This window comes from Salvia hispanica, chromosome 4 (genome assembly GCF_023119035.1).
Source record: "Salvia hispanica cultivar TCC Black 2014 chromosome 4, UniMelb_Shisp_WGS_1.0, whole genome shotgun sequence".
Taxonomy (NCBI): domain Eukaryota; kingdom Viridiplantae; phylum Streptophyta; class Magnoliopsida; order Lamiales; family Lamiaceae; genus Salvia; species Salvia hispanica.
In genome coordinates, this window is record NC_062968.1 from 34,449,118 (window position 1) to 34,588,201 (window position 139,084).

Consider the following 139,084-nt stretch of genomic DNA (forward strand, 5'->3'; position numbering starts at 1 on the left):
AATATATTCTTTAACAAATATATAAAACAATAATCAGCAAATATTAAAATTAATTTCATATACGTATGCATATGCCACTACTGTTCAGTTTATTGATACTGTGACAAATCAAGTCTGGTATCTTGCCCGGGATTCCTCTATGACCCGAAGGTCCCTCTGTAATTGGACTCATAGGTCCCTCTGTATTTGACCCGAAGGTCCCTCTGTAATTGGACTCATAGGTCCCTCTATGACCCGAAGGTCTCTTTATGTTTTTTTTTTCAGATCCAGGGCAAGACCGTCACAGATCCTCTTTAATCACATGATTCATGTACTTTCAAAACCACATCATATTCCACCATCAATATCAAATAACATATAACCATTTCAGGCTCACATCATATAACTAAAATATTTATTCCAATTTAACACATGACAATCAACCACATAAAATATGTAAAATTAAAAGTGTGATTTATACACACCTGATAATTAACAGATACTCTATTTGAAACTCTGATCTTGTCTCTGTTCTAACTGCTCACAAAGCTCAAAGTGAAAATAAGCATGAATATCCCCTCCAAAAGCTCGACCCCCTCCTCCTTATTTCAAGAGTTCCTCCCGTAACTCCCTTCCTTGCTAAAACCCTTCTTCCTCCTATGATTATTATTTTTATTCTTGTATACCTTCAATAAACCGACTCTCGTTTATTTTAAATAAAGAAGTGTACCTATCTTCTTTCCACCACTTAACTATTCTATTTCATTTATTATTTTATTTCTACACGTGTGACTCCATCGTGATTCCTTATCCTTAATTTCATATGCATATATAATAATATTATATACATATTTACATGCATATATATATATAGAGTAGTGATATAGGACAAATACTCCTTAAGTATATAAGTAGAGAATAAATTTCAACCACAAGATTAAGAAATCAAGGGCTGAAATTCAGCTAAGGATTTCAAAATTGATATAGAAAATTACTTCACTATAAACAAGAATTGGTTCACTATAAGTAGGCAGGGGTAAAATAGTCATTTAACAAACAAAGCTGGGTAAAACATGAATTTCTCTCACTTGGATAATTTTTCTTCAGCCCGTCATCTCTTCTACTCAAATTCTCCATCGATTCTCCACCGATTCTCCTCTTCCGCTCGAATTCTTCATCGATTCTCTACCGGTTTTCCTTTTCTGCTCGAATTCTCTACCAATTCTCACTCATAAACAATGATTCTCTACCGTCGTCGTCGCCTTCTTCAGCGGGCCTAAAATTCATTTGATTCACTCCGTCGTCACTTCCATTGGTAGCTCATTCTGTCGTCGCCTCCTCGGGTTGCTCATTTTGTCGCCGCCTTCGATTCAACATACCTAATGCCTTCAATTCATAAACGTAAGTTCGTTGGCTTATCTATTCAAGGAACGATTCATTTAACCGATTTTCTTTGCATCATGTTGGGTAGCCTACTATGGGACTTGAGATTTAATTCGATTCCATCCTAATTCATAACCTATCATGTGTTCTTTCAAGCTCTCGTTGGAAGTAAATTCTCAAACTCTATTGGGATGATCCAAACCAATTGTTACAAGTTAGCGTTGAGATTCAAAACAAAAGTTGAGTTGAAATTGAAATTCTTGTTTCGTTGAGTGATTCTGGAACTCTTCTAATTTAAAAACACTTTCTTTTAACAGTGTTGTGATAATTTGAAATCGGTCCATATCCAAGCTAAGACTGTTTGATTAAATTTTGAGTTCTTGATACATATTCTGAGTTCTTGATGCAACGTAAGGAAAGGCAAAAGCTTGAAGATACACATGGGAAATAAGTTTTTATAGACAGACACACGCTGAAATGATACACCAACCAGAAGTGTAGACATGACCAATAGAACGAGACGTGGAATAGATTGCATTTACGAATCGCTAACGAGCTGCTAAGAAATTGAATGCCGTGTTATGTGCATAGATAATGATATTGAAGAAAAGAAATATTATGAAAAATTTTAGGCACATAGGCCTAATTGTCTTTTATGGTGTAGAGATATATGTAAAAATAGTTGCTCGATCGATACGAGGATGATAAATAAAACTAAGTGAACCACGAGGAATTGAGTATTTAAATATCACTGCTACAATACAACAATCGCGGCGAAAATACGAGGATGCTAACAAGGTAAATACCATCAACTAAGAGAGAAACGTTCGAGACGAGATATGTAGAGTAGGAAAAGCAATCGAAAGAAAGAAAGCGTGGTAGCCCCACCACCTTCTCAACCCAAGTAGAGAGTAGTAACAATATTATACGAATTTTCTCATACGAAGAAAATGGAAGGAATGTTGGAAGAAATATTTAATGAGATGTTGGAAACTCATGTTGGATTACCTTTCGTGACAAAACGACAATCGTAGTTTACAATTGACTTGGAGCCGGGATCAGCACCGATCCAAGACACCATACCGAATGACGCCTAAGGAATTGGAAGAGTTTAAGATACAACTGCAAGAATTGCTCGACTTGGGTTTCATTAGACCTCGTGTGTCGCCGTGGGGAGCGCCGACGGAACGCTGAAAATGTGCATAAATTATCGAGAGTTGAACGAGATGACACTTTATAATACGTTTCCACTACTGACAATAGATGATTTATTTAATTAGCTTCGAGGAGCTAGTGTCTTTACGAAAATAGATTTGATATTTGAATACCATCAATTGAGGGTTTGACAAGAAGTTGTACTCAAGACGACTTTTCAAACTAGATATGACCATTTTGACTTTATAGTGATGCCTTTTGGACTGACAAATGCCCCTGCTGTGTTTATGGACCTTATGAATTGTGTATTCCAGCCATACTTGGACAAGTTCGTTCTAGTTTCATAAATGATGTACTTATCTACTCAAAGAACGAGGACGAACATTAAGAATGCTTGAGAAACATTTTGGAGACGTTAAGGGCCAAGAAGTTCTATGCTTAGATTAGTGAGTGTGGGTTATGGCTTAAGAAAATAAATTTTCATGGACACATAGTGACCGCGGATGGAATTCAAGTGGACCCTGCAAAGGTGGAAGCTGTACAACAATGGAAGTCACCGACTGCACCTAATGAGATTCAGAGTTTCTTAGGACTGGCGGGATATTATCGGAGATTCATCGAGGGATTTTCTAAAATATCAAGGCCAATGACCCGACGATTAAAGAAGGGGATTAAAGTAAATTGGACACCGGAATGCGAGGCGAGTTTTCAGTTGTTGAAAGAGAAGTTGACCACCACACCGATTCTCGTTGTGCCAGAGCCGGACACTAACTATGTGGTGTATACTGATGCATCAAAAGTAGGACTTGGACGTGTACTTATGCAGAATGGGAAAGTGATCGCGTATGCATCAAGGCAGTTGAGGCCACATGAGTTGAACTACCCGAGCATGACTTGGAGTTGGCAGCAGTAGTACATGATTTGAAGATTTGGAGACACCATCTTTATGGAGTTCGCTGGAGATATACACGGACCACAAAAGCCTCAAGTACTTCTTTGAGCAAAAGGATTTGAACATGCGCCAGCGTAGATGGCTCGAGTTGGTGGAAGAATTATTATTGTAGTATAAACTACCACCCAAGAAAGGCGAATGTAGTGGCTGATGCTTTGAGTAGAAAGTCTCAATCCCAATTGGCCACTTTTCTCACAAATGGAGAACACTTGATACGAGAGTTTAGTAGGATGCAATTGGAAGTCGTGAGAGCGCTCGAGACAGGGCAAGGAAGGATCACCACCTTGGTGATGGAACCTGATCTGAGAGCTAGAATTGTCGAGGCTCAAAGACGCGATACTTTACTAAAGAAAATCCGTTCGGGAATGAGGGCAGGAGAAAGAAAATTTTCACGAGGAAGCGGATAATTCCCTCACATACAAGGGAAGGTTGTGTGTGTCTAGAGACGAATGACTTAGAAGTGAAATCATGAGGGAAACGCATGAAACACCATATACTGCGCATCCGTGGAGTACCAAGATGTATCAAGATATGAAGAGACAGTTTTTGTGGAATGGCATTAAAAAGCATGTAGCGACATTGTGGAGAGGTTTCTACCATGTCAACAAGTGAAAGCTCTACATCAACGACCTTATGGGAGACTGCATCCACTTGAGATTCCGGAATGAAAATGGGAACACGTTGCAATGGACTTCGTGACAGGATTACTGAGATCTCAATGAGGGAACACTGTTATTTGGGTGATTATTGATCGTCTCACGTTGAGAATATGAGGTGAAAGTGGAAAAGGTTGGAAATTGTGATGCGATTGTGTAAATATTTTGATGCATGGTAGAATATATCGTGGCGAATTATTTCCTAAGGGATGAGTGAGATTAAATAGGATTTTCATAAATATCATACACATTTATTTGGAATTTTCGACCCCCGTGATTTATTGGAGAGGAACCCTATTTTTCTTGGATTTAATTATTACTTGGGATAATTATCCAATTTAAATCCAAAGTCCAATTATTTCTTATTCTTCCATGAGAAAAATCGATACCCATGTTTATTCCAAGGAGATTTTCGAAAATCTCCTATTTATGGGAGAAGGGACTATTTCATTATATTACTTGATTCCTTATTTATTCTCTTCCATGAATAAATTCAAATATCCTAGCATATCTTATCATATCTAAGGAGATCTTGCCATATCCTATTTTAATTAATATTTGAAATTGATTCCTTGTGGTGGAATCAATATTAACGCCACTTTCCTAATTACTTGGGAAGATTATTATTTTTATTCTGCTCCGTGAAATATTCAAATTAAATCATATGCTAATTAGTAGCATAAAATTCGAACCCTACCCTATTTTCTCTCAAAATTAACGCCACTCTCCCTCCCATATCTCCTCAAACTTTTTATTTATTTAATTATGGGATTATACCTTGCACTCTCTAAATAGTAGTGAAACCCTAAACCTAAATCAAGAAAAAAAACCGCCCCCTCTCTCTCTCAAATCCACGCCTCCCACTTCCTCCACTCTCCTTCAACTTGTTTTCTATTTTATTCAAGATCTCTTCATTCTTTACAAAGAATTGAAGTTGAAACTCAAGAATTGTTGAAGAATTAAGGCTACTACTTTGTTCTACCGTTCGTTCTATCGAGAAAAGGTATTTTTATATCAATCTTTTCTCATCTAACCGAGTAATCGGTGTTCTTGAACCCTCATGCATATAGATTGAGTGAAAAGGGGAAACAATTGATGAATATGGGGTGATGTGCGTGTGTGTGTGCACCGGTATGTGTGCGTGTGTGTGTGCGTGTGGATGTGTTGAAGAACACTCATGCATAACATGATTTGATGATAGATCTGGAGTTGTGGTGCGAATAAAATTGATATGATGAGCATGTCTTGATTTTTGAATGATAATATAAAACTAGTCGAGGGAAAAAAGGGAAACGTTGGGAACATGCATGATTTTGAGTAGATGATTTAAACTTACACGTGAAACACATAATTTAAAGGTGATAACTCGCGCTCTTGGCGTGATAGCAAGAGGAAGAGCGTACTTGTGATCTAAGGAGTCGAGGTGGGGTTTATTCACTAAACTCTTTTATTACCAAAATAATGATTATGGTGTTATAAGGATGGTTTAAAACGTTATGCCATGCCTGTGATTGTTTTGATGATATTGTGTGTCTGATGCCTAGTTTGCGAGTCCGCTCCATTAGGCTATAGGGCTATATAAACGAATTCGGGTCCGAGTAGGGCCGCAAACCCTATCAGGCTAGTGTACACGGTTGGGATCGGGAGCCGTCCTCGCTAGTCGGCCGGTCTCGTGGGCGAATAGTGTGGCCACACTTTCGTCGCACTATGGAATTGTTGATTGTTGAGAAAATGGGAGGAATTGTTTGACTGGTCAGTCTATGAAATTATTTTGTGATACTCGATGATATTCTTTTATAACTGTAAACTCGAGTTCACTATGGTAAGGATGACATATCTATTAAAATGTTTTGGCATAACTGTAAACCCTGCATGTGTTTTCCCTATGTGCAGGTTGAGCAAATAAATTGAATAATAATATGATCGTTTTGAAACATCGAGTGGAGTTGTGTCTTCATACATGACTTCACTTTTCTCTTGGTTGCTTTCGCTGAAACACGAGCTTCATTCCATTTGTTTGAATCGAACTATTCAATTTTTGTTTAGAATATCGAGACATGATACATTTTTTATTATATTAAACCCTTGTCATTTTGAGCATAAATTGTGGTATCTATTCTTCATAGGATTTCATTGTTAAGTCGTTGCCTTATTGTTTTAATTGTTCATTAAATTACTTTGGTCAAACCCTTTTTATGAAACCCTAGCCTATGTTCTTGTTGCATTTAAGTCCGCCTAGGTCGCGATCGTCGCATTTATTATACCCTAGAAGGGCGGTCATTATAGTTTTGGTCACCAGAGGTGTGGTGAGTGATAAACACGGATTTTGCATGTTTTAGGGTCTTTGTTTGGCCAGTTTTCAATGACAATCATGCAAATTATTTCCTTTAATTGCATATTCCATGCATTTTTATATTTTTTTACGTGTTTTGTGATAAATGTGCAAAATAGGCATAAAAAGGCAAAAAAAAAAAGAAATGCTAGAGGAAATTGACCAGATCAGCGGTCGCAGAGCAGCCAATGACCTGTCTCGAAATTTGTGCTTGCAATGGAGCTACGACCAACGACCGCCGAGAAGTGTCCGAGGAAGTCCAAAACATTCTTAGCGATCCGCTAAGAGCGGGCGGTGGGATGAGTTTGATATATTTTTCTCCAAGACTTTTCTTGCTGAGTCATATATACTACTCCCTCTGTCCCGCCATAAGTGAGTCACTTAAAGTGGTATTTAAAGAGTTAAGTGGAGTGAGAAAAAAGGAAAAAAATAGATGTGTGAAAAGAATAAAGTAGGTGGGAAAAAAAAGTAATAGAAGAAATTTTTTTTACTTAAAATATAAATGGCTCATTTATGATGGAACGTCCTAAAAAGTAAAGTGACTCGCTTATGGTAGGACGGTGGGAGTACCATATTGAGGAAAATGTCCACAACTGTAAAAATACTCCCCACACATCATCATTCATGATGAACTGTTTTACCCAATAATTCCTTTTCCATGAGATTGTTCATTGAGTAGTCAAAGATTGTTCTACACTTCAAGATTGAAACAAGAGGATAAAGATTTCTAAAGCAACCAAGATTTTACCTTTGTGTCCTGTAATATATTGTTTTAATGCTTTCATATTTTACGATTGATTTTTTTACCATTCATGAGCAATAATTTGTTGAATTATGGGTTGGAAAGTAGCTCTTCATGTTTATTCAATTCATATTTTTGATATCCATGACCTATTTACTTCATACTTTTGATATGGAATTATGTTCTATAATGTTTCAAGTTGTGTGACATATCTTGTTGATTTATTGGCATGAAGGAGAATCGAGAGAGGATCCATATGCTAGATTCGAATTGATGACACTATAGTTAATATCCCAAAAAGAACAATCTTAAGAGTGAGGACAATATAAGGGTCTAAGTGTGCTTTCAGGAGTTAGTATGAGCTAAGATTGACAATTCTAATCCTCCCAATTCCACAATTTGATTTTCATATCAAAAGTAGATTCTACATTCGTCCCATAATAGATGTCATACTTTCCTTTTTAGTTTGTCTCACAAAAGATGTCACATTTCCATTTTTTGAAAAAGTTCCCTCTCTCATTAATATAAAAGTTATATTTTCTTTCTCCACTTATCACACAAAAACAAAACCTCATAAAATCTCGTGTCGTCCCACAAGTGTGACATCTTTTGTGGGACAGAGGGAGTACTAAAATTCCAAATAGTTTTAAAATTTGGTACCTTCACACACAAATACACATTACACATACAACCACACACAACATGCACACCACACAAACAACACGCACACTACACACAACACACAACACACGTTGTTGACACTACACAAACTACAAATGCAGACGCACTATATAAATTTTCAGATTCAAATCTATATCAATTATATCATTTTTACATAACAAAGGATTTAGAATTTAATTATAAGTACAATTCAGTTCTAATTTTGTATATCAGACAGACCCTGAAGTTTTCGAGACGAGACGGCAACGAGACCGCGTTGCAACTTCCATCTTGTCCCGACGAGACGGGACATCCCGTCGCGCGTCGCGCGCGGAAGGGGCCGACCTCGAGCTGGCTCGCCACGCGCGCGGCGTGACGCCCACTCGCCGGCACGCGAGTGGGCGTCGTAATAATGACGTCATAATTCAATTTTTTTTTTTAAAAAAATCGATTTTTCGAAAAAAAAAAAAATTAAAAAACGGTAATATGACCGTTCAACGGTCGAATTTTAAATTTTTTTATTTTTTATTCTATAAATACTCTTCTCATTCTCCATTTTACACACAAACACACATCTATTCTTCTCTCATCTCTCTTTCTTTCCTCTCCAATCACTTCTATAAATCATTCCTTTATTTTTTTCTTCTCCCAAATTTAATCCATTCATGGATCCATTTGAGCAAATGCGTCGAATAATGGAAGAATCGCTAGAAGAAGATCGACGTAGGGAGGAGGAAGCCGCCGCGCCTCCTCAAAGGCGACCCCGGACTTACATCCATCGTAACCGGGAGGAAGCCGCCGCAAGGTTGGAACGTGATTACTTCAGTCGGAACCCGGTATGGGGAGATATCTACTTCCGTCGCCGTTTCCGTATGTCACGCGCGCTATTTTTGCATATCGCGAATACATTGGCGGCACGGGAAGAGTACTTCAGAGAAGGGTTCGACGCTGTTGGCCGTCCTAGCCACACGACGCTCCAGAAATGTACTGCGGCGATCCGTCAGCTTGCACTGGACAAACGGCGGATTCGTTCGACGAATACCTGCACGTCGGAGAATCCACTGGGAGACTTTGTTTGTTGAAATTCTGCAAAGGCGTCCGGGCAGCCTTCACCGACGAATTTCTGAAGAAGCCAACCACCGCAGATTGTCAGTTTCTGCTCCAACTTCACGAACAAGCACACGGATTCCCCGGGATGCTCGGGAGCGTCGATTGCATGCATTGGCAATGGAAGAATTGCCCTGTGGCGTGGAGGGGGTCATACACGAGCGGCCACAAAGGCACCCACCCCACCGTTATACTCGAGGCCGTCGCCGACTACCGGCTATGGATTTGGCATGCGTATTTCGGGGTCCCCGGCTCGAACAACGACGTCAACGTGCTCAACAATTCCAACCTCTTCAGCGAAGTTCTGAATGGTAAAGCGCCGGCCATCAACTTCATCGCTAACAATCGCCAGTATAAAATGGGGTACTATCTTGCCGACGGCATCTATCCGAAGTGGCCAACCTTCGTGAAGACGTTCAACAGGCCTGCGAACGAAAAACAGTCTCTTTTTGCGCAGAAGCAAGAGGCTGCTCGCAAGGATGTGGAGAGAGCGTTCGGGGTTCTCCAAGCTCGATTTAACATTATCAAAGCCCCGGCTCGTACGTGGTTTATGGATAATATGGTCGACATCATGTATACGTGCATAATCTTGCACAACATGATTGTCGCCGACGAAGGACCTGAGGCGGGAAATTGGTTCGACCCTGAAACCCCGGGAAGCTCAACCGCAAGTAGTCCGCCTCGAAGGGGAGTGCATCCGTCTTTGCAAGAGCGGTTGTCTATTCGGGCAAGGACACGTGATTCTACCGCCCACGCCCAACTCCAGGAGGATCTAATGGAGCACATTTGGGCAAAATTTGGCAACCGTTAGATGATCGTCACTAGAGAACTCCTTCTTCTGCTTCTTTGCCTCCATTTTTTTTTGATTTGAATTTAAGTGTGCAATTTGTAATTTCTAGTTTTTTAAATTATGTCTTTTTTATTTTTTTAGGTATTTAAATTGTAATTTTATTTTATTTAATGAAGTGTGTTTTATTATTAATTGAATTTGTTGGAAATAAAAATAAAAAATGAAATTGAATGAATAGTTAAGGGATGAGATGGTTAAGAGATGGAGGGATGCAGGTGTTGTCTCTTAGTTAAGAGATGGGCTGAAAAGTACAGTGGGACCCATGAATAGTTAAGAGATGAGATGGTTAAGGGATGAATAAGAGATAGGGATGCGGATGACATCAGAGTTTTTGGTTTGATTTAATAAAACTAATGAAAGTACGGTTTTGTGTTCACGGTGCGCACAGAAGGAAATAAACAGGTTCCCTTGGTCCAGCAAATCCATTAGATCACGCGGTCTAGGAACTCGTTGGTCGTAGGAAATCCTGGTCGTCGGACGCACAGAGCACTCTTTCAAAAACCCTCAACCACTTTACTAAACCTAGTATAGGGAAGTAGGGATCGATCCCACAGAGAAGGATGCGTAATAATCATGTTCAAGGATTTGGACTTGTTTTTGGTGTTGGCTGCTGCCACACATTTTTCTTGGGTTGAGGAAAACAAATTAAACTTGACTTGGGAGTTTTAAAACTACTACGCTAATAGCTAGGCTTAGGCGAAATAACAAGAGAACGTTGCAAAGAAAATTAACTGCTCAATTACCAGATCTAAGAAAACTACTCTAATTACCTAGACCTAGGAAACAAACTGACTGTGGGGACCATGACTGAAAAAGCAGAGTACGGACGAAAAGCTGGCAGAATAACTAACTCGGTACTAACTAACAAATGACATCATCTTCTTCAACCAAATTGCGTAAAAACTCATAAGAAAAACAACATGAACGAAATCAGAGCAGAGCAAACTAAATCTAAATCAAATTGATGCATAACAACGAAGAATTAAATGGATCTACAGATGCTAGACGAAGTAAAACAGGAAACAAGCAGAAAACTCAAATCCATCCAACAACTTCCTTTTCTCACTTCGGATCCAACCTCAGACGCTAAATCCACTCCGGATCCAAGCGTCCGACACAAACTCCACCCAACAGAAACACTTCATCACTTCAGATTTAAACAACAACCTCCAATCAGTCAACAAACCACAGGCTATCACCAAATTCCCAGATCAAGTACCACAACATCAAAATAAAACATAGATCGACATAAAACTTGTTAAAATAAACTCTCAGCAGCAAGATCTACGTAAATCAACTTGAAATATCACAACTAAACGCAAACCAACAGAAGCGAAAAGATAACAAGTAACATCAACAGCCAAGTCGACTCCCGAAGTGAAGTTCGACCGCAAAAGTGCAAAACAACTGAAATTAAAAGAGATTGTATCTTCTTCCACACGCAGACGGTGTTGCAACTGAAACTTTCTAAAGAAATGAACCCTTTCGTAACCCGAACTACCCCAGATCTCCCATTCCCAAGTGTGTGTTATGTGTGTGAACTAAAAGAGAGTGAAAAAAAGTGATGATTTGTGCGTTGCATGCTCTTCTATATATATAGGCGTTGGAGTGGGGCCCAGCGAGGTATAGATAGACTTTGTTGCCCTCAGCTATCTGACTCCCTCCGTCACGCCTTCTTTTCCTTTGAATTCTGCTCACTTCACTTCATTCCTTTGCTAGACCGTTTCCTTCAACATTCCCTCGATCTAGCGATTTTATCACACACCTGGCTTAGGAAACATGTTAGACCCAGCAATATTGTAACGCTTTTCACCATATAACCGATGCATGAAATTAGCCTTATCAACTAACTAAACAAAGTGAATAAGAAAATAAAACAATTAAAAATCAAGATTAATCATACAAAAAAGGGTATTACATGTATACTATTCCACTACTTTAGTTTGTTAATTAACAATTAAAATATTCATTCATGACTTCATTGTTACCAGAGTGAATCGCATAACTATTCTAAGATTCCTCCTGGACAATAGAGAAAGTAAATTACATGCAGATATTTATCAGACATCATATGCATGTAACTCAAATAGTTCATAAAATCCTTAAAATGCTTCCACTAGTAAGTTTACCTTTTTTTGGATTTTCTTTTGAAGCTTGGAAATTATGATTTTATTTGAACAATATAAATTTTTTATAAATGAGGCAAAAAGATATTTATGTTGTTCAAGGTTAGTTGTAATTCACACGCCATATATGTCAACAGCGCATTAAAGTAATGTAAAAAAATCACAACGATGAAGATATTCACGACACCCAATTTGATTATAGTGTCAATGTTGAAGATGACAATGGTGGATGAAACGATAAAGAAGACAACATTAAAGTCATAACACTATAACAATATTCTCCACTCCATCTGACTTCATAGTTTCATTTTCTGTATTTATCACTGAACTACCTAATTCAGTTTCAAAACAATATTGTTGATTTGTACTTTATATTTATCTACAAAAATTAATTTTGGTTTTCCATTTTGAAAAAATAAATATTAGTCTCTATTTGTTTATATTGGAAACAAGCTCTGTTTATTTATACCTAAAGATGGGTTTTGCGTTGGAAATGCCTTAAGACCATCTTCAACCATTTACACCAAACTCAAACTATTTTTCAGGTTTTGTCACATTAAACAATAACTTTAGTACTCAAATCATTTACACCAAACACCATACCCACACTCAAAAGAATATTCCGTATTCATATACTTTCTATACCTTTTTAATCTTACCTATATATTTATTTAAATTATACATTAGTCCCCATATCACTATATCAATAGTTTGTGAAATATAATTATTTGATTTAATATTATTAACTTATTAAAATATATCAAATATTTCATAATTAAATGATTCCATACTTATTAAAATAAATCAAACATCAAACATTCCATAATAACAATCAAACATCAATTAAACACCAATTAAATATATATAATTACATAAAATATTCGTATAACACAAATAAATTAGCAAAATTTATGACTCCAAATTTGCTTATAATATTAAACTTCATGTCAAATATAATAGTATCAAATATAATATCAGAAATTGTATAAGTGAAAATAAATAATAATTACTCATCTAAAACTTAATCAATATAAATGTTAATTAAATAAAAATATATAAAGGATTATATATTAAAATTTCAAAGTAAGAGTTAACAACTTATCACTCATGTCATTATACCCAATTATTAATAAAATCATTTGGCAAATTTGTGCAATTTACCGACTGACAATAGTCATAATCATTTGCATTTTTTATAATAATATCCCATTAATTAAATCCCATTTAATATCCACAATTAATACAAACCTATTTTAAAGCGCCGCATTCATCTTCTTCCCAATCCTTTGCGTTCTGTCTTCTCCCCCGTTTCCATCTTCTCCCTAAAATTTTTGCATCAGACGACATATTCTCCACAAATTAAGGTAAGTCTTCTTGCCTCTATTAGAAAATACGCAAGCTGAAGGATCCACTGCAATTTCAGAAAGTTCATAAACTACATATGCAGTAGCTACAGTGCTACTGCATTTTTGGCGTGTTACTGTTCAATATCTCAAAAAAGGACGGTTTTGGGAGTATGGTTGGAGCTTAATTCTACTCCAAAGATGCGTTTTGCAGTATGGGTCGGCATTTCCCCAACTCTCATTCTTTATTTAGTAGTATTCCGTTTTTATGCGTATCTATCGTGTAACAGGTAATCGCCGAATCGCCACGGTCGATGGTAGTATGAGCTAACATACTTTCGTTTTGATTCGAGCTCGAACAACTGCTTATTTGAGTTTTTTTTTATTTTAAACTGGACAAGCTCAAACCGATCACGGGTTAAAGAGTTTTTTTTTTTTTTTTTTTTTTTTTTTTTTAATATAAAAAGTTGAGCTCTAACTCAAGGAAAGAAGCTTGACTCGAGCCTGCACTTACTTGTCACATCTACCGGGCGTCGTCGAGAGTATAATTGTTATTTCTCTATGTCTAGTATGCAGAATATAATTGAATGCTGGGTCTACATGTGTCAACAATGAATGTAGCTGCAGTGGATCCATCTAATCTTCTTATCCAGCTGGAGGGTATTTTGGAATCTGACCCTTTCATGTAAGCTATTGCTGATGATAGTCATTTTTATTGTGTTCTCTTGATCTCTTCTAATGAACTAGCTAAATAATGATAGTTTGATCCAGGAATCCTGTAAGTTTGCCTCTGTGGGGGAAAATTCCCCTATTTTGTGGTTGCACCACTAGCTAGTTGTCTTGTCTATGAGATGGTTTTCAGATATGAATTTAATGTGTAGATGTAATTTTCCCTGTGTACCATTATTTATCCTCTTATTCGGAGATTTACAGTAATTGTTTCAACTTCCAATGTAATGACAGGAATTACTATTAAATATAGATTTCACTTACCTGTACTGCGATTAATATTTCTCTCCCTCTCTTTCTATTGTGGCAGTGATGAAGTTGGGTTCATTCATCCAACACAGTTTGCTTTTTTAAGTGAGGATGTCCCTAGTTCTACCTCCTTGTCGCCTGTGGCTGATGGGTCTCTCCTAGAGGATGATACCATTAAATCAGAACCAGCAGTCTGTAATAGTTCTAATACTTGCTTTTGGCATCATGAACATAAGCTGGGAATCTCTACCCTTGTTCTTGCTCAACTATATAGAGCGGCTAAAGACGCATTCATGGATTCACATAGACAATGCAGGATGTTGAGCAGTTCTCAATGTAAGAAGGATGAAAAACTAGATGAAATTGCATCAGTGTGTTCAACTTCTTTCTTAAACATTGCTGAAATTGAAGTTATGAGACATAGCAAGGCACTTCTTCTACTAAGCTCTGATTTTGGCACAGCATGGAATTTCAGGTACATTCATGCCCCACTTTTTTGCATACGCTTATATGTCCATTGGTTGCATTGCTCCCAACATATGTCAGACTTCTACCAAGTAGTTTAATCCCTGAAATGTAATATCCAGAAGTGGTATACGAGTTTAAGGGCGGTTTGTTCACAAAATAAAAGTTATACCTTCTGCAAGTGGTAAAATTGTTCCAAAGATTAGCTGGAAACCCGGTCCTTTTTATGTCTGGCTGTCAGCATGCTTCATAAAGTTGCTCAGTGAGAGACTGAGAGTGTTAAATAAATATTATGAGCTCATTTCGAAAAATACTTCTTCCTTCGTACTCCTTGGAGTTCTAGTGCTTAACATAAGATTTGAAGTTTGATGTTAACTTCATTTTGTAGAATCCTACTCAGCAACTACCACTTGATAATGATATTAAAACTTTCTCTTATATTTTCTTCTCCTAGGAAGTTAATTGTGTCAAAGAAGCAGCTCTTTCCGATGTTCATGGATGAACTGCTTTTATCAGCTCTGGTTCTATCCTATTCGCCAAAAAGTGAACGTGCTTGGAGCCACAGGTACTAACCCTTGTGACTTGGGTGACTACTAGTTTCTTTTTGGTGATAATAATGATTATTATTATTATTATTATTATTATTATTATTATTTTTATTTTATTTTATTTTATTTTATTTTATTTTTTAAGTCACTAAGTCAGAAAATTGGACATGGTAAGTAATATCTCATGATATGTAATACTCCCACCGTCCATGAAAAGTAGTCTCATTTTGCTATTTTGGGATGTCCATGAAAAATAGTCTCATTTCCAAAAATGGAAAGTTTCTCTCTCATACTTTACCCCACTTTTTTCTCCTCTCTCCCATACTTTACTTATGTTTTCTCCTTCTCTCTTACTTTACCAATTTCTCATTAAAACCCGTGTCGCCCACAAATGAGACTATTTTTTGTGGACGGAGGGAGTATCTACCTTCCGTTTCTGTACAAACACCCATAGTTACACACTTTAGAATAGATATGAAAAGCATGTGATGAATGGTGCTTCCCATGGCAAGTTTATTTTATCATTGTATTTACATAATTTTCTGAACTTGCGTCAATATTGTGTTCTCACTGGTAGGAGATGGGTGATCAAGATGATAGCTGGAAAGTCTGCAAATCTACCAGAGATTGTGGAAAGAGAATCTGAGTTAGTGAAAAAAATAGTAGAGGTTTAATTCTGTTCCAGAACTGTGAAGCCATACATATAGGAGTACAACTTTTTGGTCATTATCAATATTTAGTTGATGCATTTGCTAAATAAAGGCAACTTTGTAGTGGTTGCTGTCATTCACTTTAGTATTCTTTCAGCTTGTGTTTTTAAAAGTGTGATGTGAAAATTGTGTATATGTATTAAAGACTTTCCTTTTCAAACTGTAGGGTAAGAGCTATAGTTCTTGCTGGTTCTAGTTGTAATTATGCCCATGCAGTTTCTTGGATAGCTTTAGGTATTGGACCGCTTAATCATCTGATTAGAATAAAGAAGACAGTTCAGAGATTATTGTGAAAGCAGTCATTACGATTTACGGGGCAGGTAAAATTGGTGAAACTCTGGGTGTTTGAGTCCACCAAATTTAGCGTTCTACTGATTACACACTTAAACTAGCATTCCTAGGTCAGCGCGTGTTTAAAACCAGTTTACCCTTTAGATAGATCAAACTTTGACCCTCTTCAAGTGAGCATCTTTTCTGAAACTTACAGGGAACTTACATAATTTGGCCTTGCCTGGAGTACTTTTTTCTCTCTTAAAACAGTATTAAGATCACTGTTATTTTATCTGATGTAGCATTACCTATTTGGAAACCTAATGTTGGAAGTATGGTTCCCCCTAAGTACAAAGATTCCTGATTGAACAGAAGCATCCTGGATTTTATTCAAGTGCTTGTTGCACAATTTTCACAATATAGCTCTACAACCACCAGACACTTCCATTGTCGAATTTACTGCAGATTTGACCACAAGAATGACATATAGTTTGTGTGTTTGCTGTTGAGACAATTTTTGCCTTGAGGGTTCAGGGTTGATAGTTCTTGTTCTCTCAGTTTCTTATGTCATAAAGCGTTTCTATCGGTGCCATGCAATTTCTTTCCAGCAAAGCACAATATACTATCCTTGACAAAGTCATCGTGTGGAGTTGTAAAGAATTTGCTTCCTTCTCTGTTTTTCTCACTTCTATTTATAACTGCTCAAAATATGTCAATGTGAGCACTAGCTGCACTTTCTGCAATTTTTAAAGCATAAGCATAACTTGATTTTCTTATTTGCCTAAGTGTTGGATCTTCGTTATCTCTACCTGTGCCTTCCTTCGTATAAACCAAATCATTCTTCCCCAGAGAATCATCTGGCAATCCCGCAACTTGAGTGCATTATTTTAAAATTTAAATGATACCTTATAATCCTGGCATAATGAGCATGCATGGATGGAACTATATTTTATACATTTTTTATTATGTCACAGAACTCTAAGATGAATTACCGTGCTTGGAATCACCGCTGCTGGTTGGTTTCCTACATGTCGGACTCACAGGTCAGTTTGAAGTTAAGGCCCCTATCTCTTTCCCCTAACCCGTCATGTTAGACCAATTTTTAACAACGTTGATGTGCAGCATTTTGTCCAGCAATAACATTATTTCTAATTTTCTATTACCATCTTCATTTATAGAGAATAATTAATATTTTTTCCCAGTTTTGCATTATCCAATTTGGGTCTAGTACCATTTTCTGTTTTTTTTTTTTGAAAAATTAGTATTCTGTATGTATTTGGTTTTTCTTAATACTTCTTTGTGCTCTGTTCAGGTACTACTTGAGCTGCACAGTTCCAGAGATTGGGCTGCGCTTCATGTTGCTGATAACTCTTGTTTCCACTTCCGAGCTGTAAGTTAAGAATCTATGTCAAGTGTGTCCAACATAATTTGTTTCATATTTTATGTTTTGATGTTTCTCAAAATGCAATAACATTGAATTTGAGGTCTTGTTTACCACTGAACCCAACGTATTTTATGATAAAGTATTTCCATACGTGATGTAATGATAGCGAAATGCAGCCAGCACTTTATCATGATGATGAGATGCTAGTATATAAAGTGACGACATTGTGAATAAAGGGAAGTGACTTTGCCGTTGCCTTGACTAATTTACGAAGGTGCCTATGTCTTAGATTGTTTTGATGGATAGAAGATATCTCTTGTTGACATGATGGGTATTGCCAATTCATGCATATGTTTTCCGAGCCCATGCGTGTCATAGTTTCCCACATTGTATTTGTATAGGTGGTAGATCCATCAAACTAAGAGTTTGTGTATTTGCATCTAGTTGATTGAGACTTCAACCATCCCTTCTGGTTTCTCCTGCTCTTGGTCTTCTCATATAATAAGCGTAATATTAGAAATATGCATGTTATAATATCTTTCCAAAGTACAACTTCATACACAAACTAACATCTCCTATAATTTCAGCGGTTACTGGTCCAGATGATAGAGAATTCACGGCATTACAAGGATTTCAATGGTTTGTCAAATGAAGAACTTCAAAAACTATGGAAGGTCTGGTCTTGCATTTGTTTTGATCATTTGAATTGTTAAAGAAACTCCAAGGAAATGGGTTTTTGGTCATGGGATAAGGCATATTGTCCAAAATTATCATCCTAACTATAGTTGAGAGGTTACTTGCATATTGTGCATTCATCAGGCTCATGTGTTTTAAACATAACATGAAAAATTGGTTTATTTGCAGAAAATAATGCATGAAACATAACAGTGATGGAATATAAGTTATGTAGTTACTTTTTTAATGTATCTCTGAAGTGCTTAGATATGTCAACCGAAAGATTTGAAGGGTCTTTGATGTATAGTCATCTTTAGTTTGAGGTGTAAACTTATGATGATTATCTACCTGTTTATATGGTGATATTTGGCAAATGGATGCATATCAGGAGGAACTGGACTGGGATGCAATGTTGATAAGGCTATACGTGGGAAGAGAGGTAGGCAGCCACTACAGTATTTTGAAATAAAGAACATCATGACTATAAGAACATAAACTTCTGAATAAATATGGCTTACACGAGACATGTATAGGAGGATATTTGTATAATTAAATAGAAAAAAGTATGAATAGCATGATTATAGGAATTGAATGACATGTCATCTGATTTCCTTTACCTGGACTTTAGTTGTTGCATCTGCCAACAAAGTGACAAACAAGTTACTGTATTACTTTATACAAAAACTCAGGTGTTCTCATCTTATCTTGCTTGATGTTGAAACTAATTAGTACTCCTACTAGTTATAAACCAACTTACATTTCCATCTTGATTTTCATATATGTTTATTGATTCTTTTCTTTTTCTCGGGTACTGATTTCTTCAAGTCTCTGTGGCTTCATCGTCGCTTCCTGTCACTGATATGGATGAAACATTTAGCTGTTGATGGCCAGAGTAACATGTTCGTCAAAGATGAATTAAAGCTATTCCAATCCTGCACAATTATCCCTGATAATGAATATGGGGAATATCAAGCACAAACAACCTTTTCAGCTACCTACATTACTTGGCTTGCTAAGGTAGACTAATTTTTGTTACTTTTCTTGATACGGCTCTTTCTCGCCTCAGTATGCTTACTCTCCTACTATTGCTGTTTGTTTAGCAAATGCCCGAGTCTTTCGGTGTGGTGCTTAAAGAAAGCTCACAGTTTGAGGCGCTCAAGCTATTACTCGACCAAGCTGAAAAGAGCTTCCTTTGGGATTCTCTGAATGCAAGCACTCAACAATGAGTTAGAAAACTAGTACTACTAAAGTTCTTGGTGTTCCCCATTTCTTGTGAGGTGGCGAGTCAAACTTCGTCGTGCCACTGGAATTTTATATACAGACAGGAACATTATCTTGAAAAAGTTTAAAGGTTCTATGTTTATTTGTTGTTTATCATATGTTGATATATTTTCACTAACCATTTCAAGGGTTACATGGTAAGTTTAGTATTCTGAATCTCTGATGATGTTTTACTTTCCCTGTAAATGTAATTTTGCGATCGTATGGACTATGAATTGAGTTTTTTGCGGGTTTAATTTTTTTTTATGAAATACAGGATTTCATTTGTTCTTGTTAAGTTGTCTGATTCAATCTACAATAAAAACAATATAAAAACATCAAAACATAAAGCACGAAATTACTAGTTAGATAATATTCCATCCTTTTAGGAAATTGAATTTGTTCCTTTTCAATGAATAGATTCAAAATACTCCTACGAAAAAAGGAGAAAATAGAAACTTCAAAGCATAAAAACGAAGTGTCTAGTTAGATTACTAGTACTACTTCATACGTTTTCCTGGAGTCTTAAAAAGTAGTTGGTGGAAATGATTTTTAAGAGCATCCAAGATGGGGCAGTTTTCGTTCGGACGATTCCTTTTGTGTCGCCTCGTCCTCCCATTGCACGGCGATGGACAAGCGCCTCGCCCGAAAATTCGACCATGGACGACGCGGCGCTTGTGCCTCGTCCGTCCACTGAAGGCCAACAACAGGGGTGCGCGACTGACGACCCACACGTTTTCCCTTTTAAAAAAAACTTTTCAATCTATAAATACACTTCATTTCTCACTCCCTTCTCACACTCTCAAATCTCAGTCACTCACTTTTTCCAAAATGAATCTCGACGGCGACTTGTTAACTGCCGAAGGCAAAATTGGACTATAGAGCAGATAATGTTTACTTTAGCAGACCATATTCACGCTAGTGTTCATGAACAACAAGAGCAGGTCCCGAGGCCCATCTGCCGCTGGAACTACGTCCGCCGAGAGCATGACGTAACTCACCAACGTCTGTTTCGAATACTACTTCATTGATCAACTACAGTGGGGTCCGACGGTTTTTCGTCGCCGATTTAGAATGCAATGAGAGTTGTTTCTCCACATTGTTTGCACGTTGGAAGCGTGCGACTCGTTCTTCCAAATGCGGCTAGATGCGACCGGCTACCTGGGCTATCCCCACTTACGAATTGCACGGTTGCACTTCGTCAATTGCATATGGCACCACAACGAACATATTCGACGAGTATCTTCACGTCGGGGATACAACTGGGCTGGAGTGTTTGGCGAACTTTTGTCATGTCGTGGTGGAGGCCTTCGACACCACATATTTGCGCAAGCCGAATGCCACTGATTTCTGCTGGACATGCACAAGAGGGTGCACGACTCTCCTGGAATGCTGGGGGGAGCATAGATTGCATGAACTGAGATTGTCCGACAACATGGAGAGGCCAATTCACTAGTGGGTATAAGGGTTCCCACCCGACGATGATCCATGAAGCCATCGTTGACCACCGACTTTGGATCTGGCATGCTCACTTCTACGTGGCCGGGTCAAACAATAACATCAACGTGCTAAACACGTTGACTTTCTTCACCAAGCAATGCAAGGGCAACTGTCCGGTTATCGAGTTGACTGCTAATGGACGTCGACATCATAAGAGTTACTCTCTCCGTCCCATTAAAGATGTCCAACTTTTCTTTTTAGTTTGTCTCACTAAAGATGTCACATTTCCATTTTTAGAAAAAGTTCTCTCTCATAATAATATAAATATTATATTTTCTCTTTCCACCTAACACACAAAACAAAACCTCTTAAAATCTCGTGCCGTCCCACAAGTGTGACATCTTTTGTGGGACGGAGGGAGTACTACTTAGCCGATGACATGCCCGAGATGGCCAGTTTTTCTGAAGACGATCTCATGCCCAAAGGACCCGAAGAGAGCTTTATTTGCAAAGGGGCAAGAGGATTCACGAAAGGATGTGGAGTAAGAATTCAGTGTGCTTCAAGCGCTTTGTGCAATAATGAAAGAGGCCTAGCTCGTTTCTGGTTCAAACATTATATCGTCAATGTCATGTACGCGTGCATTATCTTGCATAACATAATTATCAATGATGAAGGTCCAGGAGTTGTCGATTGGTCCGATGATGAAGCCGGACCGAGCACAGGTCGTGCAACCCCGCCGGTCAGTCGAGGTTTACCATACGAAGTCATTGAGAGACTACGGGAAAGAGGGGAACATGCGCAAGCAACAAGCCATCGTGCACTCATGTCCGACATGATTGAAGAAGTTTGGGCACGTAGAAGTCGTTGAAATTGTACATTTTTTAATTATTTCCGTTGTAACTTTATTTTTAATTAGGTAATGTATGTTTAGTATTTATTTTAATATTTAAATTTTGGTATTTATTACTCCATTCGTCCGCCATTAGGAGTCTCATTTCTTGGCGGTACGAGTTTTAAGAAATATTAAGAAAAGTGGGTGGAAAAATGTTAGTGGAATATGAGTCTCACTTGTATATACTAGTTTTATATGAAATGAGAGTGTAATGAGTTAGTGGGTAGTAAGACACTATTACTATTTATGGTAAAAGTGAACCAAGACTACTATTTGCGAACGGACAAAAATGGAATAACGATACTCTTATTCGCGGACGGAGGGAGTATATGTGAAAAAAAAATTAAATATTAAATGAAAAATGGATTTTAAAAAAGATAATCCAGCCACTCCGCACAACTGCAAAAAGGCTAATCCGGACTAAGAAATGCTGATGTGACGGACTATATTCCGGACACTAGTTCGGACCAGTATAGATGCCCTTAAGGGGCAATTACTATATCCAAAATGAAGGAATAAATGAGACGTAAAAATAGGAACGTTAAAAAATGATAAAATGAGACATTATCTCGTGGACAAGGAGAGTAATTAATTGTAGCATTAGTGAAAAGAGAAGATGAGCATTATATTAAGTACTCTCTCCGTCCCACGATAAGAGTTACATTTCACTTTTATCATAAATTGGCCTAATTTCCACTAACTTTGAGCTTATTCCCTAGTCTTTATTTTGTTAACTTCGTTAACTTTTAGCTCTATTTTGTCAACATCCCCTAGAAGCCACTTTGAGCTTATTCCCTATTTTTTTTTGGGTACAAACACTTAGCCAATCACTTAGCTACTAAAATAAGTTTCATATTAGCCTCATCAATAAACCTTACTACTATTTGGGTGATAGATACAACTTTGAGCTTTGTTGATTGTGCTGTAAGTTTTGGGTGGTGTTCTATTTAAAGTTTAGAGATTTTTCAGATTTGATGAAATGTATAAGTGTTGAGTTCTTTGAAAGGAAAAAGATGGCCTCCAAAGTGTAAAGTCGAGGTCTTTGAAAAAAAAAACAAAAAAAAGAAGTGAAAAGAAAAAGAAAAGAAAAAAAAGAAGTGAAATAAAGTTAGAACTTCAATTGCTTTGTAAAGATGTAATCTTGTCTAGAAAAAATCTCAAGTTTGGGAGAGTGAAAGTGTGGGTTGTAAAATGTATATTGTTTGGTTCTTTGGAAGGAAGTTGTAGGAGTGAAGAATTTGGCATTCAAATATGTAGTTTTTGAGCTACTATCCATATTTATCCTACCTCATCCCTAGTCTCATTACAACCTTTGACTAAAGACCTTGGAATTTATTGTTGATGCATTATGGGTGTTTTGTAAATGACTTGGTAGAGTTAAAGAAGTTTGATTTGAAATCCACGGGTCTATGTGATAAGTATTGCTTGACGAGTCAATGATGACGGTTTGAGTTGTAGGATCTTATGTTTGAACTTACTTTGAAGTGCACCTTGACTTCAATGGTTCTTGAGAGTGGGAAATTTTGATTGGAAATGTTGGGGGTTTAGATTTTGTCATTCACGTCCTTATTTGATTCTTTGTGATGAAAACTTTTGTGAGTTGAACTTTGAAATATTATGCTTTGAGTGATCTTGCTCGAGGGCGAGCAAGCCCCAAACTTATTCACTTGCTCGAGGGCGAGCAAGTGAATAAGTTTGGGGGTATTTGATGTGAATCAAATAATGCTTGTTCTACTCCATGATTTCTCCTATTTTGTACGTTAAAATCATCTATCAATTAATCATTAAAGCTTGATTATTATATATTAGTTGATAGATGTACATTAGAGTTGAGTTTGATTGTAACTGTTCGTTGCCTATCAAGACGGTGTCCTAATTCTTTTATCGTACCACCATTACATTCGTCTTTGAAATAGCTTCGTGTGGGAATATTGTACGCCTCAATCGGAGCTCGGATGAATAAGTTATGACCATCTGACGAAGATTGCGCGAAGCAGTCAAACCCGGCAAAAACGCCCGGGTCGGGCGTTTTCTGCATCAAAATCGCCTGGCTCCAATAGAAACGCCCGGGTTGGCATAAAAAATGCTTGGGTTGACACCATTTTGCCTGGGTCGGGCATTTTTCTCGAAAACTGCCAAATTTTAGGTTTCAAATTGGTTTCTGGGGCGATTTTTGGAGGATATTCGGAGGCATATTCAGACACAAGAAAAGAGAGAGGAAAAGAGAGAAAGAGAGGAGGAAGAAGAAAAGGAAGAAATTCCAGCCAACATTCCGACGATCCGTTTCCAAATCCCAATTCCACTCACCGAGAGCATGTTTCCTATGCTTTTTGTTGCAAATTCCACCATGTGTTTAGGCTAAATTCTCTATGTTGCTCGAAGTTGTAATCTAGGCTTTGTATGGATGTTTCTACAAATGTGTTCAATGTTTATACACTATGTTTTTGGCTTATAATATAGTTTTGTTCTTTCCTTTGCTATTGTCTCTTTAACATAGTTTATGAATGTTTGATTGTTGGTATGCTATTGAATTAGAATTGTTTAGAGGATAATTTGACAGTGGATTAAGTAGGTGATCATAGTAGATGTTTATTTCTCCAGCACTTCCGCAGGAGTTTATAGACATTTAAAATTGGTTCATAGGCTATGTGTTCAGCTAATTGTGAACTATTTATCGTGTACATGTTCAGTGTATTTGATTAGGTTGATGTTTTAATCCCTTCATATGTTTCGTTGTTAAAGGTATAGAACAGTACAGTACAAGCCTAGTGAGCAACTCGAAGTGACATATTTTCCCGTTTGAAATAGTCTTCACTCATATTTTATTATAAAACTAATGCTATAAAAAAGTAGGCCTAATTTTCACTAACTTTTTCAACCAATTCTTGTATACATTTTTTAAGATTCGTGCCTCACATTAAATGTGACTTCTATTGTACGACGTAGGAAGTATTATATATGTGCCTATTTTCTTAATAATGGAATTAAATATAATTTACCAATAATAATGGAATTAAATACAGTTAACCTCCAACACATAGGGTACAATTTAACTCAACATTTTTTTTTCTAAAGTTCTTCATAAATAAAGAGGTCGACTCCCTGGAATCGTTTTACCCACCCAGCCTTGTCATTTTGTAGTAGCAACGATTTTTAACATTAAAGCAATAATATTTATTATCGATAACAAATCTTCAGGTAATTTATTTTTAATCACAAAATATAATTTTTATTTCAGACACAATAATTTTATTGACAAAAATAATAGTAGTAATTTGTATTCATACTAATAGTCATTTTTAATAAGAGTAACTTTAATTTCAAGAATACCAAATTTTAACAAAATAACGCAGTACAAAAATAGGTAGGTAACTATTTTTTGGGAGTTTATAGTTGGATACTAGTATAACCATAATAAAATACACTATATCCTTTAAAAAAAATTCAAAAATTGAAGAAATTCCTTTTTTAATTGACCAGATGAAATTCCTCTTATAATTCTAAAATAAACGTGAAATGTCTCTGAACTTATAACCTAATCAAATTTAAACTTTGTTTTGATCTAATGCAATAAATGCTAGAAAGATAATTTAAGCAGGAATTGGGGATGGGCACATGCTCTCATAGTAGAACAAAGTCAGGTAACTGATGTCGTCTATGCATTTGTTGCATTAGTTTTCTTGTTTTTGCAGGAATTAGGGTTTATTTCCTCCATTTTGTTTTGTTTGATTCTGTTGTACGGTACTAATGTAAATTGTTTTAATCAAGATATTGAATGCTTGTAACTTTATTCTTCAATGTTCTAAAGATGGAAATGAATTGATATGGTGTGTACCATATCCACCTTTATGTGAATTGAGAACTAAGGCCGAAGCTAAATTAAATGTGGGTTTAATTATAGTAGTGATTTTTAATTTGGTTTTATCGAACTGGAACTGTTCTTTAAATTTTCATCAAAAGTTATGTGGGTACAATCTGTTAATTGGTTGCTGTTTGCGTGACTGCAATTCAATTAATGGTTGAATTAGGGTAATGGTTAGGGTTGGAACTTCTGTATCATATCATGATCCCCCATCTTTAAGTTGTGTATTTACTTTATTGAGGGCGTTCGTGTGTCGATTTAACATGATTATTACGATTTGGTTCCAGTGAGTTATCTCATTCTGAATTGTTACTTCTGCTTCTGAATTGTCTTGGTGCAGGGATTGTCAATCTGAGGAGCTAAGTTCATATACTCCAGTCTGATATGTGAGTCTATTTTTTCATTCTTAGATCTTCTGCCTTGCAGGCCTATACGGTCCTCATTGCTAATAAATCTGTTAAGACTCGATGGAATAAACTTAGTATCATATGTCATGGTAGCTTCATAGTGACCCGTAGCGTTATTCTTTTCAATTATCCTTGTTCAGTTTCATATATATATAGAAGGTATACTAAAATTGAAGTTCATATCAGTACTCAATCTCTTAATCTCAAATCTCAATACAGCCTTGTGCATTCTGATCATGTGGAGTTCTTGAATTAATGAAGCTGCATTTGCTTTCAAGATATGAGTTATTTGTTTGTGTAGTAGGTAAGCAAGATTTGGAAAGTGCTGATCTGTGTTAATTGGCTTCATTTTCATCTATGATCTTACTTCTGAATATCTTTCGACTCTTGGAATTTTTCTATAAATTCAGCTTCTAAATCAAATATCTGTTTGCCCTAAGATAACTAGCTTCAAGTAAATTGGTCACTATTATTTGGTAGCATCAATTTATAAGCTCTGAGAACAATGGACTTTCATCTAAACTGTGTCACTGTTTCTCAGTGGTAATGGGCACAGAACTTGTTGGACCTTGCATCAAAGACGACAGTATGGAGATTTCAATTCCCCCTGGTTTTGAGTCACTTGTGCCCTTCACTTTAAAGAGGTCAGAGGATAACCAAGATGGCAGTTACTCAAGCTCTGGCAATGCTTTTGAACAACAAAGAGTGGACTTTGACAGTAATGATGATTCGAAAGCTATGAAGTCCGTTAGGCGTAGGGTTGGTATAAAGTACAGCCAGTTTAATCACAGTTCTGGTGATGAACATGAATCTCAGCAGGTTGATCTAGTGTAGTTCAATGTGAGATATACACTTTCTATTCTATGAATCTATGATATAAGCCATATACTGTCTACAGGTGCAGCATGTCTCGAGGCACCAACTCCCCAAAGGGAACATTCGTGGGTGTGAATCTTGTAAGAACTGCCAAAAGGTAAGTCTCTCCAAACCTATTTATTTCATTCCTAAAGAAATGTAAAGTACAAGCAGTTGAGATGCGATCATGCAAATACTTATTGTGCAACTACATGTGAAAAGTTTTCCTCTCATATCATCCTTAAACAATTAAGCTTACTATATAGCTTAGGTAATAGGAATGTTAGGGCCTAGGGATGCTCAGCTTTGTTTCCGGCTACAATTTTTAAGCTTCATTGCTTCAAATGCAGTTTACTAGTATATTGTTTTTTGTAAATGGTAATGATTTTAGTATGACGAATGATTTGATATTTAGATATTATATAGTTGGAATATGAAAATAGTTTTTTTATATCATTAGCAGGCAGTGGTTCCAAGTATTGACTAGATTATCACTATGTGCTGGTGATGTTTCTAGTCGTATGCTTCTTGACCTAATTGAACATTTAAACTTCCTTTTTAACTTGCATCCTACAAACATAAACATGTTTACATGAATTTGTAACAGGTAACTGCACAATGGAATCCAGAAGAAGCTCACAGGCCCGATCTCGAGGAGGCTCCTGTGTTTTATCCTTCTGAAGAGGTCCTTATTTTCCCTTGAATTTCTTATTAGCCACATTTTCCAAATCTCAGTAACTGTAATTGGATGTTCTCCTTGTTGATTTTGATATTTACCATGCCGTTCAGTTTGCTTTCATACTTTCCTTATGATAGTTCATTATTATAATTATTATTTCTGTCTAATAGGAGTTTGAGGACACCTTAAAGTACATTTCTAGTATACGTGCTAAAGCAGAAATCTATGGTATTTGCCGCATAGTACTACCTCCTTCATGGAAGCCTCCTTGTCCATTAAAGGAGAAAGATATATGGGAGAAGTCCAAGTTTGCTACTCGAGTCCAAAGGATTGACAAGCTTCAGAATAGGAATGCAATGAGAAAGATATTGCAAGTTAATCATAATAAAAAGAGGAAAAAGAGAAGATGCATGAAAAATGGATTTGATAATGAAACCAATAGTGAGGAAATGAAAATCCCAGATGAATTTGGACTACACGAGGCTGATAGGTTTGGCTTTGAACCTGGTTCAGAATTTACCCTGGATGCGTTCCAGAACTATGCCGATGATTTCAAGGCTCAGTACTTCCGTCAAAGTATCAATGCTTCAGACTCAGGAGGTAATGGCTCAGTGCTTCAGGGGCACGACTGGCAGCCTTCAGTAGATAATATTGAGGGAGAATATTGGCGGATTGTGGAGAGACCGACTGAGGAAATTGAGGTAATTCGACAAATTTTCTTGTGCTGCTTTTACTGTTTTAGATAGAATTTTTCTTGTGGGTGTGAAACTTATAATCTATGAATTGAAAGTCTGATTGTTTAGCTTTCTCATTAGGTGCTTTATGGAGCTGATCTTGAAACAGGAGTATTTGGCAGTGGATTTCCTAAAACTGCTAAGCAAGTTAGTTCAGCTTCTGATATCAAGTATATTAACTCAGGATGGAACTTAAATAACTTCCCCAGGCTTCCTGGTTCTGTTCTCTCATTTGAAAGCAGTGATATATCTGGTGTTCTAGTTCCTTGGCTGTATATAGGGATGTGTTTTTCATCGTTTTGTTGGGTAAGGACTGCCTTCTCTTTATAGCCCGGAGTATTACGCTATGATTTGTTTTTTCTTACAGAGAAATTTACCTATGTTGAACATACTAATCTCTTGCATTATAGTTCACATTACACTCTTTTACTAAGAACTTGCTTGTATGGGTAAGCTCAGCCAAAAAACTGAATTTGAAAATAAAGACATAATTTTCTTCATGGATAGAACTGTTTGCCTTTTCTCTTCTTTCTAGAGACACTTTTGGCAGTTTGGATTATCAATATTGTATATATTTGCCCTTACGCTTGCTTAAAATTTTCCAGTGCTTAGAAATAGGTTCAGCATTATAAATGGTTATTTTAATTGATATGGGACAATCTGTTCGCTGGTTCCTGTTGGCCATTAGTGCAAAGTTAATGTTCTATGGTAATTCTGGCCTTCTTCTATTCCTTACTCTTGCATTGTTAATTGTTAACAGCATGTTGAGGATCACCACTTGTATTCATTGAATTACATGCATTGGGGAGCTCCAAAACTGTGGTATGGTGTTCCAGGATCAGATGCCCTAAAACTGGAGGCAGCCATGAAGAAACATCTGCCTAACCTCTTTGATGAGCAGCCTGACTTGCTTCATAAGCTGGTATGATCTATAATTGCTCTTGAAGATATAGAGTTAAGAGCCGAGCTATGGTTTTGAGTTGTAGTCAGCAGACTGTCATCACATATTTACATGTTACAAAGAAGTAGTGTTTTGTAAGAGTTAATCCATATTATTAATTACTTCAACAATGTTAAAGTTGCTTATCTGGTGAAATATGAGCTACTGGTTTTCCTTTGCATGGAGTTCAGATGTCTTTTTATGTTTATTCGTTATTTGTTGAGGTTGATTGCTTCTGAAATCACAAACTTAGCTATAATTTGTTTTTCTTTTGAATTTCAATTAGTGAAGAAGGTTTTTAACATATTGCTAAACCCTAACACTACTAACATGAACTCAGTTTGCTGCAATTTCCCTCAAATGGAAATTCAGCCAACTTAAACTCTCAATGACTGGTATTCTAAAATATGGATACAACATTTTAGAATATAATTTGGCTGAGTTTTGGTTTTGAGGCAAGTTTGGGTCTATAATCCAATTGTCTTGTAAAGGCAATCAATCCAGTCACTGGAAAGTAATTTTACTGGAAATAATCTGTTGTAGGAAGACTCTACAGTTGTCGTTATTCAAAGATTGGTTTCTTGTTGATAATTAAATTTGAACTGATAAGGAGTTGCTCATTCTGTAGCTATCCCATATTTCGACGATGAGTGTTGACATGCAATAACTTAAGTTCAACTAATATTCAATATATTTTGCAGGTCACTCAGCTTTCCCCCTCAATCCTAAGATCTGAGGGAGTGCCTGTTTATCGGTGTGTCCAAAATGCTGGGGAATTCGTTCTGACATTCCCTCGAGCATATCATGCTGGATTTAATTCTGGCTTTAATTGCGCTGAAGCAGTTAATGTTGCTCCTGTTGATTGGTTGCCTCATGGACATAATGCTATTGAGCTCTATCGTGAGCAAGGCCGAAAAACGTCCATTTCACATGACAAACTTTTGCTTGGTTCTGCTAGAGAAGCTGTGAAAGCAAATTGGGAATATAATTTAATGAGAAAGTCAACTGCAAATAATTTAAGATGGAAGGATGTTTGTGGAAAGGATGGGATTTTATCTAAAGCGCTGAAGGTTTGTTCAATCACTTGGTTATGGTTGGCTATTGTATGCATGATCGAACTTTAACATTTTGGGGTTTGGTATGAGTTGCACTTGCAAGTTAACACTATTGAAACGTACTAAGAACTGAAGAAATTTTATTTTGCTAATTATATTTTGAATTTGTTAATATGGCTCTGTTATATTACTGCAAGTTTCGTTGTTCAGTCCCTTTATGTTCTGAAGTAACAAATGTCAAGGGACTGCAATTAACTAACTAGTGTAATTTCCAAAAGAGAAATATATTAACTTACAAACTTTAAGTTTTTTTTTTTTTTTTTGCGGAGGAGATGGTGTTGCATTCGTTCTTGCAATCTGCTGAAGATAAATATTGTGTTTTGATATTGTCAAGGATTAAGTATGTTGACTTTGGTCGTTGCTATTGTTACTCTGCTTATGTACAATAATGTTCTCTAGGTCCTAGGAGTAACCAATTGCCTTCTAGATGGTTTTGGCACATCATGGGCATTCTTCTTAGCAAGAATGGTTTCATTAGATACAGATCATTAAATGAAGTTTCATAATTAGGGTTTCTTGTGAAGTTTGGTTTCTGTTATTCATATTATGATTTGAAATAACTGATGGAGTTTTTATATTATGGCTAGGCTCGTGTTGAGACTGAGAGGGTCAGGAGGGAATTCCTTTGTAAATCCTCAACGGCACTGAAGATGGAGAGCACTTTTGATGCTACTAGTGAGAGGGAATGCAGTGTATGCTTGTTTGATTTGCATCTATCTGCTGCAGGTTGCCACCACTGTTCACCTGATAAATATGCATGCTTGAACCATGCAAAACAGTTATGTTCATGTTCATGGGGTGCTAAGTTTTTCCTTTTCCGTTATGACATCAACGAATTGAATATCTTGGTTGAAGCTCTAGAAGGGAAACTGAGTGCAGTATATCGGTGGGCAAGACTTGATCTTGGGCTTGCTCTAAGTTCTTATGTCTCCAGAGAGAATAAACAAGTACCTGGGGTGAATGGTAAATTATCACATGCCTCTCAAGGACTGGCAGTGAAAGAGATGAGTTCTCAAGTCACTGTCCTATCTTCAAAAGTGCAGAAAGGCCAAGTAGATGGAGCTAAGTATGTTGGCAGCCCAAACTCTTCTCCAAATTCAAAGCCACCTGTAGTGGAATTGTCTCTGCAAAATACGAAGGCAACAAACTCACATTCCCAGAAAGCTGAGGTATCCAGTCTTTCTCCGGATTGCATGAAAGAAGACTCTTTGCAGTTAGCTTCCAGATACAAGGCCTCGTCAAACCAGATTCCATCCACAAAGGAAAACCTGGCTTCGGAGAAACATGAAGCAAATCCATTGTCATGTCCTGGCAGTAACGAGGTTGTGCTTCTGATTGCTGATGAAGGAGGTGAGCCAAGTAATGAACCTTCTGTTGATAAGGAAGCATCCGACAAGCATACAGTAAGAATTCAGAAGCCAGTTTGCCCTGAAAATATGACTAGTTCTGGTCATTGTGTTGACAGACCAGCCTCAACAACCTCCATTGCTGGCCCTTCTGCAATGCTTGAAAGCATGAAGAATGGTTCTAGTTTAGAGGGGGTAAAAGTTGAAGAGTGTGCAGAAGGTGAAACATGTTCTGGTACCAGTCCTCATAGTAGCCCTCTCTTTAAAAACATCATGCCCGGTACAGATTCTAGCAGAGATGTCCCAGAAAAGAGGACTGCCAATGTAGATGGTAACCACAAACTACAACAGATTGATGAAGATAAATCATGTAATGGAGATAGTAAAAAAAATGTGGAGTTAAATGTTGATTCAGGACCAGTTGACAGCAGGTTAACTGTGTCGTGTAATCAGTCTGGCTCCCCAAATATCATGGACAGATATTATCGCCAGAAGGGGCCTCGTATTGCGAAGGTAGTTAGAAGAATTACTTGCAATGTTGAACCCTTGGACTTTGGAGCTGTGTGCACTGGAAAATTGTGGTGCGACAGTCGGGCTATTTACCCAAAGGGTAAGTGTTGTCAAATAATGCTACGTACTTGTTTTTTGTCGCTGCTTTTATTTTTTTATTGAATCATAATGAATTGTCTCTCGGTTAATTGCAGGATTTAGGAGTCGAGTCAGATACATAGATGTCACAGATCCATCTAACATGTGCTTCTATGTCTCCCAAATTCTGGATGCAGGACAAAAAGGACCTCTATTTATGGTAATCGAATTTTATTCAACTTATTTTGAAGTCCATTGCGTGCATCAGATCAGATTCAAAAGCATTTTCCGCTGATATGATTTCATTTCTAATTTGTTGGGCTTGTAGGTTTCTGTGGAGCATTCTCCTAGTGAAGTATATTTTCATGTTTCGGCTGCCAGATGCTGGGAGTTGGTTCGGGATAGAGTAAATCAGGAGATTGCAAAACAACATAAGTTGGGAAGACCAAACCTTCCCCCTTTGCAGCCTCCAGGGAGTGTGGAAGGAATGGAAATGTTTGGCTTTTCTTCTCCAACAATTGTGCAGGCAAGCCCTTAAATTAGTTCCGTTTTCATGAATATAAATGATGTGCTTCAGTTTGAAACAGGCTGTATAATCTGCTATGATTCTTGACTCACCACTCTCTCTCTCTCTCTCTGATGACGCGTGATTCTGCCATTACTAATGCAGGCAATTCAGGCTCTGGACCACAATCGCGTGTGCTCAGATTACTGGAGATCGCGGCCTTTAATGCATATCGCTCAGCAATCTCAATATGTAGGAAGTAGCAGAATGAAGAGTGAAGATGAAGAAGACAGGAAAAGGAAAAGTCATGCTGCTGTTGAGAAAACACTTGACGGCCTACTAAAGAAGGCGAGCTTGGAGGAACTTCAAACCTTGTACAGTATTACTCAAAACAAGAATCCCAATGATGAGGAGCAAAGCTTATTGAACCGGCTTCTTAATGATGTGATTCACAAGCACCCGTCGTAGACTTGCCGGGGGCTGTATGTATTTGTAAATGCTGAGCTCCATTTTAGGTCGCCATACAGGTCTACTTCAGTTTTTACCATATAGCCCAAGAGCAGGATTTGTTGGCGAACTATTTTTGTATCTCATTCATTCCCGTGCCAATCATAGTAATTCCATTCTTTTAGTCGACAGTTTTTACTTGGAAATTATGGTATTGGACACTCGATTATTAACATTTACAAAACCTGAAATTTGTTCCTCTGTCTACTAATATACCTTTTGTTCCTTTCTTGGACCAGGGTGGTCTTGCAGCTCACTCCCTGACAGGCTAATTGAATTTTTACATTTTTGCTCAAAGTTTTTTTAAAAAATCTTTCCTTTTGTTTTATTACTTCATCTAATTAATTTGTTTTAGCCAATTAGCGGTACATGACCAAGTATTTATACACACACACGGGGCTAGAGTATAATAACTCATTAAGGCTTGTTAGTCCGAAAGTATTAAAACTATTTAAAGGGGAGGAAAGAACTATCCCACATCGAAATTATAGAAAAGAAGCCTCCCTATAGGCTATAGTAATATTTATAACCTAATTTCAAACTGTTTTCTTATATTATTCCAAAATTATTTACTGTACATAATTTTTTGAAATTCAATATTTTTTTTGTTATAAATGTTAATCATAATATTTTATATAGTTAAATTTTTACTTAACTATCAGTGTTATAAATAAAAAGGTGACAATTTTTCAACTTCAGTGAGTTCACATAACTAGAAAATTTCTCATATCAGTTCTATTGGAATATCTTAAACTAAAAACAAACTACGATAAAGCAAGGGAGCTTAGAATGTCATCACAACGTACTGAGCATATGAATTTTACAAACAGATTAACCTAGTAGTTGTTGGATAACATAATTCAAAGTCGGTCGATAGGAAATCAATGTTTCATCTTCATTGTTCTTAACTATCCAAACATGCTCTGGTGAAGTCTTGTTGGTGGAACAGATGGAGTGGAAGAGAAAGAGATGCATGACAATAGCAACCGTAAGTTGCAGGAGCAGGTCATATTCATTCAACAAGGTCACAAGGATACTAAAATACGCAAGATTATGGAACTATAAATGACTCGCGGAGGGAGTGCAACCAACTCATTTCGCCATTTTCTTCACAAACTCAAATAATTTCTTAAAATCCATCTCAAGTCAAAATGAGACTATAAATGCCGAACAAAGTAAGTACAACTTAACAAGATAGTATTTCATGCATATATGAAATTAGAATTGATATCTTAGCCATAGTGAGTGCAAGCTATACTTGTTGATAACATGACAATGTAAAATCGAATAAAATAATTGAATTAAGTACTATAGCCGAAAAAGCAGTAGACATAACAAAGATAATCAAGAAAAAAAGATAAGCTTTTTGAGAGAATAGGTTCTAGCTTTAAATCACAACAAATACACAACATATTTCCTTTTTATTTTGATTTGTTTGGGGTCAACTTTGCCGAGTTCCAAAATTTGAAATCATATACAGAAAGCTGAAATCTGTTATTTTCCTCAATTGATAGGCACTGATAAGTAATAACAATATAACTTCACCCACCACATAATTCTCTGCCCTAGTGAATGCCACCACCAACCACAAATCTGAAAGTGTAGGAGCTCATCGGTAGTATGAGGCTAGAATGTAGAGCATGAGCGCTGATGATGCAGTTACAAGCAATTCCTGAAAAACCATAAACCGATGATTTGTAATTTTCTCGAGCACAAGCATACATAATCATCTAAAGTGTAGGAAAAAAGAGTAGTGGACAGATATAGTCTCGCAGAAAAGCATAATCAGCAATAAAAGTTCAAAATTAATGGGCCGGTCAAATGCCAAATTTCTTGCATGCATTTTATTATTGCTCGACCGCTATCTATATGTCATTCACACAATGAATTGAAGATGTTTCTGACATAGTGCATATTAGAACATGAGATTAAGTGCCACTCTGAGATGGAGTACTATATAACACTAGAACACATTAAAAAAATATTATCATGAGATTTTGAGTTCAAAGGAATTCAATCACAAGTATACTAATCAATACAGGACGGAGTGGCTATTACCTGGTTGTTGTACAAGAAAACAGGTACAAAGCCAGCCGCATATTCAATCACATTTAAAACACCAGTGTAGCCCTGCATGTTTACAATAGAGATATCATACAGTAAACTATCCCCCGTGAATACAGTTGAAATTTTATCCATAGGAACTAAACTACGAAACGCGCATGAGAAGACGTCTAAGCTTTCAGCGACCCACTTAACAGCGTTATATATAATCATAACTTGGATTGTTCCACTTACCAGAGAGGCAAAAGCTAAACAGCCAAAAACCAGTGAAAGAGATCGGAGCAGCCTTTTACCCATTCTCAACATCCTCCCTTCATCCTCACCACCTTCTTCCTGCAGTAAACACAAGTGTAGAGAGATCACTTATTGAAGATAATACTAACATTTCCAATTAGAAAAATTGAAAATTTTTCTTGAAGAAAAAGCCATTAAATTTCAGCGACCCTTACACTAAATGTCGGAGATGAGGGAGGTTCAACTGCTTTTAACTTCTCAAATATCCGATAGACAAACACAAATGCCAAAAATTGCAAAGGTTTGTATTCAGCATATCGCTTGATAAATATCCAAGCTGTCTGCAGAATGAGCAAGGCAAATGATCTATGTAACTGATGCTTCTCAAATGCACAAATATTGCACATAATTATGACACCTGGCACTTTATCTTTTTATTAATCCAATGCAATAAAAATCCTAAAGGCAGAGATGTTCTTGTTTTTCCAGGAGCCATTATTTCTGCAAGCTTAGATGGAAATTCCACGTACAAGTTTAAAAAAATGACATGACAGTATCCCGTCTCTAAATGATTTTGAGCTATACCTTCATTGAGATCAACATTTTCACATATGGAGCAGGGCTGAAGTCATAATAATTGAGTCATTGACCACACTTGCATACATAACATATCTTCAGGCAGTATCTTAAGCATGTTAGAATTTATAAAGAACATAAGACTTAAAAATTCAATTTCTAAAAGTGATATCTGACATCTTTCTCATTAATCTACTGGAATACTGCTCCAAGAAACAATGACAACAATACAGGAAAGATGAATTGAAATAATTTTTTACTTACAAAGACAGCTGATATTGCCATATTGATTTGAATATCTTTGGTCTCAGATTTGGTAAACCTGGACAATGTACCACGTAAGATCTTTCACCCCAAAGGCAGAAGGAAAAAAAATACAAATAAAAGGAGTTTGCAAAGGGCTGAAATAGAAATGTCAAGAAATTCAGAGAATAGTTCTAATTCAGACAAGAATATCAAAACTAGCATAAAAATGATTTATTCAATTCAGTGGCATACACACAAATAGATGAACCATAGAATCTCAGAGATGAATTTTATGCATCCATCATACATAAACATCTGGACTGATACAAAGTTCCTTACGACAAAAATTTGATTAGTAGTACTAGCACATAGGGCATCAGAGTAGCTGCTACCTATAAGGATAATAAAGACTTGGCGACAGAAAAGAACTAATTCCATGGCAGCATAACAACATTAATTTCCACAAGTGCTGACTCTCAATTAGAAGAAATGCATACCTTGGTCCCCATGGAATGACTGGCAGTTTATCAGCATACTTTATATCTTTTGAAACCTGAAATTCAAATATATAAGAATGACGATCATGCAGATACATTTTTATAGAACTACCTTATTGTTACTGGACACACTTGAAGCACATTTGTTGTGCGCTCAAAACAAAGATTGCTCTTTTAATTCTTTAATCTTTAATGAAGAGTTGAAGAAAAAATTGTTATAAAATGATTATACTACAAGAAGAATCAGAAATAAAGAAACGTCAATATCATGCCAGTCAAAAACAATTTCAAACCTTGTTAACATGATGAAGCTTAGTGCTAAGGAATGAAAACTATGAATAATAAGATAAGATACTACCAGTTACTTATGATCTGTAATTTTCTCAGTGTCTAGGTATTATCGAATTGATTCACATTTCCAATCCAATGGAAGGGATATTAATTCACGTTAAATTATTTGCGCTTCTTACGAAATTAGTAAAAAAATACAGCCTTCAGAACAGTAATGAACCGATTCATCTTTAACCAAATATAGTCAACGCATCGATGAAAACAGATACCATAAAAAGATCTTGGCATACCTTAAATGAACCGAATGTTTCACCATGCTTCCTTTTCGTCAACTGAGACATCATGATTTTGTCATACGCTTTTTCCAACTACAAATAGTTTGCGAACAACGATAAATACCAAACTTCAGCAACATACAATGCTTAGCAGAGAAACAACAAATCCAATTTTAAAATAAGAGCGTAATTAGTAAGTCATACTTGAGCAGCTGCAGCTTCATCACCTCTCCTCTCGGCATCCTTGAGCTTTTTCTTGTAAGCTGCCTTGACCATATCAAATCCCTCAAGAGGGTTTACACCAAGAACCTACAAAAATTGATGAAGTTGCTCAAACAAACCCATAGCTTTTACTGTGGCGCAGAAATCCCGCTCGGGGTGGTATCGAGAATCACATTCACCAATAACGGTTGAACAGAAAATAAAAATTACAAATTACCTCATATGGGTTTACATCGCTGCTTGAACCAGAACTTCCGGCGGCAGAAAATGCCGCGCAAATCAATCCTTTGCAGCTCCGTTGCTGCAATGTAGAAAACCTGAGGAACCAAAACACCCATTTTCATATTGAAAAGAAGAACAATGAGAAGATAAGGAAAAAACAAAGACGATAAAGCTGCAGTCCATAAAATTATCATCAATCACCTAAGAAATGTAGGTTGAAGCGGAACTGAACGGGATTTCAGAAAATGATTAGTGGGCAGAAATTTAGGGGTTTTGGAGCATTGGATTAAGGACAGGGCCATCGATTTTCAGCGGAAACAACAATCAATTGAACAGGATGACATCTGGTTAGGGTTTTGTTGGGTTTTGCGCGTTTGGCAGTGATGATTGGTTTATGTATTTGAATAAATAAAGTTAATTCGATTTCGAAGACATAACGTTCGCGTGGCCTAATGGATAAGGCGCTCGCCTCCGGAGCGGGAGATTGTGGGTTCGAGTCCCATCGTGAACGTTATTAATTTTTTTTCCCCCTATGATTATTTACTTTTTATTTTACAATCTGAAAATATCAAATTTTATGTAGTTACAGGATGTGGATCTCAATCTGAACTTAGTGCAGATCAATCAATCTCTAGTTAATTAGGAGTACTTAAAAAATGCAACAAACAAATACTACTTGCATTTATTTGGACATTCCCAACATGAAATAAACTTATTACACACACAAAGGCTACTATATAAACAACATAACAACTTCAAGTTTATTTGATCAAACATAAGTAAAATTATGTAAGCTAATGTTTCTTCTCTGATATCTTGTAGTGAAATCCATCTGGAAATCTGATGATCGGCGACCGCACAATCTTGCCTCCCTTTACCAATTCCCATCTAACCAAAAAATAAAGAAGCAATTTGGATTCAAGATCAGAAAACTCAAAACATTTTTATATGTTGAAATCATGCTTCTCTTTTCTTACCTGTACTTGGTGACCAAAACATGCAGAAAAGTTGCAATAAGAACTCTACTGTATTCTGCACCAGCACATTGCTTCATACCAGAACCAAATGGCATGAAACACTTTGACACGACGCTCGGTTGAATCTCCTGCATTCATGCTCTAAATAAGTACTGTACTAGCTAGCCCACAATCTTGAAATTTATGTTGACAGAAAAGATCTAACCTTCCATCGCCATGGGTTGAACTTAAGTGGATCCTCAAATTGGTTGGGGTTCAGATGAAGGCCGGCCGTAGCAATCATGATCACCCATCCTTGAGGAATTGTGTATCCTATATTATTCATTTATGAACAGTTAGCATAACATGGATATCCATTATTGAGTTATTGTTTATCAGATGAGTCTATATACCGTTTACTGGGATATCTTTGAGAGCGCGACGAAAGAAGCCTGGAGCTATATTCCCCAGCCTGAGAACTTCATTGATCACCTGCAGTGTGAATGTCATTGATTTGTACTCATCCCATGTGAGGCCGGTAGCGTCTGAGTTCTCCCTCTTCTTCAAGATGGCCTCATGCTCGGCCTAATCATGGATGAAGCAACAGATTAATTAATGAATTCTCATGAGATAGATTATAAGATGTTATGCAAATGACTCACAGTGAGTTCCTCCAGAACTAAGGGATGATCAGCCAGCAACTTGAATGCTAAAGCCAATGTGGTGGAGACGGAATCAGAAGTGACAAACAAGAGGCCGAACATGAGCTGGACTATGAAGTCGTCGTTGATGAACGAGTCCGTGCTCTTGTCTTGAATGATGTGGTCCAGGAGATCACCGTGGCGCCTCTCTGCATCCGCCAGCCTCTTCGTCACAACCTCCCTCATCATCTCCCTCACCTTCTTGTGGATCTGCCAAAAACCACCAGTTATTGACTTGTACTGATGACTTTGATCATGTTCAAAAACAGAACAGTACCTGCAGACATTTGTGGTGTGATGTGCCAGGAATGTTGATGGGAAAAGACATCAGCCCTTCCACCAAATCCCTAAACATGTCGCTGATCTTCAACGGCGCATCCTCCAAATCGCCGCTGAAAATCTGGCCAGCCGCAAAATCAATGGACATCTGCTCAAACAATGAAAGATTACTCAGTCGAGTTTGTTGGTTGAATATACTAGTTGATTCATTTATAGCTCGAGAATCATACCGTTACAGCTTGACTCTTAACTTCAACAGAGTCCTGGGAAGCCCAAGTGGAGAGGACTTTCGTAGACATGGCTTCCATTTGAGGGAGGAGCCTCCCCTTGAGAGCCTCCACACCAAAGTGATTCAGTGTCAAGTTTCTAGTGTACTTTCTAGAAGACTGGCTGGCTTGGTCAAAGACCTCGGCGAAAGTGTCCATGGACCACGTGTCAGCCAGCTTCCCATCCTGGCGGAGGAGAAAGTGGTTGAACTCGGGATCTGCAGTGATGATCACCGGCCTCCCCGCCACGTTGGTTTTGAAGATGGGGCCGTACCTGATCATAATTAGCTAGTGTTATAAATGTTGAACATATATAGGAGTATAAAAATAGTAGTAGCATGTATAGATACTTTTTCATTCTCTTCTTGATGAAGGGAGGGAGGTCGAGAGAGGCGCTGGGGAGGACGAGCTGGATGGTTTCTCCGATGAGAGGGAGGCCCATTGAGCCGGGAGGGAGGACGCCGTTGCTGCATTTGGGGTTCCTCCATCGGTAGATCCAGTGGGTTGCGTAGATCGTCACCAGTGTCCCTGCCAATAAAACCAATGCTGACACTTGGTTTGAGTATAAGGAAGAAATTAGTGTTTCCATGTTTGTTTTCACTTTTCAGCTGCTACAACTTGTGTGTTTGTGTTTGTGTTTGTGTGTGTGATGAATGAGGTTTTTGAGTTGTGCTCGTTTATATAGATTTGTGTAGAGATGTTTGTCTTTGCAGGTTATGCTGTGTTTTGACATCATCTACCACTTTTTTATTTTTGTGGTGAAAAAGACAAAAAAAATTGATGTGGTTTAGGTAGTTGATAATGAGGAGCTAATGTTCTGTTATTTGTCCACTACATTTTCTAATTTAACCTCAGAATTGTAACTAGTGCTTCGTTCTCTCGAAATTTCTTCCTAGTATTAGATATGTTATAGTATTTTTTTATTACTGACCAAATACTTCTTTAATTATTCATAATTGATCTAAATTAATTCATAAAATTTACATATCCTCAAATAATATAATATACAATCATTTTATCACTAATTTAACTAGCTCAATAAATAATTACATATCTAATATTTCTAGACAAAACTACACTATCTTGGCAATAAGGACAATTTCGACATTTCACATCCTATCTATAAACATTACAATCTCAAGAGGTAATTTTATATTTTTATTAACCAAACAACATCATTAATTTAAAACCTTTTCTGATCACTATTTTAACTCCAGTTCGTGTTTCCTATTTTGAATTAACTAGTACTAGTATGTTGCAATATTTAATCCATAAAACAAAAATATCTACATTTGAGTACTTTTTTCCGAAGCCAACTAATATTTGCTTGTATATCGTAGTACTAGTGCAAGAGTACAAAAGCCTACATGTGCTAAACTTACTCAGTTGAGTTTGAATTTTTTTGTAGGCTCATTTTGTTGGTAAATCGCGTTCACCTCACACGTTCGCGTTCAAAGGTCTCGAACCATTATTAAATTTGTTTATTTTTAATTAAAATTCATTTAAAAAGTCTTCATTAAACTAGTTAGGAGTATTTATATGTAAATTCTCTAATGATCCTTTTAACTCTTAATCTCTACTATTATGGTGTGAATTTATGAGATTTGAAAAAAATGACAAATGGTGAGATTATTTATAAAATAAAAAATGATGAAAAAAATGAAGATGAATTTTTCAGAAGAATTTTTGTTATCAAAATTAAAATCTCGAGTTGAGGAAAATTCTCAAGTTTGAAGATTTACAGAGCAGACGCTGAGACGACAAGTTAGACCATGCGAATTGCCAACGCTCGAATATTATCATCATTATAATACCATCAAAATCGCTACTTCCATTTTTTAGTACTCCTAAAATATACTGATTTCAAATCGAGAGATATTCCCTCACTCCCAAAAATTTCTCAGATCTTCTTCATACTTTGCATCACTAATTCGATGTCGACTACGTGTAGATTAGGGTTTATTTGTTGGGTATTAATTGTATCGATATTGCTTGGATTTGATGGAGCTTTGGGATCTCAGAATTCAGATGAAGCTTACGTCACGCTTCTCTACGGTGATGAATTCCTGCTCGGCGTCCGAGTCTTGGGTAAGTCGATTCGGGACACGGGTTCTAACAAGGATATGGTTGCTTTGGTCTCTGATGGAGTTTCCGACTATGCTAAAAAGCTGCTTCAGGTCTGTCTTTGTAAACTAGATTTTGCGATTCGTTTCTCTGGGTCACTTAGGAAGTTTTCTGTGTGTTCTGGATGATCAGGGAAAAAGATTGGAGCTTTTTGTATTGCTAATTTGATGATGGTGGATTGGAATTTGATTCTAACAGCTTCCACTTTCTTTTGTTTTCCTTTCTTTGATAATCTGTATGCTTTCTTGCATGCCGGAAAAGCATGTTAATGAGATTCCTTACATTGAGTTTGCTTGTTGAGACACTGGCTATCTAGCATGAAGTTGAAGAAATATTGCTGTTTTGGAGTAATACTATTCTTACTCTAGATAATCTCATGCGTTGTTCTTTTTCGACATGCAGGCTGATGCTTGGATTGTGAAAACAATTAGTTTACTGGAAAATCCCAATCAAATACGCCCAACAAGATTTTGGGGCGTCTATACGAAGCTTAAAATATTTGACATGACTGACTACAAAAAAGGTGATATTTCTGTCGCAAGATTGAGTAGAGTAGATAGTGAAATTTTGGAATGAACTATGCTTGAGTTTACTGCTGTTGGGGTTGAAATTCAGTTTGGTGTTGCGGAGAATCTGATGCAATTGTTGTTAATCCTGTACATTTTCCTCTTTACATTTTGGCAGTGGTGTACCTTGATGCTGATACAATCGTAGTGAAGAACATTGAAGATCTTTTCAAGTGTAATAAGTTTTGTGCCAACTTAAAGCATTCAGAAAGATTGAATTCTGGAGTGATGGTGGTTGAACCATCAGAAAAAGTATTCAAGGACATGTCGAGCAAAATAAACACAATGTACTCTTACACTGGAGGTACGACTCAGTTATAATATGCTTAATATATTGTCTGATTTGCTTGTATTTGTTTTTCTGAAGAAGGGCCTTCCTGGTTTGCTTCTAGCATTTCCATGGTATGTTAGGTTAATCTTTAATTCTTCCCCATGATTGAAATGGAACCTGATATGGCAGGCTATGCTTATGAGTTATTTCTGTGCATCCATATGAAAAATGTTGAACTTTACCATATACCCCATATGGATTAATCTGACACCTTTTCGGTGTTTAGTTTGATGGTAATGTTTAACTTTGACATTTCCTACTAATTTGTCTCATCATTTACTGTGCAGGTGACCAAGGATTTCTGAACTCATATTTCCCTGACTTTGCCAATGCACGCCTATTTGATCCTCAGGCTTCCCCAGAGGAAATAAAGTCTAGACCCATACCTCAAATGGAGAGACTTTCTACTTTATACAATGCAGATGTTGGTCTTTACATGCTTGCTAACAAGGTGTCATTCTTTACCTCTTATAAGATGCATCTTATGCTTATGTACGGCGCCGTATCTCTCTATCTCTCTCTCTCTTACTTTTTTAATGTCTAAAACAGGGTTTGGCAACATTTAAATACTATATATGCTTATAAACACAAGCTGCTTCTTGAGCCTTGCTTGAGGGGTCTTGCATCTTTCTTTGTGTTTAAGTATTAGTTTTCCATTTTCTCTACGGGACACTACAGCGATGGATGACCTCTGTGTTACCCATTGCTGTTTCCTCCCCACTCTCTAAGGAAGTACTCCCTTGTCCCCCATCTTTTGTCCACTTTTGCCATTTTCGTCCGTCCCCCATTTATCGTCCACTTTCACTTTTTACCATAAATGGTAAGTAGGCCCCACATTCCACTAACTCATTTCACTCACATTTTATTATACAACTAACATATAAACATGGGACCCACATTCCACTGACTATTTCAACTCACTTTCTTTACATTTCTTAAAACCCGTGACCAATACAAAGTGGACTTAAAATGGGGGACGGAGGGTGTATGACTTTTCTGTTTTGAGGGATGGATTGAGAGTTTATCTCAAGTTTAAATATTTCTGCAGATACTATAAAATTTGAAATATAGGTTTAATGGCAAGATGGATATTTATTTATAAGCAATGATTCTGTACTATTTTACAATCCCTACGACCTTTGGATTGAATCCATTTTACATTGAGGAAATAGAATATGGAGGTTATATTCTTTTCAAGTATTTTGATCATCGATAGCAGATAAAGGTTATTGGGTCTGAGAGTTAATTTTATGAGTTCTTTGTGGTAATCTAGAATTCCACATATGGCTGAGGTATAATTTTGGGCATTTGCTACCTGACATCTGAGGACAGATAACTATGTATATTTGGACAAGAAGTGCTGAGGGGACACTGGAAGTGTATACCTAATGAAGAGAAATAGTGTAATCAATGAATTTCTTGATCGAGAGCAGTAATATATTGTTGCATGTATGGTTGGGTTTTGCCTGGAGTCTGGTTTCCTGGATGCCTCTTAAGTTGTTTAAAAGACTGAAACTTTTCATATTTTAACACGCAATCTTCTTTCCAGTGGATGGTAGATGAGAAAGAACTCCGTGTTATTCATTACACACTTGGTCCCCTTAAACCTTGGGACTGGTGGACTCATTGGCTTGTTAAACCTGTTGATGTCTGGCAGGTACTAATTCTGTTTCCCATTCGGTAAATCATAAATGGTTATTGCTGTTTTTGAGTGACCAGTGACGAGATATTTTTTGTTGATACTGCAGAACGCTCGGGTAGAGCTTGAGGAAACTCTTCCAGGAACTGGAGGGGGTCAAAATCCAAATGAAGATCTTCTAGTCAAATTTCTTATTCTGCTTCCACTTGTATTCTTTGGTTTCTGTTATTACCGCTCATCCTCACAGGTTAGCAACTTTGATTTTCTTCATTTTGTACAGATCTTCTTTATCAGAATTATTATGGCTGGAATTTTAAGTTTTTAACTCTAATATATTACTGCAGACACGACCATTGATTGATCATCTCAGAAACCTGTACTATAAGTTAAGATCTGGAGGTGTAATTGGTTATTCTTCTGTCACTTCCACCACCATCAGCTCAAATCAACAGGTATGCTGTGGTCGCCACCTTTTTTGAGTAATTATTAATTGCTTATGTTCTTTGGATTAGAAAAACCGGAATGTTGGATACTGAATGTGCTGTTATCATATTCATGTCCTATTTCTGTTGTGAAAAACACGTCACTTATAGTAACAGAAAAATAAATGCATAGTGGACCATCAAATTTACAGTGAATTGTTGTTCCTATCTTTTTCTGAAATAAATCTGGATTGGGAGAATTTCAATAGCATATTCAGACTGAGCTCCAATCTCTTGACTGTGGGGGTTTAGAGTAGGTTCCTAAGCAAGTTCTATTTTTAACTATTCAATTAAAGAATTGTTTTTATTTATTTAAGCTTTTTATATATTATTAATTTGATTACTATAGTATTATTTAGGCTCTTCTGTTGATGTTGAGGTTAGTAGGAGTTTCCTCAATTCTTTCTCCATTTTTATTGTTTTCTTTTTGGGTTGGGGGAGGCTTGAGGCATTCCCAAATCCCAGACACTGAAAGTGGGAATGTATTATATAAATTCACGATTACTGCCCCAAGGCCATATCTTTTCGAGATAGGAGGCTAAATAAAGTTCTTAAAACAGGCTATGGAGGTGGAGACCGTGGAGCTACATTTTCATCCATGATTGGAGAATGAAATGTTTATTGATCATATTTATCCATCAAAATCAGACAAGATTTATATCCTCCTTTATACAAATAAAAATATAAAGAAATGAAAAAACTACAAGAGGAATACATATATAATGCATAGTTTGTTACAGTTATCCACATGATCCAAGCTGTTGGTTGTATGCGTTTCATGTTAGTCTAATTCTCGTATCACTTTTAAGCATGATATTCAACCTTTTAACTTTCAGTGATCTGATATGTTTTCTATGAAAATATATGGAAACACAGATTCCTAATGCAGCTCTGGGCAAAATTCCTACTTTTCTGGGTGCAATCTCGGTGGTCGTTTGCTTTATGGCTGCTCTAGTTTCCCTTGCACTTTCATTTTCTATTGTGCCTTCACAAGTTATGCCATGGACTGGTTTGCTCCTTGTGTATGAATGGACATTCACAATATTCTTCTTATTGTTCGGAAGTTATCTATACATAATCCGTCAATGGGGAAAGCATGTGGCCCGTCAATCATCTTTCCTTTCACATCCTGAATCTTCAGATTATGATTCTGGAAAAGGTATATTTTACTTCAGGAAGATTATTATAGTCGATCCTGTTTGCATCTTGCATCTTCAGATTATAATAGTTAATGTTTGGTTCTTATTAGGTCATGTGCGACAATTGTCATCATGCGATGTTTCTACTTGGTATTATGGGTTAGGGATGGCATCTCTTGCCCTGGCAATTCCTCTGCTACCTTGTTTCCTTGGAATTACTGCTCTATTTATGAGGTATTATATTGCCTCCCCTTGCTCATTTAGATATATTTTCACTATTCTAACCAAATAAGTTGTGAAGAAAAAGAGTATCCATGCAAATTCACAATATGGGGAAAAACATTTTTTTTTGGAATTTGTAGATAAAATATAGTAGATCACTGTGTATATCTTGGTGGATGGACTATGGAGGGATCAGTCAGAAATTTTCTAACATATATCCCATAAAACAGTGACTAGTAAAGATGGATGACACCGTTTTTCCATGATGGATGAATTATGCAGTTGGTAAAAATAATTGTGGGATATAGCCTTAAGGCTATATACATCTTAAAGGCAACAAAAAGAAACACATAAATAAACAGTTCATTTCTGTAGAAATGTTGATTGAATGGACTCTCTCAATCCTACTTGATGCCATGAAGTGTAGTTGAAGGAATTTCACAAACTCGCTCTTTATTCATAAGAATAGTTTGCAAGAATTGAGCTATCACTAAAAGATGCGAATAACTCATCCCTGCTGGACTAACCAAACTAGGATTACATGCAAGACAGTGCTGTTGCTTGTGACTTCAGTCAATTCAGCTTGTGTTGAAATTTGAAAAATACTTGAGATACTCAGTAGCTTGATGGAACCTACTATTGCATGTTTTCCAAGTGAAGGGTGTGAGTTTTTCTTCATTTTGTAATATATGCATGCATACCTTGTACAGGTTAGGTTTGATGGTAGCAGTAGGCATTGTGTTGGCATCGTTTATGACATGTGCTTCACAACACCTTTCCATGAGAGCATTTCTGAGAGGCATTGAAGACAGGGGGGATTCACCCAGGACCATCCAGAATTTTTGCTCTATCTGCTAGTCTGCCCCACTAATTTTGTTGTAAGCTAATTAGCAACAATTAGCTAGTCTTCTTATTCTTCTTCTTCCTCATCTCTCTCTCTTTATAATTATGTGTTTATCATCTGTAATTTATGGCTAAAACATTCTTTCAGTTGTATATTGCACAACCTTTTTCATTGGAGAATTAATTACCTTTGACATGAGACGTATGTAGGGCTTATTGTGCTCGTATTGTATCATGTTGGTACCAGGACGCTCGCCTTGTGCTGTGGTACCAACCGTGTCTGGTATGATAAACACACGCTCGCGTTGTGTTGTGATATGAATATTGAAATATTTATGTATTTAGCAGTTTTGGGTTTGTAGTTGTCGCTTGTCATATCTCATTTTGTTTTTGGATAGCTGTACATGATCAAATAAGGTTTGAGATAGATTGTGTTTTGCAAATATTATTATTGTTTTGTGAATTCATTACTAGGTTGACATAAAATAGATTGTTTGCTGTATCTCGTATTGTTTGCTGAAGAGTTCAAGAACCGAGTTACTTACTACTATAAACAAACTGGTTTTTGAAAAAAATTCGGACTGAGAATCATAGTTTATCCATTAACTCCAAAATTTGCTAGACAAGTGTCGTGCAGAGATAAGAATATGTTTTTATTTGATTGTGGTGACAGCACACCTAGTTTATCTCCTTAGTTTATCCAAAATAGAATCATAACTTTTGGACTAAAATTGATTATTTTATTTTTGAATAATCTTTAAGTTCTGAATTCTTGATTGATATGGGACTATTGTAGGTTTTGTTTTATTCAATTTTAGTTTTTTGGTACTAGTACAAGTGTGCAACTATGATGTATGGCTAAAGTTGTTCGTATAGGAAAAAAAAATCAATATATGGAGAAATAACTAAATACAGGTAACTAAAGCTGAGGAATCATTTTAATATAGAGTGATATGATTCTTCAAGCTAACATTATACTACTACATCAATAATAATAATGTTGGAGAGCTACAAGAAACAGATACTCCACAATAATTTATCGAAAGGCCGTCACGTTTTATAGGGTCACTATCAATATCAATAGTTTTTCTTATCAAATAATCATAGTATACATTATATAAAAAGGTGCAGTAATATATGAGTGATTAGAAAATAGTATTGCTCCACTAGAAAAAAAAAAGGAGTTAGACAATTGTTATATATCATAACATGTGGCTTATTTTGAAAGTTCGCCGCAACTTTTGTAATATTTGAATAATAGTATCACCTTAATTCGTATTCGTATCCGTATCAAATCCAACATCATTTCTTTCTTTTTGCCAAAACTTATCAATATGCACCATTGAATCAACATCAATTTGCTCCTGAATAAGTAGTATATTTTTTAACGTTGAAATTTTGATTGTATTGAATTTACTACAAATAAAAAGGGAGATAATCCCACATCAACCTTTCAATACGCGATATGATTCTTAAGTGATCATCAAATTCAATATGCTTGGTAGTATATTGTATTGGTATTATTGTCAGTTTGTTAACATTTTTTTGCCGTCATGTTCATATTTGTCTAATTTGTAGAAAGACATAATGTACATACATATAAAAAAAATAGAACCAAAAGGATATTTGTATCAACATGCATGTTGAATTTTATAAAGTACTGTAGTAATTATATAAATCATAAATTATGATCAAATAATTAAATTATGAAATTTTAATTATTCACAATTACTTTTTTATGTATAAACCGATATCTTTTGTTGATTACTAAAATTTGTTTCATTTTATTCTTATAATGTACCAGTATTAATCGAATACCATCATTTTGTCCGTTCATGGACGTCATTTCGTACACAAATAATGTAACTGAGAAATTTGAAACTTAATTTAAGTAGTTTATTTTTAAACCGTGGCATTTGAAAATATTATCCAGTATTGTATAATCGTATGTCGATACGAGTCTTCAATACAATATATTATGAATTTAAATTAGGGTACCTATTTTACGTACATCTATAATGACACGTGTTCTGAGCATGTCCTCACATTCGTACGGACAACCGCTAACTATCAGATATGGTGGTATCAATGATTAAGGAATGTTTTGAGTCGGTAATATATCATACTTCATCCGTTCCTAAAAATTTACCACTTATTTTTATTTTACGTCCGTCCCATAGAAATTTGTCACCGTTTACTTTTATAATTTTTTATAGTAGATCTCACATTCCACTAACTCATTCTCACTCACATTTTATTTTAAAACTACTAATATATAAAAGTAGGATTCACATGCCACTAACTTTTTCAACCCTTTCTACTACATTTCTTAAAACTCGTGCCGAGTCAAATGATGCCAAATTTTAAGAGACATAGGGTTTAATATACTCCAAGTCTCAATGACCACATTGTTAACTGTTAAATGACATAAAGATATAGATGGAGTAATTAAGAGTGATAAAATTTAGGTGAAATTGTATGTAGTACTCCCTCCGTCCCAGATAATTCGACTCAATATTTCATTTTGGGCCGTTCTATATAATTTGTCCCACTTCTTTTTTATCATTTTTTGTAGTGGACCTCATATTCCACTAACTCATTCCTACTCACATTTTATTATAAAACTAATACTTTAAAAGTAGGACTCACATCCCACCAACTTTTTCAACTCACTGTCCATTAGATTTTTTAAAATTCGTGCCGGGTTAAAGTGTCCCAAATTATCTAGGACGGAGGGAGTAATATTTTAATTAGAAGAGGGAAGTGACAAATTTATTTTTGAATATTATAAAATGGACATTATAAGTGAAACAAATTAAAAGGAAAATATGATTATCTTGAATAGACCGAGGGAGTGTAAGATTTTGAAATGAGAAAAATGTTTTGATAATTAGTTTCAGGTAAAAATTTTATTCATCCGACTGTATGTGATTTTGCCTAGTGTCTTCCAGTTTGTTTTTCATTTTTTGGTCATGTGCGTGAATTCGAAAACAATAATTGTGCATTTTTAGATAAATAACCATTTATTTTCTAACCTGAAAGGTGTATTCAAAAATACATTATTACATAGTACTATGATATATTTTGTGTAGTGTAAACATTTGTATGTACTTCATGGGATTTCAGCTTTTCACTATTTTATTGTAAATATATATGCATAGTATTTTGTTATTCTTATTTTTAATTCACACTCTATCTACACTGTTTAAAATTCATACACGATTTATAAAATTAAACATTTGTTTAAAGTGAAAATTTTCTTAAAATAAACTCTTTCATAAAAAATAAAATGAAAATATATCCATCCACTTCCTAGAATACTATTTCTGGCTATTTGTTCAAGCAATGAAATTCATGAATAAATTAAGATCTAAAAGTAGTGAAATTATCCCTCACTTATATATAAATGAGTGATAGAAATTGAATCTCCAATCCCGTCCATCATAATCTTAATTAAAGGTTCGATTTCCATCATGGGATTAAGCGCATCTTATCTCTAAAATGTAACATCGAATCTACTAGGAAGTAAAGTGATACTGATTATAATAAAGAAATATTGTTAGTGACGAGCCTTTGTTTTTTTTTTTTTGGTTTGACCACATGTGTATCGAACCCACCTTCGGCGGAATCCGACTAATCCTATTTGACCGGGTTTGCGGATTAAGGCCGAAAGTCTCTCAACGGGTGGTGGGGTTTGAACCCGTGACCTCAAGGTCACCACAGCTCCGCGCTGCCAACTGCGCTACATCCCGTTGGTGTTAGTGACGAGCCTTTAATAAGTTGTCGCAAAGCATTCATAAATCGTATCATTGTTCTTGTTTTTTTGATATAATCAGTGTAAAATTAAAACAAATGAGGTTTAGAAAATATCTGTATCACAATTGAACTTTATTTCAAATTGCAAAAAGAACCAAACTTTATTTGGAGTAAATTAAAGTTTAATAAGATTCGTGGAGCACTAAAGGGAGAACCACGTACAGCATTTCCAACAGGTGTGCAATATCGTATAGGATATACCTGAGGTTGATTAGTTACGAACAAAATAGATAAAATTTCAATAATATCGACATAACGATTATATAAATAGAATATTATCCCCTAGAAATTAAATCAATTATTGGAGGCAAATGGTTAATCAGACTGACGTCAGAAATATTTATAATTCATAAAAAAAAATCATGATTCCCTTTCACAGAAAGTGGTAATCAAGCAAATAAAATCAAGAGTGACACCGCTAGCTCGTTCCTTAGATCATGGATTAATAGTCCGTGTCTGAATTTGCTCATCCCAACATAATTTATCATATATAAATTGGGCGATATCAAAAGTTGGATCAAAAATAAAATGCCTGAGAACTTTGATGTAATTGACTTTTTGTGTTTGAATCTTTTGATAGTACTTTCACTGTTTCATAAAAAATATTATACTTGTAAATTATATAGAATATAAATTTTTTTATTTCATGTGTCGAGTGAAAAAAGAAAATATTTGATGATGTATTGAGGGAGATTAGATAGATATTCACTCAACTAAGTAGTGTAGTGACTAGTGGCCAAATATTAAGAGAAAGCAATAAGGCTGGGGGGCCACCTAATGATAATGAAAGGACCTGTGGTGAATGTTTATCGAGTTAGATTAGATTAGGCCCACGTACTTCAAAATGTACGTTGTTTATGATGGAAGTAGGCACACAAAAATACCATAGCTTAAAAAATGTGACTTATTTTTTTTGTTAGGTAAACTTATTTTTAGTAGTATAATATTCCTTGGGTTAATTGTACTTTATACCTTGTTCTTTCTTCAACTTTATCTTAATTCTTTAGAGTATTATCGGAATATTATTACTAACTTATTTTATTGTACGTCTGATTAACTATGACGCTTTCCTCAAATCTATCATAATCCTTGAAAGTTGAAACTTAAACCATAAAAGAGTAGTACTAGAATATAGTTAATTTTTGAGTTACATATCGAAGCAGGTTTGATGCATCAGAAACGTGTATAACAAATAGTATACACGTGTCTTCTACTCTTCGTCCTGGATTCACTTTCACTACCAAATTAACAATATTCGGCATGCAGCAATCAGCATGCCATATCACGTTCCTGCCACTCAAAATTTGCTTTCATAAAACTAATTCACTATTATTAATAATTTAATACACGCTAAAATATAGTAAAACCTATGGAGTGCTCAATTAGAAGGCAAAATACTCGTGCATTTTCCTATAATCATTAATTTTTACACCCGTATTGTATTGTCATGCCGGTATTCGTCCGCAAATAGCAACACCAGATTTGAAAATGTGCCAAATTTTGATTGGGTTGTTCTGTTTTTATTTCAAATTTTTTATTTTCAAAATAATAATTGAGTATACATGTTTCAATTTTTTAATCATTCAAAAATTTCAAGTATATGCTATGTGTCAGCTTATTAGACATTTTATTTGCTTTTAATTTGAGCAAATGTGGTTGTTGGCTAGGTGTTGAGCTTCAGTTCTCATGTGCAATTCTTTTGCAAGATTAATCTAATTCTTGCAGCTGTACATGTATTACGGGTCTAATTAAACTTAGGAGTGCTAAGGTTATGTTCATTCTTAAAATCACTTAGCTCTTTTTAAAGATAAATCGACTTGATCAATTAGTACAATTTTCATTTGCATCGAACTTCACTATTCTTGATAAAATGATAAACCTAAATAACCAAATTCTTCTATGATTTCGGTAGTTGGATTAATCCGAAAACAAAGAATCTATAACTTTATTGGTTTAGTATAAAGTGGAGTATTAAAAATTTTGAATGTATTAATTGTACTTTTAATAACATTCTCTAAAACAAATTCGGGAATTTATTAAATTTTTTAAAAAACCACTACTATAATTTATTATTGAGTAAGAAATAAATTAAATAACAATCGATATTGGTTGACAAGATGTCTTTGTTGTGTTTGATTATAAATTTTGACAAAAAACAATAGGTGTCTACTGAAGCAAGTTTTTGCAATTAAATATGAGCATCCTTCCCCTCTCACTTAATATTATAATGGCAATAATTGAATTCGGACAAAAGTTTATACGTCAACACAATTTGTTTACATACTATGATTAAGTTTTGAAACATAGACAACATAGTAGGAATACGTAGAAGCTTACGCCATGTATCATTCCTCTAAGTATGAGGTAGGTTCCAGCAGTTGCGGTGAAATATTTTATTTGGATGATTTAATGAATAAAAAAAGACTATGAAATGTAGAGCTTGCATATTAAACCAAGTCTATAGAAACAACAATTTTAGAAGTAGTGTAATTGTAAAAAATAAAATAAAGTAAGGAATTATGCACATCAAATTTTGTGTTACACGTAGAGATCCAGTTCCATCAGCACCGCCCCCTGCTACAAGCGTCCCAATATTATAAGCACAATAGTAGAGATGTAAATATGAAGGGTAATAAATGAATGTTGGTTGAGGAAGCTGGAAGGAGGACCACCAAAAAAAAACAGATACAAACTGCCCCTCCTTGGTGGTATTGGTCGTATATAACACAGAGTTTGGATTCCACATAGAACATTCCGTCACATATAAATAAAGGAGCAAACATAAGACTCGCCCCCAAAAAACAGAAACAATCGAACATACAATGTGCGACACCCTCAACAACGACTACCACCTCTGCGAAGAGCTCGGGCGCGGCCGCTTCGGCGTCGTCCACCGCTGCTACTCCCCTATCTCCTCCTCCTCCTTCGCCTGCAAGTCCATCGCCAAGCGCGACCTCTCCTCCGACCCCACCGACCGCCGCTGCCTCGACGTCGAGCCTAAGATCCTCCGCCTCCTCTCCGCCTGCCCCCACGTCCTCCGCCTCCACGACGTCTACGACAACGACGACTATCTCCACATCGTCACCGACCTCTGCGACGGCGGCGACCTCTTCGACCGCCTCTCCTCCTCCCCGCGCTTCTCCGAGCGCGACGCCGCCCCGCTCGTCTCGCAGCTCATCTCCGCCCTCGCCTTCTGCCACCGCGCCGGCGTCGCCCACCGCGACATCAAGCCCGACAACATCCTCTTCGACTCGCGCGGGGGGCTCAAGCTCGCCGACTTCGGCTCCGCGGAGGTCTTCGGGGCGGCGGAGGAGATGAGCGGCCTCGTCGGCACGCCCTACTACGTGGCGCCCGAGGTGCTCATGGGCGGGAGCTACGGCGAGAAGGTCGATGTCTGGAGCGCCGGCGTCATCCTCTACATCATGCTCGCCGGCGTCCCCCCTTTCTACGGCGACGGCCCCGTCCAGATCTTCGAGGCCGTGCTGCGGGAGAGGCTCAGGTTTCCGACCAAGCTTTTCCGCTCGGTCTCGCCGGAGGCCAAAGATCTGCTGCGGAAGATGATCTGCAAAGACCCCTGCCGGAGATTCTCCGCCGAGCAAGTTCTCAGTAAGTGATGTATCCTTATCTTCTTCGATTTTGGCGGGAAAATCTTTTTAATTTTATCATCCCCAAATCTAATTTCGAAATTGATGCGGGATATTTTTGCAGGCCATCCATGGATAATGAATGGAGGAGAGATGGAGGATTAGTTGAAGCAGAAATGCTATGTAACGGTGATCTCTTATCAGCCGCAGAGGATGGTGTCAAAATTTGGGGGAAGAAGATACAGATATGCTTCGTTACAAAAAACAAAAAAAACCATGGTCCGCGTATCTGGACCGTTGGATCTGATGTTGGTGAGGTTTTAACTAAGATCAAATTTGGGAGTGGTTTTAATCGTGTAATTAAATACACGATGTAGAATGAATGACCATGAATCAAATAACCCAAATTTAGGTGTTTGTTTGTTTGATATCCATATTAAGGGGCGATGAAGAATACAAGGATGTAAATGTCCTCAAACATACTCCTACTAGATTATGTTGTATATTATATTAATATAAATATATGACTCTCGGTGTGCTTCTAGTATTGTTGATTTCATGAGCATCGTCTATGAATTTTATGTGATAATAATTGATTCATCTACAGTTTTACTCTTTCAGCAAGGATCCCATACGGCAAAATACCAAATTGTAGAGTATTGATAAATAAATTAGTTAAATATTCAGTTATAGTTTATTCTCCAAATTGGAGATGCCCGAAGGTGATTATCGGGCCCCGCAGAATCGGTGTCAAGCCACAGCTATCGCCTATCAGTGAGTATCACAATTTTATCAAAAATAAAGTCTCTTTCTTTCTCCAAACCACCTAATGTGGCCCTGCTTATGCAAAGCCGCACCATCGAGAGTCGTGTCACGTGTGTCCTCTCTGTCTTAAAAGGAATTAATAAATTTATTAGAGGTTACATATTTCATTTAAATATCTACACTCCCCCAAATATTATCCCATTTTAACTTGGCACAAATTTTAAAAAATATAATGAAAAGTGAGTTCAAAAAATTAGTAGAATATGAATTCTACTTTTATATAATTTTATAATAAAATATGAATATAAACGAGTTAGTGGAATATAAGATTCAATACAAAAAATGGTAAAACATGAAATTGAGACAAATTTTATGGGACGGACGGAAATGAAAAAACCGGACAAACTTTTAGGAACTGAAGGAGTATTATTTAACATCACCAAATAGCTTAATTAAATAGTCTTATAATGTAATTATGGGATTTTTTAATCTTTGTTAAAATATAATTATGAATATTAAACTCTAATAACTATTAATTAATAATGTAGTATACTTAAGTTGTGTCATTATTTATGAAGAAAATTGAAGTGCATGTAGTACAGAGCAGGACCACCAGCCAAGTGAATTGCATGTACATAGTAGAACCACCAACGTAGTAATTTGCATGTACATAGCAGGGCCACCAGCGTAGCTAGAAAGAGGTGGTTGCGGGAGTTAGATCGAAGGCCTCGTCCTATAACAGTGTTGTTTAGAACATGCTTTTAAGGTATAGAAAGTTTTGATCTAGATCTTTCTTTTTGCATGTTCGTATTTTAAGTTCATATTTTGAGTTATTTATATTTGATATCATTGAATACAACAATATCTCTTTTTAATTTCGACTATTATACAAGATTACTTTATTAGCTATGAGTTTGCTAACAAAATAGTTAGCTTGTTTGAAATCCATTTGTTGGAAAAAAACTTTTTTAATTTTCGTTTTATTCATATTCTAGCTTGCTAGTGTCTTTTGAATATTTTGCTATATAATTAATATTTTATTTTCTTTTTAATCAATTAATTATACTTTGTTCGAAAAGGATCATTTTATTCTAGTAATTAATCAACCAAGTTTGAAATTAGGAGGGAACACGTGGAATCACAAGCCATCGCACATGAAAAAAGGGGGTGTATAAGCATCCAAATTTGAGATCTGATGCTAATTATATGGAGTATTTTATTTGGTATTTCTATTCAAAAAACCTATTTGTCTCCCAAAATGTACGCGTTTGTTCTTCTTTTTGTCCTTGTTTAAATTTTCAGTACGAACACGGTAGAGAAAAAGGACGGCCACTTGTCTTAGTCATTAAGTTTTTAGTTCCATGACTAGACTTATATTCTTTCCTTTCTCTAAAAATAAAAATTCTTTCATTTTAAATTTATTCCATAAAAATAGAAACTTCCTCTTTAAGAAATTTCTTTCTCGGATGAGACTCATTTTTCACTAACACATTTTTCTATCTATCTCTCTCTTACATTACCATTTTTACATAAAACTCGTTCTGTTTCAAATATTGCTACTTTTACGGGACAAAGGAAGTATTAACTTTGGAAGCTTTATTACTATGTACTAGTATTAAGAAGTACTCCAGCTATTTTATAGTAGTAGATCAGTCATTTCAAAGAAAAAATTTATAATAAATAGTTAAAATGAAGAAATAGTAAAGTAAAAAAAAAGAAATAGATAAAAGTCTTATCTACATTATTTTCTCTCCTACTATACTATTTATTCACTTTAGTTATTTATTATCATTTTATATTGAAATAAATGCATAAAATAAAATGAGTATACTCATCTGGAATAAGAGGAATAAGTATATTTTAAATAGTCAGCACAAGGATAAGAACCTTTTTATAATAAATAGTTAAAATGGAGAAATAGTAAAATAAAAAAAATATATAAGAATCTTCTCGACATTATTTTTTCTTATACTATACTATTTATTCATTTTAATTATTTATTATCACTTTATTTTGAAATAAGTGCAAAAAATAAAATGAGTCTACTGTTCTAGAATAAGAGGATTTAGTATATTTTAAATAGTCGGCACAAGGACAAGAACCTACCAAAAGCCAATACACGGAAAGCACGAAAAATATTAAAAATGAAGATGGGAACGAGAATCAACTTTAATAAAATTGATATTTATGAATGGGGGCATATTATTGGTATATTCTTTTGAACAGTGTCAAATATATTCCGCTTCCTTCATTTAATAAACGAGTGAAATTGTTAATTTCTCTAGGATTCCAACTTTTGACTTTGAATATGAAAGGAAAAATTATACTCCTCCTCAATGTTTAAATCAATCTTGATAAGCAAGCCTAGTTATTCTACAAAGAGTGTGGAGTTAATATAAACTAGTCATGAAAGGTGTGTTTTAATTATCAAATAGTATCAATATCAAGGCTCCAGTCAATTATCTGGTCAAATTATGGATTATCAAAGAGTTGATTAAATTTATCAGAGCACACATTTCTAATACGGAGTATTAATTGTTTCCTTTGCATGGGATGTAAACATTCAACAAATTTTGATATAATCAAATTTGCATTATTCGGTGTATTGAGGCCTCCATGTATGGTAATACTAGTACACAAGCAAAACTGATGGGTCACAAGGCTTACTCGGCCCATGATATGTGGCCCAAAACTATGGACTTCATATTTTCACGTCTAGTTTATTGGTGTCATGCTTTAATATATGGTGTACCTCAACTCCACAATATGCAGAAGGAAAAAATCAAATTAATTTTCAACGATTTTGCTGTGAATGATTTAATCTTGTGTAATTTATGAATAGATGTACAAAATTTGGTGAGCTTTAACATATATGATGCAAATATATATAGATGACTCGTTTTGTCATTTTAAAATGTTATAAATAATATATTCAAGATGTTCATTATTCTTTTTTAGTTTGTTCCACTCAATATGTCACCTTTCTATATTTAAAAATAAATCTCTCTATCCTCCTTCATTAATTCAACTATCTTTTACTCTCTACATACTCTACCTTACAATTTCTCCTAAGTTCTCGTGCCACACAAGAAGGTGGACGTCTTAAGTGGGACGTAGTCATGTAGATAGTTCAATTTACTCTAATTTATACTAGTGGATATTACATTGCAAACTTATTATTTACACATTCTATTACTCCCTCCATTTTTTAAAAATAGGAAGGTTTGAAACGACACGAGTTTTAATGCACAATTTGGTAAAGTAAGAGAGATAAGGAGAAAAATTGGTAATGTAAGAGAGAGGGATAGAAAAAAGTAATGAAATTAATATTAGTGGATTATGGGGTCCATTTTAAGTTATTAATTGTAGTGGTATAAGTGATAAATAAATTGTTGTACAAGGGTATATAGATTTTTTAAAATAGAAAGTTTGAAAGTTGCTATTTTTAAAGAACAGACTAAAATGAGAATAGTTGTTATTTTTAAAAAACAGAGGAAATATAAAGCTATATACATATAAAAATTAAATGAGTCTCATATTTTATTAATTTTTTTTAACGAAGTCAAAAAATTCTCTTCCTTAAAACACAGTCAAAATGAATCATTTAATCTAGACGAGGAAATATTGTAGTGTTTTTAAAAAGAAAAATAAAGAGATTGATGACATCCATGCATTCGTAATCCAATAGGTTACATCATTGATTAGTATTTGCAGAAGTCAAATGAGAAATTATTCAACATTGGGGTCATACTGACCAACAAAATACAAGAAACTCAGGTCCCACCCAATAATTGAATCCTTTGATTTTATAAAATGCACCATGTCACATCATTCAATTCCCATTTCAATCAGGTCAACAAAAACATTACCATGAATTATTAGCTTGGATAATTCCTTTATAAAAATTAAATATAGATCACCCATGAATGCATAGTTTATAATTCAAACGAATTGCAGAACTGATACGACCTGTGTAACCACATTTTAATAGTGCTTATTTGTCACTGTACAAGTGGCATATATACATATTTCAAAAATCAGGATTTAACATTAAAAGAAAATACTAATATTTTATGTAAATATTATGATCATTTTCATAGCTTGCATGGCAACCTATCCAGTTGGCAAATAAAATATATAAATATCTCAGATGTTGAGAAAGAACTATAAATATTATCAATACATTTTCATGAGCTACTCAACTTATCACTAATTGTTTCAAAGTTAAAAATTTTATGCACTTTTATTCCGACATCTAAGACTTGCGGATTTTGATATATACCAACCCAAGTATATTTTGGTTGAACTGTATAATGCTCCAACAGAAAAGTTCATGGACTTTTATTATAGTATTAGAATATACTATCGTTTTGGATTGTCAAATAATTATCTTAAATATAGGACGATTGATTCAGCAGTATATATCTAACCTTCAAATTAGATTCAGTAAACTCCACATATAAGAGATGAAAATAGTAGGAGGGAAATCAAATGACACTCCTTGTATCATTACATCATACATATAGTTAAACAACCTATAACGAAGCACAATGGATCAAAAATGTATTGTCTTTCACCGTAATCAATTCAAATATGAAATTGTTTAATAGTAATAAGGAGAGGTCGAAGTTGAATTTTCAGACAAAGCAAGCAACTCCTCCAAATAATCCGACCCCAAATCCTCCAAAACCACGACCTCCTTGTCGGCCGCCTGCTTCTTCTTCCTCCCCGCCGACTTCCTCTGCATGGAGTGGCGCCTCTTGAGAGCCAGCACGGGCGAGCAGCCCTCCTCCACCTCGCCGCTGTAGCCCATCTCCCTCAGCGACTCCCACACCACCTCCGCCGGGTAGTTGAGCACCGCCGCCGCCCCTCGCATTGCGAAGGCCGCCTGGTCGTAGGCCAGCGCCGCCTCCTCCGCCGTGTCGAACGTCCCCAGCCACACCCTCACGCTGTTCCTCGTCGAGTCCCTTATCTCCGCCGCGTACTTCCCCCACGGCCGCCTCCTCACTCCCCTGTACATCACCTCCTCCGCCGCCGTCGCTCCCTCCGCCAGAACTCCGTGGAGGAGCATCTCTTGGGAATCGTCTTCGTTGAAAGGCAGACTGCCGCCGAACGACGACGTTTCGGGAGAAAATGTGGAGGACGCATATTGGTAATGGTAATTGCCTGAATAATCCATGCTATCTTAGCTCCGAGTTAAAAGAAATGTGTTTAATGTGAGGGATTTCTAACTATAAATAGAGAATGTGGAATTAAAAGAGTTTGAATTTCGTAGTCGTAGGTTTGATCTGTTCTTGTTATGGCAAGTGGGATTTGGTCGTATCGTACTGGTTTTGAGCTGCTGTGGGATTTATATAGAGGCGGGAAGATGTGGCAATCAAATAATTTAATAATAATAGTAATAATAATAATATGTAGGGCTAAGAAAGGGATGCTTATTATATTATGAGCATTTTATTTGAGATTTTAGAGCTATAACATTGTGTGCACGTGGGTCAAAGCGCATGGCGGCGTTATTCTTTTCCAGTGACGTCGCTTTGTGACGTCATTAAAAACATTTTTACACCATAAAATATAATACTAGTGGCTATATATGACTTAGGAGTGGATTTAAATTTAATGTTTTATATGCTTGGTATTGAATTTGGTTTATAAATGGACAGGGTACAGTTGAGGGAGCTGCATGGAGACAGTTTGGGTTAATTTAAAATTCAAAATCACCAAGTATTCGTCTTTTTGTTTTTGTTTGAATTTAAACAACTTTCTTAGTGTTGTTCATTTGTTTAGTAATGCATATATCCTCGCACGTGAGCACATATTTTTTTTTTCATTGTGAATGTAACTAGAAAATGGTCCATGAAATTTAATTTGCACATTTGCGGTCATAAACGGCTGTACCTCAAAGAATTAGAGAATTTACTCATTTATCTCAAATTATTCGGCAAAATCACAATATTATTAAAAATCTGAACAATGACAGATTTAAGTTTTAATAATTTGACACTATTTTTGCATATAACTTTGAGAACAACACCAAAATGGAGAAAATGCGTACATAATCCCTCTCCAGAATATTTAAGGTGTCAAATCATGCGGGTTGATTTATTATCGGATCAGCTTGATAACGGCCTAACCCAATAAAATCTAATCTAAACCAAATATGTTAAGGAAATTCTCAACTCGAACATGAATACAATCCGCTGCCTTCAAACCCAAACACGACACGAACCGTTAGCGATAAGATATATTATGGGTTGATAATTGACATGGTACGATAACAATCAGGACTTTGATATACACAAACCTAGCGAATAAAAATAAAGTACTGCTAGTAATTTTTTTTATAAAAGTAAGAGTACAATGATATTTTTAATGGTTTACCTGAACCCAATTCAACCCGAAATTACCAGGTGTTTAATGGGTCAATTCAATAAGAATACAAATCAATAAAACTTGATCAAAACCTACTCCCTCCGTTCCATAGTAATTGAAACATTTCTTTTTGGCACGGAGATTAATAAAAATTGTGTTAGGTGAGTTAAGTAAAGTGAGAATAGAGTGGAAAATGAAAAAAGTAGAGAGTTGAAGAGAGAAAAAAGTAAGAGAGAGTAAAGTAGGTGTGGAAAAATGTGTTGACTTTTACTAAAAGAATAATGACTCTATTACTATGGAACATACCAAAATAGCAAAATGACTCTATTATTATAGAATGGAGAAAGTATTAATTTTTTTGGGGTTAATGTCGAGTTTCCGTATAGTACTCGTTATGTCCTTCCATCAGATGAATATTGGATTTAAAATGTTGGCGGTAATTCAAATATCAGTTTGATTAGACTTGTCCATTCTCGCAAGAAATGACGTTCTATGGTTAAAAATAAATTAAAATAAGATGAATTGATGGCAAAATAAAATGATTTGATCAGTGAATTTGTGGTGGTTTGACCATGTGATGGCCACAATTTTGCTATCACCTATTACTATTTGTGGTCAAAAGTTTTGGAATGATGCATATGATGATGGTAATTGAGGGCCACGTAACGGCTAAAACTGTATATTTATTTATTTTTAATTACTTTTACTTTCTCTTCACATTGGATTGGATTAATTAACCAGTGTGAATCAGACAACCGAGATTAAAATATTTAATTCCACGTAATAACTCTATGTTTGCAAAAGTAATAATGGAATTTAGCCTTTTGATTTAGTGATTTAGTGCGTGATTATAATAATCATAGGTGAGTAAGTGTACAATTTGGATAAATGAATTATATAAGCTAGTGCTCTTCGTCCTATTATCTCACACTTTTTTGAACTAAGAAAATGAGAATTGAACCTCTAGTTATATCTCTTTTTTTATATTCACTCTCACCGATAATCTGACCATAAGAATTGAACCTCTAGTTATACATATTTTCATATTCACTGTCGTCGTGCATTATTTTCTAAAAAGCTATTTTTTTCTGTATGCAAGAGGAGGTGTCTAGACATTTTCAAAATAAAAAGAAATTCATCATAATTAGTACAACAAGTGGGCTAAAATTCAATTCTAACATTTGACCAATAAGAGCCAGTATTCAGCTCACTCCTTTTGCTCTATGTATAAAGTATAGAACATATTGATTGGGAGGGTGCATGCACCAAAATCACATTCATTTAACATGTGAGTGCCAAATTTAATGATACTGTATTATCTTCTTTTAGTTATTATTAAAGATGATTCTGATTGGCTGCAAAATGTTGATAGGACTAGGACCTATTGGATTCTTATTTCCCCATCCACATTAGGAAACAGATATATAGAAAAGAACTCCTTAAAAACTTTACCGACAATCTTACACTAAGTTTTCAGACCCTTTACTTAGCAATTTTTGTTTATTCAAAGAAGAACTTTTTTGTTCATAACATTTGAAAATAGTTTAAGAAAAATAATTGATAAATATAGGGTATTATACCATTCATTAATGACAACAAGAGAGTTAATTCAATGGGATATTGTAGCCATGTATGTCCAAAAATTAACTGAGAAAAAATGCAGAACCAGACTTTTCTTTTAGGTCAATTACAATTTACAACACATAATATTGGTCAATTCAACTTGGTCAAGTTATGGCACGTGAAGATTAGTAGTAGCAGATTACTTAATTAGTTATTTATGAAAATAAATGCGTAAATATTCAGGAATTTCGCAACTCGCATATGAATTTTGGCTTCCCATGAATGAATAAATTACATAATAAAAACATTCTGCTAATTATTTAAAATATTGTAAAAATGTACAATTCCTAATATAGTTGCCATTATATTTACTTATTATAATACTCTCTCCGTCTGAACTAAATTACAGTCGTATTTCTTTTTGGTATATCCCAACTAAGTTGAGTTATATTTTTAGCAAAAAACAAAACATTTGATCACTCTTACTTTATTACATTATATATTTTATTCTCTCTTTATCTTTCCTATTTTATTCTTCTCTCTTATTTTTCAACATAATTTCTTAATCTCTGTGTCCAAAAATAAGACTGAACTTAGTTAAGAGGGAATGAATAATTATTTTTATTATCGTCAATGTCTCCGTCTAATTAATGACAGTTTTGACCAACTTGAAAGATGGTCAGCATATTCGGGAAGATTTTGAAATTCTTCGGAAGTTCAAAGTTTGGTAGTCAAAAGTTCCAAAATATGAATAAAAATAAATAATAAAATAGTGGGAGATTTGAATGGCAATTGATCCACTAAATATGATTGGAACTTTCTCATTTATTTTGTCTGCCCTTCATACAGCATATCAAACATTAAAGTGGTCTCAAAGTAGTTATATAAAATCAAACGAAGTGATCATTTAATCCAAACTTTGTTGCAAATTAGACAGTTGAATACAAAGTTTTCCTGAGCTAGTGCACGTGTGGTGATCAATTCAAAATGGTGTATCATAAAAAGTGACGTTTTGACCAAAATCGACAAAGTTATGTCGTGGGGAAAATTATCAAAAATATTACTATTAACTTTGGTTAAATTTTGATATATCCTGCTATTTTAAATCAATCATAAAAATTATAAATTTTAATATTTTTTTCTCAATTTTCTCATGTAGTATAATTTGGTGAAATTGTATTTAAATTGACATTAAAAAAAATTCAACGAGGATAATACCACCTATAAATTTTATCATTTTCATCAATACATGTAACAAATGGGGAGTGATCAATTGCTAACTCATCATTTAATTGCTAACTACAACTAATTTAAGGCCATAGGATTTTAGAAAACGTGTGGTCTACAATTTGCCACGTGTTAATTTTCGTTTTTATTAATTAAATCGAAAAAGATAAAAAAAAAACACCAAATTAGGGTTTTGGATGAAAATGTCAATACAGTGTTCCGAAAATATCAACGCAATACTTTGAGAATGTCAATACAATTCTTTAAGAATGTTAACACATTGCTTATATTGACATTCTACATGTATTATATTGACATATTTTATATAGTATCTTTGACATTTATAACTTTATACGAAAAAATTAAAAATTGAATTTTTTTCAAATTTTGACGTCGGAACATATGCATGTATGATATCGTTGGAATCCTTATGAAATTATCTTTAATTTTATTTATGTTATATGAATTTAAAGTTTTGGGATTTCTTTTAAAAGTTAGTTATAACTAAACATGTAGTTAATTGACATTAATACTCCTATTGATATTTTTTGGAATTAATCATATGGCATTATTGACGTTTTTCGTTGATCGTATTGACATTTAGGGATTAATAATCTAAGCCCTTAATTTGAATATCTAATGGCTATTATTTAGTTATGAGTTAGCAATATAACACTCCTCTATAACAAATTATTCAACTATGTCATCTATTTAGAACATGTGTGCGTGAAATCAACAACATATTTACATGTATAAATAGTACTACCTCTGTCCCCCAAATTTTGACACAGTTTACCATTTCGGTTCGTCCCTGAAAATTTGACACACGTCACTTTTACCAATTTTGGTAGTGGACCTCATATTCTACTAACTCATTCCTACTCACATTTTATTATAAAACTAATACTTTAAAAGTAGGACTCACATCCCACCAACTTTTTCAACTCACTTTCCATTACATTTCTTAAAACCTGTGTCGGGTCAAAGTATGTCAAAATTTGGGGGACGGAGATAGTAATTAGTAAATCAAAGTTGTTGTCATAGAAATTGAGAAAAAATATTAAAATTCATCATTTTATGTTTTCAAAATTGAGGATTAACCACCAAAATTATGGATTGTTTATTTGAGGAGTATCAGTTTTGTAAACATGGTAAAGATAAAAAGGTAAATGTTAACCTAAGGTTGTACTTGTCCGTTTTACAAACCAGCAAGTAGGATGGCATCAAATTATGACTGAAATAGATACACTTCAACACAATAAAAGTATTACTACTATTCTCGAAAGAAATTGTTTAGTTTTTGCTACATCTTGTTAGCTTGAGAGGTAATTTGATTTTGGGTTTCACTTTAACCCAATTTATAAGTTGGATTATCCAGTTCAAACTCTGTTTGAGTAGGCCATGAAATAATTTAGGTCTAGACTTCTTATCTAATCTACTGCTAAATTTGTTAGAGGTAAGCTATTGGGCTTTTGAAGCCCAATACTATTAAATAAGTTAGGCTTTTTATGTAAAATGTTTGCGTCCAAAATTATCTTCTTTATTCAGCCTTATTGCCCATTGGTATTCAATATATTGATCATTATAGTTTTTACGTACATAGAATAAAATTTGGATGTTCTAAATAAGTGGCGACATAAATATGCTGCAAAATTATTGAGATAATTTTGATGGGCCCCCAATAGTATTTAAAATTTTGAGGTGTTGCTTTTGAATATGAGATCTATGAAGATAATATTTATGAATATAAGTAATTATATGTATAATTTGTTACTCCCCCCGTTCCATAGTAATAGAGACATTTCATTTTCTGCACTCATTTTTAAAAAATTATATTAAATAGTTAAAGTGGAGAGAGAGTAAAATAAAAGAGAGAATAATGTAGAGAAGAGTCTTATCTACAATATTCTCTCTCTTAATTCACTTTTTCTTCTCTTTAACTATTTATAATTATTTTTTCAAAATAAGTGTGCAAAATGAAATGCCTCTATTACTGTGGAACATAGAGAGTATTAATATTATTCAAATTTGAGGTCATTTTTCTGTAAAAATTACTTGGTTGTGAATTTCAGTTTGAAATTTTAATAAATTCAATTATGAATAATATTTTACCTTATTAGAGAAGGCCGAGGAGTTGGGAGGGAGGTGGACCTGGGGCAACGAATTTGATAAAAGAAAATTAGAGATGGCTTATATCAGAGGGGTGATAATGAGAGAAATGGGCTGGGCTGCCCGACTTTAAGTAGGGTTGATTATGGAGAAAATAACACACGATTAAAATATCTTTAATTGTTATAAAAAAAAACAATTAAAAGTGAGTAGGCCTATCTGAAAAGAGATAAAGATCAAGATAGTTTGGATGGAGAGACCATTTAAAAATCATCCCCGAAGAAAAAACTCAAACAATTAGAAGTCCCAGAAATAGGTTTGTACAATTTGAACATAGTTTTAATAATATAGGTCTTATTAGTGGTAAAAAAGCAATTGAAAATAGAAAAATGATGCTTGGAGAACGTAACTAAATACAGTAGAGATCACCTATAACATTTTCTAGTATATTTTCTATCACACATAAAAGAGAGATAAGTGGATAGTCTTTTATATATAAAAAAAAGACTAAATTTTTACTTTCGTAATACATCTCCTATTACATTACTCTTAGACAAATTACTCTTTTTTTATTCAAATAACGTCATTTTAATAATTGCCACGTTTTGCCACGTTGACATTATCGTCGAACACGTCAGCTTCAATTTGATTAAAAAATGATTTTGGGAGAAAATTAGAAAAAGTCAAAGTTCATATACTCCCTCCGTCCCATAAAAATATGTGTGCTTTCACTTTCGTCCGTACTACAAAAATATGTGCATTCCATTTTTAGAAAGTTATACTCCATCAATTTAATAATGTAAGTCCTACTCACTAACACTACTTAAACTATAATTCTACTCCTCTCTTTTACTTTACCATATCATTGTCCTCCACTCTCCTACTTTATTAATTTTATCTAAATTCTCGTGTCATTCCCATTGTCTATTTTATGGGACGAATGGAGTATTTAGAATAAAAAACTGGAATATATTGAAAGTTTATATATTTGCATGCAAATAACTTTAAAAGCAAATAGAAATAGGTTAAATTGTAGGATTTGAATTTAGGTGTTAATCCAAGTAAAAAAGTAGGGGAAAGTAGATATAAAGTATGAAGATAGTTACTAATAGTGGGATATACTAGTTTGATGCCAAGTTAAAATAATGTTGCGTCCGCTACATGATTGTCTTATCTTAAATAAGATGGGATATTTGTTACCACTTGTTGAATTCCATCACAATACTCAGATATTTTCATCAAGTGTAGCAAATTAGTGCATTAGCAAAGAGGATAACGTTTCCCCCTATCAATCTATCCATCCATCACGATGGTGTCCGTCGCCGCCCCTAAACCCTTCCTCTCCACCCCCTTCCTCCCCCACCTCCACCTCCCCCTCCCCCTCCCCTCCTCCCCTTCCTCCCTCCACAAGCCCCTCTCCATCTCCGCCCTCATCATCCCCGGCTCCCGCAACTACAACAAGAGGCAGGCGCCGCAGCAGCCTCCGCAGGAGGTCTACCAGCCCTACCACCCCCCGCCTTCCCCCTCCCGCCCGCTACCGCAACCTCGACACCATGGCTCGCCTCGACATCCTCACCAACCGCCTCGGCCAATGGTTCGAGTACGCCTCCCTCATCCCCTCCCTCGTCTCCGAGGGCTTCATCTCCACCACCATTGAGGAGATCACCGGCATCGCCTCCATCGAGCAGAACCTCCTCGTCGTCGCCAACCAGGTCCGCGACTCCCTCATCGAGGCCGCCGACCCCGACACCGTCTCCTACTTCAACAACTCCGGCTCCGCCGAGATCCTCTACGAGATCCGGATTCTCAACACTCCTCAGCGCGCCGCCGCCGCTCGATTCATCATCAAGCACGGATTTGACGCCAAAAAGGCGGGGGAATTGGCTAGGTCGATCAAGGATTACCCGCGCCGCTACGAGGAGAGAGGCTGGGAGTTTTTTGATGGAAATATCCCTGGGGATTGCTTGGCTTTTATGTTTTTCCGGCAGGCGTTCGAGCACAAAACGGCGTCGTCCCCGGAGTGGACTGCACAGTCTTTGGAGAAGGCTCTGGAGATGGCGGAGACGGAGCGCGCGCGGATGAGAGTGCTCGAGGATTTGGAAGGGAAGGAGGATGAGGAAGTTGAGGATGAATTGGCTCAGGCGCTGCGCGTGCCGGTGGTTCGGCTGGTGTACGGGGAGGTGGCGGAGTCCACTTCAGTGGTTGTGCTTCCCGTGTGCAAGGCGGAGGGGAGGGAGGTGCAGCTGCAGGAGGCGCCATGGGAGTGTGGAATGGGAGGGAATTTCGGGATCGTGGAGGCCGAGAAGAGCTGGAGTGGGTGGGTGGTGCTGCCGGGATGGATGCCGATAGCAGGGCTGAACAGGGGAGGAGTGGCAGTGAGGTTTGATAAGGCAAAAGGAGTGCTTCCGTGGAAGGATAAGAGGAAGGATTTGGATGAGGAGATATTGGTGGTGGTGGATAGAGGCCAGACGGAGGTGGAAGCGGAGGATGGGTTTTATATGGTGGTGGGTGGTGGCAACGGGAGCGGCACCGAGGCCTTGAAGGTGGAGAGAGGCGTCAAGTTGAAGGAAACAGGGGTGGAGAAGAGCCTCGGCATGGTGCTCTTGGTGGTCCGGCCGCCTAGAGACGACATTGAAGATCAATTGGTTGATGACGACTAGGTGGCCATGGGATTCAATTTTTCGAAGGGGTGTCACAGCTTTGAAAGATAAGATAGATATCCATATTGTTTTGTAATACAATGAAACCTTGTTACAAGTGATGATAATCAAAGGAAGCTTATTGCTACCAATTTACATACAAATCCTAATAAATTAATCTTCAACAATCTGACCACAATCCTCAATCAAAACAGTGGAGGAGGGCGTCCCAGCATCGGACCCAACTTTCTCCATCTCCTCGACTACGTTATAGCCATCCACAACTTCCCCGAACACGACGTGCTTCCCATCGAGCCAAGAGGTCGTTGCAGTGGTGATGAAGAATTGGGAGCCATTGGTGTTTTTACCAGCATTTGCCATGGACAAGAGGCCTGGCTTAGTGTGCTTTAGAGTGAAATTCTCATCGGCAAACTTGGCTCCATAAATGGATTCTCCGCCAGTCCCGTTGCCGCGAGTGAAATCACCGCCTTGACACATGAACTCAGGGATGATGCGATGAAATGTAGATCCTTTGAAATGCAGTGGCTTCCCGCAAGATCCGATTCCTTTCTCGCCGGTGCACAGAGCTCGGAAGTTCTCGGCAGTTTTTGGGGTAGTGTCGGCAAAGAGCTCCATCACAACGCGTCCAGCTTTCGCTTTACCGATCAATATGTCCAAGAAAACCTTCGGGTTCTTCATTCTGATCATGAAAGAGGCATGAATTTGTTGATTTGGGAATTTTTATAGAGTACAACACAAACTAATCGCATAAAATATATGCAGACTAAAATCAAGCAAGTAGCAAAACAACATTCTCCAAACTATCTACAGAAATCAGAAAACGATCTCAGATGCTTCGATTCGAGAGTACACTATTCTCTAGAATGCAGAGATATCGATAAAAAGGCGTACAACTCAATCGCATGTGCAAATTGTACAGGAAAGTGAAAATCAAATAACATTTCAAATCCATTACTATCAACGAAAAACAATGAAACCAACAATTTAAAGATGTATATCGAGTAAAAATCCTCCAGATGATGCGATACAGATAAAGAGGATAAAAAGTTACAGGACAACATTTAATGTCGCACAATTATTGAGCTCCATAGGCTTTCAATTTATGCCCATGAAGCCTTCGATCTGTGCTTCGCTCTCTTAATACTGAAACGATAACAACGTATAATTAGCCTACAAGAAGAGTTTGAATTACCTGTTTGAGACAAAAATGGGACGGAAGACGATGACAACTGACAAATGAGGACTCGAATGTGATATAAATATACAGGAGGCTAGGGCAATGGCTGCGCCATGATTTTGGGTTTAGGGTTTTAGAATTTCTAAATTTCAAGATACACCTTTGGCTTTCATGTATTTTCACATTGCCCCTTCATTATTTTCTTAGCTGAATTAATCATATAGTGATAGCCCACCCCAGTTTTGTGACCTTACACCGATAGAAACACTCATGATAAATTTTAATTACTTTCATAAAGTTTGAAATTTAAATATTTCATTTTTCATTATATGTACTTCATTTCTAATAGATGAGATATTTGAACTCAAATCTTGATCCATTGAACACGATACATACCATAACTACCTGGAATATAACAATTGTACCAATAACTTTCCCATCCTTTCCGAAATTTAAAACTAAAAAGGTGAGAATAAATAGGCTCATATTTGAGGCAAGAGAGTTGGATAACCAGTTAGTAGTCATGAATACATGCTCTTACTCAACTACTTGCCGATTAAGAAAACAGGTGGCAATGGCATCAACCAAGCCATTGTTGACATTTACGGTCTCCGCTGCCTCCGACAGAACGCCTGATGCTGATCTTCTCGCCTGCATATTTTTGCTGGAGCCACTCGAAAGCATTCACATCCAGTTTCCCGGATACGGACTTCCCTTGCTTCCTGCGCATTTGAAGCTCCTTGATCGAACCCCAGAGTTTCTCAATCGCATCCCTTTGCTGAGTGGTGAATCTTGAAATATTATCAAACGCGTGCTTTGCCAAGATGTCGATGGCTGTTTGGCACCTAAAAGAGAACACAAAATTCGCATCAAGCAATAGTTTCTACATTTAGCACGGAGAGGGATCAGAAATCTTACCATGGCTTTTGGTATCTCTTTGCAGCAGTCTCTAAGCACAGAAGCAATGCTTGTCTCTGCAATTTGAGGAATCTCCCCTTCTCGTCGTCCTCATTTCCACTATGGGATGACGACTCCTTTTTCGATTTTTCATCTTTGGCAGGTGCATTTGATATAAGGGCATCCAATCCGAATGGATCGGACTCTTCCTCTACACCACCTTCCTTTTTTAGCTGTGCCTCTGCATTTACCTTCTCAGTCACATCTTTGAATGCAGCAGCTTCTTCTATATCATCTTCTTTGGTTGCAACTGGAAGAGCGGATATGGCTTCCTTTATTCTCCCAGTTGCCTTCGAGAACTGTTCAATGTTCAGGATAAGTAACTATACATATAAAACTAAACATATTATCCATCCAACTTAACTAATGGGACTATCACAAAATTCATACAATAGCCATGTATCTAGCTTATGTGGGACTGAATTGAACAAAGTTTTATGAACTCAATCACGAACACTAACTTACTTATGTTAAAACTAGGTTAGAGCTCACCAACCACTAGCGTGGCAACATTAAGAATATTATACCTACTGAACATCTTATCGACTACAATTTGTCTGCACATATTAAAAATAGCATGGCGGTATGCAATATGCATGCTATCAACTTGCTGATTGGATCAGTTTCCAAATGAAAGTAAGCTTTCAGATGCACTCTGAACTTACAACACTAAGATGCATCCTTAAACTACTTCGCTTTCCAGTTGCGCTCATAAACTAGAGGTGTTTAGTACTAGCCTCAGATATTAATTACTAGGCTACTGGTTGAATAAATAGTAGCAGCAAGCGCTTCCCGTTGCTGAATGAAACACTAGAAACAATAAGGTTTTTTATCCACTACCCTCTTTTTCGTTTCATATCCTACCCTTTTGATTATGCCTCTTACTACACTAAATGTTACCTCCATTTAACCACCATGGCAATCAGAGTTAAGCACAACCTTCACCCCATGCTCAGACATCAATGATGACGCTGAGAAGAGTTCTACCAATGCAATGTATTGTCTATTTGTGTACAGGATGTTGTGCTCAAGGTGTAGGGGATAAGTGGCGGCATTAGAATAATAAAAGTGGTGATGATGTCATGAAGTGCTACTGCAGGCATCTAGAATTAGTGTCATCTGAAGACAGTGAGCGCTGATTAGTTAGGTAGGGAAGGGGCCAAGTTGAAAAGTCACGTAAATATAGCTTAATTGATGACCAAACTGCAAATTATGACAAAAGTCAAGTGTGCTCATTTTTTCCAAACTTCATGACAAAATCTGCTAACAATAACATAGCTCTTACATGAGGGTGAATCTTATGTTGAGTGGGAGAAAGAATCAGAAATAAATTTCATTTTATGCTATAAAATAAAAAAAATGAAGAAAAATAATAACTGAAACACTAGCATACCAAATGCTAAATGAAAATATGAGAGCATATTTGATTATAATGTCAAGTATTTCTCCACACCAAGCGCAGCATTGCCACCTCGGCGAGGGTAGTAGTAAAACAGGATCAGATGAAATAGGCAGCTACATGCAGTTATAGCAATATCTCCATCACTGATAAATGAAATCAATAAGACAAGTACAAAAAAATAAAAAGGGTCTTGCAGACTATCAAGGACTGAAGTAAGGACGTAGTACTGGAAAACAAACAAGAGCCATCTACTGTGGTTACATCAAGGGGTGAGAGTAACAGCAACAGCAACATCAACATCAGAATTGTTAATACTAGAAGTTCATGTGACTTTCTTCTATGGACATCAAGAAAATTAGTACATCCATGCCCTAAGGTATTGTTTTAAGAGAGATAAGTGGTGATAATTTTGTCAGGCAACTTGCCAATAAAAAAAATTGAAATTCTAATGTGAAGTAAAATGGATTACACAAATGAGGACATAGCAATAAACTATTCTCTGTGTCATTTAAAATTATCAGTATAAGCACATAGAGGACATGGATAAATCTTTTAAGTTTACTAACCAACAAATACCCCTAAACAACCTCTTCACTCTTCAGTATATCCAATCTAACTAACCATATCCTCAACTTTTACCTCCAACATACACAAACTAATCCTCAAATCAAATATAATCTTAAATGAGGATAAATAAGCAAAATCTCCTAGGTGTAAACATAGTTTGACATATTATCTGAATTTTTTCTGTTGGCTATACTGTTGATTCAAAACATTAACTGATATCAAACCACAAAGAATGTTGTAAAACATAGGTATCCAAGTATAAAAAGCATAAATTTAAACAATTACCACAAAACTGTCATCAGTGAACAGGTCATTTGCCCAAACAGCCCTAATTGTCCATGCAGCCAATAGGTTTTCTTGCTTCTTGTTTAGGCACTGCATGATGTAGATTCAAAATAATTTACATCATTTGCATCTTCATAAACAGGTAGAGGTATATATCAGTATATGTAAAGTCAGAGAAAAATCGATGCTTACTTGAGCTACATCCTGCGCAGCTGAGAATAATGCATGATAATCAGCACGTAAAGAGGGCTCGTTGCAACTAGTTAAGGGGGTCATCGCTGCTTCAAGTACCACAAAGAAATATTCACTGGTCGCTTCCTTGATACTACCAGCCTCAATCAACTGTATAGCAAGCTTTGATGCTTTATTGAACTTTGAAGGATTCTTTATGTGCGAAGCTATCTTCTGCATAGCTTCAATTACTTGTTTTTCCGAGGCATCTGTTGTTGTCTTAAACCTCAGGCGTTTACCAGGAGCAGATGAACTTTCTGTGCGAAAAGAAGTGCTTTTAGGATCAATTTAAAGGTTGATCAGATGATGAATATTCACAAACAGGGGTTCACTTTAATAACATACCAATATACTAATGGATAGTACTATGTTGTTTGATTGAGCAAGGTTCAAGAAATACATTATTCATTTAGGTTTTATGCATCAAAAGATACATGAAAGCACGGGAGGATGTTAATCATCCAAGCTTCATCCAAATTTTGCATAATCTTAACTAACATGAAAATATAAATAGTTTTAATTCCGCCAACACATGTATAATCACCTTTAAAAGGAATCTACTCAATGGAAAAATTATGAAATCCTCAAAAAGAGTCCTAAAACCATAAACCATCACCTACTTTTTAAGAACTTGAAATGTAATCCACATGCGCAATAAAAAGAAGTAACTCCAAAACTGGATAGAAGAAATTGGAAGAAAAACTTCATAACCCAATACACATAAATGTTCAATCTTTACAGAGAAACAACTTGATCGCCAAGCTAATAGGAGTACTAAAAAAGAATTAAAAACTCCATTAATCAGAAGTACCTTCAGACTGTGACTCGGGCTGCGACTTAGGCCTTTTGAGGGCGCTCTTTAGCGCCGGAGCAAGAGGAGCCGGTGGCGCCGTGGGTTTGGGATTAGATTTTAGAGCAGTGGTAACTGGAGAAAGTGCGATTTGTTGAGATTGTGGCGCACTTGGAGGCGGCAGATCATGGAAAAGATCACCAGCCATTATCGGGAGTGCGCGTTGCTCAAATCCTGTCTCCTGAACTTGAGTTTCAACGGAATTTTGAGAGAGAGAGTCGGCGTTAGAATTCAATTACTACTTTTTTATCTGCAAAAATGAGATATTTGAGGGTGATCCTTCCTTCCCTTCAAACTTAAAATTAAAGGTTTTAAGTATCAATTAACCCTAATTAACTTCGTTCACCCCACTTTAGGAGACCCAGTTAAGTTCGGTACGAGTTTTAAAAAATGAAGTATAAAAGAAAGTTGGTAAAAAAGATTAAGAGCATTAGAGCATCCGGCTAGCGACCGGCTAGCCGATTCGTCGCGCTGGCCGATCGGCTAGCCGAACCATTGCAATCGGCGAGGGCGATTTGGCGAGCGGATCGGCGTGGGCTGGCCGATCGCTCGTCGCTGGCCGAGCGCTAGCCGATCGGCTAGCCGCCATTGTGGAGGCCCGATCGGCCAGCGCCGAATTTTGTTTTTTTTTTTAATTCTTTTTTTTAATTTTTTTTAATTCTTAAAAAAAAAAAAATTTTAATTCTTTTTTTAAATTTTTGAAAAACTATATAAACGCGATTTTCTCTATCTCTAAATTTACGTACAAGAGCAACATCTAGCGATGGACAACAACAACTAGCCCATACAAAATTAAGACCTAAAACGAAACAGAGACCCCGGATTCGGCTAGCGGCAAACCATAACAGATTCAAGGTGGCTCGTGTGTGGAAGCCCGAATTTTTTTTATTATGTTATTTTTATGATTTTTAGTTAATGTACTTTTTTTTATTTAAATATAAAATTAATGAATTTTCCCGTATATGTCTCGTAAATCTAATTCCGTATTTTTATCGTAATTTTAATTCCGTAAATGTAGTATATTTTGAATTATTTTTATTGCGGCTGGCCTATGGCTAGCCTATGGCTGGCCTAAATCTGATGTGGCAGGTGGATTTTTTAGTGTTGCTGACGTGGCAGGGGAGAGAATGGCTGGCCTATTGCTGGCCTAAGCACCATTGCGGATGCTCTTAGCAATGATTGGGCCCTCCCATTCCACGTCAGCATTTGTCCAAATGGCATATCTCCCTGCAATAGAAGGGTCCTCCCATAGGGTCTTCCCATTCCATTTCATTTCCACATCATCACCATTTTATTTTAATTTTTTAACACTTCTATATTTAATATATTATCAAATTAAATAAATAAGAACCAAAAATATTAATACGCAAATTAACGATGCGCAAGAATAGCTCTCGCCGCATTCTGAAACGCCGACGGAAAACCGCCGGGCCCCACCGTGGGTCATCGGCAAAGTAATCCGCGTAGAGCCGGTTGTGAGCCTCAGTGTGGTCACTAGGGCTGTCAAAATGGATATCGAGTATTGGATACCCGATATCCAAACCCGAAAAAGTCGGATAATTGGATACCCGAAACCCGATTTTTCGGGTATCGGATCGGGATCGGGTAGTGTGAATTTTGGGTATCGGATTACCCGATATCCGATCGGGTATACCCGAATTATCCGATTTATCCGATTTATTTTCTAAAATTAATAAATTATATTTTTATTATAATTAAATGTTGTTTAATTTCTTAACTACAATTAATTAATACTTAATAGTTAGCTTATAAGATATGTAATTTATTTTTTTAATTACATTTTAATTTCATTGACTTGTGATATTCATAATTTTGAATTTTTTGATGATATTATTGTTAGATCTTGATTCTTAAGAGTATTGACTTGTGATATTTATAAATGATGAATGTTTGAACTTATGAATTTTGATGGTTATTGACTTATTGTGGATGGATGAAAGATGTTAATATGTATAATTTATGAATTTTGTATTTTTCAAAGTGTGTAGTTATTTTCTTTTAAATTCGAACAAGTACAAGAATTTTGTATTCCTAAAAGTTTGTAGTTATTTTCTCTTAAATTTGAGCTACTATAAGAATTTTGTATTTTTAAAAGTTTGTAGTTATTTTTACTTGAATATTAGTACTTCAACTTTGTATTAAATTTGAATTAAATAATATTAAATAAATTCTAAAAGTTTGTAGTTAATTTTCAAAAAAAAAAATCAAAATTACAATTGGGACCGGATACCCGAGTCGGGTATCCGGGTACCCGAAATCAAATTCGGGTCGGGTATCGGGTATTGGATTTTGGGAATTTCGGGATCGGGTACCCGAAAATTTCGGATCGGGTATCCGCGGGTACCCAATTTGACAGGCCTAGTGGTCACGGTCGACAGATTGACGGCGATGGATTGGCCTTGGAATTGCCTCCTGGTTCGCTTCTTCCTGACGTCGAGATGCCCTTGCAAGGACTCGCTGCACCACTCGGTTTATGACTTCATCGTCGGAATCGCTACCGGAAGACATTGATTAAATGTATTTAGAGAGAGAAAATGTATTGAAATAGAGAGAAGATTTAAGATGTTGGTGTGGAAAAGTGAAGAATGGTAGGTGTATTTATAGTGGAAGAAATGGAATAAAAAACAAAATAAAAAAAGTCGAAAAAAACAAAAAAATATATATATTAGGTGAGAGGGTCGACCGATGGCCCTTCCTCCACAATGGAGGGCCGATCGGAGGGCCCTTCTCAACTGCTAGGGCCGATACATCGGCCATATGGGGGAGAGAGGGAGGGGGCGCTCGACGGCCCCTTTTCCACTATGGGGGGCCGATGGAGGTCGATGGGGAAGACCCTCCCATCGACCCTCCATTGCTAGTGCTCTAAAGGCCAAAACTAATCTGAGCATATGCCCACAATATTATTCTCATATACCCTCCCTCAAACCCTTTAGTTTCAATTGCCAACACCTCCTCAAACCCTCCAAGGTGTTGGACACTTTTTTTTGATCGATTAGACAACTGGCCCAATTTTTTTTTCAATCAGTTGGACCACTTGGCCCAAATTTGAAGCCCAGATATACTGATGGGTCAGTCATTTTTTCAGTTTCGGCTCAGATATACTGTTGGGTCAGTTAAATTTAACCCACAGTCGGCGACCCGCTCTGATACCATGATAGAAATCCATAGGTTCCATCCTAAAACCAATTGATGATAGGAGGAGTGGCTCATTAGACTAATATAATGATTTCAGTTCTCTCTGTACACCGATGTGAGATAGTTGTAAGTATTTTTTTAGTTTCAATTGCCAACAAATACAAACTCTATATATTGTACAAACTCTAAATTTTTCAACAGTGTCAACATAGTGTAAAATTTTAAGATTTTAATGTCAACCGTTGACACTGTGTTGATATTTTTCATTGGTGTTATTTTTTTCATCTGTTGACATTTTCTAACGGTTCAAATCATAGTTTAGAGTTTATACAATATTTAGAATTTGCATTTGATTACACCCTTCTTGTAGCACGTGCATTCATGAGTTTGAAAATAGACTGCATATACTATGTGGTTATCTTGGTGCGAGGGAAACTTGGGAAGGTTTGCTAAAATATAGTGCGGTGGATGGAATTTTTGATAGGTCCCAGCTGAGTCAGATGGAGTGTATTAGTTCCAAGTTATTGATGGACAAGGGTGTCCAAATGATGCAACTTAGTGCTGGATACTGGCAAATTTGGAAGGTGTGGCTTAATTTTTTAGAGGAAAAATTAGTAAAGAATATGATTATGAATGAGAGTGTCAAGGAGGCTAAATGAGTAGAAGGATTGGGTATAGGCGTGACTAGAGAGCCTATTATGGTAATTCCCCTTTGCTAGCTTCTTTTGAAGGAGGTCCGGTTGGTGCTTTTCGAGGAGATTTTCCGAGATTTTGTTGGAGATTGGAGGCATGGCCTAGTTGCCAATATTAGTATTTATTCTATCCCGATTGCAATGATTAGTTGATTGTTCCATGGTTTTTAGTTAACCCTAGGCTCTCAGATGTTTCGGTGGAGAGCGATAGTTTTATTGGAGTATCTATGATTATGTGTTGTCTTGATGTGTCTGTCTATTGACTATCGGTGGAAGAATTTTTGTTGCTAGTCGCATTATGTTTATAATTTCAATAGGAGAGTTTACGTGTTAGAGAGTATTTCAATTGATAGTTAGTTATTGCATGATAGATTATGTGTCTTTTATATTCGTTTTAGTCTTTATACATTACCAAACTATGCCTGTTTATTTTACTTTTTTTTTAATTATTCCGACCGTCCCACAATTGACGGACGGAAATGATAAAATATGACTCTTATTGTGGGACGGAAGGAGTAAATACCCAACTATAAACACATACTCCCTCCGTTCCCCGTTTTTTGTCCACTTTAGCTATTTTTGTTCGTCCTCCATTAGTTGTCCACTTTTGCCATTTTTGTTCGTCCTACATTAATTGTCCATTTTCATTTTTACCATAAATGGTAAATATGCCTCCTCTCATTTCATTAACTCATATTCTACTAATTTTTTCAATTCACTTTTCTTTACATTTTTTTAATTTGATTCGAAATCAAAATGGACAATTATTGGGGATGGAGGGAGTAAAAGAGAATGGAACCCTTTCACGAGACACTCTCGTGTGACAACAATATACTAAGGAATCTGTTCGATTGATAATTAAGTTCAAAGCTTACGATTTTAATTTGGTCACATTTGATTTGAAAGATACATAGTCATGTGATTAACCATCCTAGTCACTCCCTATTATAAAATAGCCTTGGTTCTAATTAAGATTTAGTCATATCATTTTGCCCTTGATATTTTTATCGTCTACACAATTACTAGCTAGAATGGTTTTGGCTAATTAAACATTTAAATTTAAATTTTAGTGAAGTGTTAGTTTTATTTACTAGTAAGATAGAGTGGGAATATAATGTGATCATATTTGGCGGCAATAAATTAAGAATGATAATACACTGGGTATATTAATAAATTAGCAATCATTGTAATTAAACAGATTTTTTCATTTATTTCATACATATATTGTTGAATATATGGACTATTATTGCTTGGGCCTGATTTAATTTGTGTCTGGGCTTTTTATCCATTCTTTGGACTTGGCCCAGAAGCCCAGCTGCTTCCCCTTCTCACCTGATGCTGCCACGTGGCTCTTCACTTGGATCCTGTTTCCTGACCGTTGGATTAAGGGTTTGTGAGATATGTTTGTTTATGTGAGATGAGAGCCGGTTTTGATATTATTCATTCAATACACTTTCTCTCTCTATCTGAAAACCCTCCAACTTCTCTCTACTTATCCGATTGCTTCTCCGGTTGATCTCTTGAGATTATTCACCATTCTTGGGTGAATATTCTAGTGCTGAGGTGTGTAGAAGGCAACTGCTTCGGTTGCTTGTAGTGTGAGAACTAGGGTTTCTGTTCTGTGGTGGTTTCAGTGACTTAATTCGGTGTGAAGGGGCTGTGTGGTGAAGGTATTGACGGTGCGAGGGTAGACTCCAGTCAATTCATCGGTGCTCCCTTGGATTTGGTTCTAGTTGAATAGATCTAGGCTATGTGGCGGGCTCTGAGCCATATTCTGTGATCTATTCTGTTTCTCTTTGTGTTAGCTTCTTGTTTCTGATCCGAGAGGATCTTGTGTGAAGTTACTAACCTGTTTCTTGAGTGTGCAGGATACTCACTAAGTGGATGAACCGGCTAGGGTTTCGGTTGAGAGATCTGTAATAGTTAGGGCTCTAATTCTTGTATCACTTGTACATTTACACTCTTGTAATAATGTATATCAGCCGCGTGGGTGAGAGTTTGGCTGAGCTCTCTTGTACAAGAACAAAGAGGTCTTGGTAATTAGTGAATCTGGACTGGTCCGATCCCTACAGTGGTATCAGAGCCACGGGGGGACTAGTCCAGCACACCAAGTCGCATAAGGAGGTGGGCAAGTGGAATCCTCCTTCGAGTGAGGGTTCACTCTGGTAAATTGGCTTGATCTCCTGGTTTTACTTTTCTGTTTAGTGCCACCTATAGGCTTGGGATCTTGTTTTCTGGTAGATAGTCTCTGGCAAAGACTTAGGATTCTCTTTGCTTTCTGTTTCTGTGTTGCTTCCGCTGGTTTTTGCATCTCTGTGATCTAGTGATCTCATTTTACTTGACCACCAAGCATTTTATACTGCCCAAGTGACCCCTGGGCCCTCCAGTAGTGAGTGATTGCGAGCTGGGATAGCCTTGGCCAGTGTTGCTTGTGACAGTCAAGGATTTGAGGTCCTTTTTCTGTTGTGTGAAAGCTCTGTGGTTGTTCTTGTGTTGCTGGTGAATGTCTTTGTGTTGTCAGGTGTGCAAGTTTGTGTGTTTCTGTCTTGCTTCCTGTGTTCTTGCAAAAATTGTTGCTAAAATGTCTCAGCCTGTGGGTTTGGTTCCCTATAATGGTAAAAATGATTTTGCTATTTGGAAACAGAAAATGAAGTGTATTTTAATTCAACAAAAGGTGTTCAAGGTTGTTGATGGTTCTTTACCTGAGGATACTGCTGAGGATAAGAAAGATGAGATGAATGAGTTGGCTAGGGTCACTATTGTGCTAAATTTGTCTGATTCTGTGATTAGGAAAATTGATAATGTTGAATCTGCTTCTGAAATGTGGAAATTACTTGATACTCTATTTACAGAAACTTCTATGCCCTCAAGGATGTATTTGCTTGAAAAATTGTTTAAGTTTAAGCTTGATCTTGCTAAGGACATAGATGATAATGTGGATAGGTTTCAGAAGCTAGTTCAAGATATTAAAAGATCTGGTGACACCACAATAGATGCTTATATCAGTATAGCCCTTATGAATGTCATTCCTGACTCCTATAGTGATGTTAAAGATGCCATAAAGTATGGCAGGGACTCTGCTCCTCTGGATCTGATTGTTAGCTCGCTAAAATCTAAAGAACTTGAACTTAGGAAAAGAGCTGCTGATAAGAATGCCTTTAACAAAGTGCTTAATGTTAGAGGTAGGTCTAAAACCAGAGGGGGAAATGAATCAGGTGGTGGCTCTAACTCAGGTAATAATGGCAAGAAAAAGTATAGATCTAGGTCCAGAAGTAAGGATCCTAAGACCCATAGGAAGTGTTTTAACTGTGGGGATGTTGGGCACTATAAAAAGGAGTGCACTAAGCCTAAGAAGAATAAATTTTCTAATAATAATTCCCAGGTTGAAACTCTTGTGAATGTTGCCACTTATGACAAGGTTAGTGACTCTGTATTCATGGTTCATGATCTGCAATTTGTGAATGCCTCTCCTGCCTGCCCTTTTACTTCAAATGATTGGCTTTGTGATTCTGGATGTACTTATCATGTTAGTCATTTTAAAAAAAAAAATTCTGAGCTAAAACCAGTGACTAATACCTTTGTGTCCATGGCTGATGACAAAAAATGTGAGATTGTTGGCATTGGCACTGTGTGTTTAAAGTTTGATAATGGTTTTGTGCTCAACCTTAAGGATGTGAGATATGTTCCTGATCTCTGCTATAATTTGATGTCATGCACTGCTCTTGAGAATGAGGGTATGGGGGGAAAATGGGGGGAAGGCTGCATGAAAATTTGCAAAGGATCTATGTGCTTGTTCAAAGCTAAAAAGAAATGTGATCTGTATGTCTGCAATGTTGTGCATGTTACCTGTGATAAAGCCTATACAAATGTTGTGAAAACTGATAAAATTGTGCTTTGGCACAATAAGCTAGGTCACATGAGTGCTAAAGGCCTTAATATCCTGAAAAAGCATGCTATCTTATCTGATTCTGATGTGCATGATGATCTACCTTTTTGTGATACCTGTGTGCTGGGTAAACAGCACAAAGTTTCTTTCTCTACTCCTGCTCCTGCTAATGTTAGTAAGGATATTCTTGAATATGTGCATATGGATGTGTGGGGACCTGCTTCTGTGTCTACTCATTCTGGTGCTGTGTATTTCTAGTCCATAGATGATTTTTCAAGAAAAGTGTGGTGCTTTCTTATGAGACACAAAGATGAGGTTTTTACTAAAACTGCTTCTTGGAAAACTTTGATTGAAACTCAGACTGGAAAGAAACTTAAGGCTATATGGTTTGGAGTTTTGCAATAAGCATGTTGATGAATTATGTGCTGCTTTTGGTATTAAGAGACATAAAACAGTACCTTATACTCCTCAGCAAAATGGGGTTGCTGAAAGAATGAACAGAACTTTGCTTGAAAAAGTGAGGTGCATGCTTGCTAAATGTGGTTTATCCAAGAAATTTTGGGGTGAATGTTTGTTGACTGCTGCTTATCTGATTAATAGGTCTCCCTCTGTTCCTCTTTTGGGGCAGTGCCCTGAATATGTTTTTTCTGGAAAAACTTTTAATATTTCTCATCTCAGAGTGTTTGGATGTTCTACTTTTGTGCATACAAAAACTGATAAACTTGAACCTAGATCCAGAAAGGGTGTTTTTCTAGGGTATCCTGAGGGTGTTAAAGGATATAGGATCTGGTTAAGAGATCAACCCGGTTTTAAAGTAGTAATTAGCAGGGATGTTGTGTTTAATGAGCTTGAGTTCCCTTGCTTGAAATTACCTGATATCCCAACTCTAGCTGCTGTGGATAATGAGCCTCTTATGGAGGTGGAGTCCACAGAATCTCTCACTGGTGTGGAGCATCCTAGTGATACTCCAAGTGAGGTGGAGCAACCTTTCTGGAACACTTACCATGTCTACACTCCTGATGACACACCCAATGAGGGAAACCTAAATGTGATTGATGAGTTGACTCCCCAAAATGTGAAAGTTACTGGTGTTAATGAGCATGCTACTCCTATTAGAAATGTTTCCCCTGCTCCTGTTCAGAATGTGATTAATAGCCCTGCTGGTATTCAGAATGCAATTGATGTGCCTGACTTGCAGAATTATGTGCTTGCTAGAGATAGAACTAGGAGAACTAATGTGAATACACCTGTTAGGTATGATGGCTATGTGGGCATGGTTGCCCTTGTTAATCTGGCTTTCAATGTGTATGAATCTGATGGGGAAGAACCCCAATCTGTTAAGCAAGCTGTTAAATCTAAATTATGGGAACAATGGCATAAAGCCATGAAGGAGGAAATGCATTCTCTGTTTGTTAATCATATTTGGATTCCTGTACCTTTGCCTCCTGGTGCTTCTGTGGTAGATTGCAGGTGGCTTTATAAATTGAAAAATGAAGTGGAGGGCCTTAGGTACAAGGCTAAACTAGTGGCAAAAGGCTTTACCCAACAAAAGGGGGTAGATTACACAGAGATTTTTGCCCCTGTTATTAAATCTACCACTGTGAGATTAATGCTTGCCTTATGTGCTCATTTTAATTGGGAATTAAAGCAGATGGATGTTAAGACTGTCTTCTTGCATGGTGACTTAGATAAACCTATTTACATGAAACAGCCTGAAGGTTTTGTTGATCCCAAGTTTCCTAATCATGTTTGTTTGTTGAAAAAGGCCCTGTATGGTCTGAAGCAATCTCCCAGGCAATGGAACATCAAGTTCAATAATTGTATGCATAAGTTAGGTTTTGTGAGAAGTACCTTTGATGCATGCTTGTATATGAAAGACCTTGATTCTATTCCTGTGTTTCTTTTTACTATATGTGGATGATATGCTGATCATGGGACTTGTTTGAAAACCATTAAAGCTGTGCAATCTTCTTTAAGTGATAATTTTGACATGAAAGATCTAGGGGATGCTCAGAAAATTCTTGGCATATGCATTGAGAGAGATAGGAAAGCTTTTTCTCTTGTTCTGCATCAGGAACCTTATGTGTATAAAGTGTTGAAGAAATTTAACATGTTTGATGCTAAACCTGCCTCTGTTCCCCTTGCTGCTCATTTTATGTTGAGTAAAGATTTGTGCCCTAAGTCTCAGCTTGACATTGATGCCATGAAGAAAGTCTCTTATGCTAATGCTATTGGATCAGTGATGTACTTGATGGTTAGCACTAGGCCTGATATTGCCTATGTTATGTCCTGTCATTGGGAGGCTTTGAAGTGGCTTCTGAGATATCTTAAGCACACTGCCAAGTATGGGCTGTGTTACTCTAAATGTGATGATGGTGTATTACTAATTGGTTTTGTGCATTCCAACTATGCTAATGACAAGGATAAGAGGAAGTCAACTACCTCCTATGTGTTTACTGTGTGCAGGTCATGTGTTAGTTGGAAGTCACAGCTACAACATATAGTGGCCTTGTCTACTACTGAGTCAGAATATATTGCTATCACTGAGGCAATGAAAGAAGCTGTTTGGTTAAAGGGAGTTCTCTCTGAACTTAAGTTTGTGAATGATTCTCCTACTGTGATTTCTGATTCTCAATCTGCTATTCAGTTATGTAAAAACCATGTTTTCCATGATAGGACAAAACATATTGATGTAAGATTTCATTACATTAGAGACATTGTTGAAAAGGTGAAATTTTTCTTCAAAAGGTGCACACTGACAAAAATCATGCTGATATGGGGACTAAATGCTTACCTGTTGATAAACTGCTCACTTGCATTAGGATTTTGCATTTTGATTGTGGTTAGCATGTGCATGTCCCGGGGGTAAGTCCTAGTTGACTCTGTGAGCCTTGGCTCACTGGGCATGAAAGACCTACAAGACCAGTTGATTAGCCATTGGTGACCTTCTTGTGATCTTGTTAGGCAGTGCTTTGGTTATTTCCTTGACTAATGAGTTTTATGCTCTCTGGTGTCAGGAACTAACCTTGTGGGCAATGATGAGAAATGCCTTAGCCTTTAGCCCATGATTGGTTTCCTAGAATAAGAGTCTAAGGTGGAGTATGTTGAATATATGAACTATTATTGCTTGGGCCTGATTTAATTTGTGTCTGGGCCTTTTATCCATTCTTTGGACTTGGCCCAGAAGCCCAGCTGCTTCCCCTTCTCACCTGATGCTGCCACGTGGCTCTTCACTTGGATCCTGTTTCCTGACCGTTGGATTAAGGGTTTGTGAGATGTGTTTGTTTATGTGAGATGAGAGCCGGTTTTGATATTATTCATTCAATACACTTTCTCTCTCTATCTGAAAACCCTCCAACTTCTCTCTACTTCTCCGATTGCTTCTCCGGTTGATCTCTTGAGATTATTCACCATTCTTGTGTGAATATTCTAGTGCTGAGGTGTGTAGAAGGCAACTGCTTCGGTTGCTTGTAGTGTGAGAACTAGGGTTTCTGTTCTGTGGTGGTTTCAGTGACTTAATCCGGTGTGAAGGGGCTGTGTGGTGAAGGTATTGACGGTGCGAGGGTAGACTCCAGTCAATTCATTGGTGCTCTCTTGGATTTGGTTCTAGTTGAATAGATCTAGGCTATGTGGCGGGCTCTGAGCCATATTCTGTGATCTATTCTGTTTTCCTTTGTGTTAGCTTCTTGTTTCTGATCCGAGAGGATCTTGTGTGAAGTTACTAACCTGTTTCTTGAGTGTGCAGGATACTCACTAAGTGGATGAACCGGCTAGGGTTTCGGTTGAGAGATCTGTAATAGTTAGGGCTCTAATTCTTGTATCACTTGTACATTTACACTCTTGTAATAGTGTATATCAGCTGCGTGGGTGATAGTTTGGCTGAGCTCTCTTGTACAAGAACAAAGAGGTCTTGGTAATTAGTGAATCTAGACTGGTCTGATCCCTATATATATCATTGTAATTTGTAATATGAGACTTCAGTCCTCTATCGTACTGGAATTCCTAGATGTGTTGTTTTGTCTTGAGATCTTATTTCCATAAACAAAATATTTCTTACGAAGAAGGCACTAAATAAAGGAATGATTTGGCAACTTCCAAGGGCCAAAGATCTGTCAAGGGTCAGTGCTGACTGCTGAAGAATAACAAAGAAGCACTTAATGAGTTGAGACAACTATATATTTCGGGCTTAGAAAAGTATTAGCATATGTGTTATTATATCACACACTCATCACTCACAGATTCGACTACGAGTTTTTACATACTATTACCATGACTTTCAAGCACAAATTAAGAATTTCAATAGTTACCTCAACAGTCAAACTAGTACTTATAAACTGAATAAAGAATCCAAACTACAATAGAAGGAGTATAATAGTATACTCTACAATTATAGACAAAAATGAAAAGGAATACGAATTGGATGAATTGGATGTTTATCTTCATGCATTCCTAGTTACTATTTTCATCTCATATATTACCACATAAGTGCAAAAAAGAAGTTACTCAATTAAGAAGTAAAAGATGACGTGATTAATTATAGTAAGTGCACAAACTTACAAAAATCATCTCGTAGGGATACTAAACACAACCACTACAAGAAAGGCTGTTGTTTCCATATTTATAATATCTTGATTTTATTTAATTATAGTACATAATTAACATGTGTAGTGTGACACTATCGATGAACAAATATAATAATAAATGATTCCGGTGGCCATCAATAATAATAATATAAGATGAGTGGTGAGAAGATGCAGCCCACTTGGTGTTGTGTGAGACGAAAAGATAAACCCTAATTTTCCCACCTTCCCATTTCTCAACAAAAAATGAGAAAAAGACACCTAAACGAATACTTTGACGCATTCTCACCAAATTAACAAACCCCCATTATTGGTCTAATTTGTTTATTCAATCCTTGGGCCGGGGTTGGAGTCTTCAACCTCACCTTAACCCCTTTTTCTCCCTTTCTTTTTTGTTTATTACCTTATCTCTTTCCCATCCATTTAGCTACCTAGCTAGGGTTGTTAATTTGTTGGATGACGAACCGGTGGTGGGCGGAGAGCGGCGGCGGTCTACCTGAGGCTGCGGGGCTGGACTCGATCAGGAAACCGGATCTGAGCGAGAGCGAGGAGGCCAAGGAGGGGGCGGTGGAGGCGCCGGCGCGGCGGGCCAGGGGGAGGCCGGCGGGGTCGAAGAACAAGCCGAAGCCGCCGATCTTCGTCACGCGCGACAGCCCCAACGCGCTGCGGAGCCACGTGCTCGAGGTGGCCAGCGGCTCCGACGTGGCCGACTCCATCGCGCAGTTCGCGCGGCGCAGGCAGCGGGGCGTCTGCGTGCTCAGCGCCAATGGAGCAGTGGCCGACGTCACCCTCAGGCAGCCCTCCGTCGCGCTGCCCGGCCGCTTCGAGATACTGTCCCTCACCGGATCGTTCCTGCCGGGGCCCTCGCCGCCAGGGTCCACGGGGCTGACCGTGTACCTGGCTGGCGGGCAGGGGCAGGTGCTGGGGGGCAGCGTGCTCGGGGCCTTGGTGGCCGCGGGGCCGGTCATGGTGATCGCCTCCACCTTCTCGAATGCGGTGTACGAGAGGCTGCCGCTCGGGGAGGACGAGGAGGGGGAGGAGGAAGCTGCGGTGGAGCAAGGTGGGATGCAAGGTGAAGTAGGTGGGTATAATAATATGGCGCCGGGCTTGCTTCATAATGGTGGACAAATGAGCAATGAAAACTATGCTAATTGGAGTCATGGCCGCAGTCCATACTAGGTAATTCATTGTTGTTATTAAGTGTGTGTGTGTGTGACTTTGATTAGTTCATAATGTAATTTGCAATCCATGTCATGTGTTTTGATTTGATAAATTGGAGGGGAATGTATCATAGCAATTTAGTTAAATTGAGGTTTGTATGTGAATAATTTGCCATCAAGAAACGCTTAATTGGCCTCTTGTTCGTTGTTGAGAACAACTTCTTGGCATGCCATTATTTATTTTCTTCAAGTTTCCGCTTTAGTAATCATGATTTGTGTCAAGAAATCATTCCATATGTAAGTATCTGGTCTATAGTTTTTATCTAGTTTCTTAATTTGGATTCTTTTAAGATTTTGTTTCGTATGAAGTCACACCCATAACTTATCGTCCTTATCATTATTTTGCTGGCGTCGCGTCACTTGTATTGCATCTACTTATCTCTTTAACATTTACTACAACCATATCTTTTATTTATCACTTTCCTTCTTCTATTAAAGGATCTATCTCTTTTCTATTCATTTATTTATCGTATTTAGTTAAAAATAAGAAATTCATTTAATAAAGAATTACATTGTTAAAATCTTACATAATGAAAATTCTAAAAAAAGATAAAAAAAAATTACATAATACTAGTATAAAATTTTAAAAGTAAATAATTAAAATCTTATTTCTGGAATTTTTCGATGATTCTCTACTATGGTTCGTACTAATGTCAAAATGAGATCAAATCATTTTAAATGTGTATACGGGCTTGCCTTATGGTCGTGATGTGTTGTACGAGTCACGGAGTCAGTAAGTCTCTCCTAAAAAGTGTGACTTTTTTATTGTGTTTGTGTACGCTTAAGAAATTCATTTTATTTCCTTCAGAGTGTATTGTGCTCGTATTCATCGGAACGTTTAATGATGTTCAACGCCTATAAGTAGAGATGTCAGGGACGTATGCACCATGATGAGGCAGTGATCAGGAGGGCATTGACAACTTTGTTGAACGTGGTGGAATATTGCGTAAATGATGATGTAAAAGAAATCGAGATATTAACAGAGAAAATAGAGATTAAAATGATGAAATGCTGCGACAATAAAGTGTTGGAAAAATGGTATTCATAGGATGGGTAGGAGGGGTTGGAGTTGTTAAAAAATGATAAAAAAAAAATTAAAAAAAAAAAAAGGAAAGAAATCATTACCGAACGGCTAATGAAAGACAAAATTAGTTAGTATTTTTCAAATTTTTAAGAGTACGTGTACATAAAATCAACAAAAATCACTCTCACTAGTTCGAGCAGGGACTCTCTCCTACTGAGATTCGAATTCAATTCTCACTAACTAGGCATTGTGCACAGATAAATATTTCTCAAAATAATTCGAGCATTGAAGACATGCTTGAAACACATTTCATTTGAGTGGGTGAAAGCCCACCTATATGAAGATTTTTTTTGTGATTTTTTGTACCTTCTATCGTTTTATATTAAATGCATATGTAATAATTATCTAAAAATCAACTATCATAATGTAGAACAATGTAAAATTTGTCCAAAAGTCAACCAAAAATAATTATTTGAGTTAAAATTTTCATTAAAATTTTAATTATATGTGACAATTACGAAAGGTAAAAAGAAGTAAGAATTTTATTCGCTACTTTTGAAAGTTATGAGATTTATCCTAGGTGAACCAAAAATTGTAATTTAAATAACAATTTTCTCTTTAAAAACAATAAAGCATTATGAATAAAACACAGTTGGTTTTTAAGGACTTTACTTTGGGGGAATAAAAATACTCAAGCATTATGAGCAGTTTTCCATACGAATAAAAATTTACTCTTTGTATACATACTGTTTGCTTAAGTCCGTTTTTTTGCTACTGACATCTAGTTGTATTAATTAGCATAATCAATCAGAATATTAACTATGATAATGAATATACTCATACTCCATCCCTAAAAAACATACGCACTCCATGTTATCGTTTGAAAATATTAAAAATAAAAAATAAAGCACAATAGACAATTTCAATTTTCAAGTCAGTATAGTGTAATAAGGGTGTTAATTGCTTAAATTTAAGCGAGAATGTAAATTGTCAAAATCAGGTTGTTTATTCGTTTAAACCTATAATAATTTATCTTAAACCGATACAAGATAATAATGTTACAAGATGTTATTTGGATAACGAACATTATTATTATTATCTATGATGCTATTTTGATAGCGAACGTTTGAAGTAATCCAAAGGCATACTTCACTCATCGATAGGCATACCACGAAAACAGCTTAGCTGGAAACTTCAACACAAGAAAATATATGAAATCCCAACTATTATTATCAAGCGACTCAGCAATATTGAACCAGATTTTTTTTCTGAATTTTAGTAACACCAACATTACATAGTCGAAAGCATGATTACTGGGATTCTGGGAACATGAAATTTAACCAACCATACAAGTATAGTACGGCAAACTGATGAGCAGCAGCAAGCTCAACTAGAACAAACATTGCCTTACTTATCGATACAAAATTCCCAGGCATTTGAGTCTCTCATGAGCAAAAAGGAGTACAGTTGGTCAATTGTAACATAATCACGAGGCAGATGAGACCAATTTCCCGCTCAAAAGCATCAAGCTTACATAAGATCATCGGAGGTGAAGTTGATTGCAAGATCCCAATAATGAGCAACTCCGTGATCAGAAAAGAATTTGCGTGCAGCTGCTTCACTTCTGCATTCTTGGACGAAAAATCGGTTGAAATTTGGTTTAGCTACGCTCCCCTGCCAAACAAGCTGACATTTGTTGAATGGTTTTTCATCATCATTTTCTTCCTCGTCTTCTTTCTCAACAGTAGCAGTCCAATCAATCCTCTTAAGCATGAGCTTCCCATATCTCTTGATTGCTTTGGAACCACCCTCAACGACAACAACACTTATACCTTCTGAAATGATCGCACATCCACTCAGCCTGTTTTCCTGGGCATTAACATCAACCTTAAAACGGGCCTGGGGATGAGAAAGGTCATTGATCTTGTAAACCGAAACAATTGTATCAACTGTGCTGGGATCATCAAATAGCTTTCTCTCTTTCTTTTCACGGCGCTCTGCTGGCGTGAGCTTACGGGCAATGTTCCTGTCAATGTGAGCCTGCTCACGCTCAGCTGCAGCGCTTCTTATTTCCATTTCAAGCTTTGTGGGATCCTGTGTTGCTTCTGATCCAAGAACTTTCATGAGGTTGCTCATTTTCACTTTAGGTTTTGGTGGCTCCAATACACCTAGTCTAATCATCTCTTGCCTATCTTTTTCCCGAGCCAACCGACGCTGTGTGCGAAGTTTCTTCTGCTCCTTCTTGGTTAGCTTTAATGGTTGAGGTGGAGGGGGAGCTGGTTCGGCTGGGGGTTCGATTGGTCGAGGATGTTCAACATATATGTTGATTTTGTCCATCTTGATATTTTCTGCGTCTATGCCACCGTCAATTATATCACCATAGCTACCAGAACGTAGAAAAGGCACATCCCTAAAAGACAAGGAAATATAGTTATGTACTGCTTGGGAAACAGTTATTTCCTCAAAAATAGAAATAGTGATAATGTACATCCTCTACTATGAAGGCTAAGTAATAAAAGAATTAATTTTCAAATAATCTCTCTCATGAACTGAAAGATTAAATAACTATCCCTGCAGTACCACATAACGATTCTTGTTATCTTAGGTATAGGTGTGTGGTTACACAAAACTGTACTACAGTCTGTGGTAACACTAAATTAATGATTATTATATGTACACAGAACTGTGTAGTAAAAGTTCACCTTTATCGTTTATGACATCATAATTGCTATGTATCAAGGTAATTTCACTTCAGCTATCATACGCACACTAAATAAAATTTCAAGTACTAGAATATTTATAGATTTTCAGTTGAGAAGAACAGTTGACTTACCACCACTCGACATCAGGAATTGATTCCTTGGTTTTTTCTTTGGTAATCACCCTCTCTCCTACCTCTATCAGATTCGGATTTATGTCTGGCTCTGCTTTTGCCTTTGCCAGCTGTGCTTGCTTTGCTTTAAGCTCCTTGGCTTTTGCTTCTCCAAATTGGGACTGAGAAAGAAAATTAATATGATCAGCAGAATAATACAAGCAAATAAAATATGGTATAAATGAAAGGAGACAATACCCTCAGTTTAATACTTTCTGCATCTTTTGACCACTTGCCTTCCTCGACAAACAGCATAGTCGGTCTCTTAGTCCTTAAAAGCTTATTTTTGTTAATCCCCACCCTAGGATCAAAATGTGGATTTGTTTCAGGATCCACATCCAGTTCAGGTTTGAGAATTCGGAAGGCATCTTTCTTTTGCTTGTTGATATTCACCTGAAACCAAAGAAAAAGAAAAAGAAAAAATAAGCAAAACACCAAAATGGAATGGATACAATGGCACTTTACCAATGAAAGTTACATATACTGTTATTTTTTACAATATTGAAAGAGAATCCTGGATTGATACAGTATTGATAGATGTGATACCTTGAGAGTACTGAGGCTTTGGGCTTTCGGAATATCAACGACTTTCCCTTCCTCATCAATTTCACGGCCCAATGCATCCAAACGAAGAACAGGAACTTTTGAAGGTTTTTGTTGGATGGTAACATCTGGTGGCATCTGCCCTGGAAACGCATTGAAGACGGTAGCGAACTCAGGGTCCTGCCAGAATCCCATTTTGGCAGCCAATTCATGTGCACGTTTTACAGCTTCAACGTTCTGTGCTGTTAGTCCACTAATCTGAGACACACCTGCCTGTACCAAAGCAGTAGGGTTAGGCGTGCTTGGCACACCTTCAGTAGGAGCACTGGCAGGGGCGCTAGCTGGACATGGCAGTATGACTGAGGAAGAAGTTTTTGCTCCCCCTTTATCAACCACTCTTTGATTACCCTCTCCTGTTGAGCCCACATCTCTATTCAGCTGCACAAGTTGAAAGTGTGGGTTTCAGAAATTAGATCCAAACAAAAATATAAAATAATGCATTTTCATCATCTCTACTACTCAGTACAGATGGTAGCAAACATTACATTTTTTTAAATATTAAGTATAGGAATTAAAAAATACAATGACTTACTGAAGAAATCTTCTTCATCCTCTCTGCAAGCTCTTTTTGCTTTAGAAGAGCTAGCTTAGCTTTAGCTAAAATATCACGGGACAAGCCCCCACTTGCGCTGGCATCTGTAGTTGTCCCATCTGTACTGGATTTCCCAGGAACCTCATGAGATCTGTTAATATTAACTCCCTTATTTTCATTTGTCTTTGAAATTGAAGATACCTTAGTAGCAGGAGAATCAATACGAGCCTCAATAGTCTCAGGGTAAGTGCTAGCTGGAGCAACAATGGGTCCAGTTGCAACCCCCTGCAAGAAGAACATAGTCATATTTTTATGTAAGAATCCTATTAAAAGTTTATCTTAATACAATAATTATATGCACAGTTACAGAGAAAACAGCAGCAGGATTCAGTGCAGTTACAATCTATGAGCAGCCAGATTACTCTTGGACTACAATGCCAAAGTAATTAAAAACTAAGATGCCACAGAGAGTCGAGTAAAACTCACAACCATCACAAATATGTACTAGCTCGCAAAATAGATACAAGTTTTTCAACGATATAATTATTCACCAAATTGCCAAAATAAATGTTGCGTCATATGATCATGTCCAGCTATACAAAGACGCGAGAACTCAAATCAACTCAGATAAAACTTGAATAGGTAACTTACATTGCGAGGCTCGTGCTTTACCCCTTTATTCACAGTGTCACCTCCAAATCCCAAACCCTCGGCATCTTTCTCACCCTCCTCCGCCCTAACATCCTCAAACCTACGCCTATCCCTTCCATTGTCGTCATAAACCCTAGTTCTCTTCTCACTCCTCTCCTCACTATCTCTCCTCTCCTTCCTTTTCTTCCTCTCCACCGAATGAGATCGCTCGCGGTCGCGGCGGACATCTCGATCCCTCTCCTCGCTCTCACCCCTATCCTTCCTCCTCTTCCGCTCAAGCGAATGGGACCTCTCGCGCTCTCTGCGCGCATCCCGATCCCTGCTTCCCTCTCTCTCAGCTCGGGAATCGGACCTGCGGCGATGGTGGTCATCGGATCTGTGGCGGGCGTCGTCGTGCTTGGAACGGTGATGGCGGTGGTCTTTGGATGATTCTCTATCTCGATGTGAATCGGATTCTCGCCGTTTACGGCTCGAGGTTTCCTTCTCCATGGCTAGGGTTGTGTACTAGAGAAGAGCGATTGATGTTAGGAGAGAGAAAGTGCGTGAATGGATGAGGATTTTATTTTATACTCCACGAAGGAGGCCGGTTGGACCGGGTCTTTCCAAACTGAACCGAGTTTGATTTCTATATAACACCGGCTCAGCCTTATTTAGAAGTCTTCATTAAGCCACGTTTATATGAAAATTGTTAAAAATTAAATATTTTAATAAAGAAAAGAGATCTGGATTGAAATGCCCTTTATGAAATTGAGGGTATTTTTCATCCAAAACAGTTTTAAACAGTAGCTCAAAGTGACATTGCATCGAAATTAATAGACCTTAAAATATATTTGTAAATGTTACGTATCAAAATTAATACCTTTACAAAGTTTGCGGACCAAGAAAAATATTCTATCTAAAAGAAATCTATATGTTTTAATACCTATCATTAAATTTAGTTTTTCCCAAAATTTATACTAGTATTAAGTGCGTATATACTTTGAAATTTCGTAAATTATTATCAAACTTTAATAATCAATTGATGGATGGAATGCATTGTACAATGCAGACACTCTCAATTAGTAGTAAATCAATAGGATATGCACAATGAGATCCTTAAGCCGTGGCTTTTAAGAGCAAAACAGATATAAAAGGTAAAAAGAGCAAACAAAGATGTAAACTGATACCAACATGGCACATGTTATTGCAATGGAGGGGTCCTATGATGTTAGATTATGGAATACATACAGCACTGCTAAAATTCTCATTCAAACTCTAGCTCACATGGAAATTTGATCAACATATATAGACTATCATGTTAAAAAGGCCATGAGTTGGGAGACATTTTCATCACAACACAGCAAACACATAAAAAATAGCTGCTAGGTTTTCTATGGTAGCATGAATTAATTTGGTTTAGCACTTTGGGCATCCTCCGCGCTCTCGTTCATTGATGCTTGGTTGTGGGTGTTTTTGAGTTCCTCACACTGCAAGAATATGTGAATAATTAGTCGTTGCAGACAAGAATCCCTCTTTATTTGCTAGAATCAGAATGCTAAGAAAATCTCTCTCTCTCTCTCTCTCACACACACACACAAACACACACACACACACACACACACACACATGTACAGCAATAATCCAGGCACTACAACCAAATAAACAAAATGTGCAAAGGATAAGGAAGAAAATGAGAAAGTAATTTGGATTCTATCTTATGTATCCTCTCTAAAAAATCATAGAAACTAGTGTACAGATAACAGTTACTCTAATATATCCCTAAACCTGAAAAGGTTTTGGCATTGCTCATTTTGTAGAAGATTTTTGCTTTATGTACAGAAAATTAAATAAATGTTCTAGAGGACATAACTAGCAACACAAATTTGCACTTGTAGTTTACATGATCCAAGGATACCGAATTTAAATCCATTTGGCAAATTTCATCCTTAGCCCTAGGTCCCCAAGCTCTTTCCACTCTTGCCGCACCAGCTTAATTTTATACTACTAGTCTTTCAGCTTTTTCTTCTTCTATTGTCATTTGTAACTTAATTATTTCTCTTCTCCTACTTTGCCACTTCAACTACATATTCGATAGAAAAGGAAGAGAGTAGCAAAACAGAAAACATTTTTAATTAAAAAGAACAATAACAAATTTAGGTTCATAAAGATAAGCAGAGTAAGTGTGGCACGAGAAAAACAGATCAAATCAGGATACCTCTCGGGACTTCTCTTGATGTGCAGCCAAAAGCTCATTATATCGTGTTTGTAGATCAGAGAATTCAGTTTGTAGCTTTTCATATTCTGCAAGGGTTGGACCTCCTAGTTTTTGCTGGATGAATCTGTTAAACCACAATGTAAGTTCATTTCACAGCTATTTCTTTGTCAAGAAAACTATAACTAGAGCAATGAGATGTTGATAGCTGAAAAGTCAAATAGATGATGGAGTCAACATTCCTATTTTATGGTGGAGTCAGAAAATTTTCATCTTACTCGGCATCCACCAACAGTAACTGATTTGATAATGCCATGCTTTCCAGAAATTACAAGCATATCGTAGTTATCTACATAGTTTTCCACAAAGAATATACTAAAATTATGCATTCATAATCACAAGCAACCACATAGTTTTCCACAGAATATTAATGGATGGCATTTATGATGAACTTACTCAGTAGCTGAGGAAGGTTTGTCATTTTGCTCATAAAGTGCAACAAGAACTGCAATCAAAAGAAAAGGTTAGCAAAACAAGACATGTAGAAAACTAGAAATAGAAATTTGTAACAGATGAGTAAACAATGAAATGCTAAATAGGATGCGACCTTTTGTTAGAGCATCAAGAACTCCACTGGATTCAAGGTACTTTCTAAAAGCTTCCTTTTTCGCTTCCTTTTCCTGTTACAGAAAACTAGCTTAATCAACTTAATTAATAATTGAGTAGAGAGATGAGAGATCTGACTGTATCACATCATGGCACAAACAACTGTGTCTGTGCAAGACTGTCAGCAACAGGCACATAATGAACTATTACACTTACTTTTAAATGGAAAACAAGATCATAGGTCCTCTTCTGCATTTTTAGTGAAACAATTAACTTTTCATTTACTTGCAATGAATTGGGAAAATCTTAACTATAGAGTCCATCAGCACCCACAAATTGCATGCTTAATAGCACCTGTCCATGTGCACATGAAATGCTAAATTGTTTTATTTAAAGCATTTCAATTACTGCTATTTGTCCCTTCATAATAAAAAGACATAAAACATTCAACAGACTTGATGGACTATTAGAAGCAATAATAAAAGAAAATGGCAAGCAATCAAAGAAATGAGGAAACTCCAGTGGCAGGTGTGAGTTGAAAACTTGGAAATAAGGAGAATCTGCAGATTTGAAGATGTCATATGATGCCATAATTAAAGAATTAGGTATGTCAGAAGAGAGAGAGTGCATGAAATGTTCCACAGTGTGGATACTACTAATTCACTACCCGAATAGGACTTTTCTAAGATGTTTTATCATCTATACTCTTTACAAGTGTGTGACTACCAGACAAATATGATGGATGGATTTTGGGTGTTGAAGCATGTTTCTTCCTTCTTTCATGTGATTGACTCCAGTTCATACCGGCATGGGCTTATAGAGTTCGATTGTAACAGAGTAGCACAATGAAATTCCATAGAAGTGAAATTCAAGTATAGTATCTGAAACACGTAATATACACTTTTTTGTCCCCTCTTAGACATTTATCATTCCTATAATATAAACTTTACAAATGAAAACCCTTTTCTAACTGATATCCAAAATGCAGGTTCTAAGTTATGGATCAAGTACAGAGTAAAAACAAGTACTCATGTGAACCAAGTAAAATTTACTGGAAAACAATAACGCCATTGCTTCGGCAACCTATAAAGTATAGAAAGTATGTATATATTTCGCCAATTCCATGTGACATATGTATGTATAAAATCATTCCGATAATCCGATTACAAAATCATGCCAGCATAAATACGACTGTAAAAATAGCAAATCATGATTTTAAAATTTTCATTCAATCACCATACATCAAAAAGTCCATAGAAAAAACAATCCACGTAGGTATTCAGCTCAGATCTTAAATTACAACCGACGATGAATCTAGACACACGCAGTCACTGTAAATACTTTGGCATCGCGCGATTTACAGTATAATACCAAACGAGTTCAATTGAGAGTGATATAACAACTAGAAATGACAAGTTCTGAATAAACCAGATCAGCAATTGTAATATAATAGGTCAGCGACATTTTCAATTGTTCCAGAAAGCGATGCGAATGAAATTCAAGGGGCATTGTGAATTTACCATGTCGTTTCAGAGCTTTAGCCACTTCAGACTCGTCGCACTGTAGTTTGGATTTGCCCTATTACAATAATTCACAGTTGTGTGGGTGAGAGATAAAGAGAGATCACGCATTCGGTAGAGAGCGAGATCACGGTTTCCACGATTGCATAAATGATGAATTGTGAGAATAACAGTTTCCGTATTTTTCACATTACTTTTATTTATTTATTTATTTTTTCTTACGTTAAAAAGATTGAGATGTCCATCTCAAGTGTATTATTTTTTATAATATTTTTCAAAAAATTAAATAACTAAACTTGTAATTTTACAATTATCCCATTTGTTATACACTAAATGACGTGACATTTGATTTTAAACACATATCGCCTTAAAAAACAAGCTATAAGTTAGTAAAATAATGGTTTTATTTTTTATAGAAATCCTGTATTTTATTTTATAGTAAAATGTGAGTATAATAAATTATTGAGTAATAAACCTTCTATCGGGCTAACCGGCGTTCGTAGATCAGCGATCGATAAATGTTTATCACGAGAGAGTGTTCGGCTTACCCGTCGAGCAACATGGTTTTCTCATTTTAGAAAAGAGAATAAACGATAAAATAATATTGATATTCTTGATTGATTTCTCAAATGATTACAATAACGCCTACTTATAAGGCTAATAACTAACTTAATGAATAATAAAAGAAAGATATGGAAAAGATACACAAATCCTTAATTTAACTAACTAAATAATGCTCGTATCAGATGTTGCTAATAATGTAAAAACTAAACTATTTTTATTAGCAAACATAAATGCGTCTTTCATTTGTGAACACTAAAGGATTATTATCCTATCAAATGAGGTTGATGGATTATATTTTTTATTCAATTTTTATCGGTATCTACTTTATAAGTATATAGGAGTGTGTACTTTTCATTGTGTTAGTATTTTTTAGTTTTTGCATCATTTTATTTCGTCTTATTGAGGTTCATGAATTTTACAATGTCTAAGAATGGAGTTATGACCACAGATTTCTACTATCATCTATCTGAAATGCCAATGGATATACAACCAAAAAAACTGAAATTGTCTAGAAGGAACGATCCGACCCGATTAGAAGTTGAGGAAAGCATTAGGGCTATCCACTAAACCCGAGTACAAGATATTTCTATTTTGTAGCATAGGTGATACGAGTAGAAATTATAAAATGAATATTAGTAATAAAAAAGAGTAAAAAGATAATAAACGGAGAAATATCCCGAAACAAAAAACCCAAAACCCTACCAGTTAAAACCCTGCCTTCCATTTCTCTGCTGTGAAAGAGAGAAACACTAACACAGAGAGAGATAGGCTCAGCTACTCCTCATTCGCCACCGCCCTAGTAATGGCCAATTCAGCTCAATAAAGCTTGAAACAGAACGAATTATGGCAAACAAAAAGGGAAGGAAAAATCAGCAGAGGTGCAACCAGGAATTCCGAAATGGCGAAGGAATTTATAATACACGAAGCAGAGCTGCTAATCAGAAGAGGAAGAGCAAGCCGAATCAGCAGATATTTATGAATGAGGATGATTACAGGCACCGGCTTCAGGAGATTTTGTACACTCCAGAGGTTATATTCGCCAAAATTTTCAGGAAGGACGGTCCGCCGCTGGGCGATGAATTTGATCCTCTCCCGTCCAACGCTTTCCCAGGAGGTAAAAATTGGAAGGCTGTTTTAGTGTTTTTGTGCGTAATGACTGAGTTTAAACTATTTAGTTGGATGATACTTTCATTTCCGTTGATCGACGGTTTCTGATTATTAGCGTCTCACGTGGCTGTTATTTGTAATTGAAACGAATTGTTTGAAAATCGTGGTGCATGTTGAGGAGTTAACCCACGATGCAGGAAGTACACCTCAAAGGAAGAATCCTGGTTAGGAGTCTTCGCTTCTGAATAGGGATTAAACTGTTTGACTGTGCTTCCAAACTTAAATACTACACTCTTTTGCTTGCTTTTATTGTTTGTTGTTTCTGGATGAGGAGATGCAAAAAAGGGATACTGCAACCCCCAGATGGATAGATCACTCATGTAAAAGTAAAACAATTGAATGCTCTGCTGATTATTATTGAACCAATAATGCTATTCTAGTTTTTAGGTCACTTGGTTAAATTACTTAGGGCACGCTTGGTATGATGGAATGGAATGAGGGTGGAATGGAATGGAGGTTGGAATGGAATGAGGGTGGAATGGAATGGAGGTTGGAATGGAATGAAGATAGGAATGAAATGTCAATTTCCTTGGCATTTTCATCCATTCACTCATTCATTCCATCACACCAAGCAAATGAATAGAATGGAAGTAGGAATCACATTCCATTCCATCATACCAAGAAGTCCCTTAGATTTCAAAGCTCTATTTGCTTCCGACATTATCTCTTCAAATTTTTCCTAGTAAGCTCAGTACTCCAATTTCAGCAATAGCTATCAACACTAGTTTTCAGGTCACTTGGTTGAATTACTTAAGACTTTAGTTGCCCTCCGACAATATCTCTTCAAATTTTTCTTAGTAAGCTAAGCACTCCAATTTTCCAGCAATAGCTGTCAACGCTTTCAGAATTGTGAATTAATGTTAGGGCCAAATGGCATCATAGATAGTTGTGCTGGATTAATGGTATCAGTATCACAAGATGGAATTATTGAGTTTGTATACTGACGAAGTAATAAGTTGGTGTAACATTTTGAATTCCTTAGAGGGCGTGCTCCTAAGTTAACTGCTGAATGCTCACCAGTTTGGTTTCCTATATCTTTTGCATCTCCATGGTGGTATCCTAAAATTGTTCCAATATCTTTGCAACTAATTATAAGGAAAACAAATTGGCACAACAAATTCATGGGGAATCACTAGAGTGGTCCTCCTTCCCCACCTCCTATTCCCCTTCTCCTTATCTCATGCCCTACAAAAATAATAAAATCGCAAATTAATATTTTAGTAAGGTGAATTTCAGGAATGTGAAAATGTAAAACCGTGACAGTCAATATGTGATTGGCAGTATTTATCTCTCTTTTTTGTTACTTAGCACACTGCAAATGTAGTTTAAGATATTTCTCTTGATAATTGCACTACGATGGTCAGGTCCCAGAAGGTCTCATTTAGAAGAGAATCGACATTATAAAAGAAGAAAGGTACTGAATTCATACATTATCCGTTTATGTTTATTTTCTCCTTGATTTGGCTAAAAGGATATTGCATCAAGTATCTGAACACTCTATGTCCTTGATTTCGTTTTCGTGTCAGGTTTCCCTGCATACCATGTCAGACTATGATACTTGCTGCGAGGGAAGTCCACATGCTCAGAGTCATGGCATGGGGAAAGGCCCAATGACTGCGCATGGTGGTCAAGTAAAGAAATATGGCATGGGGAAAGGTTTAATGACCAAAGACAGTGTTCGAAGACATAAATATGGCATTGGGAAAGGTTTGATGAGTTCAAGAGATTTTGAACATGGTTCTTGTAGCAGTAGGAATGTCATTCATAAGAAGAAGAAACGAGCACAGCCGCATGAGTCTATTCTGGTTTGCTCTTCACTCCTCTGTTTCAGTTATTTGGCTAAGTATATCTTTTCTTACCAGTAAATCTAGCTGAAGACAGCCCACTTATTTCTCTATCAAATTTGACAATTTCGCTTCTTTGAAAATTGAAATATAATTCTGCGGTTCTTGTGTAGAAAAAATTGGCAAACAGAGAAAGGGCTAAAAGGAAGGCTTCATTGAGATGTCGAAAGGTAAAGTTTGAACAGCTGTTTTAATTATATTATGGTAAGAGATTTCTTAAATATTTTGGTACGAGGTTTCTTTTATTATTGCAGGTGGAACCCCAGAAAATCCAGAAGCGGAAGAAGCCTCATAAGGATAGATGTGAACTTGCTGTTGAAAATGTGAAATGTTTAGAAAACACAGAATTTGCAATGTTACTAGATGACGAGGAACTGGAGCTTAGAGAATTACAAGTAGGACCCAATCCGTTATCTTGTTCAGCTCATTTAACAACCAGTGGTTCTCATGGTTGTTCCTTTTGCAAAGGTCAATTGCACTGTGGTTTCTTCTTTACTCTCCTTTCATAATTATTCCGTTCCCATACGTTGGAGTGATCTGTATGAATAATTGTTTTAGTACATGAACTTATTGACAGGACTTACCTGGTGGATGCTCTTGCTAATCCTCTAAATAATTTTCTGTATCTTGACAGACTTGCTTGCCAAATTCCCTCCAAGCTCTGTTACAATGAAACTACCATTGTCAATACAACCATGGGCTTCCTCACCAGAATTAGTAAACAAACTCTTTAAGGTTTGAACAAATCTCTGTGAAATGATGATATGAAAATGCATATAGCTGCTCCAGATGCTGACTGAATGGATATTAAATTCTCCTTTTTTTTTCAGTAATACCAACAAATAATATATACACTCTAGATTCATGTATCCCCTCTCATGACATCGTTTCAATGGACTTTGTTACTCATGCCCCAACTTGCCACTCCTATCATTTCTCAAAATAATGCTACTTTTCTTAATGAGGTTTAGTATTTTGTTACTCTTAACTTAAAGCAATGGTGATCATTATTCTCAACTACTTTCAAGGACTATAAAGATACTATTTCTTCTTCCATCTGAAAGTTTCCTTCTCTTTCTAGTTTGAATTGACATATGTAAACATGGTTGGGGATTATTGTGCTTTATGTTTCAGATATTTTTGATAGTATCTGTAATTATTAGCACTATCTTCCTATATTTGTATATCTTGGTTTGTTAATTAAATTTCCAGTTATTTTTAGTCTGTAAAATCCCCATAACATATTATACTGTAGTATGTGTTGTATGATAAGTTTTTCTAATTTTCTTTCTTTTATAGGTATTCCATTTTATTTCTACGTATGCTGCAACAATTGGCACACATTCATTTACCATAGATGAGTTTGCCCGATCGTTTCATGATAAGGTAACTTAGATTGTTGCCAGATCATATTCGTTGTGTATAATGTAGCTAAATAAGTTTGTTGGATGTATCTTGGTTTCATCCTCCACTTTGTGGCTTCAGGATTCATTGTTGATTGGTCTTCTGCATGTGGCCCTCCTCAGACTACTTTTTTCAGATATTGACAAGGAGATAAGTAGAGGATTTTTCTCACATGCTAGCAAAAATGGCAAGTATTTGGAGTTGATTCATTCGGTGAGTATGTTTGAAGTCAAGGTCAAGTTAAAGTGCTAGATTTTGTGTTTGTCATTCTTCTCTCTGATGATAATAGCAGCACTGCTCGGAGACTGTACTATGACTCTAATCTCTATCAGTATTTTGTTGATATACAATGATCTTTAGTTTCTATATATACAAATGTTACAGGGATCATCACTTTTTGTTAGCATATTGAGTGTTCATTCTTTAATAGTTTCGATGTTGTTTTTTGCTGGAATTTCCTATACGATGAAGTTCAAGTCTCGTTCAGGTAATAAGAGAAAAGTTAGAATTGGGAGCTGTATAAAATTTATTTAAACCTAATTCTCAAATGTCTATGACAGTGTTACATTTATCAGGACTCAGTAGGTTACAGGTGCATGACGGACTTGTTTCCAAGAATCTTATCCTCTGCAAAACATTAATTGTTCATGTCTAATAAGAAAATGTCTTCTATTAATCTTGTGTTGATCTGGTTGATTTCTCTAAATTGTACTCATCGAGATTCAAGGAATGTAATTTTAATTTGGTAACTGAAAACTGATTTGCTTGAGGGATTGTTTGGTAATAATTCAATACCTTCATGGTCCGGCTAATAGTAAACATCTTATTACAGGGAAAGAACACCGAAATCCTTTCCATTCTTTTGCATGCTTCTTTGGGTGATGCCTTCGGTAGTTTTGTTGATCCACCAGGCTAGTTGTTTAGGGATCTCTAAATTTCATTGATATGCTTTCAAAGATACGCCTTGTTGCAGTTCATTTAGCATTTAGTTACAAATTTTCATGATCACGAAACTATGTTCACTCAAGGAATTTGTATTTCACATTGCTGTTTTAACCTTCTAAACCTTGATGGTTTGCAGCTTGAACATCATGGTGTGGTTTTGGAGTTCTGGAAAAAGTCACTGAACCTCCTGACATGGATAGAAATATTATGTCAGGTGTTGACTGCAGCTGGTTTTGGTTCTAAGCTTAATATGACAAGAAAAGCAGCATGCATAAAGGTATTCAATTCTCTAATAAATATGATTTTGTTTCTGTTTTGTGGTCTCTTATGTCATTCAGTCATATAGTTTTATTCTATCAAAACTCAAAAGATAACAGCAGGGGAGTCCCCATTCTTTTTCTGTTTCAGAGTATGAGACATTAAAACCCATGTACAAAATGTGTAATGAATCCTATAGTTAGTAAGATGAGCTACTGTTCCTAGTGCAAGGGAATCCTAGCTTTTTACAGCTTGTATTTTGTTAGCAAGATCCTTGGCCAATCCAGTTGGTAAGGGCATAACGTAATTCAACAAATTATTGTGTTTGTTACTTGTTTTCTAGGAAGGCAATGTCATGGATAAGTATGGCTTAAATCCTGGGACATTGAAGGGAGAATTATTCAGTATTTTGTTGACCCAAGGAAATTATGGTTTGGAAGTCTCTGAGTTGGCAAAATCGTCAAGTGTAAGTACTTATCATATACAAAATGCTTTGCAGCATCCTACTGGTAAAAAGGAAGGAATGTACTGCAACTTCAGATATTTAATGGTAGAACTTAGTGACTTTCCTTTTTCCGGTGTAGATTGTTGATTTAAACCTCACGGATACAGTCCAAGACTTGGAGAATTTGATCATCTCAGCTCTCTCCAGTAATATAAAGCTGTACGAAAAGATCTCCCAGTCTAGATATCGTTTGCGGATCCACACTGTTGAAAAAGAATGTGAAGATTTTCGATCTGATTCTGAGGATTTAGGGTGCGGAGATGATGTTTCTGAAGTTACTGGTGGAAATGATGCAAATGATTCTGAATGCGAGTCTAGGGATACCAGTCTCTCCAAAAGTGATGTTAGTAAATCAAACAGTCACAGTTTGACTGTATACGATGAGATTGATGAGAGCCATCCTGGAGAAGTGTGGCTATTAGGACTGATGGAAGGTGAATACTCAGACTTAAGCATCGAAGAGAAGCTCAACGCCTTAACAGCATTGGTTGATCTAATTCGTGCTGGATCCAGCATCAGAATGGAGGTAGGCCCTGTTATTGTGTCATTATTCTTGTACATCTTTTATGAAGCTTCCTTAATTACCAGGGGCATAGGAGGAATTCCTTTTTCGTCTGCCTTTTTTAGTTGCTGTCCCCCTCAGAAGAGCAGGCTTATGAAACTTATAATAAAAATCACATGCATTACTCAAAAAAAATAATTATAACATGCCTTGTGGCATTCTTGTCGGTTTATGTACCCTTTATATTCTTGCCTGGGGTTATAGATGGGCAAATAATATTTGGCCTCCTGCTTGTTATAAACTAGTCGTCGTTTGCATCTTTTATATATTCAACTTATCGATGTTTCATTTGGATATAATTCCAGGACCCCTTGACCACAAGTGGAGAATGTCCTCCAAACATCACTCACTTTGGTTCTGGTGCTAAAATAAAGAGATCAATGGTGAAGCCCGTGCCGTTGGGAACTTGTGATTTGCAAAGATCTAGTGGACTTGACATAAGTACACCAGAACCAATTGATTCCTTGGTTCTTATGTCAAAGATTGTTGGCATGGGGAACCATGCAAACATGAAAAACAATGCAGACAAAATGGAAGCAGAAGAATTTTTACATCCTATGCAATCTATCTACCTTGGATCTGATCGTAGGTACAATAGATACTGGATATTCTTGGGCCCTTGTGATGAATTTGATCCTGGTCACAGGAGGATTTACTTTGAGTCTTCAGAAGACGGCCACTGGGAGATGATCGACACTAAAGAGGTCTACAAATGACTTCCCTTAAATAACATCAGTCCACCATAAGCATCATTATGGTATTAACTCATTATCCTTCTCTTTTGTAGGCTTTGTGTTCTTTGTTGTCTAATTTGGATCAAAGGGGTGCCCGGGAAGCTCGCCTTCTAGCTTCACTGGAAAAACGAGTAGCAATTCTGAACCAAACAATGTCCAGTGCACCAACTAATAGTGGAAATACTCAACTGCCCCAGTCTGAATTGAATACATGTAGGGAAGATAGCTCCTCACCAGTGTCGGACGTAGACAACCGCTCGAGCTTGGGAGAAATGCAAAATGAATTCCTTGGCACTGCAGCTGTAGAAGCTGGGAAGAAAGGAGAAAAGCTAGTCGAAAACTCTGACGATTCACAAGCTTTTGATGCCTGGATATGGAAGTCATTTTACTCAGAACTCAACAGCGTTAAAAATGGCCAGAAGGCATATCTTGACTCACTCAGAAGATGTGATCGATGTCAGGACCTCTACTGGAGAGACGAAAAGCACTGTAGATTCTGTCATGTGACATTTGAGCTTGATTTTGATTTAGAGGAAAGATATGCTATTCATACTGCAACTTGCCAGGCAAAGATTGATGTAAAAAAATGCCGAAGGCAGAAAGCTCTACCTTCCCAACTGCAGACACTTAAAGCTGCAATCTATGCAATTGAGGTGGGTTGCCATGAATAAAAAGTTTTCTGTTCATACCTTGTGTTTGCATAATAGTTGCATTAGTACAAATGGAAAAATAAGTTCTCCTCATGCTAGTTTTCCAAGGACGTTTGTGCCAACTGATGACATATATATTGCATATGTTCATATGCATATTAGACTGGTTAACATCACTTCCCTTGTTGGAATGCTTGCACAACTGATCACATTTTATATCTAAATTTACTTTTTTTTCTCTCATGGATAATAAACTCAAAGATTTTGTTTAGATGGGTGAAGAATTTAAAAAGGCTGGTCATCCCATTGATAGATGAAACTTCCAGTTTTTGGACTCACATCATAATGACTTATTTAATTTATCTTTGATTGTATTCAACTTATTGCAGTCGGCTATTCCAGAAGATGCGTTGATGGGGTCTTGGAAAAAGTATGCTCATAATTTGTGGGTCAATAGGCTGCGACGAGTCTCCAGTTTAAGAGAGTTTCTGCAGGTACTTAATGTAGATTCTACCCTTGTTTTATTTATTTATTTTGAGATAACCAGCCAGGTTCTTTGGAATTCAAAATTTCTTTTTTCCCATTATTTAGGTCCTCGCTGACTTTGTAAATGCCATCAATGAAGACTGGCTTTACCAGACCAGTGCTACAGATTCCTATTACTCCGCAGATGAAATAATTTCCAACTTTTCTGCCTTGCCGCAAACATATTCTGCAATTGCACTTTGGTTGGTAAAATTGGATTTATTGGTGGCCTCTCGGACTTATGTTGAAACGGGTCATTCTGTGGATAAATCAGTAACTGCTAACTAAGAGAAAGGTATGCAGTCCTCTGAATTTCGACATCCATCTCAATGAATATGGCTTGTTGCATTTTCTTCTCACATTATCGTCGGTGTGCAGTTCTCTGAATTTTTACTCACATGTTTCCTTGTGTACTACTGTTAGTTTCTTCTATGGATAAGTGTGTAATGTGACGATTCCAAGTAATACAATGTGACTGACTATATTGTATTTTCTTGCAAAATTACAATAAAATTGTCTCTGGAATCAGGTACTCGTTTCTCCAAAACTTCCCGCAACCTGGAAAAGTGACATGAGAAATGGGAGAATTGTAAACTTCATCAAAACCTTTAGCCATAGCACAAGGATCCCTGTCTGCTCAGGTTGAAGCAGCTGCAGGCATTCTTCCATTCTAAAGAGAAACAGATCGCCTTGTTTGGGGCTGAGGTTGGATCTCATGTATTCCAGTTATTCTAAATGAGTAGGTGGGATTATATAGTTTATACCCAAATTTTGATCGTTTACTCTGTGACGAACCTTACTGCTTGTAGATAAATAAAGGTCTGTGTTGTTAGTCATCTCCATTAGTACAATATGACATTTTTATTGTAAAATGGAAGTATATAAGCTGTGAGTATATTCTTTGGTTGCAAGTGAAGGATGTAGGAAAAGATAAGTAAGTATCAAGGTCAGCAGGAGCTCTGGGAGCGTTTGTTTATACGCAAGTCTCGTTTTCCACAACTTTCCAATCAATCTGTTTCACACAGATTTGATAAAAGAGTGGGAAAAATATTTTGAAAGTCAACCAAACGTGTTTGGAATTTTCAAACAATATAGATGCTTTTTTATGAAATTTATGTATATTTTTAAGACGAGAAATAAAACAAATGAGATAATCTTGCTTATATATATGGAACAATAGTACAATACCACCGCTGCGTCCTTATTATCTTCAACCAACATGCATGGAAAAAAATATCAAGTCAAAAGTATGATGTAAAACATGAAAGTCTATGGGTCTTTAATTTCTTCCCTCAACTTAATTTCTTTATAGTTTATATTATAGTAATATGATTTCAACATCAATTAATAGTGCTTCGCGCGGTTAAAGATCTAGAAATAAGATATTGGAATTTAAGTATAATTATCGTTTTAGATGACTCGTAATTAAATCACTACTTGATTTTATTTGTCAATCCTATTCAAAATGTTTAACTAGAGGTATAAGCACATATATAAATCTTAGCAAGGTCTAATTCGAAAATGAAATAAATATTGTTTCGTATGAAATTACCAATTTTTTTCATTTTCGACATGAATATATTCTATTCTATAAGTACTACTACTATTTATATATTCTCCAATCTCCAGCATAAAGAATTATCTGTAGGATTGTACGAACCCATGCCATGGCGGTACTTGAGTTCTCACTTGACATGAAGAGGAAATGGTTGTAGGCAATTTAGCTTTCGCAATTCAATGCACAACAAACTTTAGTGTGTATTTTGTAATGTCATTTTCACACACATTCTATTTAAATTGTAGAATAAATCGAAAGCTTAAAGTCAACGACAATGAGATGTATCACAATTCACATGATCCGCAGTGCAAGCAACGAAAATCTATCAATAATATATATATAACAGGGAGATATTGAAAATATTATAGTGATATGTCTAACATGCGATTCATGTTAGTAATAATTTGTAACTTATTACCAGGACAATCAAATTACATACAAAGCAATGGTTATTTCATGTATGATCTATCTACCAACTGATTTTAAAATTTATGTCATTTACAACTAAAAATTAAAAAAATATACAAATGTGAATACAATACAAATTGAGGCATTACTATATATGTAAAGGGAGATAACATGGTCAAGTATTTACGTTTAATCTATAGCTCGTATTAGTACATAGTAATTGTGATGAACAACAACGACTCATTCGCAATCGTAAATTAATGAGTTTAAACTATAGGAAAAATTGGTGTCAAATTCAATTTCCCGTGTTCCAAATATACTTAAGTAGTAGTCTATTTGTCAAACTTCCAACGGCGGCGCCCAAGTCAAACAACCACTTTACACAAGCTTTAATAGGAGTAGTACACCTATTAAAAATTTAAAACAAAATCATAAGTGTATATATATAACAATCGTCATGCACATTCATAACATAATGCATTTCCACACTTTGGAATGGCTGCTTGGTGTTGTAAATCTACTCATATTTCAGTAGTGATCTTAATCATTTTATTCATATTTATGGAGTCCGGCGTGGCGGAGCAGCGGCAACAGAGATATAAGAATCTTTTGATTCAATCTCTTCCTAGAGGGCGCGTGCCGCCGTCGAGGGCCAACCCGTGCACCTACATTCCCGCTGCGTTATTGCTGTCACCGTCGACGACGTTTCTGCCCACCTAGCACCATCACCCACCTCAGCCTGATCAATCTTTCTTCCTTCATAGTCAACGGGTTTTATTTATATACGGAGTACTACTTTTTTTCATTTTCAAGTAAATACTGTAATCAAATACGAGTACTCATTGTTTGGGTTCAATCAATATATTCTATATTTTGTGATGATAAATTATTTTTGTATCATAAAATATCGAAAATTCAACAATATTATACTTATAAGAATGAGAAATGAGTGTAATTGATTATGTAGCGAAATTAAGAATGAATGAAGATAGTTAAAAATAGTTAGTCCAAAATGATAATTACAAATGAACATAGTTAGTCCAAAATAATAATTACAAAATCAAACAAATACAAAAATCTGACATATTAATGTAAAAACGAAGAGGACAAATTCTGAAACTAATAATGGCGGGACTACAAAATACTATATAGTAGTAGTAGCTAGTTGATAATGTCGTCTGTTTTAGTTCTTTCGCCTGTTGATGCAATTTATGTCTGAATTTACCATCTTTTCTTATTTGGACATGATAAAAAAATTCAAATGTTTTTGTCGACTAATTTTACATTATTCAAAATAGTACTAGTAGTTATTTTAAAAGATAAACGGACTTTTAATTTGTTTCCATGAATTCTTATATTAATATAGTATATCACCATCACACTTGTTCATGCATATTTAATGTTTTTATATGTCTTTTTTTCTTTTTAATTTTATTTTTAATACATTAAAAATTGTTATTGACATTTTTTAATTTTATATTTTTATAAAAATCAAAGCACGACTTATCTCAATTTGTTTGTTTTCTCTATAACTTCATATAAATAAATAAAATGACAAATCGAGCTTTGATTTTTATGAAATTAGTAAAATTAAGAGTGTTAATAGCAATTTTTATTTATTAGAATTATATTAAATGGGAAAACGAAACAAACAACGTTAAACTTGCATTAAAAAAGTATGGTTCAAGTTCCCACTGATGATGCTCAAATAATACTACATATCATTTCTCCAATCCTGCATAGCTGTTATAAGTCGAGATTTCGGTATTTATATACTCCTACAGTCCTACTTAGTTGTTATAAGTCCATACGAGAGATTCTGATATTTGGTTTTTAAATTAATAATTTGGTCAGCAAACTTGGGTTAGCTAAGTCCACTTGTTTAGCCCAATATAGTTTCACTCTGGGCCCAATAGGCTGGCAACTCATGATGCTTAAGGAGTTTGTCACATGCATGATTAAGCAATTTATTCTCTTCTGTGACTTATTTTTATCTGCATAGCCTATATATTAGTCAAATATTAAAATACGTTAATAAATGTATTATATATAGTATTCAAATCCCAAGGCTACACTGGGAGGGTGTTTGGCTGAACTTATTAACTCCTTAAAACAATTTATGAGAGTATCTCCAACCATTCCACTAAACTCAAACTCATTTTAGTATAAATCTCACGCTAAATATTGATTTTACTCCAACCATTTACATTAAACTCAAACTTAAAAGAATATTCTCTATATTATGCCTTTTTTACTCACAAAATTTGAAATTTTTTTAGATTTTGATTTAGTGTAAACCTAAAAATAAATATTTTTTTCTCAAAAATCAAAAATATGATTGATTTTTGAGTACTATTGGAGCTAAATACCTATCTCATTTTAGGTTTTAGTGTACCCTCGGAGATGGTCTAAGCTCCCCAAAAAATAAGTTGCTCAACCCTACCTTATTTTTTTATATACTTTTATTAGTAACAATCTTTTTACAAAAATAACTCTATTATAGACTAGAGTTTTTTTTATGCACTTTGATCCGTTTCATCTAGCTCTCTTTCATTTTCTTTCTCTAACGTATAAATTCTACTCTAATTATAAGCTTAGTTATCCAAACACTTTCCTAACTTATAAGCAATGAAATTGCACTTTATAATCTCTTAAAGATTATTAGAGTTCTCTGATTAAACTTAGCCAGACACCCCTATATTAAATTTGGACGGAATCAGTATTTTTATAAACCTGACTGCATATACTAATTGGCATAACTCGAACATAATAAATGGAATATATATATATATTAGTGATTAGACATTTAAATTTTAAACTAATGTCCAATACTACATTATATAACTAAAAAGAAGCAAATAAAGAGAATGGTCTGAAATACTGATTAAGAAACGAGAACTCAATGAAAATCTAGCTAGCTAGGCAATTCAATTCAAGAGAAAAATGACAAAAAAGTACTACTACAATATGGATTATATACATGTGATCGATGTGTACCATGCTAAAAACTAAAAAGAGGTTGAAAATGTTCCACGTAGTGAATTAATCAATTAAAGAGATGGATAATAATTAAATCGATCCATACCAAATTAACATAGGTCAGCAAAAAAGCAGCACACCCATGAGACCATGACACGTCTAATTCCGTATGGTATGACTAAATATCCATTTTTTGAATAATTACATACATGTAGTACCAGGGAGGAGTACTTAATTTGATAGGTCTTAACCTAGGTACCAACTTCCAAACTCAAATATTTTAAGTGAGGGGACCTTATTATTAATTTAAGAAGCTGTATTTATCTTTTAGTGACCTTTTCTCATATGTTACAAACCCTAAATCTGTGTTTGTCAGTCGCCGATAACGACCATTGAGTTTAATTATAAAGGCACGTGGGATCATACAAAATATGTACATATAAAATTTTAAAAAGATTTTATGCTAGCTGCTCCTAAAAGTAATGCTCCTACATAGGAGTATATACTTGAACAAAAATGTCCAATTGAAATTCATAGGCGTTGAATATATTCCAATTAACAGTCTCGTGACACATAAATGTGCAGAGAAAAAGAATATTCCGAGAGTCACATAACCACAAAAATATAGAAATAAACGAACAAAATAGAAATGAAAAAAGCTGCAGCTCCATGAAAACTGATATGTGTGTATTATTAAGCCCAAACCCTTGATGTTTGCAGCATCAACCCTTTTCCATGCTATGATTTAAAGTGAAATGTAACGAAAAGTGAGTTAAAAAAGTTAGTGTAATGCGAGTTCTATCTTTATATATTAGTGTTATAATAAAATGTGAGCAAGAATGAGTTAGTGGAATATGATGTCCATTAACAAAAATGATAAAAAGTGAAATGAAAAAAATTATGTGAGCGAACTGAAATGAAAAAATAGAACAAATTATCTGGGACGGAGGGAATAATACCCACATCAACGGTGAGATGAGAGATAGAGAGAAGGGAGAGTCCAAAAAAAGGTTCACATGTACCACCCAACCACCATGCAAAAGCATGTTGATCATCTTTGACCAAAACAAAAATCGAATGGGGTTGAAGATGAGAAGAAGGACTCCTTCCTTCTTTAGTCCTACAATCTCTACTGTTTGCAGGTCCTACAGCTATCTATATGCATACCCATTAAAGCACCCCACTATGGTTGTATCAAAATGATCAACTTTGTGACGTCGCATACTATACATTATAGTGGCAAATTCATGGGCCCCATGCCAAATTCAAATTCAATACTTTTTATCTTTTCAAATTCTGAAAAACGAAACATCATTATCGACTCTTTAGAAGGTTTTGGGATCATGTAATAGTATATTAATATAAGCAGTAGACAAGACGTTTCATGGTAAGGAATAAGGATATCTACATTAATTATAAGCAATATTAATCGATATCAAAATGGTGCAGTAAGCTAAATAAATGTAAATCAAGTACCAAAGAAGGGACCCACTGAGAATAAATGCGTGATAGATTTGGCTTCTTGGTTTCATAAAGGCTATAGTATTGTAGGAATCTCAAGTACAACTTCAATTATATCTACACCGTTAATAATTCATGGGCATCGCCTTTCACAGGACAGATATTTTAGGTGCATTAAATTCTCCATTAGAGTGTCCCCAATAAGACCGCGCGGGGCGCAGTGTCGCTGCAGCCGTGGCGGTCTACCGCAGGGTCGGAGGGTGCTGCATCGGTAGAGGAAGAGCCATGGATGAGGCGGTGACGAGACGGAGGCGGCGATCGAGGAGGCTGTGCCGCGGCGAGTCTCATTATTTTTATACTTCACTCCGTTTTAAAATAAGCGAAATACTTCTTTTAGCATATTATATAAGAAATTGATATTTAAAAAATTAAAGTAGAGAGAGAAAAACTAAAAAGTAAAGAGAGAATAAAATAGGTGAAAATTAAAGTAAGAGGTAAAATCTTTTGTTAAAAAGAAAAATGACTCACTTATAGTAGGACATCCCAAATAGAAATATGACTCGTTTATCTTAGGACTGAGGGAGTATACGGGGTTTAAGAAAGATTAAAAATAATAGGTAGAAAAAAGTTAAAATAGTACTACCTCCGTCCCGTTTAAGATGATACATTTTCCTTTTTAGTTTGTCCTAACTAAGATGACACATTTCTTATTTTGGTAATATTCTCTTTCCAATTAATACACTCAACAACTTTTTATCACTCCTATTAAATTATTCATCTTTCTTTCTCTCTCTATTTTAATACTTACACCACCTTTTCTCTCTCCAATTAAACACTTTAATCAATAACTCATAAAATCCCGTGCCGGCTAAGAAGTGTGTCATCTTAGTTGGGACGGAGGGAGTATATATTATATGTATTAGTTTTAAATAAAATATGAGTGAAACGAGTTAGTGAAATGTGGGATACATTATCATTTATAGTAAAAGTAAACCGAGCCTCTTATTCACCGACGAACTGATATGGAAAAACGTCATTCCTATTCACGGACAGAGTGAGTAAATTTTCCCAATTATTTTACTTTATAAATACCTTTGTTCCCCTATGTCTTCTAGTACTACTTTATTCTATAAATATCCTATCTTCTCACTTTATTCTAGTACTAGTTTTTTTTTTTTTTTAAATTATATTATTTTTTGTTGTAACTTTTTCTTTTAAATTAAATATATTTTGATTTTATCTTTAATTTATGTTATTATGATATTTTATTTTATTTGATAACATAAAAATGTTATAAAAAATTTAAAAATAGTGGTGACATGAAAAATGGGAAAGACATATTTGAAGGGTGCTACTACAGATGTTGGGGCTAAAAGATAAAATGCTAGCGTGGCAGAAGGAAAATGGAGAGGGATGGATTTACATGGACGGATTTATAATTCACTATTGTGAATGATATTTTAATAAAAGTGAATCAGGACTCCTAATCATGAAGCAGAGACGGACCCAGGTGGAGTCGGGCGGGGTCAGCCGAGCCCACCGCGGATCCATGTTTTCAACGGAAAACTCTATCTGTATGTTCGGCGCCCCGCGGAAGCTTCACTTCCGACCCCACGGACGCTCCGAGCTCCGACTCTTAAGAGAAATTAATAAGAAAATAAACTTGGAAAGTTAAAGAAATAGAGAGAGGAAGACAAAAATAATTTGGGGAGTTTGAATAAATCGGCAAAGTTTGAATTTCGTATGAGTCAAGTTTGTTTTGGTAAGAGAATTTTGAAAAAGAATGGCTGAACTGTGTAAGAGAGTGTTGGAGGAGAAAGAGATGGTGACGTTAGTTTGAATTTATTTTCGTAAAACAACAAATATAATTTTTAATATATTCTTAGTATGTAAACTAGATCGAAGAATTCTTAATATTTATTATGTTTTAAAAAATTCTACTTTAAATTTAATTAATAGTATTTTTTTAATATGTGTGAGTTGCTTAATATTTATGTCCATTGCTTTTTTACGTTTTTGAATTTATTTTCATTTTTAGTTAATACGATTAATAATAATATTTGCAAATATAATTATATAATACACTGAAAATATTAATAAAGATAGTCAGAATAAAAGTAATGATAAAAAGTACAAGGAATTTTCATTAATTAAAAATATGAACATTTGCTAAACAAGTCAATGATATATATTTTTAAATAATAATTTAATTATTTTATTTAAAATAAAATATTTATTTTAATAAGTAGTATATAATTATTCTTATTAGCATTCGACCCCACAAGTTTAATATTCTGGATCCGTCATTGTCATGAAGGGACTAAAGTGATAAATCAGACACCTAATAATGACGGACGAATGGAGTAATTAATAAATTATGGAGTATGGTTTATTATGGTGTCGTTCGATTGACATGACTAATTATCATATGATAATTTATCTAAGATTAAGTTGTGCTACTCCCTTTGTCCCACGATAATATGCACCATTTCCTTTTTAGTTCGTCTCACAAGAATATGCACTTTCTAATTTTGGAAAGAAAATTTTTTTCTCTCTAATGAGGTGGAGCCCTTTCTCCACTAGCAATACTTTAATTACTTTCTCTTTGTACATCTATCTTACTTAACTAATTTTGCATTAAAACTCGTGTCGAATCTAAAATACATATTCTTTTAGGATGAATTTGTATTATTTTAATAAAAAAAAGTGATCATAACTAATTATCACATAATTATCTATCCATGATTTAAAAATGAGATTTAGTTTCATGAATCAAAAACAATACTCCGTACATATTTAATCACCAAGTTTAATGAATTAACACTTATATAAATACTGTTTAATGTAGATAGTTTTGCGTCTATGTAGCCATGAGCGGTGAGCCCATGACAATGGGTGAGAAAGGTGGTGCATGTTCCAATTGGGATACCAAAGCGTTGGTAATTTACTCGCATTCTACTAAACCAATTAAATAATTACTATTACAAAAATAGATACTACTATAATTGCTAAATTGTTATATCAATTAAATCGTGAATATTGATAACACTTTTAGATTCAAACAAATTTACCCTAAAAAGGAAATGAAGATTGGAGCAAATTTAATGAACACAGTCAAAGATTTTATTTAAAGCTTGTGGGCTCACTCCAATTAATATAAGGTGAACTAAATAAATATTCATGAACTTGCCGTTTGTATACATATGGAGTACTTCCTAGATTTTGATGTTTATTTATTGTTTGTTGTTTTACAATTTTTTTTTGGACTAAAATGCCCCCACAAGCCATTGATGACATTCTTATACTGTATTTTTCTTTATCAATTATATTGACTCACTTAATTTATCTATATTCTTCTCTCTGTATTTTGTATTTTTAAAAATATTTTCTACACTTTCATTAGTACTACATTTTAGTACTATATTTTTTTACTTTTCTATGTAATTTAAATTTTCTAATATCATTATTTATTTATTTATGCATAATACTATTATTATAAATATATCAAAATGTGCTGAGAGTCAAATTTAGGTTAGCATGCTTGGAAAAATTATTCATTCTTAAAAAATATTAGTAATTTGTAAAACATCATCCAAAGGGAGGAAATTGTAACTACCTGAAAATTATAACAACTAATATTATATAATGTACATTTCACTTTTATCTAATAAACTGTGAAAAGAAATAACTCAGTACTTAAACTTGATGAGATGCATTAATGATTGAAAATTTTGGGTAAGGCGAGCAGCTCGCGTGACGCGCCGACGGCAAGAGCGTAGCTTTTAAAGCGTCCACAATAGTGGACGATCGTCCGGACGATCTCCCAAGATTGTCCTCGTTTGACGATCGTCCGACCATTGCAGCTCGTCGGACGATCATTCGGACAAGTGAGTCGACCGAAAATTTGGTTGTGGTCGACACCCCGCTCAACGCGCGTCCAGCCATTGCAGGACCGCTGACGAGGATGTTCTCGTCGCGTTTTTAGATTATTTTTTATTTTTTATTTTTATTTTTATTTTTCAAACTTCTATATATACTCCCTTCCTCATTTCACTTTTTTACACACAAACTTCACTTCTCTACTTTCTTCTCTTCTCTTTTCTCTATCAAATATGGATCCCAGCAATTTCCCAAACTCGAATAGTGCTAACGACGATGTGCCGATGTTCGGCGGTGGCGGTGCCTGTTGGCCTGGCCACGAAGACTATCGGGTCGAGACTCTTGGATCTATACGGTCCACTTTCGTTCCAGAGACTGAGTTCGATCCGTTCTTCAACACCGATGCCTACCGGGTCGAGGAGATGGAGCCGAGCTGTGTTCCACTCTTGAGTCGTCGAGGAGGAAGAAGAGGATGGCATAGAAGGATAAGGTGTCACCTGTCCCACTCCCATCCAACAATCCAACAATGAGTATGCCGTGGGCCATACTGAACTACACCATGGACGAGTATATAAAGGTAGTATAGTGTTGGGTCGATATATCGAAGGATTCGATAAACGCCAACCACCGGACTTCGGCCAGGATGTGGGATCGCATTGAGGCCAGATACAAGGAGGTGAAGCCGAGTTGGGAGTTCAAGCAGAACAAGGAGCAGATCTGCAAGTGTTGGGATCGTATCAAGCTCCAAGTCAACAACTTCAAGGATATATACACGAAGTCGAGGGACAGAAGTGACAGCGGCGAGAGAATAAAGGATGTCATCTAGAAAGCAGTGGTCGATTACCAGTCGAAGTACGGGCAGTTCAAGTTCTATAATATTTGGCTAATCTTGAAGGACAATCTGAAGCGGACGAAGAATACCGTCAGTGGCGGTTACACGAGTAGTGCCATCCCGCCCCTATGGATCTCAACACTGAGCCGAAAGGTAGTTCTGGCACGCCTACGTCTACTTTTAGGCGTCCCGTTGGCAACAAGGCTGCAAGAGCCCACGCCAGAGGGAAGGCGGCCGCGTCTGGATCGGCTCGTGGCCTCAGCGATCCAAGAATTTGGTGGTTTTCGCGAGAGTTATGAGTATAGGTTTATACTTTATGCGATCAACAGCCTTGAAAATACCACCAATCCGCCCGCCCACCGGATGCTTGAGAAGATGATCGGGAATTTGAGCAAGAAGTTAGATTTAGATGACTAAGGGCATCACAACCGCTGAGAAAAAATTAAGGCCGGACCCGAACCCCCAATTCTCTTTTTTTATTATTTTGAATTTTCCTATTTATATACCATTTGTTCCACATTGTTCCACCAATTTTTCACTTTATTCTACCTCTATTTATATTTTTTTAGGATTTGTAATTTTTAATATCTAGGGTTTGTAATTTTTATTTTCTAGGATTTGTAATTTTTAATTTCTAGGCTTTGTAATTTTTTATTTTCGACTGAACAATGAATTTTTCGTGTTTTAATTGTTCAACATTTTCTATTTTACGAGTAAAATATGTTGTAGTTGTGAATAGTGTAATTTAATAGTTGGGGTCTAGATGAGGCTTGCAGGGTTTGAGGAGTTGTGGCCTGACCTAGAAATTTAGAGGAATAATGACGTGGAGGGGACTTGGGACCTGAATCCGGGTCAGCCGGCCGGGGTTGTGGATGCTCTAATGTAGGTTTTTTTTTTTAAAATTTAGTAATGTAGTTTTTTTATTAATTAAGAATAATATACGTAGTTTTTTTTTTTTAATTAAGTAGTGTAGGTGTTTTTTTTAAGTTGTGGTGTTTAATAGTAGTATAATATATTTTGGTATTTTAGTAATTGAAAATAAAAATAAAAAACAATAAAATTAAAAATTAAATGCAAAATGAGTTTTAGTTGATAGGGGACAGCAGAACAACTGCAGAAGAAAAGATAAACTAAGGGCATCCGCCCGATGCATCGAGTGGACTATCGTCCGCCACTGTAGCTATGCGGACGATGGGTTATCCATCGTCCGCGGATGATATGCGCCGACGTCGCATCGCCTGCGGTATCATCCGCTCCACTGTGGACAACGCAGACGATGCGACGCGTTTTGATTTTTTTTTAAATTTTTTTTTGAGTTTTTATTCTATTTAAACACTCAATTTCCCCATCTCATTTATCCCATCTCCCAATTTATTTTCTCCCATCTCTCCCATCTCTCAAAAAACTTTCCAACTTTCTCACTAAAAAAAGTGAACCCCGGCAACGACGAGTGGAGTACATCGGAAGGTATTACTCGGGCCTTGACTCGATCCTTATTTGATTGCGTTAATGATGCTGCGGCGGAATGCTTGGCGAAAATGGAGCGCGAGCGTGAGGCGGCGGCGGCGGCGGCGCAGATCCCTCGGCCGATTCGGCGTCGGACGTATGTCCGCCGTGAGCACGACGTAGCTCACCAACGTCTGTTCGACGACTATTTGTCTAGCAACCACGGTGGGGCCCGACGGTTTTTCACTACCGTTTTAGAATGCGGCGAGATCTTTTTGTCAGCATTGTCCAGACGTTGGAGGCACGTGACGAATACTTCCAGTATCGGGAAGATGGCATCGGCAGACCCGGACTTACGCCGTTGCACAAGTGCACGGTTGCGCTTTGGCAGTTGGCTTACGGCACTATGACGGATATGTTCGACGAGTACCTTCACGTCGGGGAGACAACTGGCCGCGATCGCCTGAAGAATTTTTGTAGGGGAATTGTGGAGGCTTATAGCAACACATATTTGCGAAGGCCGACTTCTAAAGATTGCCAGACCCTGATGATGATGCACGAGACGGCGCACAGACTTTCCTGGAATGCTAGGGAGCATCGACTGTATGCACTTGGAGTGGAAGAATTGTCCGACGGCGTGGAGAGACCAATTTACTAGTGGATACAAGGGCAGCCACCCGACGATGATCCTCGATGCCGTCGCTGACCATCGGCTCTGGATCTGGCATGCTTACTTCGGTGTAGCCGGGTCGAACAACGACATCAACATCCTCAACTCATCCAACCTTTTCGCCGATCAATGCAGGGGTCGCAGCCCCGGCCATCGAGTTCACTGCTAATGGACGCCAATATCATATGGGGTACTACTTGGCCGATGGCACATACCCAAGTGGCCTGTTTTTGTGAAGATGATCAGCTGCCCAATAGGTGAGAGGAGAGTGTTATTTGCGGGAAAGCAGGAGGCTGCGCGGAAGGATGTGGAGCAGGCTTTTGGTGTGCTCCAATCACGGTTGGAAATAGTGAAAGGTCCGGCGTGTTTCTGGTTCAAGGAAGTCATCGCCGATGTCATGTATGCGTGTATCATCTTGCATATCATGATAGTCGAACAAGAAGGGTGGAAGTGTCACCGATTGGGGCGATGATGAAGGGGATCTAGCTCCAGCACGACGACCCCGCCTGTCGTTTGAGGATTACCAATGGGCTTCAATGAGGTTCTAGCTAGACAGACCTCAATGCGCAGCCAACAAGACCATGCTCAGCTCATAAACGACATGATTGAAGAAGTTTGAAAGTGTAACCGCCATTAAGAATTTGTAGTTTTTTTTTTCGCACTGTAATTTGAACTCTCAATGAAATGAAGTTGTTTTTTTCTAATTTTTGTAGTGTTTTAAATATTCAAATAAATAAAATGCTTAGGGTGGACTTTTAAGATGTCTCACTGCAAGTGGAAGGGTATAAGGATAAAATGCTGATATAACGGTGCATAGGGTGCCCTAAACAATATTGATGTGGTGATTACTAGAGCGGACATTAGGACGATCACTCGTACGACCATTGTGGATGTTCTTAGCTAAGAGTGCTGGGGATGCTCCTATCGTATCCCTTAGAGTGAACTACAAAATTAGTCCGTGGACTATGCATTTATCTTGCCAATGAACCCTGGACTTTTAAAAATATTTCCAGACAACCCTGGACAAAGCGTTTATCTTGAAAATGGTCATTTTTCCACTGTTTCGTGGCGAAAATACCCTTTTGGGAGGTTTTTGGGGGGTTTGGGCAATTTGGTCTTTTTACATTTTAAATTTGATATTATTTCAGTGATGTACTAAATCTGATATTATTTCAAAATTATCATTCTTCTTCCATTTTGTCATCCTTCACTTTATTTCTTTATTTCAATATTAGATTTAATTTTTAAAATTTAATTTTATAAAATTAAATCTAATACTCCTTCCGTCCCAATAAATATGAAACGTTTGCTTTTCGTCATAAATTTTTATGTAGTTTTGTTTTGTGAGTTAAAGAAGAGAGAGTAAAGTAAGAGAGAGAGAAAAGTAGAGATAAAGTTATTTCTATTTTAAGAAACGTTTCATTTTTAATAGGACAACCCAAAAAGGAAAAAGTTTCATTTCTAGTGGGACAGATGAAGTATTGAAATAAAGAAACAAAGTGAAGGATGAAAAAAGGGAAGAAGAATGATAATTTTGAAATAATATCCAATTTAGTACATCACTGAAATAATATCATATTTAAAATGTAAAAAGACCAAATTGTCCAAATCCCCAAAAATTTCTAAAAGGGTATTTTTGTCACGTAACAGTGAAAAAGGACCATTTTCGAGATAAACGCGTAGACCATAATTGTCTAAAAATATTTTTAAAATTCAGAATTCATTGGCGAGATAAATGCATAGTCCAAAAACTATTTTTGTAGTTCACTCTATCCCTTAAAATATGTCGTAATATAAGAATGTGTACTGTATATAGTGGTCAAATATGTCGTAATATAAGAATGTGTACTGTATATAGTGGTCAGACGTGATCCTTTGTATCTCTCTCCTCTCTCTATCAGAAAGCATCACGTGACCAACTTTTTGATCGACAGAGCATCGGGCAAGTGAAAACCCCGGCTTAGTTTTTCTTCTTCATTTTGAATACACTCACTCAATAATGCTCTGCTTCTGCTGCCTCGGTCCCTCCTCCCTCTGTCCTGTGCCAGATTCTTTTCTCTCTCCTACACCTCCCACACTGACAGCGACACTGCACACAAACAATAATCCAATACTAGAGTATATATTACTCCCTCCGTGCCGGCTAAGATGACACGTTGCTTAGCCGGCACGAAATTTTAAGAGATATTGGTTAAAGTGTTTAATTGGAGAGAGAGAAGGTAGATAAGTATTAAAGTAGAGAGATAAAGAAAGATGAATATTTTAATAGGAGTGATAAAAAATAGTTGAGTGTATTAATTAGAGAGAAAAAGTTATTAAAAAAGGAAATGTGTCATCTTAGTTGGGACAAACTAAAAAGAAAAAGGTGTCATCTTAAGCGGGACGGAGGGAGTAGTTTATTTACATTAATTCACGTACGAGCAAATATCCTCAGCCTGCCAATGCTCCTATTATTATTATACTATTGTCTATTAATATACACGTTTCCCACTGCCCTCGGATTATATATTCTACACCTTCCCTAATCTTGTTTATTAGGACTACTATAAGAGAGAGAGAGAGATATAGAGTTGGGCTGAGTTGTTGAAGTCCAAGTTATATAAACACAAAAACAGGAGGGGCCTTTCACCTTGTAGTTGCAGTCTCTCTTACTTATGACAGTCAAACTTACAGAGGGATAGAGAGAGATAGTAGCAATCCATAGCTAATCTTTTTTTCTTTTCTTTTTTTTTGAGAGAGAGAGGGAGGGGGGGTCAGTCTGCTGCTGTGTTACTGTGTTTTGTGTGTGTTTGTGTGGTGGGGTGGATATAAAAGATAGAAGCATGCAGCAGCACCTGATGCAGATGCAGCCCATGATGGCAGCCTACTATCCCAGCAACGTCACTACTGATCACATTCAACAGGTTTCTCCTCTCCTCTTTCTCTTTCACTATTGTCCTCTGCTTCAACACCTCTTGCATTTCTGCCAACTTTTCTGCTCACAAATCTTGAGTTGCAGATTGTTTTGTGTTTTTCATTTTATCCAATTTGTTGATGTTTGAAGGAGGACTTTCTGCTCTGCCCTTTTCACACTGCTATGGATGTTTCTTTGTCAAACACTTTACAAAGACCCCTTTTTCCTGTCTCTTATTTAATTTTTTGAGATTCTTGCACTTTTCCATTTGTTTAAATTTGCAATCTTTGTGGGGCTGGTTGGCTATTCCTCTCTGACTCTTGTTGTATAAACTAATAGCTTCACTTGAATATCTACCCCCATATCAGAATATATATGTGCTTTTGTTTTTTAATTTTACTCATTAGGGTTTCTCACTTTCTAATCTCTTTTTTTGTCTCACTTTATTATTTTACTTGTTGATCCTGAAAGACGAGTTCTTGAAGAGAGAGTGTGTATTTTAAAAAGATTCTCTTTTGCATTAGATCTTGCACAGGGCTCATTAATTGATTCTTTCTTCTGTCCTATTCATTCATTGCCTCATGCCCCCAGTATTTCAATAAATATTCAATTAAATGATTTTAATGTTGTGTGTAGTATCTTGATGAGAACAAATCGCTGATTCTGAAAATTGTGGAAAGCCAAAACTCTGGAAAGCTGAGTGAGTGTGCCGAGTAAGTGGAGTAAAAAATTTTGAAGGGAGGATTTTGTTGATGAACACGAGTAGTTGTTAGTGTTGTTAAGAATTAAGAGTAGTGTTTGATATTGTTAGGAATCAAGCGAGGCTACAAAGAAACTTGATGTATCTGGCAGCCATTGCTGATTCACAGCCTCAGCCACCAACAATGCATTCTCAGGTGGCATTAACTAACTTCACAACTTGTATAGTGACAAAAGCACTTACTAATATATGACCTGAGTTGTGTGCATTACAGTATGCTGGCGGTGGCGGCGGGGGGATGATGCAGGCAGGCTACCTGCAGCAGCACCAGCACCAGCAGTCGCTCATGCGTTCCTCCATGCTGTACGGGTCCCAGCCGTACCCGTCGCTGCAGCAGCAGGCCCTGCACAACCAGCTCGGGATGAGCTCTGGCGGGGGCCTGATGCTGCAGGGTGAGCCGCACAGCGCGGGGCCCAGCTCGGGACTCGGATTCCCGGACTTTGGGGGGAGGGGGTTGGGGATGGGGATGGGGATGGGAGGCAAGCAGGATATGGGGAGCAACGGCGAGGGGCGGGGCGACGGAGGCGAGACACTCTACTTAAAAAGCTCGGAAGATGGGAATTGAGGTGAGAAGTGTGGTTTGGTCGTTTAGTTGCGAGGAAGAGTTTGCTACTATGAACTCGTAGTCTAATTAGCGGAACAGACTCTTTGTTAACTACTCTCTATTTGCATTTGGTATGTAATGACCGCCATCTTTATTTAGTAGACTCCTTATCATAGTACTAATGTAAATTTCTAGTTTTATTCTTCTCTTTCTAATCCTGTTAGTTTTATGTGTGCTTCTGGTGACTTGGAACTTAATGTGCTGCGTAGCGGTGGGGTCCATCATTCATGTATGTGTGTATGTATTAGGAGATGAATTAGAATTTACACTAGGTGATCTGCCTAGTGGTAGAGTATTGTGTCTGACATTGAAGGTCTCCGTTTCAAATTCACTGATGTCACTTTTAAATTTTTGTTTATTTAGTAATAAGGAAATGTATAACCAAAATTAAATTGTGTTTTGTTGTGATTTCATTGGAATGTGTTTTGTATACTTTCGTTTTGATTGGCAGTAATAGTGTGCAAAATTATCCCAATGTTTAGGCTTATGTATACTTTCGTTTTGAGAATTTGATCTACTTAGGATTAATTTGGCTGGCAAGATTATATCTCATGATTGAATATGAATTATGTTTGATTCATAAAATTGAATCTATCTAAATTAATAGTTTTATGATAATTATAGTCATCCACTTTAATTAAAATAATCTCAAACTTAATTATGATCAGTGGCAGTTCCAAAGGACAGGAGGGGGCGACCGCCCCTCCCGGTGATCTGCTACCTTGGACCCTAGCGTGATTTTTCCATTGTCGCCCCCTTGATAGCTTCCGACGTCGCCTCTCCCCTCTCCATTAGCATCCGATAAATTTTATTTCACCCATTCTGTTTTAGAATCTTGTATCCGCCACTGATTATTTTAACGAGTCACTAATCTAACGATGTGTTATAAGTTGTACATATATTTATGCGTATACAGGCTAGTTTGATCATACATATAATAGGACCAATTTGAGTTGGGAATTTTACGCGCAATCTTAAATCTTCCATATTTTTTTTGTCTGTCCATTATTCTTAAGCTAGCAAAATGCGTACAGATTTTCTTCAAATGAGACTGGAAGTGAAATAGATAAAAACCAAGTAATTGGCAAATGATCTGACTTTTAGGAGTTAAGTATATGTCGAATTGTTAATATTTTACCCCATAAAATATGGAAGATGATTTTGGTTGCTAATGTTACAAAACAAAAATGATAGCAATCGAGTAGTTTTAGGTGCAAAAAAAATGAGAGGTGAGCTTCCGGTGGATGATTTGGAAATTGCATTTTGACAGTGGGTCAATAGAAGTAATCCTACAATATTGGAGTTTTATTTTAATTTCAGTTAATAGTACACCTGGTATGTAGTAGGAGTATCAATTTTATTTCATTTTGTACATCGATGAACCAGAGAAATAGGGAAGGTGCGTTTTGTATAAGCCACAAATTTCCATGGAAGAATTTGAGATCCGAAGTTGCAGGAGCAACGCCATGCAAAAACTATGGATACTGAGACAAACCCCTCCTCACTTGGCACAAATTTTCGCCCAACAATTCTCGCATTTCCGTACTGCCTTTTCACTTCCTCTTCAACCATAATTTCTCAAAACAAATCATGCACACGTTACTGTCGTCTCTGGACAGTGACATCAGATGACACCAGAACGGGAATTACAGATTTAAGATACACAAATGGTACGCCATAATTTTTTTGTGAATTTCTTAGAATCGGTTATAGATTGCTGTGCATCGTATTAATCTAGTTGTGTAATCGATCTGAGAACGACGCTACGTTAATAATCGCCTTTTTATGAATTGATTATTGTGTGATAATCAATTGCTTAGCATCGCTTACAATTCGTAGTTAACATCGATTTGGCCTGCCGAGAATTAAGTCAATGGATAATTTAGGCTTGATTTTATGATTTTTTTTGCAAAACATATTACTTTGGCCATATGAAACCCTGTGTTACCGTGTCTTAGTTGCAAGTAATCTTGCTCTTTTTGATGTTTATCTAATTTATGCTACTTATTATTATGATTTCCTATTGGATCGTATGTAAGTGACAAGAATGCTGTTTGAGAACGTCCAGTTTGAAGAAAGTATTACTGTGGTAAACTGTTAAACTTGGGAGAAATTTGTCTATTGAACTCCAAATCACACAGATTCTTTAACAGTTCCTTTAAAAGGAAAATTTCCTTGTCAATATGCATTAGGATTGCTATAAAATGTAGCATAAATACTTGATTCTCGAGAGGATAGCATGATTTGTAAGAATCTAGGCACCTGCTCAAAAATTCAGGGGATCTTAGTGATCTTATTTTTCAGAATACAGTATTTCGTATGGAAATGGGGATAACATATCCTTTCCTACCATGGATCCTTTCTTTTTAAGTTAAAGTCATGAAAGGGCTTGCATGTACAAGGTCCTTTCACAGGTGCTATAATGGGATGTAGTATACTATTATTGGTTGCTTTTAAAATTCAAAATCCCATGAACTATGAATTTCATCAGAAACCTTTTCACTTCATCTCATTACATCCAACTAAAGTTCTAAAAAACTAATATTGTTGAGGATGCTTATTTGAAGTTTTCTCTTGTTTTTCATTTAATATGGAGTATTATTTTCTTTCTCTGTGCCGAACTTGAACATTGAATAAATCCATCAATGGTTTGCAGTTAGATAATTTTTTAGTAAATGGTGAAGGATAAGTAGTCATATACTCATATGAGCATTCAAATGCCTAGCTTATGTAAGTTGAAAGTTGAAACGTTAGAATGTTCAGCAACTTATGCTTAAGTATTTCTTAAATTAGAGAACTTGCATGTGCTTTTGAAGTGATAATTAGATTAACGAGGTCAAATGTCTGGGTCACTGTTATCTAGTTCAAGCTGTCATATCTACCTAGATAACCAAAATTGCTGATGTCAAAATAAGGAAACTCATTTAGTGATGTTTCTCTGCTCTAGAGGTATATTCATGTTACTTTTATGGCTCGGTTGATCTTGTTATATAATTTTTATGTAATAATTTCCTTGAATATTCCAAGCTCTTATCACTGTTTCAATGTTGAACTCCTAACAGGGTACTTCAGTGAATATAATTGTTGGATCCTATGTCTGGGTTGAAGACCCTGCAGTGGCATGGATTGAGGGGCAGGTTACCAAAATCAAAGGCAATGAAGCTGTGATCCAGAGGAGTGATACGAAGGAGGTATGTTTTGGGTACCTAGTCTCTGTTTTATTTGCTTACGTTCCATTTGCAGTATAGGGGAAAACATTTACAGCCCCAAGTTAATGCAGGACTGCCAGGAAATACAAATTTCTTATTCCATTAGGACATTAATCTACATACACAGATCTTATGCAGTGTGTTTTATCACATTTTTATTCTGGACTTGTTATTCAACCTTGGTCACCTTAACTGTTTTTTTGTAACTGTTGGATTTTTCTTGTAAATTTTAGTATGCTACTGTAATCCCAGTAGCATCCCGAGGTGCATGCTATTCTTGATTAAGGCAAATGGAACATTTGGAGTGCCTTGTTAAATTTGTAATTATGAACTTAATGCATTTTCTGTATATTGATGGAACTATATTTTTGCTTGCGGTGCTTGTTACAGAAATGATTTAGGAAGTAGCAGTTGACATTGGCAATTGATAGTTGGACTTCACCTTGTTTTATCAATTCACATATGATTCCCAACTCAGCATCCCATGCACATGTACATTGTTACTGAACAACCATGAAGTACAAAATGATTGCAATAGAAATGCTTAGTCAGCTTATTTTTCGTATCCACAGGCACTTTGGTGATATAAACTTTAGTATATGGAGTAGTTCAGTTTCAATAACATACTCTTTGATAGGGACTTTATTTGTTTATTTTACAGGTCGTTGTCAAGTTATCAAAACTTTATCCTAAAGATACGGAAGCTCCTCCTGCAGGTGTTGATGACATGACGAAGCTGTCTTACCTGCATGAGCCTGGAGTACTGGTTAATCTGAGAACTAGATATGAACTCAATGAAATTTATGTATGCTTCCCAGTTAATTCAGATATGGATAAGTATTTCACTTTTTCCTAATATGGTCTAATCATTGGTAAGTGTATGTGCAGACGTACACTGGAAATATTTTGATTGCTATAAATCCTTTCCAAAAATTAAATCATTTGTATAATTCACACATGATGCAACAATACAAGGGAGCTCCTTTAGGAGAACTAAGCCCTCATGTCTTTGCAATTGCTGATGTTGCATACAGGTTAAATTTATCAAATTTCATTAACAGATGAAACAGGATTATGAAAGTGTGTCTAATAAACTACATAACACACTTTCTCTGGAAACAGGGCCATGATAAATGAAAAGAAATGCAACTCTATCCTGGTTAGTGGTGAAAGTGGAGCGGGTAAAACAGAGACAACAAAAATGCTTATGCGGTACCTAGCCTATTTAGGAGGCCGTGCAGCTACAGAAGGACGCACTGTTGAACAACAAGTCCTTGAAGTATGATACATGATAAATCTATTTGGTGGTAGTCATTTTAATGGTGTTGGACTGTTAGTTTTTAGTTACTTTTGGCTTGCTAGATTTTGTCACTGGTACTAACAAATGTAGCATAATTAACACTCAGCATACTATCTGTGATTGCAGTCGAACCCTGTTCTTGAAGCATTTGGCAATGCTAAAACTGTTAGAAATAACAATTCCAGGTGAAGCCTTTTTTACACTTCAGCAGTTATGGTTTCTTGTTCCCCTACTAATATAAGTACTGAATTTCTGGTGGATCAGAATTTTTTTGCAATAAGAACTGTGTTTCTAATGTTGGTCACTAACATTGCATAAATCAATAATGAAGTCAAGTTCCGTAATGTTATATGTTGATTAATAACTGTTACAGTCTTATTTTATACCCACTGCAGCCGTTTTGGTAAATTTGTGGAGATTCAGTTTGACAAGCATGGGAGAATATCAGGAGCAGCTATCAGAACCTACCTTCTTGAAAGATCTCGCGTATGCCAAGTTTCTGATCCTGAGCGTAACTATCACATCTTTTACCTCTTATGTGCAGCACCAAAAGAGGTATCCGGTTCTTTTATTACTAATTCTTTTGGTAATGCTTTCCTTGATCATAATTGAAAACAATTTCTTATACCTGTTGCAAATGCATTGCCCTTCAGGAAATTGACAAGTACAAATTAGATCATCCTAAATCATTTCACTATCTTAACCAATCAAAATGCTATGAGCTGGTTGGTGTAAGTGATGCCAATGAGTACCTTGAGACTAGACGGGCAATGGATATAGTTGGGTTAAGTAAATCAGAGCAGGTATACGCTCTGTCGTTTATCTCCCTAACCTCCACCGGAATCTCTACTGAGACTTATAGTATCCACGTCTCTCCCTCCCTCCCTTTCTCATGGTGTAGGAAGCAATATTCAGGGTAGTTGCTGCTATTCTTCACCTTGGTAATATTGAATTTGGAAAGGGAAAAGAAGTCGACTCATCGACCCCGAAAGATGACAAAGCCAAGTTCCATCTGAAAACAACTGCCGAACTTCTAAAGTATGTAAGCTTCTAATTTTCATGTTAGTCTTCCCATATTGTGTTTTAGATGGTAAAATTTGTTAAAATTCTCTGGATTAGGTGTGATCCTGTGGCATTGCAAGATGCACTTTGTAAACGTGTGATGATCACTCCTGAAGAAGTTATCAAGAGAAGCCTTGACCCTCTTAGTGCTACATTTAGCAGGGATGGATTGGCTAAGACAATATATTCCAGACTGTTTGATTGGTATTCAACTTTTTTTCTTGTAATATTATGTCCAATAGATTATAGAGATCTAAAATGAAGTTAATAAAATGCTAATATTTTTCTTTTTTGTGGCGATTCATGTGTAGGCTGGTGGATAAGATCAATAACTCAATTGGGCAAGATAAAGATTCAAAATGTCTGATTGGGGTCCTAGATATTTATGGTTTCGAGAGCTTTAAACACAACAGGCAGGAAATTAATCTGATTTGCCACTGGTTCCCCATCCCCCATGATAACTTCCATCATATAATGACAGGATTGTATTTCCTGAGTCGGAAATGCTCTTCCATTGCTTTCTTATAACAAAAGCATATTATACTGTGCAGTTTTGAACAGTTCTGCATCAACTTTACGAACGAGAAGCTGCAGCAACATTTTAATCAGGTAATATTGATTTTGTGCTGGTTGTATAGCTATCTCCCACCATATGCTTGCTAAGTCTGCTATTTACTTGCAGCACGTCTTTAAAATGGAACAAGAAGAATACACTAAGGAGGAAATTAATTGGAGCTACATTGAGTTTGTCGACAACCAAGATGTTTTAGATCTAATTGAGAAGGTACTTCCCTGTGAGATAGGTGTGCACAACGTCGAAATATTAAGCTACTAAAGAGAATCTTGTTAAGATTTCCATGATAAGATATAATGTCATGAACAACTTGTTTTCTGACGAACTTCACCTCCTCTTCAGTTCATCACTTTGCACACAGACCTTTTTTTTCTACAATGTTATTTTCTCTCATTACCCATTCATCTTGATCTTATCTTCTTTAAGAGTCATAATTATAAGCATAAGGCCTATGGTCTTTCATCTTAGGCAATATGCAATTTATCTTTGTTTTCTTTTATTTGTATTAGGCCAGAACTAAGACTAATTGTTTTGCAGAAACCTGGTGGCATTATTGCTCTGCTTGATGAAGCTTGGTAATACTTTTCAATCATCCTGCAGTTTTTCTCCCCTTTATTATTTGAGAAGATATTCCTCTCACATTTTTCTAATCTAATGTCTTTATTTTTGCAGTATGTTCCCAAAATCAACTCATGAGACATTCTGTAATAAGCTCTATCAGACTTTCAAAGTTCATAAGCGCTTCATCAAGCCAAAATTATCCCGTACAGATTTTACTATTGGACATTATGCTGGAGAGGTACGTTATGTTGCTCCCAGTCTTTTACCTTCTCTTTGTGCTTTAAAAACCAAGGCTTTCAATTCCCACATCTAATAATTTTCAGGTTCAATACCAGTCTGACCATTTCTTAGACAAAAATAAAGACTATGTTGTACCAGAGTATCAGGATCTTTTAGGTTCTTCCAAATGTTCTTTTGTAGCAGGGCTTTTCCCTCCAATAGCTGAAGAGAGCTCGAAATCTTCGAAGTTTTCTTCCATTGGTTCGCGCTTTAAGGTCAAGGCGCTTATGATTTCATTCCAGATGGAATTTTACTTTATGTGTGCACCAACTCATAAAAGAGAACAATTTAGTTTATGATATATTGAATTGACGAATCTTTATGCTCTGGAAAAATGTGACACACTGAAACTAAATTTTTTGTTCATTTTCTTGTCATGCAGTTGCAACTACAACAATTGATGGAGACTCTAAATGCTACTGAACCTCACTACATTAGATGTGTAAAGCCAAACAATCTTCTTAAACCAGCTATATTTGAAAATCAGAACATCTTACAGCAGCTACGTTGTGGTGTAAGTTATTAGATTATTTATGCTATTATAAAAATCTATGTTCTTCTCATCCCTCTGGCAGCATTAGATCTGTTGGTGCAATTGAAACTAAAAAATATATTACAACTATCCCACATCAGTGTACAAAGAGAACTGAAATCACTATATAAGTTTCATAGGCCACTCCTCCTATCACCACTTGGTTTTAGGATGGAACCCATGAATTTCTATCAAGATCAATCTGGTTTTAGGGGTGTTTTTGTTTGTTTGTCTGATCACAAGCCATTGATTCAGGGTGTGTTAGAGGCAATCAGGATCAGCTGTGCTGGATATCCTACACGGCGTCCTTTTTTTGAATTCTTGAACAGATTTGGGCTTCTTGCAACTGAAGCTTTGCAAGGCAGGTAGTGTACTTAATAGTTTAATGAATTTGAGGTTCACATCTGTACTCAATTTCATATTAACATGGCCCATTTACTGTGTGTTATTGCTAATATGAGAAAGCTATACCCTTGTTCCTTATTCTGGTGGTGAATTTTTATTATTTATAATACCATATCATCTTGGAAGAATCATATTGATAAAATCAAAGTTCTTTCTCATGCACAGTTATAACGAAAAATCGGCATGCCAGAAGATTTTGGAAAAGAAAGGGATCAAAGGTTTTCAGGTATAAAGATAATGTTTTATATGAAATATTCCTTGTCGCATGTACTGTTTTTGAGTATAATCACCCCCCCCCCCCCCACACACACACAGTTTGCTATGTTAGAAAACCAATTGAAGTAAACCACTAAGCATTTTCCTCACCCACAAGATATTAGAAACATTTTTAAATGTGTGTGCATTGATGGTTCTGTGGTATTGGTCTAAACTCTATTGCGCTGCAGAGTACAAAAAGTATCCTTAAAAATACTAACATCTCTTTTGAGCTCCTCTCCACTTCACTACCTCTGCACTACACTCCCTTCTATCTCCTCTCTGTAGTCAACCTTCCTCCAATATGCTTACCTCTTATTTCTCTGCTTTGATAACTCTGTCTACTCATTCCACTGTATCTTTGTCATCAGTTCATCACCAAATCATATGTCACTACCAGCCATCAGCGTGCCTGCATTTCACCTCCATCTTTTCCAAGCTATTGGAGTCTAGAATGAAAATTAATAGTTACAGAATAAATTGATTGATTAAGAAACAAAGAGAGCCACATTTTTATTAAGATTTGCTACTTGTGTTTATGCACCTAAAACATGGTCAATAAATTTGAACAATTAATTTAGAAGCGCAGTATTGGTTGTTAGTCTACCATTATTGTATGGATGTACATCTATAAAACATATACAGTGTATGAACATTAGGAAACCATTTTTACCTTCACGAACCTACTGCTGTTTTGTCTAGGCTAACCGGCATCCCTAGGTATACTGCACTCCCAATGTTAGCTCTATTTTTAGGAACTTCCATGCACCACTTCGTGAACGTACTGCTGTTTTGTCTAGGCTAACCGGCATCCCTTGGTATAGTGCACACCCAATGTTAGTTCTTTTAGGAACTTCCATGCACCATGTGCTTTATAAATGATACTGGGGAAATTAACTTATATTTCTTAATCACCACACAGTTGGGCAAAACAAAAATCTTCCTAAGAGCAGGTCAAATGGCTGAACTGGATGCTCGTCGAACAGAAGTTCTTAGTTCTGCAGCAAAAATTATACAACAGCGGAGACGAGCACATATTGCTCGTAAACGGTTTATTGCTATGAGAGAAGCTTCCATACAGCTGCAGTCATTTTGCAGAGGTGACACACTATAACTTTTGAGCTTTTGAAATGATGCAATGTGAAAAATCTGTTAAATTTATTTTGTATTATTTAGATGTACATTTGGCATTTGCAACTCTGTCGACCCTCTCTTTCTGATCACTTACTAGTTTGTCTGCTTTATAATTTTTATGCTGTTATACTCTTTTAGGCAGATTAGCGTGCAAACATTTCGTGAGTATAAAAGCAGAAGCAGCTGCTTTAAAAGTTCAACGGAACACACGCAAGTTCATTGCTAGAAAAGCTTATAACACACTCCAGAGATCTGTTCTTGTTATACAAACAGGTTTACGTAGCATGGACGCCCGTAATAAATTTAGATTTATGAGACGAACTAAAGCCGCGACTATTATTCAGGTAACAACTTATTTTGACATCGCAACAATTTTGGTGTATCATATGATGCCTTCAGCTTACGGCTAAAGTTTCTTAGACTCGGTGCCGGAGTCATAGAGCTTCATCTTACTATAAGGATCTGAAAAGGGGAGCCATAGTTACACAATGTCGATGGAGGGGGAGAGTAGCCAAACGAGAACTACGGATGCTTAAACAGGTAAATTTCAATAGCATACTAGTTGTGAAATAGTAACATTTTCTTACTGGTATACCTGAGGCATGATATATTGTTGAAACTGCCTTCATAATCAATCGAAAACTGATTTTTGAAGTTTATATATCATCATCATTATGAGAAATATGTTTTTAACTTTGGGTTTCATCTTTATTGGAAGAACACTTCGGATACAGTTTGGAACTTCGTCCATCAGTATGAGAAATATGTTTTTAATACATTATTGTTGTCAGATAAGACTGGTAGGCAGACATGATTTTGATATTATGTTATATTATTGTTTTCCAGCTTATATAACAATTCTTGTAATTGTCTGCAGGCTGCAAGGGATACAGGTGCACTCAAAGAGGCTAAAGATAAATTAGAAAAACAGTTAGAGGAACTCACGTGGCGGTTGCAGCTCGAAAAACGATTGAGGGTATGCTATTTAATTGTGAAAGTGATTGCCTTCTGGATGTGTGTGTGTGTGTATAGCATCTATCGCGTGACAACTGAAAGAAGCAAAATGATATTCAGCTTGAAAAATGATTGAGGGTGTATGCTATATGTTTGCGATCATGTCATTACATTCATCATGCAGGCTGACTTGGAAGAAGCCAAAAATCAAGAGATGGCGAAGTTGCGGAGTTCTATGGAAGAAATGCAGAAGAAAGTTGATGAAATGAGTGCTCTAGTTGTTAAGGAACGGGAGGCTGCCAAAAAGGCAATTGAAGAAGCACCTCCTGTTATCAAGGAAACCCCAGTTTATGTTGAAGATACTGCAAAAATTGAATCTTTGAATGGAGAAGTTGAAAATTTAAAGGTTAGAGACGGATATATATATATATATATGTCATATTTACATGCAGATTCATTGATTTCACATCCTTTAACCTTTTGTTTTGGGATTTAACTTCCATAGCATGCAGCATTTGACTTTTCCAGAATAACAATTTATTCTTCCTACCTGCTCAAGTCTCCATCTGAGTCCGCTCATAACACATGTAACGTCACTTTATTAGAAGCTCCATTTACATGCATTGGAGTCATTTCAAAACGTCTCTATCAGGATTAGGCTTCACCAGTATGTGTGGAAATAACTGGAAATAAGGAAATATATTACTGAACTACATATGTACAAATAGACTTGTAGTCAAGACTAGTCTTTGTTATATGAGTATCTGCTTGAAGTAGTTACCTGTGAATGATATATTACACTGGGCTTCTACCACTTTGAATGGATCATGGATTTAATCTAATTCAACGGGTGTTTATTCAGAATGCATCCTATGCCAACCTGAGTTAGGATATGCTAGAAAACCAACTAAAGATTAAATTGCCTTTTTCCCACAGGCTTAAAATTCATTTCGGTTAAACTATTTCCTTTGCAGGCTTCTTTGCAAAATGAACAGGAAACTTCTGAAGAATTGCGAAAGAACTATGCTTTGGCACAGGAATCTATTGAGGAGAGGCGTGCAAAATTAGAGGAGGCAGAAAAGAAAAATCAACAATTACAGGAATCATTGAAAGGGTAAGCAAAATTCAGCAATCGTGCTTACATTAGAAGAGCTATATTTCATCTTTATTTGCTATTATAATCATTACTCCATAGTGTTGAAAGCTAGAAATAGTCTATTAAACTGTCTATATGGAAAAACAGTGAAGTATCTTGGAATAGTATTAGTCAGGATACTGAGGGGAGTGGAATGAGGCAGTCATTATTGGATCATAGACATTTGAAGATCAGCTTTATTTGGAAAAAAAAAACCATGAGCTGGACTTTTTATATGTTCGCTTCCCACTAAAAACAAGGTAATTTGCCAGATTGATATTGTGGAATAATCTACACATTTTCCACTAAACCTGTCTGTCATATCAGTTAAAACACTTGTTAACAACTCATACTTATGTCATCATCAAATATGCCATTCATATGAACAAACAATCGTCTAGTATAGTTGTTAAGTTCAGATCCACCTAATGAGATGACATGCTTACTTGATCAACAAGTAGTAATTAAGAATTGGCCATGACTTTCAGAATTTCCTACACCCATTAAGAGGTTAGGCATGGCCCACAGTATTCTTCGAGGGTAGTGCAATCTAAATTGCTTTTGCTAGGAAGCAATAGGAGGGTGATGGCTACCGGTTGTAACCACCATTTATAGTATCATACTGCAAATATGACAAATGTTAAAAGCTGAATTAACTTTTCTCTCTCAGGGTGGAAGAGAAGCTGAATAATGTGGAGTCAGAGAATAAAGTTCTTCGTCAACAGGCGGTATCAATGGCACCAAATAAATTTCTCTCCGGACGCTCTAGATCAATCATGCAGGTAGTTGCACGACTCCCTTGTGGTTTGTTGGAGACCTTTTGATGATGCAGTCATATTAAAGCTAATGGCATTTGCAAATCACAGAGGACTGATAGTAGCCATGGATTTGGGGATGTTAAGCTACATGTGGTAATCAATGTTCCTTCATTTAATGCTTTTCCTTGACAATGCTACTTCTCTACTTTTAAGTTTCATGCACTCTAAATTCTATTAGGAGGTGCACAGCCCCCGTAGCCCAACATTGTCAACTCCCCGTAGCCCGACATTGTCAACTCCCCGTAGCCCGACATTTTCAGAAGCTGATGACAAACCTCAGAAATCACTTAATGAGAAGCAGCAGGAAAATCAGGAGCTGCTCATTCGCTGTATATCTCAGCACTTGGGCTTTTCTGGAAACAGGCCGATAGCAGCTTGTATCATCTACAAGTGTCTTCTACAATGGAGATCATTTGAAGTTGAGCGGACAAGTGTGTTTGACCGTATCATCCAGACCATAGGTCATGGTATTGAGGTTTGACTATACCGTCTTGCGTATACTAACCATAGGACTGATATTGTTTGGTTCGTCCATTTCCCACTTAATTTCTGCATACCATCCATCATCCAAGTGTTTTGAACGATTAGGGAATTACTAGTGGAATCTGGATATCTCTATCTGTACTTATTTCATTTTGATAGTTTTCTCTTGTTTTTCTTAATTGAGAAAATTATGTGGAGTTACTCAAAAAAAAGGAATGAATTGAGATGTGAGACATGTTTGGGAGTTCTGGGTTATTCAAATTTTCATCTAAAGAGAACTAATAAAGTCGTTCATGCAGAAGAATTATGTAATTGAATTGTGTTGATATGATTGAGATCCTGAGGACTTGTGGTTTCATTCTTGAAAGTGATATTTGCTTGGGAAACTTCTGAAGATATCTATGCTATTCATTATTGGTTATTGTTACTTCGATTATAACCCTTCACTCTATCACAATTCTCACAATACTGCTTTCTTCAATTTCAGAGAATCCAAGACAACAATGATATGCTTTCTTATTGGTTATCAAATGCTTCGACCCTACTATTTCTCCTCCAACGTACACTGAAAGCAAGTGGTGCAGCTGGAATGGCTCCTGTACGCCGTCGGTCTTCCTCAGCCACTTTGTTTGGCAGGATGTCAATGTCACAAGTAAAAGATGCTTTTCTCTTTCTTTTTTTATTGAAAGAGTGAACAACTTTGTGGCTTTTCCCTCTGAATAATTTTTTATTGTTTCCTTATGTTCCATTTCTTACTGCTCTTCTTTCAGAGCTTCCGAGGAACTCCAGCAGGAGTAAATCTTCCTGGCCTGCCTGGTGGAGTAGAGTCCTTACGCCAGGTAGAAGCCAAATACCCTGCTTTGCTGTTCAAGCAGCAACTTACAGCATTTGTTGAAAAAATCTATGGAATGATAAGAGATAATCTAAAGAAGGAGATATCTCCGTTGCTTGGTTTGTGTATTCAGGTATTGAAATTGATCATGTACCTACTCCGAAGATGTGGCTTTCTATAGAAGA

General features: G+C 36.4%; 17 protein-coding genes, 1 non-coding gene and 1 pseudogene across 29 annotated transcripts in view; 12 read left to right on the forward strand and 7 right to left on the reverse strand.

The window, feature by feature from the left end:
- Positions 1–2,448: 2,448 nt before the first annotated feature.
- Positions 2,449–9,576, forward strand: LOC125220961 (annotated as a pseudogene).
- Positions 9,577–13,206: 3,630 nt separating this feature from the next.
- Positions 13,207–19,754, forward strand: LOC125222510 (protein prenyltransferase alpha subunit repeat-containing protein 1-A). 8 transcript variants are annotated; one of them, XM_048125163.1, is made up of 12 exons: positions 13,207–13,306; positions 13,366–13,504; positions 13,855–13,970; positions 14,325–14,738; positions 15,183–15,293; positions 15,854–15,944; positions 17,231–17,311; positions 17,569–17,646; positions 18,228–18,314; positions 18,704–18,754; positions 19,141–19,332; positions 19,416–19,754. In XM_048125163.1, the coding sequence occupies exons 3-12, from the start codon at positions 13,873–13,875 to the stop codon at positions 19,539–19,541; spliced, it is 1,329 nt and encodes a 442-aa protein (XP_047981120.1). In that variant the 5' UTR covers positions 13,207–13,306; positions 13,366–13,504; positions 13,855–13,872; the 3' UTR covers positions 19,542–19,754. The 8 variants fall into 8 exon arrangements, with proteins under 8 accessions (XP_047981120.1, XP_047981127.1, XP_047981125.1 ...); XM_048125164.1 differs by adding an exon at positions 13,576–13,602 and having other exon boundaries at positions 13,218–13,504; XM_048125166.1 differs by adding an exon at positions 13,576–13,602 and having other exon boundaries at positions 13,218–13,498.
- A 1,700-nt stretch (positions 19,755–21,454) lies between these two features.
- LOC125220962 lies at positions 21,455–21,883 on the forward strand. Its single transcript, XM_048123088.1, has one exon. It carries the CDS (start codon positions 21,455–21,457, stop codon positions 21,881–21,883), a length of 429 nt encoding a protein of 142 aa, XP_047979045.1.
- Positions 21,884–25,435: 3,552 nt separating this feature from the next.
- Positions 25,436–33,683, forward strand: LOC125222267 (putative lysine-specific demethylase JMJ16). 2 transcript variants are annotated; one of them, XM_048124785.1, is made up of 14 exons: positions 25,436–25,548; positions 26,110–26,155; positions 26,396–26,480; positions 26,718–26,995; positions 27,075–27,149; positions 27,639–27,716; positions 27,881–28,411; positions 28,526–28,750; positions 29,205–29,366; positions 30,086–30,454; positions 31,087–32,455; positions 32,550–32,653; positions 32,762–32,959; positions 33,104–33,683. In XM_048124785.1, the coding sequence occupies exons 3-14, from the start codon at positions 26,432–26,434 to the stop codon at positions 33,404–33,406; spliced, it is 3,741 nt and encodes a 1,246-aa protein (XP_047980742.1). In that variant the 5' UTR covers positions 25,436–25,548; positions 26,110–26,155; positions 26,396–26,431; the 3' UTR covers positions 33,407–33,683. The 2 variants fall into 2 exon arrangements, with proteins under 2 accessions (XP_047980742.1, XP_047980743.1); XM_048124786.1 differs by lacking the exon at positions 26,396–26,480 and having other exon boundaries at positions 33,104–33,569.
- A 1,106-nt stretch (positions 33,684–34,789) lies between these two features.
- Positions 34,790–38,433, reverse strand: LOC125219035. Its single transcript, XM_048120883.1, has 10 exons — positions 38,274–38,433; positions 38,068–38,167; positions 37,833–37,937; positions 37,644–37,721; positions 37,063–37,118; positions 36,584–36,641; positions 35,959–36,084; positions 35,744–35,842; positions 35,504–35,575; positions 34,790–35,117 (listed from the first exon to the last, which is right to left on the reverse strand). Exons 1-10 carry the CDS (start codon positions 38,372–38,374, stop codon positions 35,055–35,057), a joined length of 858 nt encoding a protein of 285 aa, XP_047976840.1. The 5' UTR covers positions 38,375–38,433; the 3' UTR covers positions 34,790–35,054.
- A 77-nt stretch (positions 38,434–38,510) lies between these two features.
- On the forward strand, positions 38,511–38,583 carry TRNAR-CCG. Its single transcript has one exon. It is a non-coding gene; the product is annotated as a tRNA-Arg (tRNA).
- A 283-nt stretch (positions 38,584–38,866) lies between these two features.
- On the reverse strand, positions 38,867–40,863 carry LOC125218473 (cucurbitadienol 11-hydroxylase-like). Its single transcript, XM_048120145.1, has 8 exons — positions 40,625–40,863; positions 40,239–40,548; positions 40,007–40,156; positions 39,691–39,939; positions 39,442–39,613; positions 39,255–39,361; positions 39,050–39,177; positions 38,867–38,960 (listed from the first exon to the last, which is right to left on the reverse strand). Exons 1-8 carry the CDS (start codon positions 40,861–40,863, stop codon positions 38,867–38,869), a joined length of 1,449 nt encoding a protein of 482 aa, XP_047976102.1.
- Positions 40,864–42,011: 1,148 nt separating this feature from the next.
- Positions 42,012–47,981, forward strand: LOC125223074 (inositol phosphorylceramide glucuronosyltransferase 1). Its single transcript, XM_048126036.1, has 10 exons — positions 42,012–42,451; positions 42,801–42,921; positions 43,083–43,268; positions 43,583–43,746; positions 44,845–44,952; positions 45,044–45,181; positions 45,279–45,386; positions 46,293–46,575; positions 46,666–46,789; positions 47,488–47,981. Exons 1-10 carry the CDS (start codon positions 42,209–42,211, stop codon positions 47,633–47,635), a joined length of 1,623 nt encoding a protein of 540 aa, XP_047981993.1. The 5' UTR covers positions 42,012–42,208; the 3' UTR covers positions 47,636–47,981.
- Positions 47,982–54,073: 6,092 nt separating this feature from the next.
- LOC125185314 (phosphoenolpyruvate carboxylase kinase 1-like) lies at positions 54,074–55,567 on the forward strand. Its single transcript, XM_048081837.1, has 2 exons — positions 54,074–55,042; positions 55,145–55,567. The coding sequence occupies exons 1-2, from the start codon at positions 54,259–54,261 to the stop codon at positions 55,183–55,185; spliced, it is 825 nt and encodes a 274-aa protein (XP_047937794.1). The 5' UTR covers positions 54,074–54,258; the 3' UTR covers positions 55,186–55,567.
- A 4,638-nt stretch (positions 55,568–60,205) lies between these two features.
- Positions 60,206–61,096, reverse strand: LOC125224405 (ethylene-response factor C3-like). Its single transcript, XM_048127801.1, has one exon. It carries the CDS (start codon positions 60,962–60,964, stop codon positions 60,389–60,391), a length of 576 nt encoding a protein of 191 aa, XP_047983758.1. The 5' UTR covers positions 60,965–61,096; the 3' UTR covers positions 60,206–60,388.
- Positions 61,097–68,285: 7,189 nt separating this feature from the next.
- LOC125224024 (rubisco accumulation factor 1.1, chloroplastic-like) lies at positions 68,286–69,847 on the forward strand. Its single transcript, XM_048127362.1, is given in 2 exon segments — positions 68,286–68,580; positions 68,582–69,847. Coding segments are annotated over 2 exon segments (1,350 nt in total). The 5' UTR covers positions 68,286–68,365; the 3' UTR covers positions 69,717–69,847.
- Positions 69,747–71,041, reverse strand: LOC125224026 (peptidyl-prolyl cis-trans isomerase CYP19-3-like). The gene is made up of 2 exons (XM_048127365.1): positions 70,909–71,041; positions 69,747–70,395 (listed from the first exon to the last, which is right to left on the reverse strand). Exon 2 carries the CDS (start codon positions 70,392–70,394, stop codon positions 69,870–69,872), a length of 525 nt encoding a protein of 174 aa, XP_047983322.1. The 5' UTR covers position 70,395; positions 70,909–71,041; the 3' UTR covers positions 69,747–69,869.
- Positions 71,042–71,360: 319 nt separating this feature from the next.
- On the reverse strand, positions 71,361–75,432 carry LOC125224025. Its single transcript, XM_048127363.1, has 5 exons — positions 75,147–75,432; positions 74,297–74,592; positions 74,105–74,194; positions 71,812–72,149; positions 71,361–71,738 (listed from the first exon to the last, which is right to left on the reverse strand). The coding sequence occupies exons 1-5, from the start codon at positions 75,331–75,333 to the stop codon at positions 71,474–71,476; spliced, it is 1,176 nt and encodes a 391-aa protein (XP_047983320.1). The 5' UTR covers positions 75,334–75,432; the 3' UTR covers positions 71,361–71,473.
- Positions 75,433–87,807: 12,375 nt separating this feature from the next.
- LOC125218452 (AT-hook motif nuclear-localized protein 19-like) lies at positions 87,808–88,858 on the forward strand. Its single transcript, XM_048120122.1, has one exon. The coding sequence runs from the start codon at positions 87,956–87,958 to the stop codon at positions 88,676–88,678; it is 723 nt and encodes a 240-aa protein (XP_047976079.1). The 5' UTR covers positions 87,808–87,955; the 3' UTR covers positions 88,679–88,858.
- A 2,135-nt stretch (positions 88,859–90,993) lies between these two features.
- On the reverse strand, positions 90,994–94,934 carry LOC125222057 (protein RDM16). 3 transcript variants are annotated; one of them, XM_048124464.1, is made up of 7 exons: positions 94,402–94,543; positions 93,952–94,035; positions 93,751–93,874; positions 93,162–93,596; positions 92,814–93,008; positions 92,577–92,737; positions 90,994–92,153 (listed from the first exon to the last, which is right to left on the reverse strand). In XM_048124464.1, coding segments are annotated over exons 1-7 (1,881 nt in total). In that variant the 5' UTR covers positions 94,404–94,543; the 3' UTR covers positions 90,994–91,273. The 3 variants fall into 3 exon arrangements, with proteins under 3 accessions (XP_047980421.1, XP_047980420.1, XP_047980422.1); XM_048124463.1 differs by having other exon boundaries at positions 93,751–94,035; positions 94,402–94,934; XM_048124465.1 differs by lacking the exon at positions 94,402–94,543 and having other exon boundaries at positions 93,751–93,869.
- Positions 94,935–95,556: 622 nt separating this feature from the next.
- LOC125219092 (c-Myc-binding protein homolog) lies at positions 95,557–98,878 on the reverse strand. The gene is made up of 5 exons (XM_048120959.1): positions 98,719–98,878; positions 97,200–97,272; positions 97,049–97,097; positions 96,596–96,719; positions 95,557–95,867 (listed from the first exon to the last, which is right to left on the reverse strand). Exons 1-5 carry the CDS (start codon positions 98,719–98,721, stop codon positions 95,787–95,789), a joined length of 330 nt encoding a protein of 109 aa, XP_047976916.1. The 5' UTR covers positions 98,722–98,878; the 3' UTR covers positions 95,557–95,786.
- A 1,092-nt stretch (positions 98,879–99,970) lies between these two features.
- Positions 99,971–108,712, forward strand: LOC125221902 (homeobox-DDT domain protein RLT3-like). The gene is made up of 16 exons (XM_048124227.1): positions 99,971–100,396; positions 101,814–101,863; positions 101,976–102,254; positions 102,407–102,463; positions 102,548–102,761; positions 102,928–103,028; positions 103,593–103,679; positions 103,779–103,910; positions 104,779–104,919; positions 105,244–105,366; positions 105,485–105,931; positions 106,273–106,671; positions 106,755–107,354; positions 107,741–107,845; positions 107,943–108,171; positions 108,406–108,712. Exons 1-15 carry the CDS (start codon positions 100,126–100,128, stop codon positions 108,162–108,164), a joined length of 3,228 nt encoding a protein of 1,075 aa, XP_047980184.1. The 5' UTR covers positions 99,971–100,125; the 3' UTR covers positions 108,165–108,171; positions 108,406–108,712.
- Positions 108,713–123,662: 14,950 nt separating this feature from the next.
- LOC125219977 (GRF1-interacting factor 1-like) lies at positions 123,663–125,509 on the forward strand. The gene is made up of 4 exons (XM_048122075.1): positions 123,663–124,012; positions 124,639–124,715; positions 124,814–124,898; positions 124,977–125,509. The coding sequence occupies exons 1-4, from the start codon at positions 123,932–123,934 to the stop codon at positions 125,325–125,327; spliced, it is 594 nt and encodes a 197-aa protein (XP_047978032.1). The 5' UTR covers positions 123,663–123,931; the 3' UTR covers positions 125,328–125,509.
- A 3,945-nt stretch (positions 125,510–129,454) lies between these two features.
- Positions 129,455–139,084, forward strand: part of LOC125222254 (myosin-9-like) — a 12,179-nt gene continuing 2,549 nt past the window's right edge. Inside the window, exons 1-27 of one of the 2 annotated variants that reach the window (XR_007176507.1) lie at positions 129,455–129,609; positions 129,698–129,854; positions 130,002–130,060; positions 130,271–130,430; positions 130,529–130,678; positions 130,777–130,913; positions 130,995–131,141; positions 131,249–131,350; positions 131,489–131,546; positions 131,620–131,721; positions 132,049–132,086; positions 132,184–132,310; positions 132,396–132,566; positions 132,734–132,865; positions 133,139–133,248; positions 133,454–133,514; positions 134,466–134,643; positions 134,816–135,021; positions 135,098–135,217; positions 135,555–135,653; positions 135,816–136,037; positions 136,606–136,745; positions 137,437–137,548; positions 137,633–137,677; positions 137,763–138,059; positions 138,555–138,719; positions 138,838–139,032. Coding sequence is in view for 1 of the 2 variants with exons in the window: in XM_048124770.1 (XP_047980727.1) it covers positions 129,533–129,609; positions 129,698–129,854; positions 130,002–130,060; positions 130,271–130,430; positions 130,529–130,678; positions 130,777–130,913; positions 130,995–131,141; positions 131,249–131,350; positions 131,489–131,546; positions 131,620–131,721; positions 132,049–132,086; positions 132,184–132,310; positions 132,396–132,566; positions 132,734–132,865; positions 133,139–133,248; positions 133,454–133,514; positions 134,466–134,643; positions 134,816–135,021; positions 135,098–135,217; positions 135,555–135,653; positions 135,816–136,037; positions 136,606–136,745; positions 137,437–137,548; positions 137,633–137,677; positions 137,763–138,059; positions 138,555–138,719; positions 138,838–139,032 (3,567 nt within the window). In the remaining variant the exon portion in view is untranslated. The remainder of the gene's footprint in view (positions 129,610–129,697; positions 129,855–130,001; positions 130,061–130,270; positions 130,431–130,528; positions 130,679–130,776; positions 130,914–130,994; positions 131,142–131,248; positions 131,351–131,488; positions 131,547–131,619; positions 131,722–132,048; positions 132,087–132,183; positions 132,311–132,395; positions 132,567–132,733; positions 132,866–133,138; positions 133,249–133,453; positions 133,515–134,465; positions 134,644–134,815; positions 135,022–135,097; positions 135,218–135,554; positions 135,654–135,815; positions 136,038–136,605; positions 136,746–137,436; positions 137,549–137,632; positions 137,678–137,762; positions 138,060–138,554; positions 138,720–138,837; positions 139,033–139,084) is intronic. The other variant, XM_048124770.1, reaches the window with a different exon arrangement.

Bases quoted from the DNA above. Each gene is read 5' to 3' on its own strand.
- LOC125222510 (XM_048125163.1), top strand. From the start codon at position 13,873: ATGCTGGGTCTACATGTGTCAACAATGAATGTAGCTGCAGTGGATCCA. The intron at 17,312-17,568 runs TTAAGGCCCCTA...TGCTCTGTTCAG, and splicing joins ACTCACAGGTCAGTTTGAAG to GTACTACTTGAGCTGCACAG. The intron at 19,333-19,415 runs GTAGACTAATTT...CTGTTTGTTTAG, and splicing joins ACATTACTTGGCTTGCTAAG to CAAATGCCCGAGTCTTTCGG.
- LOC125220962 (XM_048123088.1), top strand. From the start codon at position 21,455: ATGCCCGAGATGGCCAGTTTTTCTGAAGACGATCTCATGCCCAAAGGA.
- LOC125222267 (XM_048124785.1), top strand. From the start codon at position 26,432: ATGAAGCTGCATTTGCTTTCAAGATATGAGTTATTTGTTTGTGTAGTA. The intron at 27,150-27,638 runs GTAAGTCTCTCC...AATTTGTAACAG, and splicing joins CTTGTAAGAACTGCCAAAAG to GTAACTGCACAATGGAATCC. The intron at 29,367-30,085 runs GTATGATCTATA...TATATTTTGCAG, and splicing joins CTGACTTGCTTCATAAGCTG to GTCACTCAGCTTTCCCCCTC.
- LOC125219035 (XM_048120883.1), bottom strand. From the start codon at position 38,374: ATGGCCCTGTCCTTAATCCAATGCTCCAAAACCCCTAAATTTCTGCCC. The intron at 37,119-37,643 runs GTATGCCAAGAT...TTTGAATTTCAG, and splicing joins AAACATTCGGTTCATTTAAG to GTTTCAAAAGATATAAAGTA. The intron at 35,843-35,958 runs GTAAGGGTCGCT...TGTTTACTGCAG, and splicing joins CCTCATCTCCGACATTTAGT to GAAGAAGGTGGTGAGGATGA.
- LOC125218473 (XM_048120145.1), bottom strand. From the start codon at position 40,863: ATGGAAACACTAATTTCTTCCTTATACTCAAACCAAGTGTCAGCATTG. The intron at 40,549-40,624 runs GTATCTATACAT...AATTATGATCAG, and splicing joins ATCAAGAAGAGAATGAAAAA to GTACGGCCCCATCTTCAAAA. The intron at 39,940-40,006 runs GTACTGTTCTGT...GGTTTTTGGCAG, and splicing joins CACACCACAAATGTCTGCAG to ATCCACAAGAAGGTGAGGGA.
- LOC125223074 (XM_048126036.1), top strand. From the start codon at position 42,209: ATGTCGACTACGTGTAGATTAGGGTTTATTTGTTGGGTATTAATTGTA. The intron at 45,387-46,292 runs GTATGCTGTGGT...ATGGAAACACAG, and splicing joins CCATCAGCTCAAATCAACAG to ATTCCTAATGCAGCTCTGGG. The intron at 46,790-47,487 runs GTATTATATTGC...TACCTTGTACAG, and splicing joins ATTACTGCTCTATTTATGAG to GTTAGGTTTGATGGTAGCAG.
- LOC125185314 (XM_048081837.1), top strand. From the start codon at position 54,259: ATGTGCGACACCCTCAACAACGACTACCACCTCTGCGAAGAGCTCGGG. The intron at 55,043-55,144 runs GTAAGTGATGTA...ATATTTTTGCAG, and splicing joins CTCCGCCGAGCAAGTTCTCA to GCCATCCATGGATAATGAAT.
- LOC125224405 (XM_048127801.1), bottom strand. From the start codon at position 60,964: ATGGATTATTCAGGCAATTACCATTACCAATATGCGTCCTCCACATTT.
- LOC125224026 (XM_048127365.1), bottom strand. From the start codon at position 70,394: ATGAAGAACCCGAAGGTTTTCTTGGACATATTGATCGGTAAAGCGAAA.
- LOC125224025 (XM_048127363.1), bottom strand. From the start codon at position 75,333: ATGGCTGGTGATCTTTTCCATGATCTGCCGCCTCCAAGTGCGCCACAA. The intron at 72,150-74,104 runs GTAATTGTTTAA...AACATTGAACAG, and splicing joins TCACTGATGACAGTTTTGTG to TTCTCGAAGGCAACTGGGAG. The intron at 71,739-71,811 runs GTAAGATTTCTG...GTTCTCTTTTAG, and splicing joins AAGAGATACCAAAAGCCATG to GTGCCAAACAGCCATCGACA.
- LOC125218452 (XM_048120122.1), top strand. From the start codon at position 87,956: ATGACGAACCGGTGGTGGGCGGAGAGCGGCGGCGGTCTACCTGAGGCT.
- LOC125222057 (XM_048124463.1), bottom strand. From the start codon at position 94,890: ATGGAGAAGGAAACCTCGAGCCGTAAACGGCGAGAATCCGATTCACAT. The intron at 93,597-93,750 runs GTAAGTCATTGT...CAACTTGTGCAG, and splicing joins GGATGAAGAAGATTTCTTCA to CTGAATAGAGATGTGGGCTC. The intron at 92,738-92,813 runs GTATTGTCTCCT...TTTCTTTCTCAG, and splicing joins CAGAAAGTATTAAACTGAGG to TCCCAATTTGGAGAAGCAAA.
- LOC125219092 (XM_048120959.1), bottom strand. The intron at 97,098-97,199 runs GTCGCATCCTAT...TTTTGATTGCAG, and splicing joins TCTTGATGCTCTAACAAAAG to TTCTTGTTGCACTTTATGAG. The intron at 95,868-96,595 runs GTATCCTGATTT...ATATTCTTGCAG, and splicing joins ATCAAGAGAAGTCCCGAGAG to TGTGAGGAACTCAAAAACAC.
- LOC125221902 (XM_048124227.1), top strand. From the start codon at position 100,126: ATGGCAAACAAAAAGGGAAGGAAAAATCAGCAGAGGTGCAACCAGGAA. The intron at 103,029-103,592 runs GTTTGAACAAAT...TTTCTTTTATAG, and splicing joins TAGTAAACAAACTCTTTAAG to GTATTCCATTTTATTTCTAC. The intron at 107,355-107,740 runs GTGGGTTGCCAT...AACTTATTGCAG, and splicing joins CTGCAATCTATGCAATTGAG to TCGGCTATTCCAGAAGATGC.
- LOC125219977 (XM_048122075.1), top strand. From the start codon at position 123,932: ATGCAGCAGCACCTGATGCAGATGCAGCCCATGATGGCAGCCTACTAT. The intron at 124,013-124,638 runs GTTTCTCCTCTC...TGTTGTGTGTAG, and splicing joins CTACTGATCACATTCAACAG to TATCTTGATGAGAACAAATC. The intron at 124,716-124,813 runs GTAAGTGGAGTA...TGATATTGTTAG, and splicing joins AAGCTGAGTGAGTGTGCCGA to GAATCAAGCGAGGCTACAAA.